Source organism: Helianthus annuus, chromosome 8 (genome assembly GCF_002127325.2).
Source record: "Helianthus annuus cultivar XRQ/B chromosome 8, HanXRQr2.0-SUNRISE, whole genome shotgun sequence".
NCBI classification, from domain to species: domain Eukaryota; kingdom Viridiplantae; phylum Streptophyta; class Magnoliopsida; order Asterales; family Asteraceae; genus Helianthus; species Helianthus annuus.
In genome coordinates, this window is record NC_035440.2 from 37,828,318 (window position 1) to 37,972,496 (window position 144,179).

The window sequence follows — 144,179 nt, forward strand, 5'->3', positions numbered from 1 at the left end:
TGCTTTGCAGAAATTGTAGTGAGTGGAGCATTTTTCCCGAATGCTTTTTCTTACAGACCTTACAGTAGGGTGCAGAGGTAGAACCTATATTCCTACGGTTTGAATTCCCGGAACGGAATTCTTGAGTAAGCCTTTGGGCTAGGTTTCTCCTCTGGTCTTCTTCTCTAGTACGGATTAATTCATCTGTCAAGGTATTTGCTAGTTCTACAGCTTCTTCTATGGTTTGAGGCCTAGTTGCCTTGACTACATGTCTAATTTCCCCGATTAGTCCCCAGATGTATCGGGAGATTAGTACCGATTCAGGTGATGCAAGGGCTGGTACTATTCTAGCATATTCAAAGGATGTGGTAGTATAACCCTTACTATCTACCCCAGTCATCCTATGGTTCAGAAACTTATTTGCTATCTGTTCCTTTTCGTTGGGAGGGCAGAATTTCCTTTCTACCACATTTTTGAATTCTTCCCATTCCATATTGTATACCCTATCACTTCCTCTTGAATGGAGGATAGTGTTCCACCATTCTAAGGCTGAGTTTTTAAACAGATTTGAGGCAAACATTATCTTATCTTCTTCAGCACACTTGCTTATTTTTAAAACAGCCTCAGTCTTTTCTATCCAGCGTAGAGCTGTAATGGGTCCTTCATTGCCCGAGAATTCTATTGGTTTGCAGGACCAGAATTCATTGTAAGAACAACCATAAGGTATGGTTCTTCTTCTTTTGGGAATAGGCACTTGAAGTACAGGTTCATTGTTCACACTGTGTTCAGGTTCAGTTGGTCGCTTACTACTATGCTTACTTTTATTTTCTGCTTCCTTAACAGTTTGAACAATAAATGGCATTGCATCTATGATTCCTTGTGCCACTATGTGTTGGATGGCACTATTATCCATTTGGTTTCCATGGTTATTGTTGTTCGGATTCTCATTATTCAGATTATCGTTATTCGGGTGGTTATCATTCTGGTTTTCGTTGTTCAGGTTTTCCTGGTTCACTTCGTTGTCCATCTGAATTTTAAACATTTACCATATATTAATATCACAAAATAATATTTGAATATAGCCAATCACATGTCATGCACTTTGGTCAAAAGCGTCGATCATTGCGACTTTACTCTATTCATATAATATGCATCTATTACACACCAGTACTGAAATTAAAATTATAATACCGACTGAATTTAAAGTTACACTACTAGTAGTAGGCATCCGTAGTTTTTTTTTCATACACATACACACATATTTTATTATATTATATTATTATAACCTTTTTCACCATCATTCCTATGGATATGGATTCATCCAAAAATCCATATTGCGCTCGTCGTACTTCCATACAAGATGCTCTCCCACTTGTCTCATCCTTTCACTATTTTCTAGAATTTCCTCACCAAATTTCCTAAGTTCTTGTACGTTTTCTGCACTCATTGGGGGTGCAGGTTCTAGGATTGGGTTCGGAATCTGGGGTGCGGGTATCTGGTATAGTGGTGTAGGGGCCTGGTATGGGTAAGGATTTTCTAGAATCTCCCTAATGAATACATCATTATCGTAATAGGGATCTAGAGGATCTAACCCTGGGTAGGCTCCTAGGTTTGGCATGGGCATGTCTTCGTGTACCGGGTAACGTTGCACATAGTCCCTATTGTCATCCCACCATGGGTCGTAATTTGGGTCTAAGGGATTTGGTGCGGGTATCCTAGGTATTTCCTCTGGATTGAAATCATGCATTTCTACTTGGTTTTCAGGGTTTTCTATCTCCATCGGTTGGTCAGGACTTGGTGGTTGTGGTTGGGGTGCTAACATTTGTTCCAGGTTAGGGCCAGCTGCAGTGGTTGCTAAGATGTGGATATTGGCTATACCCCTATTAAGCATATCCTGGGCATAAGCATCGGTCTCTCTTTTGGCTGCGCCTAGTGCTCTCTGTTCTTGTAACTTTTTCATACGCTTTCTATGCTCATGTGCTCCCCTACTGAACCATCCCCTCTTTTTCTGAGGAAATGGCTCTTCAGATTGAGCCTTAAATACGAATATTCCTTCTTCTGTATCAGCAGAGTACCCTGAGAGGGCAGGCTGAGAAGAGGCACCTTCACTTCTAGGCGAACCAGACAATTGACGGTACGTGTCAGATGGTCCTTGGTCGCTCATACTGTAAACTAACAAATAGTCAAATAACACATAACAATAAAATACAATTATGCACGTATTTTCGTAATTTATTTCCTAACACTTTGAATTTTGGTGTCAGCATAACACTTATGTGGCTGAATCAGTGGCTTAGCTCTGATCATGGTTGTAAAACAAGGTCTCCAAGGCCGAGTACTCCCCGAGTAAACACTACAAGGTAGCCTACCGAGTTGACTTTCTTCAGCTCCGCCTAATTACTCGGAATCGATCAAACACGGCCAACCTTGGTCAGAATCAGATCTAGTAGGTCAACTCAGGCCGAGTTTGATTTAAAAAAAAACAATAAAACATAATATCCATGCCTATCATATTAATGAATGAATATCATTCTCACGTATTTCGTTATAGATATTAGTAAATTTATGTTATATGACATATATTTAATTTTTGGAAACTAATTTCTTCATAATTAACATGTCCGAGTACTCCCCGAGTACTCTCCGCCTAGGCCGAGTACTCTCAACTCCCCAGTCGACCGACTAGGAGGTGCCTAGCGACTTTTGCAATGATGGCTCTTATACCACCTTCTGCCGCAACCACGTCCCCCTATACAAAGACAGGAACGGGCGGCCGCGGCCAGTTTCGGTGGTATCCTGTTATTGTCAAATTTGGTAGCGGAATTTTCCTTAGGATCGTAGTTAGAGAATATTTTATCAGAGTAAAATATCACACGTTCATAATATTAAACACATGGGATAAAACCCAAGTTTTTAGTACACACATTTTCATAGGAATAAATCCTATTTTATTTAATAAAAACATCTATTTTATTTTAGGTAACTTTATTGCCACTTTTCGAAGCCTTCAGTGCTGTCCAGCTGGCTTCTATTTGGCTTTCACATATTGTTACCTGAAACACGTTTAAAAAACATTTTGTCAGTGGGAAATACTGGTGAGTGAATCCCAGTTCAATCAAGTTTTAATAAAAACCATTGTACAGTATTGAGGGCGATCTCGCAATTACATTTGTTTCCAAGTTATACCAATTACCACCCACGGTATAGTCATACCCGACTTGTGGAAATGTTACCCCTCCAGTAACAAATTTTGTATACAAAACCCCAACATACCGACGATAATTGTATTCTTACAAATACTCAATAACTGCTTAATATATAATTAATTAAGTGAGGTTTTGTAAAAACAATTTGCAAAAAAAGGAGATTACTCACAAACAGGAGTATATAAAAAGAGGATTACTCACATTGCTGTCTTAGGTTTTCTGTAAGGGTTTCCTGGGAATTATCTATAAATTACACAAATGCACACGTGTTAGTATAATAACCCATTTTAACATTAGTAATACCCTCCCCGAGACGGCATTCCAACGACTACGTCGGGCAGAACCACGACAGCCGTTACGGAACCCTAGATCAATCGGGCAGAGTATCTAATACGTATCCAGGGGTTATGACACTTACAACGGAGCAGAACCTCGTTATTTAGGGGGTATTATGCCCGAGTATAGTGTGTACTATACGAAAATTGAGAGAGAGAGAACGAGTGAATGAATGAATTCGACTGAAGGCCCTTCGTTGCAATTTATAGTTCCTGATTTGGGCCTTCTCACGGCCCGCGTAAAACAAGACCAGGGCCTACGCGGCCCGCGTAGTAGCCCGGGTAGGGTTTAGGTGATCTGGTCATCAGCTAGCTTCGACGTGTGTTGGGCCACGTGGTGGCCCAGGGTTTCGCCAGCTTTCACCTTGTCGCGACCCGCGTAAGCTTAAGGGGTGGCTTACGCGGCCCGCCTAAATCCCAAAATTTCCATTTTTAATTAATTTTAATAATATTTAAGGAATTCGGTGCCCGTTTTCACGTATGGGGTGTATTTTTGGACATTTTAGGATATTTTAAATATTTTTAGGGTATCGGAAAATATTACGAGGGTGTTGGTTTACTTTAGGGTTGTTATACAGGTGCATGATGTTGACATACCAACACATGTTCCCATTTCATCTACACCTTACAATGTCATTAAACCTCAACCATTCATTCTACCAATCTTAGCCAACCCAATCAAAGATCCAATAGCTCTTCACCTATCCACTAGAACTGCATGCAGTGAAGAATGAAATGAATCAATTCTACACAGTGGATGATCCTTCAAAGAGAAAATTGCCATCTCTTACAGGTTTTAGAGATCCTAAAAACATGGATGGATATCTAAAACTCAAAGCAAAGCAAGCTGAATGGAGAGCCAAATATGAATGCAAAGAGCAGGGTGATAATGCCATCTCATGTCGAATGCAGTTCTTGCTCAACAAGGTTAAAGAATTAGAAGACTATGCAAGAGACCTGAGTAAAGAGATGTCCAACCTGCCTCCAGATGCTGGTTTACAAGTGGATCTGAGAAAAGATCTCACAAAATTGATCATGAGTGAAAAATTTTACCCTGCCAAAGCTGAACAATTCCTAGACTGGCCACTTGTTGCTCTCAAAGCTGAACTTAAAAGAATTGAAAGAATAAAAAATGATCCATGTATGAAAAGATCAGCACCAAATTGGAGCAAATACAAAAAGACAATTGCTGATCTTACCTTGGAGTATAAAAGGAAGAAGCAAGAGTTGGTTGCAGCAAAGGTTGGTACAGCCAAAGCCATAGCAAAATGGACAAGGCAATACACTGATGAGGCTTTTGAAAGGCTGAGAAAAAGGAGAGAGAGACAGATCCTAGCCTTCTAAAGAAGCCTGAATACAAAGAAAAGAAAGCTGATGATCCACAGCAGCAGGCCCTTTCTTTGAAGACCTTGTTTACATCCTCTAGATACTTCTATCATTGTCCTAAATCAAAGAAAAAACAAAAATAGATGGATGAAAAGGAAATCAAGGCTCAGGAAGATTTTATTATGAAAGAAGCCCTTCAAAGAATGATTGTAGAAAATCAAGAAGCAACGAAATCACAAGATTCTATCAAAGGAGTCATAAGCAGGCCTCCTTCACCAAACTCATCTAAAATAAAGACTCTCCTAAGAAACCCACTGAACTCAAAAATAGTAAAGTGGAAGTCTGATCAAAAGAACCACGTATTGACTCTGATCAAGTTCAGTGGTGAAATGAAGCATATTTCAAGGGAAGAAACACTTGGCCTAAATGTAGAAGACTTACAAGATCTCCTTGAGCTTACATTGTGCAGGGATGAGGATGATGAGGATTCCATGAACTTTGAATTACAATTCAAAGGTCAAGTTAGGGAACTCCCGATGAGACAATAAAGATCCTTAATAATGGAGTGTTTTGGCATCATCTGTTCGAGGGGGAGATTGTTGGGATTGAACACTACAAAGGAACAGATGATATATAGCCAAAACTTGTTCAGAGCAGTGGATCCACAATAAGCAGTTGTTTGTAACATATCTTTCCCTTTGACAGTGGCCCTAACATCTGATGACCCAAAGAACTGCTCATTACAAATGCTGCTGATTTAAAGACTGTTGAAGATAAAGCACTGATGTTCAATCTAGTGATATGTCTCAAGTACTGCTGAAGACCAAAGCGCCGCTGGAGCTATAACAGTGGAATGAGAATCAGTAGTTTAGTTGTACATTATATTTGTTATTAGTAGTTTGTATCAGTGGTTGTAGGTTGTTAGGAGGTACAATAACAACCATTTTTACAAAATAATCACCCGATCATGTAAGTGCATTGAAGTAAAAGTGGAAATGATGTTATTCATGTGGTGCTGTTACGCTTTTGTTTGACGTCTAATATGGGTTCATGATCTAATTAGACGCTTGATGTAATGAGATCGTATTAATAACAAATAATAATTAATATAACTAAGTTTCCCGAGCCAGGGAAACAATCTCGGGTAATAACCTAGTTGTTTATAAAAGAGCATCCCCAATAAGGGGTGTTTTTTGATGTTTTTATTGTGTCAAGGTGCCATTGCCCCACCAATCACACACATTCTCTCTCTTGTCCCATATTATCATCCAAAAAAACACTCTCTCTCCTCTTTCCTCCTTCCCTCTCACAACACCTTTCTCTCTTCTCAAATACATGTTTTTCCTTACATACACCACCACACCTTCTCTTCTCTTCTCCACCTCACACCCTCTCTCATCCACCTCACCTTTCTCTCTCATTAAAAACATCAACATACATCCTATTGTGGATGCTGTAACCGAGAGAGAAGGAGAAAGAGTGTAAAAGTGATAAAAGCGGTGATTGGGAGTTAAGGTGTGTTGAATTTAAAAATGAAAATGTGTACGGTCTTGCATGGGGAAACTAAGTGAGCATGGTTCTTAAGTCAAACAAATGATCAAGACAGTTTTCACATTAAGAAATGGTTTGGTGAGGTTAGTAGTATAAAAGCATGCCTAGATACTTGAAAAAGTCAAAGAATTATAAATAATATAAAGATGGTGAGGGTAGTTTAGTTGGTGTCGACCAACCAAGAGAAAAGGAAAAAAAATAATTTAATTTTGTGTTTCAATAATAATACAAAGGTGTAGTTACATGTGGGCATTTTAAGGACACCAGTAAGAATATGGAAGGTGTGGTGATCGTGCATATTAGTGTGATTTATTGGATGGAGTGACTAAACGGGTAAGGTTAGTGGTAATAATCAAGTCAAAAGAATTTTGTTGGTACCCATGGCTTTGTAGCCTAGTGGTATCTTGGGGGTGAGATAAGAATTTGGACCAATAGGTTCTGGGTTCGATTCTCACAAGGGGGTTTTTCCCATATTTATTGGGTTTCCTCCTGAATTGGTGTATAGGCATTATGCCTAGTGGAGATGGATATCATCGGGTGGTTCCGCTGATGGCACGATGATACTCCAGTGGTCCGTCAGTGATCCAAATTTGCCGTTCAAAAAAAAAAAAGAATTTTGTTGTTAAATATAGATATCGATATGGTATAAAAATAATAAATTAAAAGTGACTAAAAATACTAGCAGGTGCTCACTAGTGTCAAGAGTTAAATATAAAAACATGACGTTTTTTAGGGTAAATTACACTTTTCGTCCTTTATGTTTATATCGGATTGCAACGGATAGCCTTTAACTTCAGTAATTACAGTCATAATCCTTTATTTGGTGAACTCATTACACGCTAGGTCCTTTTACACTAACATAGTTAAAAATTTCAGTTAACTCTAGTCATGTGCATTGCACATGAAGGCAATTTCGTCATTTTAAGCATTAATAATATATAGTATAATAAAAAAATAAAAAAACCTCAAAACAATTAATTATTTAGTTAATATATTTGTTTTATAATTTATAATAGTATGTATTATTTAAACCATCATCTGCTATAACCCAACAACGACCATCTCCATCTCCTCCATCACCACCGTCCCACCACCACCCAACCCGCCGGAAACCACAATCACCACCACCAACTTCGCACACAACCACCACCATCTTTACAACCAACACCGTCATAACTACTTGGGAAGTAGGGTGCAACAAATGAAACCACCGATCCGCCGTCGCTGATCCGTGCGCTTCCGACCTGAATGGTGCCGATGACGTCTCTTCACTAGGCTAAACTGTCACACCCCCGAAATACCATCTAGGGAATGTCCCTGCTAGGCGTGTGACGTACCAATAACGAGCCACTAATTACATTGAACCCATACAATTTTATAAATAAAATCCTCAATTATTAATGAAAATACCATCAACATGTTTAAATGAAAACCAACATGTTCAGCGGAAGCAAATGATAAACCAAAGTTAAACTGTTTCAAAACCAATGTATAGTATAAATACTTCAATCACACGAATCCTTCCAGTCGACCCATGACCACTCCTGCTACTCCAGACAGCAAGTTCCCAAATCCAAGATATCTAACGACCTGCGAGCATGCAATAAGTGTATCAGACAACGCTGGTGAGTTCATAGTTTTACGAAAACGTTGGTTACCAAGTGTTTAGTTAATCCATTGAATTTAATGTTGATAATATCCCGAATACAAGATGGCTTCTGATTTACTTTGCCCTTTCTCCAATGCTCCTATCAAAGCATTGGTCATGACTAGGTCATTAGTTCAACACCCGTCCTCCCAGGTACGGGGTGAGGTTGCCAAACCTAGGTAGCGCTACTAACTAATACCATGTTACCCCATAGGTAACCAAACAACACGGAGGGACTTTAATGGTGATAGGATGAGTATATTATCCAACATTCCAGATTTACCCAAAACCAATCCCTCTCAGGGATACCCAAAGACTGTCCCAAACCATCGGGACGCATGCTCAAGAGAGAGATGAAATCACCTTTGTTTGCTCGGTAAGATTAAAATACGTATTCCCAAGTTGATCAATCAGTCCCTATTATGGTTACCGATAGCAGTTAGTTTCGTGTACACGTGAACATGTATTCCTTACATTTATTTACACAAGTTACAAGTAAGCAATACGCACATCATTACGCAAGTATTAGCAAGTATCTGGTCCTACTTATAACCACAATACAGGTTCACATCACACCTTATCACAAGTGGTTCAGTTCACAATTAACTTCACACGTATCGGTTAGTAAACAGTTTCATAATCACATTTAGCGTTATTGTATGGCACACCATAAGTTAATCACATAATAAGATGGCACTAGGGGTTTGGGTCATATATTCAACACATATCATCAATAATATCCAACTGTTATTATGGTTCTTATAATCCACTCGGCCCATCTAATCCAATCGAGTCATGTGTTAGCGGATACAAAGTGGGCAGCTAATGTACCAATCGGGTACAAGTGTATGTGTGACCCGATATTTAATTAGTTCTAGTGCAGCCCATATACTAACCAAACTGTGTTGGACTAAACTATTATAGCCCAACTCTTTTACATGACCCACTATTAAGCTGTTAGATCCATATTTCCGGTAATCCCGACCACCCCTCATGTTACCCAGCCCCAAACACAACAGGCCTCAACCTAAGATGAATCACATTACCTCCCACGGCCCACTAGTTTACGTGCAATCTGATCCAGCAAAGCCCATTAACCCTATGCGGCCCAAAACAGATTGTGTGTAATTGTTTCATTTTCGCCAATAAGCATAACTATTCTGATCAATATTCAATTTAATCATGTCCTCATAGTTAATATTGAGTAACCTTGAAATCAAGAGTTAATTCTTGTTTCACATGCTTATCTAATCGCTCAACAGTTTGTTCATATAATCAAAGTGAACTTTCTATCCTATAATAACCAACCCTGATGCCCATGTACATATCCAAAACCCCATCAGGTTAACATAGCGATCCCAATCAAAGATTTACACTACTGTGCACCCTAGTATTCTTTATTGAAACCCCTAATATAGCTTATTGATATTCTGGAAACTATCCTTCAAGTTTACCTACTACGGTACCGGAATGAATGTGATCTCCACCGGACATACGTAACGCTTTAGCTAGTACACGGAAGTGCATACCATCAGTGGCGGATCCAGGGGTGTTTTGGGGGTTCCCGGGAACCCCCTCGGTTTGGAAAAAAATGAAAAAAACAGTGGAAATTTTGTATGATTTAAAAAAAATAGTGAAAATTAGTGAAAATATACCAAAAGGAACCCGGTGAAAAAAAATCTTGAATCCGCCACTGCATACCATGATTCTTCTGTCTATCAATATGCATTGCGCGGTGGATGTGAAGAAGTAGACCATTATCTCGGCAATACTGAGACAAGCTAGTATTTGCAGTGAATCCACCTGTTAGGTAGTCATGCATTACGATAGGAACTCTCAATTCTCTAGCAAATACAGCCCTTTTCATCATATCTTCGCAATTACCCGTAGTAGCATTCAAGTAATGCCCTTTAATTTCACCTGTTTCAGCTTGTGCTTTATAAATAGCTTCGGCACAAAATAAGAAACGGTAATCCACCTAAAAGAAAACAATGTTAGACCATCACATAATTACCAATTTCAACAAATAATCATACATACAATTCTGACCCTACAATAATATTTTAACAATCTCCTTAAAGTCGCAAGACAATTAATCACACATAGCCGAGAGGAATCAGGGTATACACATCAAACAGAATCATGCAAGGGTTATCAAATTATATCGTGCATATAAAACATGATCATCGATTATTAACCACATACAATTCAGTTTAAGGTTTGCAAGATTATAAAGCTATTAATGAATGATCAATTAACTCACATAACATATAATCAGAATACACATATAAGATAACTAACCAATATGCAAGATAATGGCTGACTTGTAGCAATTAGAGGAAAACAACTTCGACAGAGGGGAGAGGGTTTCTCCTGCCATCGCAATTCCAAGGGGGGGGGGGTCTCTAGTCGCACAACAAGGGAAGGGGTAGGGTTATGTTTTGAGTTTTATGTTAACAGCCATGTAATACGTATACAACTTAAATATAAGTTTTTGGGCGATCACAGGCTACCCGAAGTGGGCTGTTAAAACACAATATGGGCCCATGACAATCCCATTTGGGCTTTACAAGATTCATGCATAAGTGTGATATGCATAAGTATGATTTGATTAAAGATATATGCGTGTACGGGTTAGGCTCAAATAAACTGACGGCCCACAAGTGTTGAGTAATTCCACGGCCCAAAAGTATCAAGTAACAGGATTGTAATAACACAAAACATAAAACAAGTTTCGTCTAAACAAGGAATAATGATCAGTTAGGATTACTGGATTAAACGGCACAACCCTTGAAAGTTCGGATTGTCACATAAACTGTACACTCCAGCTCACTCGAATCGAACCTATGTGACGAACTCCGCGACCGCCACTGATACGCGCAAAATGCAACATATAAATTATATCAATTGTGGCATAAAACTAACCCTTTTTAGTACTAATGTTGGAAAAAGTGTGCCTTTGTCTTCCTTTTGTATTTTCAGGATTAAATGAGCTCAAATTAACAAAAGAAGCAAAAAGACAGCAAAATCTAACATAAATACAAGAAAAGGGACAAAAGTGGATTGCCCGACCCCTCGACAGCATCCTCTTAAGCAAAACAAAGAAGGCAGAAGACTGAACACGCCCCGTGCTCAGCGAGCACGGGGCCGTGCCCAAGAAGCAGCAGAAAAGACAAACTAATAGAAGCTTCTATTGCCCACCACGGGGTCGTGCCCAGCGGACACGGGGGCGTGGTTAGAGTACTGCAGGAGCATTTATTGTAATTGCGAATTACAATTAATGAAGAGAGAGAGTGTCAGACGGACACGGGGCCGTGCCCAGCGGGCACGGGGCCGTGCTCAGGCTTCTGTTCAGCCTATAAATAGGAGTGCTTGGAGCCATTTCAACTCATCCCTTGGCACACCACCTCTCTCACACTTCACCCACCACCCACCACCACCATAACACCATCATCCACCACCATCATCCATTGTCCATCATAGAGTGTGTGAGTCGTCTCGGGATCCAAGATTGATCGTAAGAGTTCTTGACAATCAAAGGCCATGTTTGCCTAAGTCTCTTACATCACTTGGTGAAGACAAGTGTCTAGTGTAATACTTTTTATTTTTAATCTTTTGCACTTTTTATTTGGTTTTGTATTAATGACTTTAATAACTAGTTTTTTTTGTTGAAGGTGATTCTTCCTTATCGTTTGTCTGTGGTGTCTTGACATTATTTTACTGTCTATATAAAATAAAAGATTTTCACCATTCATATCTCCACGGTCTATATGGAGGTATGTTGGCTACCTGGTCGGGGGTTAAGGGAACGGTTTGGTAAGAGTCTTGCATTTGTTCAGCGTTTAGAGGTCCTGCAAGGGACCTGGGTTAAATTTAGTATGATCTAATTCAATACCCAAAGGTATTGGATGGCGGGGATCCAAACTCTTTGACCCCCTCATAAGTTAAACTACTATTAATACTATAACCCGGCTATTTAGGACTGTATCCCTGCTGACTCAGACTACTTAGTCAAGGGTAACGTCACCTTCAAAAGAGGGGCCTACCATAATTTGCATTAATAACTTAACTAATTATCTTTCAATAATCCGACCCTTTAGGATTGTATCCTTGCTGACTCAAACTACTGGGTTGAGGGTAACGTCACCTTCAAAAGAGGGGCCTACTACAATAACTAAGATAATCTCTTAAACAAGTGCAAAAGTGCGAAAATAATCAAAGGTTACACTATACACGAGTCGGATCCAAGTGATTCATCTTGTCTATCTGTTTTTATTTTTATTTTTATTTTTCAGCAATTAGTTAGTTTTATTTTCTTAGCTTTAAAATCTTTTCTAACATTTTGATTTGATTAGACGTTGAGGATAAACCGGTACTAAAAGCTCTTGTGTCCTTGGACGACCTCGGTATCTTACCAACACTATACTACGTCCACGATGGGTGCACTTGCCCATATGTGTGTGTAGTGTTAGTAAATATCATGTTTTATAAATTTAAAACTTGGCTAAAAAGTGTAAAAAGGGCTTAAAATATATACCTAAAACATATACACACTAGCATGCATCAAGTTTTTGGCGCCGTTGCCGGGGACACAAGGATTGTATGAAAGCTTAAAATCGACGGCTTAATCAGTTTTTCAAAACCTTTTTAAAACGCACGCACATTTTTCTGCATTTTAGTTTAGTTTGCATTTACAGTAGCCTGAACACGGGGCCGTGCTCACTGAACACGCCCCCGTGCTGCATATTTTTAGCTAGATACCCAGATATAGAGTCTGAACACGGGGCCGTGTCCACTGAACACGCCCCCGTGTCCAACAAGACCAGTAACTTTAATTAAAACGCCCAGATACAGACCCTGAACACGGGGCCGTGTCCACTAAACACGGGGCCGTGTCCAGCCTCTGTTTCCGTCTCTGTTTTTTTTCTGGTCCCGAGACTCTGTTGTGGTCTGTTGAGTGATCCCCATGGATCAATACTCAGGAGGCTATAACTACACCTATAAGGAGGATGATTATATGAGAGATTATTGCACTAATTGTGGAAACCCGCACTCGGTACAATATTGTAGCTTATTTCAACCATCCACTTCATACAACTATTATGAGGAGCCCAGGTACGAGCCATCAACTTCATACACATCCTATGAAGACCAAAGGTATGAACCTTCTCCCTCATACTCATATTTTGACGAACCAAGGTATGAGCCTTCATACTCATACCTTGAGGAATCAAGATATGAGCCACCACCTTCATACACTTATTATGAGGAACCATGGCGTGAACAACCCACCTCATATGAGTACTATGAAGAATAAAATTTCGACCGTTATCCATCATATACTTACAATGAAGAACAATGGTATGAACCATCTACTTCATATGGGTACTATGAGGAACCAAGGATCGAACAACCGAGGATCCCGATCCTTACTCTATTACCGAAATAGCCGATAGGATAATAGAAAAACTTAAAACTATCGAACGTTGCATAAAAGAATCTCGCGCAAGGGAAGAGGAGTCCCGCGCAGAGAAGAATTAAAAAAAGAACCGATAGTTGAAGAGTTAAAAATGGAAGAACAAATAAGTGAAAAAACGACTCATGAGTTAAACAACGAAAAAGGTGAGGCCAATAACGCTAAAATTCAAGAAGTGTCTAATTTTGAAGAAATTAATCTCTTGTCACCTTCTTTCGAAAATCATTGTTTAGTACCAACTCATGCTAAGTTTTTAAAAGAGTTAAACACTAACACTAAAATTGAAGAAATAGTAAGTGTTAAGTTAACTAATGATCAAACTTCGCTAATAAAAGAAGATCCTTTTGAAATTAACATTACACCGGTTCCATGTTTTTTTCAAAATTCATTTATTAGTAATGTCACCATTGATAAAGATCTTTATGTTAACATAATGCCTAATTACATTTTCGAAAAATTAAGTATTAGTGATTTTACTCCACTTCAAATACCCATTTTTCTATTTAATCGGAAAGTAATACAATCAATTGGTATAGTGGAGGATGTCTTGGTTCAAACAAATCAAATGGTAATCCCAACCGACTTTGTCATCCTCGATGACGCTCCTCTAGTGTTGGGATGACCTTTCGTAAAAACTCATGAAGCTTTGAAAAACCGGAAGTTTAATAATCTACCTCTTCAGTTAGGGGCATTCAAAAGGAGCATAGATCTTGAGCGTTCAATGAAATATCCTTTTGGCAATAATGACCCCCTAATAGAAGATGAAGATGAGCCACCCGATACAAGTGATGAAGTTGACCACTTTGTTGAAGAAGAGGTCGCCATAGAACAAACCTATAAAGTTCTTGATCTAAATGAGCCACGAAATAAGGAGTCTCCTAAAAACCCACCCATTGAGCTCAAGGAACTTCCGAAAGGTTTGGAATATGCTTTTCTAGACAAAGATGGTAAATTACCTGTAATTATTTCGTCTAAATTAAGTAGTGTAGAAAAAGAAAAATTAATTAATCTTCTTAAAAAACATAAAAATGCGATCGCTTGGAAGCTTGTAGATATTAAAGGAATAAATCCTTCCATGTGCACGCACAAAATTTTGATGAACGATGACTACAAAACGGTAATACAACCACAACGTAGAGTAAATCCAAATGTGCAAGAAGTGGTTAAAAATGAGGTCATCAAACTACTTGACGCCGGACTAATTTATCCTATCTCCGATAGTCCATGGGAAAGTCCCGTCCAAGTAGTCCCAAAGAAAGGAGGTATGACGGTAATAACTAATGAAAAGAATGAATTAATACCAACAACAACCGTCACAGGATGGAGAGTTTGTATAGACTATAGACGATTAAATGAAGCAACAAGGAAAGACCACTTTCCTTTGCCCTTCATTAATCAAATGTTAGAACGACTATCCGGTCATAAATTTTACTGTTTCTTGGATGGTTTTTCAGGTTACTTTCAAATTCCAATAGCACCTGAAGACCAAGGAAATACAACTTTCACATGCCCCTATGGAACTTTCGCTTATCGACGCATGCCATTTGGTCTATGTAATGCACCTGCAACATTCCAACGTTGCATGGTGGCCATTTTCCATGATATGATAGAAAAAACTATGGAAGTGTTCATGGACGACTTTTCTATCTTTGGAGATTCATATGACCAATGCCTCGATAACCTCGAACGAATGCTATCCCGATGTGAGGAAACTAACCTCACCCTTAGCTGGGAAAAATGTCATTTCATGGTCACAGAGGGAATAGTACTTGGTCACAAAATCTCGAGCGAAGGAATGGAAGTTGATCGAGTAAAAGTAGACACTATTTCTCGATTACCTCCACCCTCCTCCGTTAGAGCAATCAGAAGTTTCCTAGGGCATGCCGGATTTTATAGAAGGTTTATCAAGGACTTTTCAAAAATTTCAAGACTGTAGGTCCCGTTTTTCCTGTAGGACCGGTTTTGACGCCGTTCGATTGCGTAACGAACGTTTCACGTGCGGAATCCGTGAACGTGTGTGACCGAACACACAATAACGTACTAGTAACGAGAATCTATTGAAAGATATGACAAATCCGGTACAAGATTCACGTTTACAATGACTTTCTCTCTCTAGACTTTCTCTCTCTAAACTTGAATCACCAAATGTACAAAATGAGATCTTAAGTCTTCCAAGAATTTTTTAACTTCTAAACTTATGTCATCAACATCCTATTTATAGGCCTTGGAATTAATGAGGATTCTCATTAATTACCAAAACGCCACCTTGCTATTTCTAACTAATTATGACATTATGTGCTTGATTTCTTCCGGCTTTTCACTACGACTCGAATTGACGAAGGCGATAGACAATAAATGTATCAACAATCTCCCCCTTGGATATTGCCGTAGTCAATCCGTAGTGAAACTCGTAGCAACTTGTCTTTCTCTCTCTCTTGAGTTCCTCTTGCTTGAACAGAATCCCGGTGGATCTGTCTTCAGCTTTCGTTGCTCTCTTTCTTCAGAATCTTCAGGCTCCCCCTTTCGTCAAGCTTCCGTGCTTTTGGGATCGACACCTGGCTTTCCGTAGCGACAAACTCAGAAACCTGCATATCTCAACCTCTCTGTTACAAACAAACAATATTGTGATTCAACTTAATGAAACAACTAAACATTTGAGAATTTTCACATTTAAAAATGATCAAAAATTTGAAACATTCCAAATTCTGATTCAACGTAATGAATCATCTTAAACATTTCAAACCATTTAACCAACCTGTCTGTTCATCATGTTTAGCCTTTGAGATTTTGAATATCAGCTTTTCACCATCAGTTGTCGAAAATCTTTTTGGATTTTTTCAAAAAAAATGAAACATAAATGCAAAGACAGAAATTAAATGCAGAAATGAAATATGTACAAACATATTTTTGTGAGTTTGTGTAAGAGGATCATATCAGTTTTTTTAGACATATCACCAACACCGTTAAGCTTTTAATCGTTTTAAGTTCTAAACGATTCACATCGATTGACGATATTGTTGTCCACTTAAGCTCAATCTAAAAACTTTCAAAATGCTTACCGATACGTTAAGGTATATTAATTATGCACTAAATTCTTATGGACCCCACGATCTCAGCATATCCCCTCATCATGCAATACACTAACTCAAGTAATGCCTTTAAACTTTCATCAACTGTGATATGTGCGAAAACAAAGCAGAATGTTTAAAAATTAACAATCAGGTTGTAACAACTGTCACGAAAATCAATAATTAGGATGATAATTAGGTAATAAGAAAACCCTAATTGAAACACCCAAGTGATTCCGCATAAACCCTAAAATTTTCATAACAATCGGAATCAGGATCAGGGCCCCTAAAACTCAGGGGGGGATAAACCCTAGTTGGTAATATCTTAACAGTTTTACGTGGGAGCTAAGTTTTCAGTCGAAACTGTGACAACTCGAACTTTAGACTTGCTTTGATGTAACGTTTGTGCACGACATGTGATTTTATGAACCCGAATGATTAATTGATTGCATGATGTATGTTATGTTATTACGTGCATTATATGTATTCGATGTTATGATACGCGAATTAAAACCACACAACACACCCACACTCGCACAAGCCCATTCGGGCCTTATACTCTGCACGCGGACCATTAGGGCGGCCCATGTGGGTTCGGCCCACTTCCCTTTAACCGTGTAAATCCCATAGTTGGGATAGGTTTTGTTAGTTGTCACAAAACACAAAAACACACAAAACCCTAGCTAGTTTCCTCTCTCTCTCGGCTTGCTTGGAACCCGACGGCACACACACACTTTGAAGCTTGTGAAACGAATCGATCCTCTACCTTCAATCCAACCGGTTAGTGCTTGATAATTAGGTTGCTTGTTAAATGGTTATCGTATGTTGGTGTTTGCTAACCGAGAATTCTTGTTAATGTATTGTTTGGGATGTTAATTGATAAATGTTTTGTTAAATCGGCTCTTATGTATGTTCATGCAAATCGGATGTATGATGTTATTCAAATAGCGAGATGCTGGATAAATCGGTTAACATGATATATGTTTGGATTGTGTGTATGATAATATTAGATTAAACGATTGAGGATCGGCTAACATAGATTGTTCCCGAAAGGTTGGTATGATGATTCGTTTTGGGTTTTCATGACCTAGGTTGCATGTTAGTCTATGGGATTATGTATCACATGATCCGATTACATGTTCTGTACAAGATTGGTTAATTGTTCTTGAATTGATGTTGATTATGAACATGATTGATTATAGATTAATTGTTGATTTGATCTATTTCCGAAACTGACCAAACTGTTAGCTGAAATCACGGAGTATAATTGACTGAAAGTATGGAAACCAGTTACACGTTCGGTTGCGACTCGGATTGCGAGTCGGAACCCCACTCGAGACCAAACCGCACGAACCGCAACCACGGTTGCGAGTCAGATTGCGACTCGTAACCAGACCAGGATGAACCGAGACCATCTATTGCGACTCGTATCCAGCCGTTACGACTCGAGATCCCCGTTGCGACTCGTAACCCCGTTGCGAGTCGAGACCATCGTTGCACATGCACACTATTGGGCCTTCACTGTCACGGGCCCAATGATTTGATTTGTGGGCTGTTTATTAATGGACTTGTAGGTGTTTGCTATTTGGGCCGATTAAGAATCTGGACTGTTTTGTTATTGGGCTGCTTATGTCTTTGGGCCGGGTATGATTGGACTTAGAACAATTGAATCACACATGCTATGTCTTATCTGCTTACGTGCGTACATGTTTGCCATGACTATACGTGACTACTATATACGTGCCATATACGAACCTGACACGTATAATAACCATGATAGGACGTGAGTGATCATTTACTTGCTACTAGTACTTTCTGTGTATCTGCCGAGCAAACCAAGGTGAGTTCACACAGCCAAGGCATGGGATTCCCAGGTTGGGAATTGGGTTGGATATGTTGGTTATGGAATGATTACTCGTACTTACGCATATACCAGACTATAGACCATCGTCCTCAGGTTAGTCAGGACACGTTACGTAAAGCCTACGTAACCCAGTATATTTGCCATATGTCTCCCGGGTCGGGAGGACACGTTACGTAAAGCCTACGTAACCCAATACCATTCACTGGCTTCCAGGTCGGAAGGCCACGCTGCGTAAAGCCTACGTAGCCCCCACGCGTACCACTGTCCTCGGGGAAGGGCACGTCACGTAAAGCCTACGTGACCCTGTACGTATTCCTGTTCTCGGTAAAGAGGAACACATGGTCGGAAGTTAGTCTAGTAAGTACCGTTAATGAGAAGCCCTCATTAACCAGGATGAACATGGGAAGCCCCCACCTTTAGTACACACTAGAATGGGAAGCCCCCACTAGCTATACTTATGCATTACGTTTTGAACTTACTTTCTGTGAACTCGCTCAACTAGTTTGTTGATTATTTGCTGCATGCCTTGCAGGGCCTTAGGTACTTATTGGAGCTTGCACAGGGAAGGAGCAGGTCGTTGTGGGCAGATGGATCGTGAACGTTATATTGAACTTATAACTATTTTGAGATTTCATACTATGCTTCCGCTACTTAAACGATGTTGGTTTTGAAACATCAATCATGTCATGATGATTTGCATTATTTACTTTTATATTAAATGCTATGTTTGATATGATTGATGGCTTGATCCTGGTCAGTCACGCTCCCAAGCGGTGGTACTCCGCGTGTGGATTTTGGGGGTGTGACAGATTGGTATCAGAGCCATTGGTTATAGAGAACTTGGTTTTACTATGGGAAAACGTTTTTATTAAAACCGGACTATAACCAGTGCAGTGCTCTCAACGATCCACAACGACGCTTCGCTCCACGTGCAAGACTCGACATCCTAGGTAATAAGGTTTATATTTATTGCCTGTTTGCTAGAACTGCTTAGAACTTTGCTCGCATTACGCTTAGATACACATGATATTATAGCATGAGAATCCCTACGTGCTTACACTTTTCTGTCATCGCCCTACTCGCGAACCATTCTTACATATGCTACTTGTTACTATGAAGATCATGTCTGGACGAATCAACATGACACAAGCCCAGCTAGAGGCTCTCGTCCAAGCTCAAGTTGCTGCGGCAGTTGCAGCAGCTCAAGCAGGTAGTATATCCTGCAGTATAGGCACACACTAGGATCTTTAGATCCTACATTAACTCTTGTATTTAACTTCGTCCTATTCGTACACAATAGGTCAACACGCGCAGCAGCCTGTCTGCACGTTCAAGAATTTCATGGACTGTCGTCCAAACTCTTTCAGCGGCACAGAGGGGGCAGTGGGACTCCTCCACTGGTTTGAAAAGCTAGAATCAGTATTCGAAATGTGCGAGTGCCCTGAGGCTCGCAAGGTCAAGTTTGCTACCGGTACTTTAGAAGGGATAGCACTGACTTGGTGGAACGCCCAAGTCCAGATCTTAGGGTTGGCAGCTGCTAACGCCACCCCATGGAACGATTTTAAGGAACTCATCAAGCGTGAGTATTGCACGCGTGAAGATATTCACAAGCTGGAAGACGAGCTGTATAACTTGAAAATGGTTGGATCGGAAATCGAAGCGTATACCAAACGGTCGAATGAGTTGGCCGTTCTGTGCCCTACTATGGTGGACCCTCCATACAAGCGCATTGAGTTGTATCTCAAGGGATTGGCGCCAGAAATTCAGAGCCACGTGACGTCGGCTAATCTCGAAAACATCCAGGAAATCCAGCGCCTCGCTCATCGCATCACTGATCAGGCAGTGGATCAGAATAAACTGCCCAAGCGTGTTAATGCTACTACTAATGTCACCACCTCAGTTACTCCTGCTACATCTGGTGAAAGTAAAAGAAAATGGGATGGAGACTCTAGTAAAAGTTCAGCATCGGTTCAGCCACAAGCTCAGCAGCAGAAAATCGACCACTATCAGAGTCCCAGTCAGCAATCCTCTGGTGGTCACAGACAGAGGAGATATCAGGGTAGTCAACCTAGGTGCCACAACTGCAACAGGCATCACCACGGCCCATGTAACAAGGGTCGTTGTCAAAGGTGTCTTAAGATGGGTCACGAGGCCAAAGACTGTAGGAGTCCACGGCCTGCGAATCAGAATCAGCAGCCTCAACAACCCGCTCCACAGAACCAGCAGCAGCAACAGCAGCAGCCACAGCGTGGAAACCGGGGGTGTTTCCAGTGTGGGGCTGAAGGTCATTTCAAACGCGATTGCCCTCAATTGAACCAGAATCGCAACAACAATAACAACCAGGGCAACGGCAACAACAACGGTGGAAACAACAACAACGGCAATGAAGCTCGTGGTCGCGCTTTTGTGCTAGGTCGAGGCGACGCAGTGAACGATCCCAACGTGGTTATGGGTAAGTTTCTCCTCGACAATATTTACGTTACTGTTTTGTTTGATTCGGGTGCGGATACAAGCTATATGTCTGTGAAAATGTGTCAACTGCTAAAACGTGCACCAACACTTTTACCCACCAAACATGTAGTAGAGTTAGCTAACGGTAAAAGTCTAGAAGCCATGCACGTAGTTCAGGGTTGTAATCTTATCTTAGCTGGTCAAGCCTTCTCTATTGATCTCATTCCCATAGTTTTGGGTAGCTTCGACGTCGTGATTGGGATGGATTGGTTGTCCCAACACCAGGCAGAAATCTTGTGCAGCGAGAAGGTTATTCGCATTCCTCGCTCGGGTCAGGAACCCCTAGAAGTTCAAGGCGACAAGAGTGGTGCAGTGGTTGGCATCATCTCTTTCTTGAAGGCTCAGAAATGCTTACGTAAGGGTCACACTGCCATTCTAGCACTCGTTACAGACGCATCAGCAAAGGAAAAGAAATTGGAGGATATTCCAATTGTACGCGAATACCCTCAGGTGTTTCCTGAAGACTTACCTGGCTTACCGCCTCATCGTCAGGTCGAATTTCAGATCGAGCTCGCTCCAGGAGCAGCACCCATAGCTCGCGCACCATATCGCCTAGCTCCATCAGAATTGGAGGAATTGTCAAAGCAACTGCAAGAGCTCTTGGAAAAGGGCTTTATTCGTCCAAGCTCTTCGCCTTGGGGAGCTCCGGTACTCTTCGTGAAAAAGAAAGACGGTACGTTCAGGATGTGCATCGACTACCGTGAACTCAACAAGGTGACGGTGAAGAACCGTTATCCTCTTCCGCGCATTGACGACTTATTCGACCAGTTGCAAGGGTCGTGCTACTATTCGAAGATAGATTTGAGGTCAGGGTACCATCAGTTGAGAGTCCGGGATGAGGACGTCTCCAAGACAGCCTTCAGAACTCGTTACGGTCACTACGAGTTTCTTGTCATGCCGTTCGGGTTAACGAACGCGCCTGCCGTATTTATGGATCTTATGAACAGGGTGTGCAAACCCTATCTTGACAAGTTCGTCATAGTATTCATCGACGACATTCTGATTTACTCCAAGAGTCAGGAGGAACACGAGCAACATCTTCGCCTGATTTTGGAACTCCTTCGGAAGGAACAGCTGTACGCCAAACTTTCTAAATGCGACTTCTGGCTTCGTGAAGTCCACTTCTTAGGCCATGTGGTTAACAAGGATGGGATCCATGTCGATCCATCCAAGGTAGATTCGATCAGGAACTGGCCTGCACCGCGTACACCGACAGAAATACGTCAATTCTTGGGTCTGGCAGGTTATTACAGACGGTTTATTAGAGACTTTTCGAAGATTGCTCAGCCGCTTACGATACTGACACAGAAGGGTGTTACCTATCGCTGGGGAGAGCCCCAGGAGACTGCTTTTCAGCACCTAAAGGATAGACTTTGCAGTGCACCTATCCTCTCATTGCCAGAGGGCACAGAAGACTTCGTAGTATATTGTGATGCATCCATTCGGGGATTGGGATGTGTGCTAATGCAGCGCGACAAGGTTATCGCTTACGCCTCTCGCCAACTAAAGGTTCATGAACGGAACTACACGACGCACGATCTAGAGCTGGGAGCTGTTGTTTTTGCGCTTAAGATATGGCGACACTACCTGTACGGTACCAGGTGCACGATTTACACCGATCACAGGAGTCTCGAGCATATCCTTAAGCAGAAGGATTTGAACATGCGTCAACGACGATGGGTCGAGTTACTTAACGATTATGAATGCGCTATCAAGTATCATCCAGGCAAAGCCAATGTTGTGGCTGATGCCCTCAGTCGAAAGGACACTTTACCTCGGCGCGTGCGAGCGCTACAGCTTACGATTCAGTCTAGCCTTCCTGCTCAGATACGAGCTGCTCAGACAGAAGCACTGAAGCCCGAAAACGTCAAGGCTGAAGCCTTACGCGGCTCACGACAGCAAATGGAACAGAAGGCAGACGGCGCCTACTATGTAACGGGGCGTATATGGGTCCCACTTTATGGCGGACTACGCGAACTTGTGATGGACGAAGCTCACAAGTCTCGCTACTCGGTACATCCAGGGTCGGATAAAATGTACCACGACATCAGCACTACTTATTGGTGGCCTAGTATGAAGGCCCACATCGCTACGTATGTTGGAAAATGCTTGACCTGTGCGAGAGTCAAGGTGGAATACCAGAAACCAGCTGGTCTGCTTCAGCAGCCTAAGATACCTCAGTGGAAATGGGAAGGAATTTCCATGGATTTCGTTACAGGCCTACCTAGATCCCAGCGTGGGAACGATACAATATGGGTCATAGTTGATCGACTCACCAAGTCTGCACACTTCCTGCCAATTAAGGAAACGGATAAGTTCTCCACACTCGCAGACGTTTACCTTAAGGAAGTTGTTTCGAGGCACGGAGTGCCCACATCTATCATTTCGGATCGCGACGCACGATTCACGTCAGAACTTTGGCAAGCGATGCACAAATCTTTTGGCTCAAGGTTAGACATGAGCACAGCATATCACCCTCAGACGGATGGGCAGTCTGAGCGAACGATTCAAACTCTTGAAGACATGCTTAGAGCATGCGTTATCGATTTCGGCAACGGCTGGGAAAAGCACCTCCCTTTGGTGGAGTTCTCGTATAATAACAGTTACCATACCAGCATTCAAGCCGCTCCATTCGAGGCATTATACGGGCGTAAATGCCGGTCACCCCTCTGCTGGGCAGAGGTGGGGGATAGTCAAATTACGGGTCCAGAGATTGTTGTGGACGCCACAGAAAAGATCGCACAGATACGACAACGCATGGCGGCAGCACGCGACCGTCAGAAAGCCTACGCGGACAAGCGTAGAAAGCCATTGGAATTTGAGGTCGGGGACCGGGTTTTGTTGAAAGTCTCACCCTGGAAGGGTGTGGTTCGTTTTGGAAAACGGGGCAAACTAAATCCGCGGTACGTCGGACCATTCGAAATTATCGAAAAGATTGGCAAGGTAGCCTACAAGTTGAACCTACCAGCTGAACTCGGGGCAGTTCACAATGTCTTTCATGTATCGAACTTAAAGAAGTGCCTATCAGATGAAAACCTCATCATTCCTTTCAAGGAACTTACTATCGACGAGCGGTTGCAGTTCGTCGAGGAACCAGTAGAAATCACGGACCGGGATGTGAAGGTCCTCAAACACAAGAGAATCCCTCTTGTTCGAGTTCGTTGGAACTCCAAACGTGGCCCAGAGTACACCTGGGAACGCGAAGACAGAATGACAGAAAAGTACCCACAGTTATTCGGAACCAATGCTACCACTACTGAGCCTGAAGCTACTACTTCGGAATTTCGGGACGAAATTCCAGATCAACGGGGGGAGGATGTGACACCCCAGGAAAACCAGTGAACGATTGAACTTACCTAGCTTCCTCAGTGAGTGCATACCAAATTTCGGGACGAAATTTCCAATTAGTTGGGGATAATGTGACAACTCGAACTTTAGACTTGCTTTGATGTAACGTTTGTGCACGACATGTGATTTTATGAACCCGAATGATTAATTGATTGCATGATGTATGTTATGTTATTACGTGCATTATATGTATTCGATGTTATGATACGCGAATTAAAACCACACAACACACCCACACTCGCACAAGCCCATTCGGGCCTTATACTCTGCACGCGGACCATTAGGGCGGCCCATGTGGGTTCGGCCCACTTCCCTTTAACCGTGTAAATCCCATAGTTGGGATAGGTTTTGTTAGTTGTCACAAAACACAAAAACACACAAAACCCTAGCTAGTTTCCTCTCTCTCTCGGCTTGCTTGGAACCCGACGGCACACACACACTTTGAAGCTTGTGAAACGAATCGATCCTCTACCTTCAATCCAACCGGTTAGTGCTTGATAATTAGGTTGCTTGTTAAATGGTTATCGTATGTTGGTGTTTGCTAACCGAGAATTCTTGTTAATGTATTGTTTGGGATGTTAATTGATAAATGTTTTGTTAAATCGGCTCTTATGTATGTTCATGCAAATCGGATGTATGATGTTATTCAAATAGCGAGATGCTGGATAAATCGGTTAACATGATATATGTTTGGATTGTGTGTATGATAATATTAGATTAAACGATTGAGGATCGGCTAACATAGATTGTTCCCGAAAGGTTGGTATGATGATTCGTTTTGGGTTTTCATGACCTAGGTTGCATGTTAGTCTATGGGATTATGTATCACATGATCCGATTACATGTTCTGTACAAGATTGGTTAATTGTTCTTGAATTGATGTTGATTATGAACATGATTGATTATAGATTAATTGTTGATTTGATCTGTTTCCGAAACTGACCAAACTGTTAGCTGAAATCACGGAGTATAATTGACTGAAAGTATGGAAACCAGTTACACGTTCGGTTGCGACTCGGATTGCGAGTCGGAACCCCACTCGAGACCAAACCGCACGAACCGCAACCACGGTTGCGAGTCAGATTGCGACTCGTAACCAGACCAGGATGAACCGAGACCATCTATTGCGACTCGTATCCAGCCATTACGACTCGAGATCCCCGTTGCGACTCGTAACCCCGTTGCGAGTCGAGACCATCGTTGCACATGCACACTATTGGGCCTTCACTGTCACGGGCCCAATGATTTGATTTGTGGGCTGTTTATTAATGGACTTGTAGGTGTTTGCTATTTGGGCCGATTAAGAATCTGGACTGTTTTGTTATTGGGCTGCTTATGTCTTTGGGCCGGGTATGATTGGACTTAGAACAATTGAATCACACATGCTATGTCTTATCTGCTTACGTGCGTACATGTTTGCCATGACTATACGTGACTACTATATACGTGCCATATACGAACCTGACACGTATAATAACCATGATAGGACGTGAGTGATCATTTACTTGCTACTAGTACTTTCTGTGTATCTGCCGAGCAAACCAAGGTGAGTTCACACAGCCAAGGCATGGGATTCCCGGGTTGGGAATTGGGTTGGATATGTTGGTTATGGAATGATTACTCGTACTTACGCATATACCAGACTATAGACCATCGTCCTCAGGTTAGTCAGGACACGTTACGTAAAGCCTACGTAACCCAGTATATTTGCCATATGTCTCCCGGGTCGGGAGGACACGTTACGTAAAGCCTACGTAACCCAATACCATTCACTGGCTTCCAGGTCGGAAGGCCACGCTGCGTAAAGCCTACGTAGCCCCCACGCGTACCACTGTCCTCGGGGAAGGGCACGTCACGTAAAGCCTACGTGACCCTGTACGTATTCCTGTTCTCGGTAAAGAGGAACACATGGTCGGAAGTTAGTCTAGTAAGTACCGTTAATGAGAAGCCCTCATTAACCAGGATGAACATGGGAAGCCCCCACCTTTAGTACACACTAGAATGGGAAGCCCCCACTAGCTATACTTATGCATTACGTTTTGAACTTACTTTCTGTGAACTCGCTCAACTAGTTTGTTGATTATTTGCTGCATGCCTTGCAGGGCCTTAGGTACTTATTGGAGCTTGCACAGGGAAGGAGCAGGTCGTTGTGGGCAGATGGATCGTGAACGTTATATTGAACTTATAACTATTTTGAGATTTCATACTATGCTTCCGCTACTTAAACGATGTTGGTTTTGAAACATCAATCATGTCATGATGATTTACATTATTTACTTTTATATTAAATGCTATGTTTGATATGATTGATGGCTTGATCCTGGTCAGTCACGCTCCCAAGCGGTGGTACTCCGCGTGTGGATTTTGGGGGTGTGACAGAAACCAACTCACCCAAGCTACCTGTACACGAACACACCCTATGCTAGACTAGGGTCTCTCGCGCCACGCGACACGCGCAAGGAAATCCTTCGCGTGGCGCGAGGGAGTGCACTTTTCAGATATAAATAGGGGACGTTGGCACTTGAAATTCTGTGATAATTCGACGTCCAAATTCCGTTTATACACGGAGATATCGTCTGAATACTACACAACCACACACTAAATTCGAAGTGCTGCCACAATCAGGGTAATAACTCGATCGCTATTACGATTCAACGTCCGATCGATTATAACTATCCAACGATTGTTCGAGTGCTGCTCAAATTGAGCTTGTACTTTGATTATTCGTCGTGATTTCGAGTTGAATATTAGAGTGCTGTTCGAATTCGGACTATGCTCTGTTATTCGTTGTGAATCCGATTGAATTATCGATTATCGCACTGATTAATCGTTATGAGGGTTTAATCTCGTGAATTGACGTAACTGCTGTATTAGTTACTAACCTGCTTGTGTGTGCATTGTGTTAATTTAGGTTAATCGAGGCTAATCAGTAGGCTTATATCTTGCTCGTTAATCTGCAATGTGAGTCATTCTTCTTTTGTAAACTGTTTTCTCACAGTTTGTGAGTAAGTATTACAAAACTCCAAGTTATTTTCAAAGTTATAATTACAGGGATTAAGTCTTTGTAATCACCAAGTTACAGCCGGTATGTGGGGTTTTGTATACATTACTTATTTCCCGTCACACTTGGACAAACGGGTGGCCAAGGGGTGATCTGACCACAGTCACAGACACCATTGGACAAATGGGCTAGCCAATGGTTGGTCGAGTGACAAATACTGTGGGTAGTTGGTTTGAAATCAGAAACATTGTAATTCCCCTTAATACTGTAATTTATAACTAACAGGTCGTTTTAGTAAACAGAATGATTCACTCAGTATTTCCCCGCTGACAAAACCTTTTTAAACCATGTTTCAGGTGATCTGTGTGATCCAGGAAAAGTGCAGTAAAGCACTACAAGCTCAGAGAAGTGGCTCATTGTGAATAAATAAATAAAACATGTTTTAGCAAATAATGATTTCTGTGTGAAATCAACTGATTGTAAATTATGGGAATTTATCCCTAAAACTTTGTATAATATATTAAACGAGCAATTTTTACGGTGAAAAGATCCTGTAATAAAAAGACTTCCGCTGCCGCTTAAATCAAAATACCACGGGTACCACTGGACTGCTCGCGGCTCCCGATTCCGTCCAGGGTGGATCGGGGGGCGCGACAGAAGGTGGTATCAGAGCTAATAATTAATAATTAATAATTAAATTGAGCCACTGATCGAGCCACTGATTTAAGCCTATTACGGAATTAAGTATTGGACAAAATACTTAATCCTACTAGTTATCATTCTGTGATTATTTGTTGTATTAACTGATTATTTGTTAGTTACAGTATGGGTAAACAAAAGCTGTCTGCTATCTACCACAAATTAGATATTGTAACTTCTTCTAAAAACCCAGTAAACCTAGAAGAAGGAATCTTTGTCCGCAAGGCAAACTATGAGAATCCTCTTTCCCCAGAGAAAAGGGATTCGATACTTAAAAAGAGTCATGAGAAAAAGAAATCCCGAACCAAGAGAGTTAGGTTTAACCCAGAAATCCAAGAGTTGGGTAAAAGTACACCTTGGGAAGATAAAATAGACAAGAAATGGGCAAATATCTATATGCTAGCTACTGTAGCAGAAAATGCCAACCTCTAAATATCCGATAAGTTGGGTCTAGTAAGAGAAATCACAATCCAGTAAATAAATAAAGTCCTAGCGTGTTTATTTCTGTTGTCCTTTGTATAAATTAGTATGCAATAAAAACTTCAGTGTTTGTTTGTTAAACTTTGTTCCAAAGTTTTAACATTGCATTCTTGTATTTTGCATATATACTATGCAGCATGAATGAGATGTCGGAAGCATTCCAGAATCTCAACTTATATCCAGTACCTATCGAAGTCTCTCACGACTTTACTGGTTACATTGCTGACATAGAAGAACCTGTGGAATTCAAAGCTCCACCGCTGGAAAAAGCCAAACCTAAAAAAGAAAAGAAGATACGTAGGGTGGAGGAAAGTACGCCGTAGGAAACCAACTACTAGGAGACTTCCTAAAATAGAAAATCCTGTGAGCATGAACAAGGGAAAGGAAATAGAAACTGGAGAAAGTTCGAAACCACCAGAAAAGGAAATAGGAATAGACCTAAAGAAAAAGGGAATAGAAATTGGCGAAAGCTCTAAACAGTCTGAGGAAATCACGTTCCAGGACGAAATAGACCGCCTACTAGACAATTGTGATGTTATAGAGCCTGTCAACAATAATCTCTTCTCTTATCCGGTTACAGCTCAAATTCCCATAAACCTAGCACCAGCTATTCCAGACCCACTAGTTCACACCAGATCATTAGGCCAAATGGAGGAATGGTGAACTAATGACTGGAAATTCCAAAATATAGTTAATAGTCCCTATAGTTTTCTCCCACAGTTTGATCCAGAACCTATCCCTAATCCTCCCATGAGTAATGAAAACCTAGCCGAACTTCGTCAGTTCGGTGAAGAACTGATAGGTACAGGTAATAGGATCCGGGAAATGAGGGAGCAACTGTCACACCCCCAAAATCCCACCTGCGGAGTACTACCGCTTGGAGGCGTGACTGACCAGGATCCAGCCACCAATCATACTGAACAAGCATATAATAATCATAAAAGTTTAACCAATACGATTGGTGATCCAACAAAACCAAGTTTAAGTTGTAAGCGGAAGCATAAGTTTAAAGTTATAACATAAGTTCAACATTTTCAAATAAAACATGACACGCAGCAAATCTGTGTCCCACAACGGCTCTCCTCCATGCAAGCTCCAGCTGAGTACCTATGGTCCTGCAAAGAATGTAGTAACGAGTCAACAACTAGTTGAGTGAGTTCACGGTTGGGTTTTCGTTTTAGTTATTTCAAAAACAGTTTCCTTTAACTGGCATCCTGCCGTGGGGGTTACCCCATAGTTTAAAAACGTGACTTGTTCATTCCCAGTTACTCCGGCACTCCAGCCGTGGGGGCTACCCCATGTTAGTTATCAGGCATTTCGGCCGTGGGGGCTACCCCATGCGTACACTAGACTCGTTACCATATCGACTGCTGACTGTAGTCATGTTTATGTGCCCTGAAAACATCAATGTCTATCATCATTGACGTGCCCCAGATCCATTAGTTCACGCCCGTCCTCTGCGGCACGGTGTGAGGTTTGTCAGACCTAATAGCGCTATCTAACTAATGACCCGCTCGCCATTGGCCCGGCGATTAAGTCGATACAAAAAGGAGGGACTTCGTGATAGAGTTTTAGTCTAGTACGTGTTATCCGTCCATCCGGACGAGGAATCACATTCCTGAACCACTGACGTCCTACCCAAGGAGGACGAGGAATCCACGTTCCTTAACCCCGTTCCCAACCCAGGGAATCCCATGCTTCGTGGAGGGTGTGAACTCACCTTGGTTTGCTCGGCAGTTAATCACGGAAAGTCAATTAAGTTGCAGGTAATCAATTAGGTCCTATCACAGGTATTATTCGTATCAGATTCAAGCCAAGCAGTGCATGTATGTTCAACACGTATTGTACACAGATAATGATCATGGCAACACTTTTAACATTAACAGTTCACAGTTAGCATTCAAACACAGCCCAAGGTCTAAGTATAAAGTCCGAATAGTTGGGCTCGTAGTAACAGGCCCAAACAACACGTCACAGGAGTCCATAAGTCCGGCCCACTATCTTAGGCCCATAACTAAACAAGTCCAATGGGTGTAGTCTCGAGTCGCAACCGGACTCGCAAGCATGGTTTCGAGTCATGCTGTTTGTGTTGACCATGGATGGTTGCGAGTCGCAACCTATGTCGCAACCGCGATCTCGGCTTGTCATGTTTTGGTCTCGAGTCGCAACGGGACTCGTAACCCGTGTCGCAATCTGTGGTCTCGGTTCATCATTGATGTAGTGAGTGATACGATAAACGAAGATCAACACGTTGATTCTACGAATACCCGTGTGTCTCTTCCCCAACCCCCAAATTGCAACCCAAAGGCCACGGAATTTGAAGTGAAAAATAAGTTTTCTCAAAATTCAAGTCTGCCTGTTTCATTCACTAAAGGGACATATAAATAATGACAGAAATTCGAAATGGGCCTAAAAAAGATAACGGGCCAAACACAAGCCCAAAAACAAAATGCCCAAAATACTTGAAAAAACATAAAAATGGGAAAAACTAATAGAAATAAGCGTTTTCTCGGCCCGGACGATGACCCAAACCGCCATAGGCGGTTTGCAGCAAGATAGAGCTCGTTCTCCCGTTCGTTTTGACTGGTCACACGCCCCAAACGGACCCCCGTAGCCCGAGTTAGAGCCATTTCAGTGAAGCCCCTTTAGTGACCCGATCTTGGGCCTCCAAATACAGAATGGCCCGCTCTTCCACGCTTGGGCCCGCATCAATCATGCTGTGGTTGCGAGTCGCAACCAGGCGTCCTTGACTCGCAACAGGTGTCGAAACATAGAGATTTCGAGTCGCAACCAGGGGTTCTCGACCCCCCAACAGTGGCTGACTCTGCACAGTTGTACTATCCAATAGAATTTGGATGTCATGCAACACAAATATTGTACTATCCACTAAAACATGTTTTATTGTCTAATAATTCATGAATTCAGATCAAACAGGCAGAATTCAAACATTTAACCCACATTCAACAAGTTCTTCATGTTCTTCAAAACATTCAAACACATTCATAACATGTTCAACCTTTATCCAACACATTTTGCATCAATCCTAAACATAATCATGAGTAACAATTCCACTTATCTAATATAACACATAAGCTCGGTTCTATACTAGGCCGAATGTATAACATATGTAACTCGGTTTCATGTTCATCAATATAAATGGTTCAATCTTCATTTAAACACAAGACACCAAAATTCATCATGCTATATACATACCTGAAATCAAGACCTATTAGCCGATATCAACATTGTGCACATTAGGACATCATATTCATCAAAATCATCATACAAACACTAACATCCCAACACAATAAACATCTAATCCTTCATTTTATTATTTAACACAACAAACATTAGTCAAAACATCATGGACACTAACCGGTTGGTGAGGTGTGTGAAGCTTCTAGCCGATTGATGTGGACCGAACCACCTTCCAAAGATCCGAGAATGATGAGGTGTTTGTCTTCTTAGGGTTTTAGTGAGAGGGAAAGTATGAGAGTGTGGGTGTGAGTGTTGTCCAAGAAAATGGCAAGGGTTGCCATGAGTGTGATTTATATAATCCTCTTGGTGCACCCTAAGGGCTTACTAGCCGGTTAAGGAGGTCACGGCCCAATGGCCCAAACCGGTCACTAGGTTCTCGGCCCAAGGCCCATTCGGTTACTATACACTCGAGACCTCATGGTCTCGAGTCGGGTCCTTTGTTCTCGGGTTGGGTTCTTGGTTCACTTATAACACGTATAAATATATATGCACACAAACAAGACACATTTCACATAAAAGGTTCACGTTTATTAACAAGTTAACCAGTTCCCATAGTGTATAAGTATGTTACATCAAACGCAATTGAAAGGTTCTAGATTTCGAGTTGTCACATCATCCCCAAGTTGAAAGAAATTTCGTCCCGAAATTTGATGGCACTCACTGAGGAAGCTAGTTAAGTTGTCTGGTTTTCCCGGTTTTCCTGGGGTGTCACATCCACCCCCCGTTGATCTGGAATTTCGTCCCGAAATTTCGTAGCTTCAGCCTCAGTAGCGGTTGTACTGTTCTCAAACAGTTGGGGATACTTTTGTTTCATCCGATCTTCGCGCTCCCAGGTGAACTCTGGGCCGCGACGTGAGTCCCAACGAACTCGAACGAGGGGTATTCTAGTGCTCTTGAGGACCTTAACATCCCGGTCCGTGATTTCGACTGGTTCTTCGACGAATTTCAACTGTTCGTCGATCGTGAGTTCCTTTAGAGGAATTACGTGGGTCTCATCTGACAGACACTTCTTCAGATTCGACACATGGAAAACGTTGTGAACTGCGCCGAGTTCCGCTGGTAAGTTCAGTCTGTAGGCCACCTTGCCTATTTTCTCAATGATTTCAAAAGGTCCAACGTATCGTGGGTTAAGTTTGCCTCGTTTACCAAAACGAACCACACCCTTCCAGGGTGAAACCTTGAGTAATACCCGCTCCCCAACCTGGAGCTCAAGTGGTTTCCTGCCCTTATCGGCGTAGGCCTTCTGACGGTCTCGAGCGGCCGCCATGCGTTGTCGTATTTGAGCAATCCGCTCAGTAGTGTCTACCACATGTTCTGGACCAGTGATTTGACTGTTCCCCACCTCTGCCCAACAGAGGGGTGACCGGCATTTACGTCCGTACAATGCCTCAAACGGAGCAGCTTTAATGCTGGTGTGGTAGCTGTTATTATACGAGAATTCCACAAGTGGCAGATGCCTTTCCCAGCTGTTGCCAAAGTCGATTACACAAGCGCGAAGCATGTCTTCTAATGTCTGGATAGTGCGCTCGGACTGCCCGTCCGTCTGTGGGTGATACGCTGTGCTCATATCTAGACGTGAGCCAAAAGACTTGTGCATTGCTTGCCACAGTTCCGAAGTAAAACGTGCATCTCGATCAGAGATGATAGAGGTGGGCACCCCGTGCCTCGAAACAACTTCCTTGAGGTATATTTCCGCTAAGGTGGATAATTTATCCGTCTCCTTAATTGCCAAAAAGTGTGCGGATTTTGTGAGTCGATCTACGATCACCCAGATAGTATCGTTTCCGCGCTGGGATCTAGGTAGGCCAGTAACGAAGTCCATGGAAATTTGCTCCAATTTCCATTGTGGTATCTCTGGTTGTTGGAGTAGGCCTGAGGGTTTCTGATATTCTGTCTTGACTCGCGCACAAGTCAAACACTTGCTGACGTATGTTGCTATGTGGGCCTTCATACTAGGCCACCAATACGTAGTTTTAATATCGTGGTACATCTTGTCCGAACCAGGGTGTACCGAGTAGCGAGATTTGTGCGCTTCATCCATCACAAGTTCTCGTAAGTCGCCATAGAGTGGGACCCAAATGCGTCCTGTTACGTAGTAAGCACCGTCTTCCTTCTGTTCTAAGCGTTGCCTTGACCCGCGTAGGGCTTCAGCCCTAACGTTCTCTGGTTTCAGTGCTTCTATCTGAGCAGCTCGTATTTGCGAAGGTAGACTAGAATGGATCGTGAGTTGTAAAGCTCTTACGCGCTTAGGCGCGGCGTCCTTTCGACTGAGGGCGTCAGCCACTACGTTGGCCTTGCCCGGGTGATACCTGATAGAGCACTCGTAGTCATTCAGCAGCTCGACCCATCGTCGTTGTCGCATATTCAGTTCCTTCTGCTTGAATATGTGCTCTAGGCTCCTGTGGTCGGTGTAGATGGCGCACTTGGTTCCGTACAGGTAATGCCGCCATAACTTAAGTGCGAAAACAACAGCTCCCAGCTCCAGATCATGTGTCGTGTAGTTCTTCTCGTGAACTTTGAGTTGTCGTGAGGCGTAAGCTATGACTTTATCTCGTTGCATCAATACACAACCAAGACCTTGAATTGATGCATCACAATAGACCACAAAATCTTCTGTGCCCTCCGGCAGTGAAAGGATAGGTGCACTACAAAGTCTATCCTTTAGATGCTGAAAAGCTGACTCTTGTGCATTTCCCCAATGATAAACAACGCCTTTCTGCGTTAGCAAGGTGAGAGGCTGCGCGATCTTAGAAAAATCCTTAATGAATCTCCTGTAGTATCCTGCCAATCCCAAGAATTGGCGAATTTCCTTTGGTGTACGAGGTGCAGGCCAGTTCTTAATAGAGTCCACTTTGGATGGATCAACGTGAATCCCATCCTTGTTCACCACATGCCCTAGGAAATGGACCTCTCGAAGCCAGAAGTCGCATTTCGAGAACTTTGCGTAAAGCTGTTCCTTCCGAAGGAGTTCCAGAATAAGTCGTAGATGTTGCTCGTGCTCCTCCTGACTCTTAGAATAGATCAGGATGTCGTCGATGAAGACTATAACGAATTTGTCCAGATATGGCTTGCACACTCGATTCATCAAATCCATGAAAACTGCGGGTGCGTTTGTCAGCCCAAACGGCATGACTAAAAACTCATAGTGCCCATATCGAGTCCTAAAGGCTGTCTTAGAGACATCCTCTTCTCGAACTCTCAGCTGGTGATATCCCGATCTCAGATCGATCTTTGAATAGTAGCTCGACCCCTGCAACTGGTCGAACAAGTCGTCAATGCGCGGTAGAGGATAACGGTTCTTCACAGTCACCTTGTTGAGTTCACGGTAGTCGATACACATTCTGAAGGTACCGTCCTTCTTCTTCACAAATAGTACTGGAGCTCCCCAAGGCGATGAGCTAGGACGAATGAAACCCTTATCCAAGAGTTCTTGTAGTTGCGTGGAGAGTTCTTCCAACTCTGATGGAGCTAAACGATAAGGTGCACGGGCTATAGGCGCAGCTCCAGGAGCTAGTTCAATCTGAAACTCGACTTGGCGATGAGGCGGAAGACCAGGTAATTCCTCAGGGAATACTTCAGGATAGTCTCGTACAACTGGAAAATCCTCTAGCTTCTTCTCTTTCTCTGTGGTATCAGTAACGAGAGCCAAAATCGCAGTGTGGCCCTTTCGTAAGCACTTCTGGGCCTTAAGAAGAGAGATGATGTTCTCAACAGCACTTCTCTTGTCGCCACGAATCATGAGGGGTTCACTACCTAGACCAGGAATACGAACGATCTTCTCGTTGCAAAGAATCTCTGCTCGGTGTTGGGATAACCAATCCATCCCAATGACAACGTCGAAACTACCCAAGACGATAGGGATGAGGTCAATAGAGAAGGTCTGGTTAGCGAGGATAAGTTGGCAACCTTTGACTACGTGTGAGGCCTCCAAACTCTTACCATTTGCTAGTTCTACTGTGTGCTTGTCGCTCAGGGGTGTTGGAATACGCTTAAGCATCTTACTAACTTCTAACGACACATAGCTAGTATCGGCACCCGAATCAAATAAGACTGTAACATAAAAGTCGTCGAGAAGGAACTTACCCGTCACCACGTTGGGATCATTCCTTGCTTCACCTTGACCAATCACGAACACTCGTCCCCTAGAACCATTGTTGTTGTTGTTGTTCCCATTGTTGCTATTCCCCTGATTGTTGTTGTGATTGTTCTGGTTCAGTTGGGGACAATCTTTCTTGAAGTGGCCTTCAGCTCCACACTGAAAGCACCCTTTGTTGTTACCCTGCTGCTGTCGCTGGTTCTGTTGAGGTTGCTGACGATTCAGATTGGCGGGATATGCGCTCCTGCAATCCTTTGCAACATGACCAGGCTTGTTGCACCGATGACAGTTGCCCCTGGTGCATGGCCCACTGTGGTGTAGGTTGCAACGATTGCATTTGGGGTGATTCCCCTTGTACCCACCATGACTTTGACCACCAGACGATTGCTGACTGGGGCTCTTGTGATCGTCCGTCTTTCTCTGCTGAGACTGAGATTGCACAGAAGTTGAACCCCTGCTTGAAGTTCCATCCCATTTCCGTTTGTCCCCACTAGAAGTACCAGAAGTTGTTGCAGCACCTATGCGCTTCGGTAACTTGTTCTGCTCCACCGCCTGATCAGTGAGACGGTGTGCCAACTGAACAACCTGCTGGATAGTGGTCAAGTTTGCTGAAGTCACATGACTTTGGATCTCTGGCACCAAGCCCTTGAGATAGAGTTCAATTCGCTTATACGGAGGGTCCACCATAGTAGGACACAACAAGGCAAGCTCATGCGATCTCTTAGTGTATGCCTCAATCTCTGACCCCGTCATCTTGAGATTGTAGAACTCATCTTCCAGCTTATGAATATCATCACGACTGCAGTATTCCTCCCTGATCATTTCCTTGAAGTTTTCCCATGGGGTGGCGTTGGCAGCAACCAACCCCAACATCTGCACTTGAGCATTCCACCACGTGAGGGCCAAACCCTCGAGAGTACCAGTAGCATACTTCACCCTGCGCGCTTCAGGGCACTCACACATTTCGAACACAGATTCCAGTTTCTCAAACCAGTGTAGGAGACCTACTGCTCCTTCAGTTCCGCTAAAAGTAGTGGGTCGACAGTCCATAAAAGTCTTAAAAGTGCACACCGGTGCCTGAGCATATTGACCTAAGGTAGGTGAAAGAAAGACAGAGTTTAACACAAAGGTTGGTTCACGAGAGTAGGATCCAAATGATCCTAGAACAAATTCGGACTGCAGGATATACCTCCTGCGTGTGCAGCTGCGAGTGCTGCGGCAACTCGTTCGTTGATCAGTGCGGTCAACTGGGCTTGTGTCATATTGACGCGTCCAGACATGATTCTTCATAACAAGAGTAATACGAGTGAGAGAGATTCGCGAAAGTACGATAGTAGGATAGGGTAAGCACGCACGTGTTCAAACAACAGTAGTTATACTAATCAAGCGTACCATGAGCAATGTACTATGTAACTAGCAAATAGGCAATATACACATATCATATCACCTAGAATGTCGAGCCTTGCATGTGGAGTGGAGCGTCGTTGTGGACCGTTGAGCACTGTACCGGTTATAGTCTGGTTTTAACAAAAACGTTTCTCTTTTATTAAAACCTAGTTCACTATAACCAATGGCTCTGATACCAATCTGTCACACCCCCAAAATCCCACCTGCGGAGTACTACCGCTTGGAGGCGTGACTGACCAGGATCCAGCCACCAATCATACTGAACAAGCATATAATAATCATAAAAGTTTAACCAATACGATTGGTGATCCAACAAAACCAAGTTTAAGTTGTAAGCGGAAGCATAAGTTTAAAGTTATAACATAAGTTCAACATTTTCAAATAAAACATGACACGCAGCAAATCTGTGTCCCACAACGGCTCTCCTCCATGCAAGCTCCAGCTGAGTACCTATGGTCCTGCAAAGCATGTAGTAACGAGTCAACAACTAGTTGAGTGAGTTCACGGTTGGGTTTTCGTTTTAGTTATTTCAAAAACAGTTTCCTTTAACTGGCATCCTGCCGTGGGGGTTACCCCATAGTTTAAAAACGTGACTTGTTCATTCCCAGTTACTCCGGCACTCCAGCCGTGGGGGCTACCCCATCTTAGTTATCAGGCATTTCGGCCGTGGGGGCTACCCCATGCGTACACTAGACTCGTTACCATATCGACTGCTGACTGTAGTCATGTTTATGTGCCCTGAAAACATCAATGTCTATCATCATTGACGTGCCCCAGATCCATTAGTTCACGCCCGTCCTCTGCGGCACGGTGTGAGGTTTGTCAGACCTAAATAGCGCTATCTAACTAATGACCCGCTCGCCATTGGCCCGGCGATTAAGTCGATACAAAAAGGAGGGACTTCGTGATAGAGTTTTAGTCTAGTACGTGTTATCCGTCCATTCGGACGAGGAATCACATTCCTGAACCACTGACGTCCTACCCAAGGAGGACGAGGAATCCACGTTCCTTAACCCCGTTCCCAACCCAGTGTCACACCCCCAAAATCCACCTGCGGAGTATCACCGCTTGGGAGCGTGACTGACCAGGATCAAGCCATCAATCATATTGAACATAGCATAATATAAATAAAGTAATTCGTAAAACCCCATTCAATACAATTGACGTTTCAAAACAATCATAGTATCAGTAGCGGAAGCATAAGTAAATAACCCAAGTAAACCATAAGTTCAATTATTCGAAATGTTTAAACATAGCGTTCTTAACCCACTGCCCACAACGTCCCGCTCCTCCAGTGCAAGCTCCATAAGTACCTAAGGTCCTGCAAGGCATGCAGCAGATAATCAACAAACTAGTTGAGCGAGTTCACAGTTTATAGTTTAGTTTGGGTAATAGTGCGTTTGTTCAATTAAGTTTCGTATCGTATCAGTTCCATCGCGGCCTCACAGGCATGTGTGCGAAGATTATGTTCGTTAGTTCGCGACCATAGTCTTTACCGACCAGGGTGTGTGCGAAGGCAATTTATCAGTTCGTTCGCGACCATAGTCTTTACCGACCAGGGTGGGTGCGAAGGCAGTTGAGTAGTTCGTAAGCATCAACAGTTTAATCGTTCGTTACAGTATCAAAGTATGCACAAGTAATCATCCAACCCATTCCCACCCTGGGAACCCATGCCTTGGCTGTGTGAACTCACCTTGGTTTGCTCGGTATGCTAAGTTATGCACTCACAAGTAATTAATCACGTCCTATTGTATACACGTATAGTAAATCAGTTCATGGTCGAAATGTTACGCATGCAATTAATTGTTCACATAGCAGTTAGTTTGCATATCGACACAACACGTATTATTTCACAGTAGAACATCAGCTATCATTCATTTCATGGTCATCTTTCGACACATTAGAGATCTTTCGACTAACAGGTATCATAGCTATCTTTCGAACAGAATGTTATGTTTCGAACTTAATGTTATCATTCGGTCATTGCTATCCTTCGGTCAACACTATGTTTCGAACATCTAGTATCTTTCGGTATCTTTCGGTTACTACCATGTTTCGAGTAACTGATATCTTTCGATGGATATCAGTTACGTTACAAGTTTCCAAGTTTTGCTGTGATTATCAATTAACACCAATATCACAAATCAGTTAACATCAACCAGATCAAACAAGCATAATTCCCATGTTTATCAAGAACCCTAATCTGAATAACAAGATTATTTAAACTATCCAACTTACACATAGATGCCGATTACATAAACGTGTCCGATTACAATATGCCCAATTCGATTAACATATATCCGATTATCATACATATCCGGTTAACATACAAACAGCATATTGCTATATCAACATACATATCCGGTTATCATAGCCAATCCACAAGACATCATCATTGAACATCATGAAAACAGAAACGATTAACATATTAACAATATATCCGATGTCTATACCAACCACATATTGCGAGACAATTGGTAAATAATGAATCACACACACAACCGATTAAATCGGGTTATCATCATACAACGATTCGACCGGTTAAGCACATACATATATGATAAATCAAACACATAATCACCAAACCGATATGGATACTAACCGGGGTAGAAGACAAAGAATTGATCAGCAAGGTCTCCGTAAGTTGTGGTTGCCGTCACAAGTGAAAGTGTTCTAGGGTTTTCCTAAAACTGCCGATTATGCATGCAATACGTATTTAAACCTTTCACAGAAATGGGCCAAGCCCATTAGAGTAACTGGGCCGAAACATATCGAAGGATATGTTTCGAGCGCGAAGGATATGTTTCGAGACCTTCAATCCGAAGGGGGACCTTTCGAATCGAAAGATATGTTCCGACATCCTTCGATTCATGCATCATGTTTCGTGGAACATCCTTCGTAGGTTGGGCCATGATTCACACTAACTAGCTAACATACAGTACAAGTTTCACAATATGGAACCCATTATACACAATCAAACAATTATGCACAATCAAGCAATCAAACATGTATATATATACTTTCATATCAATCAAATGTGCAATTAAGTAATTAGTCAAACACATGCTCGTGTAATACGTATGAAATCAATCTTAGAAATTCGAGTTGTCACATTATCCCCAACTTGAAAGAAATTTCGTCCCGAAATTTGGTACGCACTTACTGAGGTAGCTAGGCAAGTTACATAGTTCACCGGTTTTCCTGGGGTGTCACATCATCCCCCCGTTGATTTGGAATTTCGTCCCGAAATTCAGTAGTAGTAGCTTCAGCCTCAGAAGTGGATGCATTGGTTTCGAATAACTGGGGATACTTTTCTTTTATCTGGTCTTCGCGTTCCCAGGTATACTCTGGACCACGCTGGGAGTTCCAACGAACTCGAACAAGAGGGATTCTCTTGTGTTTGAGGACCTTAACATCCCGGTCCGTGATTTCAACTGGTTCCTCGACGAACTGCAACCGCTCGTCGATAGTGAGTTCCTTAAAAGGAATGATGAGGTTTTCATCTGATAGGCACTTCTTTAAGTTCGATATGTGAAAGACATTGTGAACTGCTCCGAGTTCAGCTGGTAGGTTCAACTTGTAGGCTACCTTGCCAATCTTTTCTGTAATTTCGAACGGTCCGACGTACCGCGGATTTAGTTTGCCCCGTTTGCCAAAACGTACCACACCCTTCCAGGGTGAAACTTTCAATAAAACCCGGTCCCCGACCTCAAATTCCAATGGTTTTCTACGCTTGTCCGCGTAGGCTTTCTGACGGTCGCGTGCTGCCGCCATGCGTTGTCGTATCTGTGCAATCTTTTCCGTGGCGTCCACAACAATATCTGGACCCGTAATTTGACTATCCCCCACCTCTGCCCAACAGAGAGGTGACCGGCATTTACGTCCGTACAATGCCTCGAATGGAGCGGCTTGAATGCTGGTATGGTAACTGTTATTGTACGAGAACTCCACCAAAGGGAGGTGCTTTTCCCAGCCGTTGCCGAAATCGATAACACACGCTCGAAGCATGTCTTCTAGAGTTTGAATAGTTCGCTCAGACTGCCCATCCGTCTGAGGATGATATGCTGTGCTCATGTCTAATCGTGAGCCAAAGGATTTGTGCATCGCTTGCCAAAGCTCTGACGTGAATCGTGCATCGCGATCCGAAATAATAGAGGTGGGCACTCCGTGCCTCGAAACGACTTCCTTCAAGTAAATGTCTGCTAAAGTAGAAAACTTATCCGTTTCTTTGATAGCCAAAAAGTGAGCAGACTTTGTGAGTCGATCAACGATTACCCAAATAGTGTCATTCCCACGCTGGGATCTAGGTAAGCCCGTAACGAAATCCATGGAAATTTCTTCCCATTTCCACTGCGGTATCTTGGGCTGCTGAAGTAGACCGGCTGGTTTCTGGTATTCAACCTTGACTCTCGCACAGGTTAAGCATTTTCCAACGTACGTAGCGATGTGAGCCTTCATACTAGGCCACCAATAAGTAGTGCTGATGTCGTGGTACATTTTATCCGACCCTGGATGTACCGAGTAGCGAGACTTGTGCGCTTCATCCATCACAAGTTCGCGTAAACCGCCATAAAGTGGGACCCAAATACGCCCCGTTACATAGTAGGCGCCGTCTTCCTTTTGTTCCATTTGTTGCCTTGAACCGCGCAAGGCTTCAGCCTTGACGTTTTCGGGTTTTAGTGCTTCTATCTGAGCAGCTCGTATCTGTGCAGGAAGACTGGACTGAATGGTAAGCTGTAGCGCTCGCACGCGCTTAGGTAGAGTGTCTTTCCGACTGAGGGCATCAGCCACAACATTGGCCTTGCCTGGATGATACTTGATGGCGCATTCGTAGTCGTTCAGAAGTTCAACCCATCTTCGTTGACGCATATTCAAATCCTTTTGCTTAAGGATATGCTCGAGACTCCTGTGATCGGTGTAAATCGTGCACCTGGTACCGTACAGGTAGTGTCGCCATATCTTAAGCGCGAAAACAACAGCTCCCAGCTCTAAATCGTGCGTCGTATAATTCCGTTCATGAACCTTGAGTTGCCGAGAGGCGTATGCGATAACTTTATCCCGTTGCATCAATACACAACCAAGCCCTTGTATTGATGCGTCACAATAAACCACGAAGTCATCCGTGCCCTCGGGCAGTGAGAGAATAGGCGCGCTGCAAAGCCTATCCTTTAAGTACTGAAAAGCGGTTTCCTGCATATTACCCCATCTGTAAACAACACCTTTCTGTGTAAGCATAGTAAGTGGTTGCGCGATCTTTGAGAAGTCTTTAATAAATCGCCTGTAGTAACCTGCCAAACCCAAAAATTGGCGTATCTCTGTCGGTGTACGTGGTGCTGGCCAGTTTCTGATCGAATCAACCTTGGATGGATCGACATGAATCCCATCCTTGTTTACCACATGGCCTAAGAAGTGGACTTCACGAAGCCAGAAGTCGCATTTTGAAAACTTTGCGTACAGTTGCTCTTTTCGAAGAAGTTCCAAGATAATACGTAGATGCTGCTCATGCTCCTCCTGACTCTTGGAGTAAATCAAAATGTCGTCGATGAAAACGATGACGAACTTGTCGAGATACGGTTTGCACACCCTGTTCATAAGATCCATGAAGACTGCAGGTGCGTTTGTAAGCCCGAATGGCATGACCAGAAACTCGTAGTGACCATAACGAGTTCTGAAAGCAGTTTTGGAGACGTCCTCATCCCGGACTCTCAGCTGATGATACCCTGACCTCAAATCGATCTTGGAATAGTAACACGACCCTTGCAACTGGTCGAATAAGTCATCTATGCGTGGAAGAGGATAACGGTTCTTCACCGTCACCTTGTTGAGTTCACGGTAGTCGATGCACATCCTGAACGTACCGTCTTTCTTCTTCACAAATAACACTGGAGCTCCCCAAGGCGAAGAGCTTGGACGAATAAAGCCCTTTTCCAAGAGTTCTTGCAGCTGTTTCGACAGTTCTTCCAGTTCGGTTGGAGCTAAACGATACGGTGCGCGGGCTATTGGTGCTGCTCCAGGTGCCAATTCGATCTGAAACTCGACTTGACGATGAGGCGGTAAGCCTGGTAAATCTTCAGGAAACACCTGAGGGAAGTCACGTACAACTGGGATATCCTCCAGCTTCTTTTCCTTTGCTGATGCATCAGTAACGAGAGCCAGAATGGCAGTATGCCCCTTTCGTAAACATTTCTGCGCCTTCAAGTAAGAGATGATACCAACCACAGCACCACTCTTGTCGCCCTGAACTTCGAGAGGTTCTTGACTGGAGCGAGGAATACGAATAACTTTTTCCTTGCATAAGATCTCTGCGTGATGTTGAGATAACCAATCCATGCCGATGACGACGTCGAAGCTACCCAAGACTATGGGTATAAGATCAATCGTGAAAGTCTGACCCGCTAGAACAATGCTACAACCCTTGACTACATGAGCGGCTTCTACACTTTTACCATTTGCTAGTTCTACGACGTGTTTAGTGTCTAGAGGTGTTGGTGTACGTTTTAATAAGTTACTCATTTTCATGGACATATAACTCGTATCAGCACCCGAATCAAATAAGACAGTAACGTAAATATCGTCGAGAAGGAACTTACCCATAACCACGTTAGGATCATTCACCGCATCTCCTCGACCCAACACAAATGCTCGACCACGAGCTTCATTGCCGTTGTTGTTGTTGTTGTTGTTGTTGTTGTTGTTGCCCCCATTATTGTTGTTATGGTTCCCGTTGCCCTGATGGTTGTTGTTGCGGTTCTGGTTCAACTGTGGGCAATCGCGTTTGAAGTGACCCTCAGCCCCACACTTATAACACCCCCTGTTGCCCTGTTGCTGATTCTGCTGATTCTGTGGAGCTGGTTGCTGAGGCTGCTGATTCTGATTCACTGGTCGCGCGCTTCTACAATCTTTGGCCTCATGGCCCATCTTGTGGCATCTTTGACATTGACTCCTGCGACATCTTCCACTGTGGTGTTTGTTGCACCTGTTACACCACGGGTGATTTCCCTTATAACCACTATGTCCCTGACTGCCCGATGACTGCTGACTCGGACTCTGGTAATCGTTGGTGCGACGTTGCTGAGTTTGGGACTGAACAGACGCTGATCCCCTGCTGGAATCCCCGTCCCACTTTCTTTTATTCTCGCTGGGTGTGGCAGAAGTAGCAGCAGTTGGAGTGACTGAAGTAACAGCTGTAGCAGTAGCGCCGACACGCTTTGGCAGTTTATTCTGATCCACTGCCTGATCAGTGATGCGATGAGCGAGACGCTGGATCTCCTGAATGTTGTTGAGGTTAGCCGAGGTAACGTGGCTCTGAATCTCTGGTACAAGCCCCTTGAGATACAACTCAATGCGCTTGTATGGTGGGTCTACCATGGTTGGACATAGCACAGCCAACTCGTTCGACCTCTTGGTGTAAGCTTCAATCTCTGAACCCACCATCTTCAAGTTGTACAACTCATCCTCCAACTTGTGAATGTCTTCTCTAGTGCAGTATTCTCTCTTGATCAGTTCTTTGAATTCATTCCAGGGTGTGGCGTTAGCAGCTGCCAACCCTAAGATCTGCACTTGTGCGTTCCACCAAGTGAGCGCAATCCCTTCAAGTGTGCCAGTGGCGAACTTCACCCTGCGAGCCTCAGGGCATTCACACATTTCGAAAACCGACTCGAGTTTTTCAAACCAGTGGAGGAGTCCAACTGCCCCCTCCGTGCCACTGAACGAGCTAGGACGACAGTCCATGAAAGTCTTGAAGGTACACGCAGGTTGTTGCTGAGCGGGTTGACCTATTGTGTACGAATAGGACAAGGTTAAATACGAGAATTAATGTAGGATCTAAAGATCCTAGTGTCTATACTGCAGGGTATACTACCTGCTTGTGCGGCTGCAACTGCCGCAGCAACGAGAGCCTCTAGCTGGGCTTGAGTCATGGTAATTCGTGCGGCCATTGATCTTCACATCAAAGGCAACATAAGTGAGAAAGGTTCGCGAATAGTGCGATGACAGAAGAGTGTAAGCACATAAGTATTCTCATGCAATGTCAAGTTGTGAGCAAAGTAATGTAAGCATACTACGAGCAAAGTTCTATGCAATTTCTAGCATGTAGGCAATAAACATAAACCTTATTACCTAGGAAGTTGAGTCTTGCACGTGGAGCGAAGCGTCGTTGTGGATCGTTGAGAGCACTGTTCTGGTTATAGTCTGGTTTTAATAAAAACGTTTTTCCATATTAAAACCAAGTTCTCTATAACCAATGGCTCTGATACCAATCTGTCACACCCCCAAAATCCACCTGCGGAGTATCACCGCTTGGGAGCGTGACTGACCAGGATCAAGCCATCAATCATATTGAACATAGCATAATATAAATAAAGTAATTCGTAAAACCCCATTCAATACAATTGACGTTTCAAAACAATCATAGTATCAGTAGCGGAAGCATAAGTAAATAACCCAAGTAAACCATAAGTTCAATTATTCGAAATGTTTAAACATAGCGTTCTTAACCCACTGCCCACAACGTCCCGCTCCTCCAGTGCAAGCTCCATAAGTACCTAAGGTCCTGCAAGGCATGCAGCAGATAATCTACAAACTAGTTGAGCGAGTTCACAGTTTATAGTTTAGTTTGGGTAATAGTGCGTTTGTTCAATTAAGTTTCGTATCGTATCAGTTCCATCGCGGCCTCACAGGCATGTGTGCGAAGATTATGTTCGTTAGTTCGCGACCATAGTCTTTACCGACCAGGGTGTGTGCGAAGGCAATTTATCAGTTCGTTCGCGACCATAGTCTTTACCGACCAGGGTGGGTGCGAAGGCAGTTGAGTAGTTCGTAAGCATCAACAGTTTAATCGTTCGTTACAGTATCAAAGTATGCACAAGTAATCATCCAACCCATTCCCACCCTGGGAACCCATGCCTTGGCTGTGTGAACTCACCTTGGTTTGCTCGGTATGCTAAGTTATGCACTCACAAGTAATTAATCACGTCCTATTGTATACACGTATAGTAAATCAGTTCATGGTCGAAATGTTACGCATGCAATTAATTGTTCACATAGCAGTTAGTTTGCATATCGACACAACACGTATTATTTCACAGTAGAACATCAGCTATCATTCATTTCATGGTCATCTTTCGACACATTAGAGATCTTTCGACTAACAGGTATCATAGCTATCTTTCGAACAGAATGTTATGTTTCGAACTTAATGTTATCATTCGGTCATTGCTATCCTTCGGTCAACACTATGTTTCGAACATCTAGTATCTTTCGGTATCTTTCGGTTACTACCATGTTTCGAGTAACTGATATCTTTCGATGGATATCAGTTACGTTACAAGTTTCCAAGTTTTGCTGTGATTATCAATTAACACCAATATCACAAATCAGTTAACATCAACCAGATCAAACAAGCATAATTCCCATGTTTATCAAGAACCCTAATCTGAATAACAAGATTATTTAAACTATCCAACTTACACATAGATGCCGATTACATAAACGTGTCCGATTACAATATGCCCAATTCGATTAACATATATCCGATTATCATACATATCCGGTTAACATACAAACAGCATATTGCTATATCAACATACATATCCGGTTATCATAGCCAATCCACAAGACATCATCATTGAACATCATGAAAACAGAAACGATTAACATATTAACAATATATCCGATGTCTATACCAACCACATATTGCGAGACAATTGGTAAATAATGAATCACACACACAACCGATTAAATCGGGTTATCATCATACAACGATTCGACCGGTTAAGCACATACATATATGATAAATCAAACACATAATCACCAAACCGATATGGATACTAACCGGGGTAGAAGACAAAGAATTGATCAGCAAGGTCTCCGTAAGTTGTGGTTGCCGTCACAAGTGAAAGTGTTCTAGGGTTTTCCTAAAACTGCCGATTATGCATGCAATACGTATTTAAACCTTTCACAGAAATGGGCCAAGCCCATTAGAGTAACTGGGCCGAAACATATCGAAGGATATGTTTCGAGCGCGAAGGATATGTTTCGAGACCTTCAATCCGAAGGGGGACCTTTCGAATCGAAAGATATGTTCCGACATCCTTCGATTCATGCATCATGTTTCGTGGAACATCCTTCGTAGGTTGGGCCATGATTCACACTAACTAGCTAACATACAGTACAAGTTTCACAATATGGAACCCATTATACACAATCAAACAATTATGCACAATCAAGCAATCAAACATGTATATATATACTTTCATATCAATCAAATGTGCAATTAAGTAATTAGTCAAACACATGCTCGTGTAATACGTATGAAATCAATCTTAGAAATTCGAGTTGTCACACCCAGGGAATCCCATGCTTCGTGGAGGGTGTGAACTCACCTTGGTTTGCTCGGCAGTTAATCACGGAAAGTCAATTAAGTTGCAGGTAATCAATTAGGTCCTATCACAGGTATTATTCGTATCAGATTCAAGCCAAGCAGTGCATGTATGTTCAACACGTATTGTACACAGATAATGATCATGGCAACACTTTTAACATTAACAGTTCACAGTTAGCATTCAAACACAGCCCAAGGTCTAAGTATAAAGTCCGAATAGTTGGGCTCGTAGTAACAGGCCCAAACAACACGTCACAGGAGTCCATAAGTCCGGCCCACTATCTTAGGCCCATAACTAAACAAGTCCAATGGGTGTAGTCTCGAGTCGCAACCGGACTCGCAAGCATGGTTTCGAGTCATGCTGTTTGTGTTGACCATGGATGGTTGCGAGTCGCAACCTATGTCGCAACCGCGGTCTCGGCTTGTCATGTTTTGGTCTCGAGTCGCAACGGGACTCGTAACCCGTGTCGCAATCTGTGGTCTCGGTTCATCATGCTGTGGTTGCGAGTCGCAACCAGGCGTCCTTGACTCGCAACCGGTGTCGAAACATAGAGATTTCGAGTCGCAACCAGGGGTTCTCGACCCCCCAACAGTGGCTGACTCTGCACAGTTGTACTATCCAATAGAATTTGGATGTCATGCAACACAAATATTGTACTATCCACTAAAACATGTTTTATTGTCTAATAATTCATGAATTCAGATCAAACAGGCAGAATTCAAACATTTAACCCACATTCAACAAGTTCTTCATGTTCTTCAAAACATTCAAACACATTCATAACATGTTCAACCTTTATCCAACACATTTTGCATCAATCCTAAACATAATCATGAGTAACAATTCCACTTATCTAATATAACACATAAGCTCGGTTCTATACTAGGCCGAATGTATAACATATGTAACTCGGTTTCATATTCATCAATATAAATGGTTCAATCTTCATTTAAACACAAGACACCAAAATTCATCATGCTATATACATACCCGAAATCAAGACCTATTAGCCGATATCAACATTGTGCACATTAGGACATCATATTCATAAAAATCATCATACAAACACTAACATCCCAACACAATAAACATCTAATCCTTCATTTTATTATTTAACACAACAAACATTAGTCAAAACATCATGGACACTAACCGGTTGGTGAGGTGTGTGAAGCTTCTAGCCGATTGATGTGGACCGAACCACCTTCCAAAGATCCGAGAATGATGAGGTGTTTGTCTTCTTAGGGTTTTAGTGAGAGGGAAAGTATGAGAGTGTGGGTGTGAGTGTTGTCCAAGAAAATGGCAAGGGTTGCCATGAGTGTGATTTATATAATCCTCTTGGTGCACCCTAAGGGCTTACTAGCCGGTTAAGGAGGTCACGGCCCAATGGCCCAAACCGATCACTAGGTTCTCGGCCCAAGGCCCATTCGGTTACTATACACTCGAGACCTCATGGTCTCGAGTCGGGTCCTTTGTTCTCGGGTTGGGTTCTTGGTTCACTTATAACACGTATAAATATATATGCACACAAACAAGACACATTTCACATAAAAGGTTCACGTTTATTAACAAGTTAACCAGTTCCCATAGTGTATAAGTATGTTACATCAAACGCAATTGAAAGGTTCTAGATTTCGAGTTGTCACAGCAACTATCTTGGAAGTACGACGAGAGGGAGCGTCGTTACTGAAACTACTAGTGGACCAAAAGATAGGAAGGGCTGGAAAAAGTTTGTCTGTATTATAACTAATATAGTAAAACTGACTCTGTAAAATGGGCAATAAAACCTTGTAAGATATGGTGTGTACGGAGGCATATACAATATACAATAACAAAATGAAAGTCGAGAAATCGACAATTTTGATTATACTTGTATATTGTAATAATTTATGTGTTCATCTGTGCTAATTGTATTATTAATAAGTTAGACACTAATAAATTCCTACTAATTAGCAGATGGAAAACGCTAACAATGAACCAATTAATGAAGTAAATCAATCTGAGCAAGAACAGGAAGATCAATATATCACCCGACAAGATATTGAGCACTTTATCGCCCAAGGAATAGCCCATGCTATTCCAGAAATTGTGGCTGCTGTTCAGAAACCTGCCGAACCACAATTAATTCCTAGTAAACGTATTCCAGAAGATAACGGTAGTAACAGCATAAATGGAGGCGGCAATCATGATGATCATGATCCGCAACAGGCCCCACTCCCTAAGAGGATAAAAGCTGCAACACCTGGTTGCACTTACAAAGAATTCCTTGCTTGCAAACCCGCAGAATTTGCAGGTAATGAAGAGGCAACTGCAACACTGCGTTGGTTAGAGAAAACCGAGGCAGTAATTGCAATAAGCAAATGTGCCGAAGAGGATCAAGTGACGTATGCATCAAATCTGTTCAAAGAAGGAGCACTCGAATGGTGGAACACGGTCCTCCAGGCAAAAGGAAGAAGGGTAGCCTATGCAATGAATTGGGAAGAATTTAAGAGTCTTGTCGAAAGAAAATTCTGTCCCGAATACGAGAAGGAACAAATGGCAAACAAGTTCCTGAGTCATCGTATGTTAGGTGTAGACTGTCGAGGATATACTTCGACATTCGTTGAATACGCAAGGGTGGTGCCAACACTAGCTTCGCCAGAACCGGTACTCATTTCCCGTTACATCTGGGGGTTAATTAGTGAAATCCGAAACATCGTTAAAGCTGCGAGACCTCGTACCATTGACGATGCGGTAGAATTAGCTAACACCCTGACGGATGAATTGGTACGCACAAGAGAGGAAGATCGTAAGAAGGAAATAGCTCAGAAGATTACCCAAGGGTTTCGTATGGGTAATATCAAGAAAAGAGGAACAGGGCAATCCTCATCACCTCCTTTCTGCAGAAATTGCAAAAAGAAGCATTATGGACAATGCAATATAGTTTGCAATTTTTGCAAGGCAAAAGGACATCGTGAGGAAGACTGCAGGAAGAAAACAAGAATTTGTTATAACTGTAGAGAACGGGGACATTTTCAATCCGAATGTCCTAAGCTAGCTAAACCAGTAGATAACAAAGCTAAACCCGCTGAAGGAGCAACCAAGAAAAATGCACGTGCATTCCAGCTGACCACTCAAGAGGCCGAACTCATTCCAGATGTGATAGCTGGTACGTTCCTAGTACATGACGTATTTGCAAAAGTATTATTTGACTCTGGTGCAAACCAAAGTTTTATTAATACTTCATTTTGTCAAGCTCTTAAGTTACCGTTAACCACTCTTAGGCAAATTTTCACAGTTGAAACCGCAGAAGGAAATTCTGTAAACATAGATAAAATCTGGCAAGAAGGAAAAATAGAACTATTAGGCCATAAGTTTTCTGCAAATCTGTTACCAATGAATTTAGCCGGATTCGATGTAGTATTAGGAATGGATTGGTTAATAGCCAACCATGCACGAATCCTATGTGACAAAAATGCAGTAGAAATTCAAACCCCTTCAGGAGAAGTAATTGTAATTACTGGAAATGAACCTCGAAAGCCACTGAAATTTATCTCAGTAATGAAATTGGCAAGCTATTCGAGAAAGCAGGAAATGGTGTATATGATTTCAGTAATCATTAACACTAAAGATAAGGAACTTCAGGATATTCCAATAGTCTCAAAATACCCAGACGTTTTTCCAGAAGAATTACCTGGATTACCACCTGATAGAGAAGTAGAATTTAGAATTCATTTAATTCCAGGTACTGCACCAATAGCCAAAGCACCATATAGATTAGCACCTACCGAAATGCTAGAATTGAAAAAGCAATTAGATGAATTATTAAGCAAAGGATTCATACAACCGAGTTCATCCCCTTGGGGTGCACCATTACTGTTTGTGAAAAAGAAAGATGGATCGATGAGAATGTGTATCGATTATAGAGAATTGAATAAGGTTACGATTAAGAATCGATACCCACTACCTAGGATTGATGATCTTTTTGATCAATTGCAAGGAGCTAGGTATTTCTCTAAGATAGATTTAAGATCTGGATATCATCAGTTGAAGGTACAAGAAGAAGACATACCTAAAACTGCCTTCAGAACTAGGTATGGTCATTATGAGTTTACAGTCATGCCCTTTGGATTAACAAATGCCCCAGCAGCATTCATGGACATGATGAATCGAATCTGTAAACCATACTTGGATAAATTTGTGATCGTTTTCATCGACGATATACTTATTTATTCCAAAAGCCAAAAAGAACATTGTGAACACTTACACGTTCTCTTAACTTTGTTAAGAAAAGAAAGGCTTTATGCCAAATTCTCGAAGTGTGAATTTTGGCTGCAAGAAGTACAATTCTTAGGTCATGTGGTAAATCATGAAGGTATCCATGTAGATCCTGCTAAGATAGAAGCAATTACAAAGTGGAAAGTCCCACAAACAGCTATGGAGATAAGAAGTTTTCTAGGCTTAGCTGGATACTATAGACGATTTATCAAAGATTTTTCTAAGATAGCCGTACCATTAACTAAGTTAACCTGTAAAGCTGCTAAGTTTGAATGGGGACCTAGACAAGAAGAAGCCTTTAAGATTTTAAAGCATAGATTGACGAATGCACCAATTTTAGCTTTACCCGAAGGAACAGAAGACTTTGAAGTATATTGTGATGCTTCAAAATTAGGCTATGGATGTGTGTTAATGCAACGCAAGAAGGTAATTGCGTATGCTTCTAGACAATTGAAAAAGCACAAAGAAAATTATACGACTCATGACCTAGAACTAGGAGCCATAATTTTTGCCCTTAAAATATGGAGACATTATCTGTATGGAAGTAAGTTTACTGTTTATACAGATCATAAGAGTTTAAGATATATATTTGGGCAAAAAGAGTTAAACATGAGGCAAAGAAGATGGATGGAGATGCTAAGCGATTACGACTGTGATATCCAATATCACGAAGGAAAGGCAAATGTAGTTGCAGATGCCTTAAGTCGTAAGTACCATGAGAAACAGAAACGAGTCCGTGCTCTGAGGTTAAATCTACAAGTAGATTTAATGGCACAAATCAAAGAAGTTCAGAAAACAGCAATCAAAGATGATGCTGAAGGAATGAAAGGTTACCTAAAAGAACTAGAACAAGGAAATGATGGAATTTGGAAATTCCATAAGAAACGAATTTGGGTACCTAAGCAAGGAGAGTTAAGAAATAAGATTTTAGAAGAAGCTCATAAATCTAGGTATACCATGCACCCAGGAAATAATAAAATTTACCAAGATTTAAGGAATAATTTCTGGTGGATAGGAATGAAAAAGGATATAGCCGAATATGTATCCAAGTGCTTAACTTGTTCACAAGTTAAAGCTGAACACCAGAAACCTTCAGGACTACTACAACAGTTAGAAATGCCTGTATGGAAATGGGAACTCATAACAATGGATTTTGTTACCAAGTTACCCAAAACCAAAAGAGGTAATGATGCGATTTGGGTAATCGTGGACCGATTAACCAAGTCTGCTCATTTCTTACCAATGAAAGAAACCTTTAGCATGGAAAGGTTAGCACAACTGTACGTGGACGAAGTAGTATCCCTACATGGAGTCCCGCTCTCCATTGTATCGGATAGAGATAGTCGTTTTACTTCTCATTTCTGGACAAGTTTTTCAGAAAGCAATGGGAACTCGACTAAATCTAAGTACTGCTTATCATCCACAAACAGACGGACAGAGTGAAAGACAATACAAACTCTAGAAGACATGCTCCGAGCATGTGTAATTGACTTTGGTGGTAATTGGGATAGCCATTTGCCATTAATTGAATTCTCCTATAACAATAGTTATCATTCAAGCATCGAAGCTGCACCATTCGAGGCATTGTACGGACGTAAGTGCAGAACTCCAGTATGTTGGGCAGAAATCGGAGAAAGTCAACTATCAGGTCCTGAAATTGTACAAGAAACTACTGACAAGATAACTCAGATTAAGGAAAGATTGAAAACGGCTCGAGATCGTCAGAAGAGCTATGCAGACAATCGTCGTAAGCCTTTAGAATTTCAAGTAGGAGATAAAGTACTTTTAAAAGTTTCTCCTTGGAAAGGAGTAGTACGATTCGGTAAGAAAGGAAAGCTGAGTCCCAGATACGTAGGACCATTTCCAATAAGCCAACGAATAGGACCAGTTGCTTATCGTTTACGACTACCAGAAGAATTATCTGGAGTACATGATGTATTTCATGTATCCAATCTCAAGAAATGTCTATCAGATGAATCCCTGGTAGTACCTCTTCAAGATGTAGAGGTGAACGAAAAGTTGAAGTTTATAGAGAAACCACTACAGATCAAAGATAGAAAAGTCAAGTTTCTCAAACACAAACGACTGGTGTTGGTCAAAGTCAAATGGAATTCAAGGAGAGGACCAGAATACACTTGGGAGCTAGAATCAGAAATGAAGCGCAAATATCCTCATTTGTTCCAATAAATCTCGAGGACGAGATTTTTCTTAAGGTGGGGAGGATGTAACAACTGTCACGAAAATCAATAATTAGGATGATAATTAGGTAATAAGAAAACCCTAATTGAAACACCCAAGTGATTCCGCATAAACCCTAAAATTTTCATAACAATCGGAATCAGGATCAGGGCCCCTAAAACTCAGGGGGGGATAAACCCTAGTTGGTAATATCTTAACAGTTTTACGTGGGAGCTAAGTTTTCAGTCGAAACCAACTCACCCAAGCTACCTGTACACGAACACACCCTATGCTAGACTAGGGTCTCTCGCGCCACGCGACACGCGCAAGGAAATCCTTCGCGTGGCGCGAGGGAGTGCACTTTTCAGATATAAATAGGGGACGTTGGCACTTGAAATTCTGTGATAATTCGACGTCCAAATTCCGTTTATACACGGAGATATCATCTGAATACTACACAACCACACACTAAATTCGAAGTGCTGCCACAATCAGGGTAATAACTCGATCGCTATTACGATTCAACGTCCGATCGATTATAACTATCCAACGATTGTTCGAGTGCTGCTCAAATTGAGCTTGTACTTTGATTATTCGTCGTGATTTCGACTTGAATATTAGAGTGCTGTTCGAATTCGGACTATGCTCTGTTATTCGTTATGAATCCGATTGAATTATCGATTATCGCACTGATTAATCGTTGTGAGGGTTTAATCTGGTGAATTGACGTAACTGCTGTATTAGTTACTAACCTGCCTGTGTGTGCATTGTGTGAATTTAGGTTAATCGAGGCTAATCAGTAGGCTTATATCTTGCTCGTTAATCTGCAATGTGAGTCATTCTTCTTTTGTAAACTGTTTTCTCACAGTTTGTGAGTAAGTATTACAAAACCCCAAGTTATTTTCAAAGTTATAATTACAGGGATTAAGTCTTTGTAATCACCAAGTTACAGCCGGTATGTGGGGTTTTGTATACATTACTTATTTCCCGTCACACTTGGACAAACGGGTGGCCAAGGGGTGATCTGACCACAGTCACAGACACCATTGGACAAATGGGCTAGCCAATGGTTGGTCGAGTGACAAATACTCTGGGTAGTTGGTTTGATATCAGAAACATTGTAATTCCCCTTAATACTGTAATTTATAACTAACAGGTCGTTTTAGTAAACAGAATGATTCACTCAGTATTTCCCCGCTGACAAAACCTTTTTCAACCATGTTTCAGGTGATCTGTGTGATCCAGGAAAAGTGCAGTAAAGCACTACAAGCTCAGAGAAGTGGCTCATTGTGAATAAATAAATAAAACATGTTTTGGCAAATAATGATTTCTGTGTGAAATCAACTGATTGTAAATTATGGGAATTTATCCCTAAAACTTTGTATAATATATTAAACGAGCAATTTTTACGGTGAAAAGATCCTGTAATAAAAAGACTTCCGCTGCCGCTTAAATCAAAATACCACGGGTACCACTGGACTGCTCGCGGCTCCCGATTCCGTCCAGGGTGGATCGGGGGCGCGACACAGGTCGATACTTCCGTATACGCAGAGAAAGTTCAATGTTTAAACAAAATAAGAAAATAAAACAAGTTGAAGTTGTTTAGGCTTTAACCACCAGGTCGATACTTCCGTATACGCAGAGGAGGTCCAAAGATTAAACGAAACACCAAAGAAAATAAAGCAGAACGTTTAGGCAACAACATCCAGGTCGATACTCCCGTATACGCAGAGGATGTCCGATGCTTAAACAAAATAAAGAAATCAAACAAGTTTAAATCTTTGCAAAATGAAATGCACAGTCACAGCGACTTTTCAGCAAAGTAGTGAAAGTTCACAAACTTAACCAGTTTTATGCTTTTTGGCATTCAGCGATTACCGAGTAGGCACACAGTCAAGAAGGACAAAACTAAGTACTATGCTTTCAACCGTGTTTCCCACTAGAACTAGGCTTTTACATTTAAGTTTGTATCGTTATCGCAAATCTACTAGTCTAGCTGAGCCTATCGTCACATCTTTAGTGAGATCGTTTATCACATTTGACATTTCATTTCTTTAGCATGTTGTGATAGTCCACTGATTTACTATCATTTCCTCTTTTTCACAACAAAACTCGTTTTGAATTTTTCAATGTTTTTGACATTTTCAAATTTTCTAATTTTTTAAAATTTTTCTCCCCCTAAAATCAAAATATGTTTCAATTTTGATTTTCTGGGAAAATTTGAAACAAACTATACAAACTTGACAACATGAAGAGAATCACTTCAATTCTCCATCCACTTGGCGTAAACAATCAGAACTCCCCCTCACAACAAACTATTTTCCCATTATGATTTCAAAACACTTAAGTTTGTTTTAATCAAAATGGTTTTTCTGGAAAATTAGTTTTGTGTGACATTTCATAAACTCGGGGTTTCATCACCTTGTTTTTCAAATTACCACTTGTAGGAAAGATGAATCAAGTACAACTTAATGTCCCTGATTTATCTTTTGAAAGACGAAAAATCACCAGAGTGAAATTTCTCAAGAAATGTGCCGATTCATGTTCCACGCTTAACAACCTGGGAACTCCGGCAAGTCAGGATTTTAAACAACGAATGCAGGCACCCAAGCCTGACCAGCCTTGGGTGTATTTGAGTTATTTTCACTCGGGGTTTAAACATTCCTTTTTGTTTCATAAAATTCTTTAACCCCTTTAACCTTTCCCTCAACCATTTTTCCAAAAATATTTTTCACTTTTCCATTAAAAGCCTTTTCGACATCAAATTCTTTCTTTTCAGAGTACAATTGATTCAAAATTTTCACTTTACCATCTTTTTGTTTAAAATTTTCAGTTCGCAATGGAGGAAAGTTTTGTGTCATCCATTGGCGGAACTGAATTTTCACTTTTGAGCTCAACTTGTGGCTCCTCTGATTTTGACGAATCAGAATCATCGCCTGAAGGTGGCTTGTCTGACTTTGACCTGTCAGATTCATCGCCGACCATTTTCTTCTTCTTCCCTTCTTCTTTTGTCCACAAATTTGTATCCGATGAATTCGTCTTGCTTGACTTTGCAATCGAGGGAGTCGATTCATCAGAACTCTTATTCGATCTGTCCGATGAACCCGAGGACAAAATCTTCTCCAGATATTCTCTGGCCTTCTTCCTCTTCTTTCGCAGTTTGTCTTTTTGCCATTGAGAAAGCTTCACTTTCTTTTCTTGAACTTTAGGTTCTTGGACCTTCTGTTCTTTGACTTTCTGGTCTGAAACTCTCAGTTCCTTGGGCTTGACAGTGACTGGTTTCTTTGCCATTCTTTGAGATTCAACCCTTGATCTTCCCATCGATCTTCTCGGGCAATCTCTGGCAATATGTCCCTTGATTTGACAATTATAGCATCTTCTCGTCTCAAATCTCTGTCTCTGGCAGGTAACAGCAATGTGTCCTTGATAGCCACAAGAGTAACACACTCTGTTATCATACCTCTTCTCTCTTTCATAACGTATACCATTTTCATACCACACACTTAGATCATAACATTGAGTTGCCTTGTGGTAGTCATTTCTCTTCTTGTATCCTTGATTTGGCATTTGAGCACTGTGGTCAAACCTGCACCACTTATTACCAACAATTTTTGAGTTTTCGGTTTTCAATTTTTGTACTTTTTGATTGCGATTGGATGATTGATCTGATGAGCTTTTATTTTTATTTTGAACATTTTTTGACTTTTCAACAATTTGTTTTTGTTCAACAATCTTCTTAACAGGTTTTTGCTTTGAGCATTCACCTATTTCAGTAGATCGCAAAACAGTATTTTTGAATTTTTCTTTTAATTCTAAAAACAATTTTTGTTTTTCAAATTTTTCATTTACATCATCAGATTTCTCATCACAATCTTCAACTTTGACATTGTTAAAGTTTGTGACATTGTCACTTATTGGAACAGAATTGATCGGTATTGAACATGGAATATTCACATACGCTGAAGAAGTCACAAAACCTTTCAATTTATTTTCAAGCTCGTTGATTTTCTTTCGAGCTTGCTCTCCTTCTTTTTCAAGTTGAATAATCTTCTGAAGATGAGAATTTATCATTTTTTGCTTTTCGACGTTATTTTTACTAAACATGTCTCTCCCATCTTCTAGAATTTTTATTTGACTTTGAAAATCTTTTTCCATTTTTAATTTTTCATTTTCTAAATTTTGTTTTTGATTTTTCAAAACATTTTCTGAATTTTTAAGATTTTCGTTTTCTAATGTCAAACTCTCTAAATCCCTCAAGAGTTTGGCATTTTCGGATTTCAGATTTTCACAATTTGAGCACTTCTCTGTCATCTTTTCAACTTCAGCTTTCTTCTCCACCTTGATAGCTGAAATTTCTTTAACCTGCTCCTCTTCCTCTCGAACATTTTCCTCAGATTTGAATTCTACTTTATCAGTTGCTGCATTATTCTTTCGGAGTTCAAGTTCTCGTTCTTCAATCTTCTCGATAAAGAAGCTCAAATTCATGTCTAAATATATCTTCCTCAAATCTAACAAATACGTTCTCCACATATCACCCGGTAAAACATTTGCCAACTTGTCAACCCATTCCTCATTAGTCTTGGTTATCTTCAATCTCATCATCTCCCAATACAGCTCGATATACCTTTTGATCAATTCTTCAGTTGATTCTCCCTTGATACCTGTAAAATTTTCAAACTTGTTCAGTGTAATATAGATTTCAGAATCCATCTTCGGTATTAAAAGATTCTCAAAGACGAGTTTTCAATCAAAACAAAAATTTAGACAAACAAACGACTATCCGATTGAATATCAAAGATTAGGCGACAACGGATCGAGTGAGGATTCGCTCAGGCAAATGCCCGATGCTTCACTAATCACCTCGAATCACCTCCAAGTTCGATGATTGGACCTTTATTATTGGTTGGGCCGACAACCAATTAATCAACACATGCAATATCAGTCTTTATATTCACATTCCTTTGATTGGGCCTTTTATAACAATGACTTTCAAGGGGCGGTGTAATATGACTTCACATGCAGACAACTTTTAATTGGGCCTCCAAATAAGTGGGCGGTGATGTCGATTGGCTATGATTAAAGATGGACAAGATAATGTGAACACTTTGGGCTTCACAATTAGTCGACAACTATGGGGCCAAACAATGTCACTAAACCACCTGTTGATTGGGCCACAAATGGTAGTGGGTCGGTGCTATCACTCACAAGTGGGCAGATTAATGGGCTGTTACTTTTAATGGGGCAGCACATTGACAACACACTACACTGATCGATGACAACACACGAACCAAAATACGGATGATTGGGCCAATTACTTTTAATGGGCGGCAATATTTATGACACATGAACTATCATTGGACCTCTTGTTTACACACTTCAGCCGACAACATGACTTTATCACATGGGCCATTTATGAGTGCTTTCTTTGATTAGGCCGCTTGTTTAGTGGCCGCTTGTAGGGACTTGTTTAACCACAGACAAATGGTTAAATGGGCGGCAACAGGAAGGTTATTGGGTCGTCTAATAGCTTCACGTGATATCAATAAAGACAACCAGCCGACAAACACTTAAACATCGATTGCTTTGATTGGGCCGGCAATTGTATGGGCGGTGAACATGGGCTGGCAATTAACCTGCCGACAATCAGTAATGATCAGACAATCACGTGAAGAAGATGACAAAAGAGCGAACCCACTATTCTGACATTTGGAGCGGACCCTATTTGACAAATAAGCGGACCATCTCAAATCAACAACCTATGAGCGAATCTCCTTTTTTAAACCGAATGAGCGAATCTGTTTGATTAATAAGCGGACCACAACAGTAATTTGGAGCGAACCATCTCAAATCAAATAAGCGAACTTTTTTTTTTACCCTATGAGCGAACCTGTCAAAGATCTTACGAGCGGACCTGAAAATATGATACGAAATTGAACCGAAATTCTTCGATTACTCCTAAATGGCTAGGAGTTTGGGTTTGAAACTTGGTAGGGTTGTAATTCACGTATTTTCGCACAACATATTAAAATTCAGACGAATCGGACCGTGAAATCACATTCAATTTAACGAATTTCCGAAAAAAACGTGAGAAATAGGTAGAAGATGAAGAAATTGATGAAATCGGATCTGAATCAGCTGAAATCTAGTACGAAAACGATGTGTTTGATCGTGCAATCGAGCTCCTAGCTCTGATACCACTTGTAGGACCGGTTTTGACGCCGTTCGATTGCGTAACGAACGTTTCACGTGCGGAATCCGTGAACGTGCGTGACTGAACACACAATAACGTACTAGTAACGAGAATCTATTGAAAGATATGACAAATCCGGTACAAGATTCACGTTTACAACGACTTTCTCTCTCTAGACTTTCTCTCTCTAAATTTGAATCACCAAATGTACAAAATGAGATCTAAAGTCTTCCAAGAGTTTTTTAACTTCTAAACTTATGTCATCAACATCCTATTTATAGGCCTTGGAATTAATGAGAATTCTCATTAATTACCAAAACGCCACCTTGCTATTTCTAACTAATTATGACATTATGTGCTTGATTTCTTCCGGCTTTTCACTACGACTCGAATTGACGAAGGCGATAGACAATAAATGCATCAACATTTCCAGTGGATCGATAACGTAAACCTATCCTTGTTTATCACAAACACGGTAACGGGTGCGGAATCCCCGTGACGGTGCAAACGAAACAAAGTGTAAAACACACGCGTAACCAAAAGATTCAATATCTATTGATTAGGGATGAGTACAACCAGAAACATATACAAACAATGTTTAAAGACTCTCTCTCAAAGTGTCGGCTCTCGTCACTCGTCCAAGTTTCACACAGAAACTATGAGAGCTATTTATACTAAAACAGACACAAAACATGACGAAACAGAAAAGCACTCGACGAAACACCTTTGGGCCAAAGATTGGGCCTGAAGAAGCCCAACAGGCGACGAAACAGGGCTATGCCCATTACAAAGGTGACGAAACACAAAAGTGTTTCGTCATTTGCTTTACAAATTCACAATTTCCACATAAGACAAAATAGTGACATCATCATGACATCACTATGGTGATGTCATGGTGATGTGTTGGCGGGAAAGGTCGCGGCTCTCCGTGCTTCGCGTGTCGAACTCTGGGGCGCACACGGAGGAATGTCGTGACGTCGGGCTTGAACCGGACCTAACCGTGTCGAAACCAAGTCGAACCGAGCCGAGTCGCGTCCACACAAAGTGTATCAACAAACTCCCCCTTGGACGCTACTCGTGATGGTTCGTCTTCTGTGATTGTTCGTCTTCTGTGTCTTTCATGTCGGAGGATCTTCAAAGTCTTCACGCTTCGTAAGAAGAAAGTGTATCAACAAACTCCCCATTTCATTTAGGAAGTATGTTAACAAACTCCCCCTTAGAATGAACTCTCCTTTGAGTCATGCTCGTGAATCTTTTGATCTTCAATTCTTTAGATCCTTATGGTGTTGATGAAGGGTCAGCGGCAACTCTATCATCTTTATCCTTTGAGTGCCTTCACGTCGTGTCTTCATTCCGAAGCTTGTCATCGAACATGTTCTCCTCGCCTTTAGCATCTGCACATGCAAGAAATCTAAACGCATAATGAGAACAACCGCTTGGAATATAGTTAACATTTAAACAAATGACACACGTGTGACCATTCTCAATCAAACACCGACCGACAACAGTTTGAAAGTTTAGAGAATGATCAATTTTAGTTCTTTAACTTTCAAAACTTGTCAACTTCGACTGTTTATGAAGGTGCAATTGTTTTCAGGATTACAATCAGGATTTTGGGTAGGATAGACTCGAGTTCCAATATTGTACAATCGAAAATAAGATAGAAATAAAATCTTTTTGGTTTTTATAAAGTTTATATTAAAACACACCTAAAATCTTTTTGGTATTTTTGAATATTTCAAATGTAAAAACAGAAAGCAGTAAATAAATTTATACAAAGATGCAGAAACTGAAAGCATTAAATAAATATTTACAGACATTCTTTTTGCGAGTTTCGAGGGTAAGAGAATCATATTAGTGTACGGTCATGTCAAAACGCTCTTTTTGTTCAATTAATTAACATTTAGATAAGCATCCTATAGCGATTATCGGTATTGTTGTCCACTTAAGCTCAACTTATCAGATGTAATCATGGCGAGGGGATACTTTAAGGTATGATTTATACTTACAGACCGGTGTTCATCCACACACGACACATTCCCGTATCAAGGTATGCACGAGGGTTCATATTACCGGTGAGTATACTGATTATCATCTGTCTGACCGTATAAAAGAATGTGAGAAACTCACTTATTTTGATTTGAAAACAATCCCTGTGTGATAGAATCACTTATTGATGAGGAACTTGATTTTCGATGCATGAAGGCACAGGAGCAAGTCCGTGAACAGGTCAGTACTTTCGTACAGCATAGAGACGAACTTGACTCCCAGATAAATGTGATGTTTTATCACTTATTTGAGGGACATGTGATTGTTTATCACTTATTGAGGTCGAATGCAATATGTACACGTATGTATGGTATCATGGAAGATCTAGACTTGCGTCCCCGTTATTTTTCGGTAAAAGATACAACCATGATACCCAGATGATAAGCAGCATGAAGACCGAATATCTCAGAACCTCGGCAATCTCTCAAACAAAATTTCGGTACTAAGACTATATGCCAATGAATGGTTCCCACACAGTCTTCAATCGATTAAGATTTATATCACCCTGCACACTTTAAAATGATTGTGAGTCTACCGATACATCTTATATAGAGCTGCTTATCGTTCATTTTGCATTCAGTTCAAACAGGTTTAGATAGACCACTGATGTACTATCATTTTCTCTTTTTCTCGCTAGGAAACTCATTTTTGATTTTCTATTGTTTTTGTGTTTTTGAAATTTTTCGATGTTTTTGGATTTTCAAATTTTTGGTTTTGTGTTTTTGAAATTTTTCGATGTTTTTGGATTTTCAAATTTTTGGAATTACTCCCCCTAAAATCAACAAACTATGATAAATTTTAAAAACACAAAGGTATTTCCAAAAAAAAAAAAAACGATTTCCCGATGTCAGATTAACTCATGCTTTACCTCAATGTCGTTTACCAAAATTAATTTTAATCAGAAATGATTTATCGAATTTTGGAAAAATCAGTTTGCACGTCGGTAAGTGGTGCGGACCAAGACAACATTGACGAGTTTCATAGTGAAACAATCACGTGTGAGGTGATATTCGAGATCAACGTGTCAGGCCAAAGAGTGCCGTCACGGCCCCCTACCAGGTTTGACCCGTTTTAGGAGCCGCGGGACAGAAATCCCGTGGTATTTAATTTAGGCGACAGCGGAAGACTTTTAAAACAGGATCTTTCAATAATTTAAACTGCCCGTTTCATAATGTAGGGATAAATTCCCGTATTTTACAATAATGTGATTTCTCAGGGAAATCTTTATTTTTCAAAACATGTTCCTTTTATTTATTTACATTGAGCCACTTTTCTAAGCTGAGAGTGCTCCACGGCACTTTTCCTTGCTCACAACAGATCACCTGAAACATGTTTGAAAAAGGTTTTGTCAGCAGGGAAATACTGAGTGAATCATTCAGTTTATTAAAACGACACACTTGTTATAATTTACAGTATTAACGGGAATTACAATGTTTCTGATATCAAACCAACTACCCACAGTACTTGTCACTCGACTACCCATTGGCTATTTCGTTGTCCAAATGGTGTCTGTGACTGTGGTCAGATCACCCCTTGGCTAACTCGTTGTCCAAGTGTGACGGGAAATAAGTAATGTATACAAAACCCCACATATCGGCTGTAACTTGGTGATTACATAGACTTAATCCCTGTAATTATAACTTTGAAAATAACTTGGAGTTTTGTAAAACAGTTGATAAAAAGAGAATGACTCACATTGCAGATTTTACGAGCAGAGTTTAAGCCTTACTGATTTGCCTGTGATTAACCTAATTTAATTAACAATGCACACACAAACGGGTTAGTAACTAATTCAGCAGTTACGTCAATTCACGAGATTAAACCCTCACAACAATTAATAAGTGCAATACTTAATAATTCAATGGATTCACAACGAAATGATAGAGCATAGTCCGATTCGAACAGCACTCAAACATTCAAGATGAAATCACAATGAATAACAAAGTATCAGCTCAATTTGAGCAGCACTCAAACAATCGTTGGATAGTTATAATCGATCGGACGTTGAATCGTAATAGCGATCGAGTTATTACCCTGATTGCGGCTGCACCTCGTGATTCGTGTGTGTTTTATTGCGATTATTCTCTGCTAACTCGACGTACAGACAGAATTCTTACGTCGTTTTCATTTCATTGTTCAAGTCCCAAGGTCGGCTATTTATACTAATTTTTGGGACTCCCTTACGGACCGTATGCCTGATCCCTTACAGTCCGTAAGCTAAGCAGTCTAATTATAGGCTGCCTAGGCTCGGGACTAGCTTGCATGAATCAACTATTTTGGCCAATCAGCTTTAAGCAACGTATAATTTAGATAATTATTCAACTAGGGTTTGCCCCCCTTGAGTTTTAGGGGCCCTGATCCTGATTCCGATTGTTCTGAAAATTTTAGGGCTAATGCAGAATTACTTGGGTGTCTCAATTAGGGTTTTCTTATTGACTAATTATCGTCCTAATTATTGATTTTAGTGACAGTTGTTACATCCTCCTCACCTTAAGAAAAATCTCGTCCTCGAGATTTACTGAAATAGATGAGGGTACTTTCGCTTCATTTCTGATTCCAGTTCCTAAGTGTACTCTGGTCCTCTCCTGGATTCCCATTTGACTTTCACTAGCACTAGTTGTTTATGTTTGAGAAACTTAATCTTCCGGTCTTCTATTTGTAGGGGTTTTTCTACGAATTTCAGTTTTTCATTCACCTCTATATCTTGAAGAGGTACTACCAGGGATTCGTCTGATAGACATTTCTTGAGATTGGATACATGAAACACATCGTGTACTCCAGCTAATTCTTCTGGTAGTTGTAAACGATAAGCTACTGGTCATATTCGTTGGATCACGGGGAATGGTCCAACATATCTTGGACTCAGTTTTCCTTTCTTACCGAATCGTACCACTCCTTTCCAAGGAGAAACTTTCAAAAGTACTTTGTCTCCTACCTGAAATTCTAATGGCTTGCGGCGATTGTATGCATAACTCTTCCGACGATCTCTAGCAGTTTTCAGTGTTTCCTTGATTTGTGTTATTTTGTCAGTGGTTTCTTGCACAATCTCTGGTCCTGATAATTGACTTTCTCCTATTTCTGCCCAACAAACGGGAGTTCTGCACTTGCGTCCATACAGTGCTTCGAATGGTGCAGCTTCGATGCTTGAATGATAACTATTGTTATAGGAGAATTCAATTAATGATAAATGGTTATCCCAATTACCACCAAAGTCAATTACACATGCTCGGAGCATGTCTTCCATTGTTTGTATCGTCCTTTCACTTTGTCCGTCCGTTTGAGGACGATATGCAGTACTTAAATTGAGTCGAGTTCCCATTGCCTCCTGGAAACTTGTCCAGAAACGGGAAGTGAAACGACTATCTCTATCCGATACAATGGAGAGTGGGACTCCATGTAAGGATACTACTTCATCTACATACAACTTGGCTAACCTTTCCATGCTAAAGGTTTCCTTCATTGGTAGAAAATGAGCTGATTTGGTTAATCGATCCACAATTACCCAAATAGTATCATTACCTTTTCTGGTTTTGGGTAACTTAGTAACAAAGTCCATTGTTATGAGTTCCCATTTCCATACAGGCATTTCTAACTGTTGTAGTAGTCCTGAAGGTTTCTGGTGTTCGGCCTTAACTTGCGAACAGGTAAGACACTTGGTTACATATTCAGCTATGTCCTTTTTCATTCCTATCCACCAGAAATTATTTCTTAAATCTTGGTACATCTTTTTGTTTCCTGGATGTACAGTATACCTAGATTTATGTGCTTCTTCTAAAATTTTATTTCTTAATTCTCCTTGCTTAGGTACCCAAATTCGTTTCTTGTGGAATCTCCATATTCCATCTTTTCCTTGTTCTAGTTCCTTTAGGTAACCTTTCATTCCTTCGGCATCGTCCTTGATTGCCGTTCCCTGAACTTTCTTCAATTGTTCCATTAAATCTAATTGTAGATTTAACCTAAGAGCACGGACTCGTTTTTGCTTTTCATGATACTTACGACTTAAGGCATCTGCTACTACGTTTGCCCTTCCTTCGTGATATTGAATATCACATTCGTAATCACTTAGGATTTCCATCCACCTTCTTTGCCTCATATTTAGCTCTTTTTGCCCAAATATATACCTTAAACTTTTATGATCTGTATAGATAGTAAATTTACTTCCGTACAGATAATGTCTCTAAATCTTAAGGGCAAAAATTATGGCTCCTAACTCTAGGTCATGAGTTGTATAATTTTCCCCGTGCTTTTTCAACTGTCTAGAGGCATACGCAATTACCTTTTTGTGTTGCATCAACACACATCCATATCCTAATTTTGAAGCATCACAGTATACTTCAAAATCTTCGGTTCCTTCGGGTAAAGCTAAAATTGGAGCGTTCGTCAATTTGTGCTTTAGAATCCTAAAAGCTTCCTCTTGTCTAGGTCCCCATTCAAACTTAACTGCCTTACAAGTTAGCTTAGTCAAAGGTACAGCTATCTTAGAGAAGTCTTTAATAAATCGTCTATAGTATCCAGCTAATCCTAGAAAACTTCGAACTTCCATAGCCGTTCGTGGAATCTTCCAATTAGTAATTGCTTCTATTTTAGCAGGATCTACGTGAATTCCTTCGTGATTCACCATATGACCTAAAAATTGTACTTTTTGCAGCCAGAATTCACACTTCGAGAATTTGGCATAAAGCTTTTCTTTTCTTAATAAAGTTAAGAGTGCATGCAGGTGCTCACAATGTTCTTCCTGACTTTTGGAATAAATGAGTATATCGTCAATGAACACGATTACAAATTTATCCAAGTATGGTTTACAGATTCTATTCATCATGTCCATAAATGCGGCTGGAGCATTTGTTAATCCGAAGGGCATGACTGTAAACTCATAATGACCATACCTAGTTCTGAAAGCAGTTTTAGGTATGTCCTCCTCTTGCACTTTCAACTGGTGGTATCCGGATCTTAAGTCTATCTTAGAGAAATACCTAGCTCCTTGTAAATGATCGAAAAGATCATCAATCCTAGGTAGTGGGTATCGATTCTTAATTGTAACCTTATTCAATTCCCTATAATCGATACACATTCTCATTGACCCATCTTTCTTTTTCACAAACAACACTGGTGCACCCCAAGGGGATGAACTAGGTTGTATAAATCCTTTGCTTAGTAATTCATCTAACTGCTTTTTCAATTCTAGCATTTCAGTAGGTGCTAATCGATAAGGTGCCTTAGCTATTGGTGTAGTACCTGGAATTAGATGAATTCTAAACTCTACTTCCCTATCCGGTGGTAACCCATGTAATTCTTCTGGAAAGACATCTGGGTATTCTGAAACTATAGGGATGTCCTGGAGTTCCTTACTTTTAGTGTTAATGATTACAGAAATCATATACACCATTTCTTGTTTCCTTGAATAACTAGCCAATTTCATTACTGAAATGAACTTCAGTGGCTTCCGAGGTCTATTTCCTGTAATTAAGATTACTTCTCCTGTGGGGGTACGGATTTCTGCGGAATTCTTATCACACAGGATTCGAGCATGGTTGGCGACTAACCAATCCATTCCTAATACTACATCGAATCCGGCTAAATTCATAGGTAACAGGTTTGCAGAAAACTTATGGCCTAATAGTTCTATCTTTCCTTCTTGCAAAACTTTGTCTATGTTGACAGAATTTCCATCTGCCGTTTCGACTGTAAAAATCTGGCTAAGGGTAGTTAAAGGTAGGTTAAGAGCTTGGCAGAATGCAGTATTAATAAAACTTTGGTTTGCACCAGAGTCAAATAATACTTTTGCATAGACGTTATGCATTAAGAACGTACCCGCTATCACATCTGGAATGAGTTCGGCTTCTTGAGTGGTCAGCTGGAATGCGCGAGCATTTTTCTTGGTTGTCCCTTCAGCTTGTTTGCCTTTATTATCTGCGGTTTTGACTAGCTTAGGGCAGTCGGGTTTAATATGCCCTGTTTCTCCGCAGTTATAGCAAATTCTGGTTTTTTTCCTACAATCCTCCTCACGATGTCCTCTTGCCTTGCAAAAGTTGCAAACTATATTGCATTGCTCATAGTGTTTCTTATTGCAATTTCTGCAGACAGGAGGTGATGAGGATTGCCCTGTTCCTCTTCTTTTGAAGCGGTTATTATTACCCATACGAAATCCTTGGGTAATCTTTTGAGCCAATTCTTTCTTTCGATCTTCTTCTCTTGTGCGTACCAGTTCATCGGTTAAGGTGTTAGCTAACTCTACAGCATCGTCAATAGTGCGTGGTCTCGCAGCTTTAACGATGTTACGGATTTCTCCGATTAATCCCCAAATATAACGGGAAATGAGTACTGGTTCTGGCGAAGCCAGGTTAGGTACCACTCTCGCATATTCGAAGAATGTCGAAGTATATCCCCGACAGTCGACGCCTATCATACGATGACTCAAGAACTTGTTTGCCATTTGTTCCTTTTCGTATTCGGGACAGAATTTTCTTTCGACAAGACTCTTAAATTCTTCCCAATTCATCGCATAGGCCACTCTTCTTCCTTTTGCTTGTAGTACTGTGTTCCACCATTCTAGCGCCCTTTCTTTGAACAGATTTGATGCATACATCACTTGATCTTCTTCATCACATTTACTTATTGCAATTACTGCTTCGGTTTTCTCTAACCATCGCAGTGTTGCAGTTGCCCCTTCATTACCTGCAAATTCTGCTGGTTTACAGGCAAGAAATTCCTTGTAGGTGCAACCAGGCGTTGCAGCTTTCATTTTCTTAGGGAGTGGGGCCTGTTGCGGATTGTTATCATGATTGCCGCCTCCATTTACACTATGGCTAAAATTATCTTCCTGAGTACGTTTACTAGGAATGATTTGTTGGGATTCAATAGGTTTCCTAGCAGCAGCCATGATTTTTGGAATAGCATTGGCTATCCCTTGAGTGATGATATTTTCAATATCTTCTCTAGTCATGTATTGGTTTTCCTGATTTTGCTCAGATTGATTCTCTTCATTAACTGGTTCATTACTAGCGTTTTCCATCTGATAATTGGTATAAGTGTAATTTATTAGTGTCAAATAATTGCTAGTTAAATATAATAAAGCAATTACACATAAACACATAAATCCTCACAACACATATTTATAACCAAAATGGTCGATTTTCTCGACTTCTGTTTTGTTTTATAGATTATACCTGCTTCAATACACACCTTTTATCTTACATTGTTTTATTGCCCATTTTACAGAGTAAGTTTTACTGTATTAGTTATAATACAAACAAACTTTTCCAAACCCTTCCCATTATTCTTGGATTACTGGCAGTTCAGTAGTGACGTTCCCTTTCGTCATACTTCCAGGAAATCTGCTCCCCAATTTCCCTGATCCTATTCCCAGTGCCTATCAGTTCTTCACCAAACTGATGAAGTTCAGCCAGGTTTTCATAGCTCATTGGCGGATTGGGGACAGGTTCTGGATCAAATTGTGGGAGAAAACTATAGGGACTATTGACTATATTCTGGAATTGCCAGTTGACGGGTGGTCCTTTGGACAACCCTTAAGTATGTTAAAACATGAAATAATCCTCCATTCAGCCGTGTAATTATCTAGGATTAGATAACTACGATGCTTATGTTTCAGGTGCGAATTAGGAGATAAGAGATGGATAAAAGGTAGCTCATGAATGCTTTGGTGGAAAACGGGTCGAGAGAAGAACACAAGACGAAACAAAGGAGACAAGGCTGCTGAGTACCGTAAATTACGGTCCTACCGTAATTTACGGTAGACATGATTTTGGTTGATTCTTGCACCGTAAATCAGGCTTGACTCACCGTAACACTTTGATGACCACCGTAAATTACGGTGGAGCCGTAATTTACGGTGGTGCCTGAACGTGAAATGTGTAACTGCCACAATATACTCGTTTTTTGGGTGTCTTTTGGTATTATCTCATCATTGACGGTTCTTGGAGACTTGGGAGGCGAATTTGGAGTATTGGCTTGCTTTGTGAACAATTCTAAACATTCGGTTTGTGTTTTTAATTCGTATGAACACTAGATTAATGTTGATGATGATTCACCGAGCCATGTCCGGCTAAACTCTTCGGTGATCATCTTAGGTGAATGTTTCTAAGACTTTTGTGTGTTAAATTTCTGCATTTCTAGAATGATATCTTGTGTTGCTTGAATGTCATGGTGTATGTTTGATTGATTGTAGCGTGTTAATCTATATTACAATTTCTAGTCTCGATCGTACGTTCTTGGTGCCGTTGGCAACCGAGATATCACGGGAAGGGTTAGGGTTGGTTATTGGTTAATAGGTCATCGGGAAACAACCTCGCATTATCTAATCCGAGTACTTTGTTCCCTTTTATCACTTCAATCACACATACACGAGTTATGTCTATGTAACTCTTTCTAGTGAAATTGCACACAACTGTTCGAAGAAACTGAAACCTAGGGTGATCACTGTTTTCTCCTAATTGTTTACAACCAACTTTGATTTGAATTAGTTCTTAATCTAGTTTTCCAAAACAACAATCCACAATCTTGCATTTTAATTTTCTGCAATTTAGTTTAATTTTAGTATAAATACAAAGCTACACAATCAACACATTTTCCACATACTCCCTGAGTTCGATACCCTACTACCACTAACTACAGTTGTTTAGGGATTAAATTTGCGTGACCCACGACATCACGTCAAATTTTGGCGCCGTTGCCGGGGAGTAGTGCGCAACGTGTGTTAGTTTAATAGTTTTGTTTGTTATTTTCGGGTTTACGCTGGTTGTGTTTAGTGTGCAGGTACTTGAGGTGTATGCATACTAGAGGCTCTCACAGGTCATCACCGCTATCGTTTGATCCGGAAATTGAAAGAACGCTACGACAAAACCGAGTTTTAGTGAGAGAAAACAAAATCATTGGTTCACCTACTTCACCCATTACACCGAGAAACATCATGGCTGATTCTCAGATTCCACTTACAACCAGTCAAACAACCTCATCCTTTATACCTACTTCCACCCAACCATCACCAAACACTACATTACCTAATACCACCGCTGGAGTTACACCAACCAATTCCACTCAACCAATCACCACTCAAAATGAGCCTACCATCACTTACGATCCATCCACCACAATCCCACCATTATCTCACTTCTTTCCCCCAACTACGGGTCAATCATCATCTACCTTCACAATTGCACCCAATTCAACTATTGTGCATACTACCCCATCCTTTAGACCACAACAATCGGGTTTTCAGTATTCAAACATTCCATTTGGGCAAACTTCAGGAATTCAAGGGGGTGGTTATGATGAGGGATTCGAAGACTTTGAGGGGTATGAAGATGATGGGTACGGTTATGGAGATTATGGTGATCAAGGGGATTTTGGGTATGTTCAAAGTCAATCTCAAGGGATGACGAGTGTTGGTGGAATGCAACATCAACAACTTATACCACAACACATTCGGCCAAGACCACAAGGGCCACCAATGCCACAACCGATTCCATTGCAACAGGTCCGGCCACAACATGTACACCAACAACCATTTCAAAGACCGCCTCAGCGCCCACCGATGCGACCACAACAGTTTCAACAACCGATCGCACCACAAGGGCAAGTACCAAGACCGAATGGGCCGATTATTCCGAGAGGTAGGTATGGTGTGCCACGAAGACATCTTAGGGAACAAGCAAGGGGAATAGAGGCACATTTCAGGCCAATCATTACTCAAAACCCCTCACCGGTGGTTATCCCTCACAACAACCAAGGGAGAACTTTTGAAGTAAGAACAAACTCGTTGCAAAGTTTACCGAAGTATAAAGGGTTAGCAACGGAGGAGCCGTATTTCCATCTAGAGGCCTATGACTCAATTTGCAACACTTTTGGGAGTCAAGGTTTTTCGGCCGATGAAGTCAAGTTAGTCTTATTTCAGTTTTCTTTGGAGGATAAGGCAAAGAAGTGGTTCTACACTTTGCCTTCGGCATCAATATATACATGGGGGGAGATGCAACAAACCTTTTTGGATGAATTCTATACCGCCCAAAAGACTAATGATGCGCGGAAGGGGTTGAGAAGCTTTCAACAACAACAAGGTGAGATGTTCCATGAGGCGTTTGAGCGTTTTAACATGATGATTAAAAACTGCCCTCATCATGGGATTGAGTTATGGGAGTTAATGAACGCTTTTCATGAGGGGTTAAGTGCCGAAGATGCACGGGATTTAATGTCTATCACCGGAGGGACATTTGGAACGAATTATGAGAATGAAGATTGGGAGTTTTTGGAGAGTATGGCAACTACATCAAAAAGGAAAGCCCAAGCTTCGAGGAGAGCCCGACCGACAACTAACCGACCACAAGTGCATGCCATAGATGAAGGTAATGTTCAAACTACTAATCAAATTTATGATGTGTGTGCTTTGTGTAATGAAATAGGTCACGCGGCTGAAAATTGCCAAGGAATGTTGGAAGGGCAATATGAGGAAGTTCATGCGGTCCAAGGTCAAGGCCAAGGAGGAGGTGGTAGGAACTACAACAACATGAATTCTAATACCTACCACCCCGGGTTGAGGAATCACCCGAATTTTAGATATGGAAACCCGTCAAATCAAGCGAACCCAAATTTTCAAGGTAGCCAAGGTAATTTTGGTTCACGGCCATCTTATAATAACCAAGGTGGGTACCGGGGCGGAAATAACCAAGGGTATCAAAAACAATACCAAACGGGTCAAGATCAAAGGGGATCTTCGGGTGGAAATGAGGTGATGGAGATGCTTAAAAGCATGCAATTGGAAATGCAAAAGCGAAATCAACTTGATGAAGTGCGGATGCAAAAAGATGAGGTTCGCGATAAAAGCATCCAGTCACTAACGACTCAAATGGGGCAATTAGCAACCGATGTGGCGGAACTAAAGAAAGGTAAGGGTCAACTTCCAAGCGACACAAAGGTAAACCCTTCACATGGTTCGTCACGAAGTAATGTTAATATTAACCATGTTAGTGTGTTAAGAAGTGGTAAAGAGTTTAAGGCCAATTTGTCACCCGAATTGGTCGAGGGGGTGGTTGAGGACATCACGGGAATGGAAAGTGATGATGAACTTTCACCGGTTAAACCAAAAGAAATAACTATTAAAAAACCGGGGTTGGGTGAAAGTGAAAAGAATGAATGTGAAAAGATTGAGGGTGAACTGAGTCAAGTGCCATTCCCATCGGCTTTACTTGACCCGGGAAAGAAAAATGTTATTGTGTCAAGGGGTCCTCAAAAAGAGGAAATGTGGGATATGTTTAAACAAGTTAAAATAAATCTCCCACTTCTTGATGCAATAAAACAAGTTCCCGCTTATGCAAAATTCTTAAAAGAATTATGCACACAAAAGAGGCAAAACAAGAAAAAAGTGCCTAAGCGGGTAGATTTGACCGGGCAAGTGAGTGCGGTGTTGAATGGGGAGCTTCCTCCTAAGCTCCAAGATCCAGGCACGCCATTGATTAATGTACAAGTTGGTAATTTTCAAATGGCTAAGGCATTGCTAGATCTTGGAGCCGGAGTTAGCATTTTACCGGGGGGATTATACGACCAATATGACTTTGGTCCATTAGCAAGGGTGGAGACGACGGTTGTTTTGGCCGATTTGTCTCATAAGTTGCCCCGGGGTATGGTTCAAAATGTTATTGTTAAAATTGATGAGTTTTACTACCCGGTGGACTTTTTGGTTTTGGACTACTCATCGGCGGACCCTAAACAACAACAGAACATAATTTTGGGTCGGCCATTTTTAAGCACCGCACATGCTATTATCGATTGTAGATTTGGTACGGTTGATATGGCATTCGGAAATCGAAAAATGCGTTTGAATGTTTTTACTAACAATTCTAATGCTAACGGTGTTGATGAGTGTTTTATGGCAGACATAGTAGATGGATGCAACCCGCATGAGTATGAGGAGGATGGTTTGGATATTTGCCTGTGTGACTTTTCTGAACAGGTACATGCTTATGCACTACGGGTTGAAGAGGAGGCACAAGATGTTATGGCGATGAAAGAAGGTAGACCACCATGGACCCATCAATTCGAGGGTCTACCGGTGGAAATCGATTCGGATACAAAACCATCGTTGGAGGAACCACCAAAGTTAGAGCTCAAGGACTTGCCCGGCCACTTGAAGTATGTATTTTTAGGGGATAATGATACTTTGCCGGTCATTATTGCCTCTAATTTGGAAGTGGCACAAGAGCAAGCCTTGATGGAGGTGTTAAAAGCAAACAAGGGTGCTATTGGATGGACGATTGCCGATCTTAAAGGAATTAGTCCATCTATCGTCATGCACAAAATTATCACAACCGAGGATGCCAAACCGACACGAGAAGCTCAAAGGCGGTTGAACCCGAACCTAAGGGAGGTAGTAAAAAAGGAGGTAATTAAATGGTTGGATGCGGGAATCATCTATCCGATTTCGGATAGTGCTTGGGTGAGTCCCACCCAAGTTGTGCCTAAGAAGGCCGGCATTCAAGTAGTCAAGGACGAAAGTGGTGAACAAATTGCCACCCGACCGGTTACCGGATGGCGGGTGTGTATTGACTACCGAAAACTGAATGCCGCCACTTCTAAGGACCATTTCCCGCTACCTTTTATTGACCAAATTATTGAAAAATTGTCGGGTCAAAAATATTATTGCTTCTTAGATGGGTATTCGGGTTATAATCAAATTGCCATACACCCGGATGACCAACACAAGACCACCTTCACATGCCCATACGGCACCTTTGCCTTTAGGCGAATGCCGTTTGGGTTGTGTAATGCTCCGGCAACTTTTCAACGATGTATGATGAGTATTTTCTCGGACATGGTTGGAGAGTCGCTCGAAGTGTTCATGGATGATTTTTCCATTTTTGGCACTACTTTTGATGCTTGCCTCAACGAATTGCAAAAGGTTTTAAAAAGGTGCGTTGAGAAAAATTTGGTGCTAAGTTGGGAGAAAAGTCACTTCATGGTGCAAGAGGGCATTGTGTTGGGACATGTGATTTCGGAAAGGGGGATGGAGGTGGATAAGGCAAAGATACGGGTAATTTCATCATTGCCACCTCCTAAAAATGTTAAGGGTGTACGGTCATTCTTGGGACACGCGGGTTTTTATCGACGTTTCATTAAGGGTTTTAGTGTTATCACCAAACCCTTATGCAATTTGTTATTAAAAGATGTCCCGTTTGACTTTACTAATGAATGTATGCAAGCGTTTACTGTTTTGAAGGAACATTTGGTCAAGGCGCCTATCTTGCAACCACCTGATTGGTCAAAGCCGTTCGAGATAATGTGTGATGCAAGCGATACCACTATTGGTGCAGTTTTGGGTCAACGGGTTGACAAGAAGCCGGTGGTTATTTACTATGCAAGCAAAACTTTATCCGAAGCGCAACTTAATTACACCACAACCGAGAAGGAGTTACTAGCGGTGGTGTATGCTTTGGATAAGTTTCGCTCGTATATTTGGGGAAGCAAGGTAGTAGTTTACTCGGATCATAGTGCGGTTCGGTACTTGATGGAGAAAAAGGATGCAAAGCCGCGGTTGATTCGGTGGGTCTTATTGTTACAAGAGTTTGATCTTGAGATCCGAGACAAAAAGGGATGTGAGAATGTTGTCGCGGTCATTTGTCCTGAATCCCGTTGGAAGGTGTAGATGATGCAAGTGAAATCAATGAACGGTTCCCCGATGAACAATTGTTGGCCGTTTCTACTTATGTTGCCCCTTGGTATGCTCATTATGTTAACTATTTGGCCAAGGGTGCGATTCCAAATCATTGGACTAAGAAGAGACGACAACAGTTTTCTAGTCAAGTGAAGCAATATATATGGGACGAACCCGACTTGTTCAAAATCGGGGCTGATCAAGTGATAAGAAGATGTGTTCCCGAAACTGAAGTTTTAGAGATATTGACCCATGCTCATTCATCCGCATGTGGGGGCCATTTTAGTGGGAATAAGACAGGCTATCGGGTGTTATCGAGTGGGTTTTATTGGCCCACGATTTTCAAGGATGCTCGTGAGTATGCCCGAAATTGCATCAATTGTCAAAGAATGGGAAGCATTTCGAAACGTGATGAAATGCCGTTGCAACCAATTTTGGTAGTGGAGGTATTTGATGTTTGGGGAATAGACTTCATGGGTCCTTTCCCAAACTCAAATGGGTTTTTATACATATTGGTTGCGGTTGATTATGTGTCGAAATGGATTGAAGCTATTGCCACAAGGACCAACGATCATTCCGTTGTATGTAAGTTTGTGCAATCCAACATTTTTTCTCGTTTCGGTGTACCTCGGGTGATAATAAGTGATGGTGGTTCACATTTTAAAAATTTCAATTTTGGAAAGTTGTTGAAGAGATATAGTGTGAATCACCGAGTCGCCACACCTTACCATCCACAAACGAGTGGACAAGTCGAAGTGTCCAATCGGCAAATCAAGGAGATCCTTATGAAAACGGTAAGAACGGACCGAAAGGATTGGTCGAGCAAGTTGGATGATGCTTTGTGGGCGTACCGTACGGCCTACAAGACTCTGATTGGCACAACACCTTACCGGATGGTGTATGGTAAGGGTTGTCATTTGCCTATGGAGTTGGCACATCGGGCGCATTGGGCGATCAAGACAGTTAATGCGGATTACGACGAGGCGGGTAAGTTGCGGAAATTACAATTGAGCGAGATAGAAGAAATTCGAGATGAGGCGTACGAATGCGCATCGGCTTATAAGGATAAGCTAAAGAAAGTACATGATGCGAAGTTACGCAAGAAAACGTTCGAAGTGGGTCAGAAGGTTTGGTTGTACAACTCTCGGTTGAAAATGTTTGCGGGCAAGCTTAAAAGTAAATGGATGGGTCCGTATGTTATTCGACGAGTTGGGCAATTTGGTGATGTGGATATCCAAGACGAGCAAACGTTGAAACAACAAACGGTGAACGGTCACCGCTTGAAGCCATACTTGGAAGGAAATGACATCAATAACTTGGAGCTTGACAAAGCGGGCTACATCTTACGCCCGGTTGAGGAGGAACAATCGTAAGAGGCCCAGGTTTGGTGATAGTGTACATAGTAGTTGTGTTTTGTTTTGTTTGTATAGTGCATAATTGCCATAGTTCCTCGAAGTCCGTGTTCGAAACAAGTGTGGGGAAGTTCGGGTCGCGAATTGCTCTTACATCGTGTTGAGGACAACACGGGATTTTTGAGGGGGTAGGGTGATTTTCCAAGTTTTTGAAATAATTAAAAAAACATAAAAAAATCGAAAAATTTTAAAAATCTAAAAAAATTAGTCACATAAACTTCAAAGTTTTACCAAAATGGACATGCCCAGTGTCCACCGTAAATTACGGTGGAGCCGTAATTTACGGTGGTTGTTAAAAATTTTTTGAATTTTATGGTGAAAACCTCCTGTTTTACGGTGAAAAGGGAAGCCCAGAGTTTACCGTAAATTACGGTAATGCCGTAATTTACGGTGGTGAAAAAATTGGGTGAGGTTTACGGTGGAAACAGCCTGAATTACGGTGCATTTTTGTCATCCAGGTCTCACCGTAATTTACGGTGAGACCGTAAATTACGGTACGCAGCAAATGTGTTTCCGTCGGTTCAGTTCCGTGTTTATAAAAAAAAATATATATATATATAAAAAACCCGAAAATAAACAATCATATTCACGTGCATTATACCCTAACCACTCATTCATTCTTCACCTTTCCACTTCTTCTTCTCCAAAGACCCCACAAACTTCATAGTTCTTCTTCCACCTTCTTCTCTTCATAAAATCCTCAATCTTTGCCCAAATCAAGTGGAGTTTTGGTCTAAATTGGCTAAATTTTCACGAGCTTCGTGATTGTGAGGAGGAATTTCAGAGAAAACGTGGTTTTGGGGTCGAAGTTTGAAACCCTAGGTTGAGATAATTTGGGGGTTTTTGGATTTTTAGTTTCACAAGCATCCTCTCATCTTGAAACAAGGTATGAACACTTATTTTACTATATTATGGAGATGCATTGTGAAAAACAAGGTGATTTAGGTTATATGTTCTTGCCCACTTGTTTGTTGCTAGGATATGAGTATGAAATTGTTATTGAACATGGTTGATGGTTGTAGATGTAGGAAATATGGTTAAAGTAGTGAACTTTTGGGATGTTCTACATTGTAGAGACACCATGCCCAATTTTTGAAAATTCTTGATATATTTTGGGTTCACTAAAATCTACAACCATGGCAACAAGCAAGTGTGGGGATGATTTGTGGAGAGAATGCTAATTTTTGTGTTGTTTTGTTGTTTCTTCATGTGTGTAGAAATGGCAAAGACAAAGGAAAAGCCGGGTTCAAGTTCGTCTTCGTCAAGAGGCAAGGGCAAGGAGAAGGAGCAGCCATCGAAGAAGAGGCAATATCTGGGTAGGGTTAGTGAAAGCGAAAGCGAGGAAGAAGAAGAGATGCAGTTAGACCCAAGAGATAAACCGGTGTGGAATTCGGGGTCGTTGGATGACCAACCCGAAATTTGGCAGCCAACTCTGTATAACGACTGCATGAACAAGTTAAAGAATAAAGCGGCCGCATTCATCTGTGAAAGAGATGTTGATGAGCCTCAGTTGGGCCAGTTCGGGGTGTATGACAAGTTCCGTGCTTTGGGTTGGGAAGGAGCACTCAAGTGTTGGGATAAGGATAAGAGCAATTTGTTTTTGACTGAGATTCAGGAGTGGATGGCAACGCTTAAATGTCACAACTTCCACAGGCCATCACAAATGAAGTTGGTTGGGACGGTACATGGGGTACCAGTTGAAATGTCATTCGATACGTTGAAGAAGTTGGGAAAATATGATAGCCTTCCAACTAGGGAGTACATGATTCCCACGCTTGATGATTTATTGCTCAAACCCGAGAAGCACGTGACATGGAACAGTATGTTGGCGGATTTGTTTTTGCCCGGTAGGTATGGTGGCGTGTTATACCGAAAAAATCTGAAGATAGAAGCCAAGCTCTTGCATACGATCTGTTTACTTAATGTCATCCCAAGGAGAGGGGATAAAGAACAGGTGAGGTTTCCAGAGATACCTGTTCTGTATTCATTGATGCACGGGTCCCCACGGTTTCCAATACGCTACCTGATTATGCACCATTTGTGGATATGCCGGAACAAATACGGGAGAGACATTGTCCCGTACTGCCGCATCATAACGGGCTTAATGAAACAGCAGAAGGCACTCACATCTGAAGACCGCGGTTTAACGAAAAGGCACTTGCCTTTTACTTTGGATAGGTTGGGAAACGTTTGGACATACACTTCGTCTGAACGTTATCACAAGCTGAAATCGGAGGGTCAACGGTGGAGGGCGTTGAAATTAGGTGCAAGGGAGTTGTTACCGGGAGAACCGGATGAACCTGAAAGCGATGAAGAGTTAATTCCGAGTGGGGATGATGATTACGCAGACGAGCCAACGGGTGGTGCAAATGTTGGTTTTGGGGCTTTTCATGGTGGTCATGGTGGCACATTTTACGACTATGCGCAGCAACCATATGAGCCGGGGTGGGCTTATAGTGGTTCAATGCAGGAGGTGATCGAGAGCCAACGGCCGCCGGCGGCCATCTTTGATACTTGGTCGGGTTCGGAGAGGTCGTTATTTGATCAAGGCACGCGGAATAGCGCTAGTATTGAGCGGGCGCTTAAACATAGCTTCGACCGCAATGAATTATGGCACCGGACCCACGCATATTCGCAGGAGGTGGAAATGAATAACCGATATCACGATGATCAGATGAGGCGGATGCATGCGGATTGGCATGCCGGAAGGCCGGTGGTTGAGGATCCACAACATGTGGATTATGCCTCATTGCCACCGTATGATGGCAGCGTTTCGTATCCGACTCCACAACTCCACCATTCTCAGTGGCTTGATCCAAGACGGCAAGAGGGACCACAACAACAAGAGGGAAGCAGTAGCGGCTCGTTCGGGTTTGGAGAATGGAGCGATATGATGTCGTCTATTTTTGGGCCCCCAGGACCGCGTTATTATTGATCAGGTGGTATTCTCTCTCGTGTATAGTTTGTATATATTTGTTGGTTATGTTGATTATGGTGGGAGGATGGGTGGTGATTGATCATATGATTGATTGTTGGGTTTGGTTGGTTGGTGGTGTTGTGTTAAAATGAAAAACATAAAAAAAAAAAACAAATATAAAATGAGAAAAAAAAAATACAAAAAAAAAAGAAATTTGGGGTTTGAGATGAGAAGCTTTTTGTGGATGTTGATTGAAGTAGTGATCAAAACCTCCCAAGCCATACATTGGGGACAATGTATCCCAAGTGTGGGGATGGGGGGAATTTTTTTGAAGATTTTTTGAAAAAATTTTAAGCCGAGCAAAACAATGTGAAATCTTGTCGCCCCAATTTATCCCCAAGTCAATACACCGGCAACCCTTATTACCCTTTTCATTCTTGGTAAGAGTTGTAGCCACACGTGTATATAAATAATCTTTGATGAGAGTGGCTACGGGTGGGGGTGCGTTAGAACTTGTGCTTGAATGCAATTTGAATCCTTTGTTAGACATGAATGTAGAAAGGATAAGGGCACTAGGTAGCCTCGTCGGTTGTGTGAGTGAGTGTGGGATTTGGGGGGTTGGACCTCATAAGTTATATATATGAGCATGGTAGTGAGAGGGGCGGGGGTTTGGTCATTTAGTTGCCCAATTTTGTGCCTAAAGCCTATCATTTGTTTCCCCTAGCTACTTACTTGAAAATGTACCCAAATTTGACCCGGTCTTATAGCATTAGTGATATAATTAGTAGTTTATGAGTTTGAAATAGTCATGGTTAGTGTATTATCGTATTGTTGAAAAAAAAAAAAAAAAAAAAAAAAAAAAAAGGTTTCATTGTCTTGTATATAGTAGTATGCATTGTTAGTTGTTTTTGGTAGTTGTAATAAAAAGACCGGGTCGAATTTTCGCTACTCATATATATTCCATTTCCTACCCATACACCTAGCCACGTTACAACCTTTAAGCCCCTTTGATTTGCATTCATGTTTGACCCGTTATAGGAGGATAGTTGATTCCGGTACAAGCTTATGATTGCGCAACCACCCGTTTGCCTAGTGTGTGTGTCTAGCTTATCTTTGCTAGTTTCCACTTGTAGCCGAGAGGAGAGAATTTGTGAGGGGTGCATTGCTTGGGCATTAAAAAGGGGTTGGTAAAGAAATTGCATGATTTGTTTGGTTTGATTTGATCACTTGTTTCGAAGCTATGTTGATGAGTTGCTTGGGACAAGCAACGGTTAAGTGTGGGGATGTGACGGGTGGTCCTTTGGACAACCCTTAAGTATGTTAAAACATGAAATAATCCTCCATTCAGCCGTGTAATTATCTTGGATTAGATAACTACGATGCTTATGTTTCAGGTGCGAATTAGGAGATAAGAGATGGATAAAAGGTAGCTCATGAATGCTTTGGTGGAAAACGGGTCGAGAGAAGAACACAAGACGAAACAAAGGAGACAAGGCTGCTGAGTACCGTAAATTACGGTCCTACCGTAATTTACGGTAGACATGATTTTGGTTGATTCTTGCACCGTAAATCAGGCTTGACTCACCGTAACACTTTGATGACCACCGTAAATTACGGTGGAGCCGTAATTTACGGTGGTGCCTGAACGTGAAATGTGTAACTGCCACAATATACTCGTTTTTTGGGTGTCTTTTGGTATTATCTCATCATTGACGGTTCTTGGAGACTTGGGAGGCGAATTTGGAGTATTGGCTTGCTTTGTGAACAATTCTAAACATTCGGTTTGTGTTTTTAATTCGTATGAACACTAGATTAATGTTGATGATGATTCACCGAGCCATGTCCGGCTAAACTCTTCGGTGATCATCTTAGGTGAATGTTTCTAAGACTTTTGTGTGTTAAATTTCTGCATTTCTAGAATGATATCTTGTGTTGCTTGAATGTCATGGTGTATGTTTGATTGATTGTAGCGTGTTAATCTATATTACAATTTCTAGTCTCGATCGTACGTTCTTGGTGCCGTTGGCAACCGAGATATCACGGGAAGGGTTAGGGTTGGTTATTGGTTAATAGGTCATCGGGAAACAACCTCGCATTATCTAATCCGAGTACTTTGTTCCCTTTTTTCACTTCAATCACACATACACGAGTTATGTCTATGTAACTCTTTCTAGTGAAATTGCACACAACTGTTCGAAGAAACTGAAACCTAGGGTGATCACTGTTTTCTCCTAATTGTTTACAACCAACTTTGATTTGAATTAGTTCTTAATCTAGTTTTCCAAAACAACAATCCACAATCTTGCATTTTAATTTTCTGCAATTTAGTTTAATTTTAGTATAAATACAAAGCTACACAATCAACACATTTTCCACATACTCCCTGAGTTCGATACCCTACTACCACTAACTACAGTTGTTTAGGGATTAAATTTGCTCCCCAATTTCCCTGATCCTATTCCCAGTGCCTATCAGTTCTTCACCAAACTGATGAAGTTCAGCCAGGTTTTCATAGCTCATTGGCGGATTGGGGACAGGTTCTGGATCAAATTGTGGGAGAAAACTATAGGGACTATTGACTATATTCTGGAATTGCCAGTCATTGGTCCACCATTCTTCCATTTGGCCTAATGGTCGTGTGTGAACTAGTGGGTCTGGAATTACGGGTTCTAGGTTTATTGGGAATTGGGCTGTAGCAGGGTAAGAGAAGAGATTATTGTTGACAGGCTCTATGACATCACAATTGGCCAGTAGACGGTCTATTTCGTCCTGGAATGTGATCTCCTCAGGCTATTTAGAGCTTTCTCCGATCTCTATTTCCTTTTGCTTTAGGTCTATCCCTATTTCTGTCCCTACTGGTTTGGAACTTTCTCCGGTTTCTATTTCCTTTCTCTTGCTCACACTTACAGGATTTTCTATTTTAGGGAGTCTCCTAGTTGCAGGTTTCCTTCTGCGCACTTTTCGCCACCCTACATATCTTCTCCTCTTTTTAGGTTTTGCTTTTTCCAGCGGTGGAGCTTGGAATTCAAGAGGTTCCTCTATGTCAGCAATGTAACCAGTGAAGTTGTGGGAGACTTCAATTGGCACAGGATAGAGGTTGAGGTTCTGAAATGCCTCGGATAGCTCACTCATGCTGTGTAGCATATATGCAAAATGCACAAAAATGCTAAGTTAAAACTTTGGAACAAAGTTTAATAAATAAACATTTTTATTGCACACCAATTTGTACAACATAATAGCAAACAGAACACACTCAGATTTATTTATTTATTTACTGGGAAGTACTTATTTCTAGACTTAGAGTTTAAAGATTTGCATTTTCTGCTACGGTAGCGAGCAGATACAGATTTGCCCATTTTTCATCTAGGTTATTTTCCCCTGGTGGATTATTGCTAATTTCCTGAATCTCTGGGTTAAACCTCACTCTCTTGGTTTGAGGTTTCTTTTTCTCTTGACCCTTCCTAATAATCAAATTCCTTTTCTCCGGTGTAAGTGGATTTTCATAATTTGCCTTACGAACAAAGATTCCTTCCCCTAACTCGATGGGAGATTTGGAGGAAGAGGTTCCCTGTTCTTTAGGTGTATTATCTAACTTGCGGTAGATAGCAGAAATCTTTTGTTTACCCATACTGTAATTTCAACAATTAATAAGTTAATGCACATATATTCACAGAATGACAAATAAAATTTTTCCTAATTGTAATAGGATTAAATCAATTAGAACAGTGAGCTTAATCAGTAAGCTTAAAACAGTGGCTCTGATACCACCTTATTTCTGTCACGGCCCCCTACCCGGTTTGACCCGTTTCAGGAGCCGCGAGACAGAAATCCCGTGGTATTTAATTTAGGCGACAGCGGAAGACTTTTAAAACAGGATCTTTCAATAATTTAAACTGCCCGTTTCATAATGTAGGGATAAATTCCCGTATTTTACAATAATGTGATTTCTCAGGGAAATCTTTATTTTTCAAAACATGTTCCTTTTATTTATTTACATTGAGCCACTTTTCTAAGCTGAGAGTGCTCCACGACACTTTTCCTTGCTCACAACAGATCACCTGAAACATGTTTGAAAAAGGTTTTGTCAGCAGGGAAATACTGAGTGAATCATTCAGTTTATTAAAACGACACACTTGTTATAATTTACAGTATTAAGGGGAATTACAATGTTTCTGATATCAAACCAACTACCCACAGTACTTGTCACTCGACTACCATTGGCTATCTCGTTGTCCAAATGGTGTCTGTGACTGTGGTCAGATCACCCCTTGGCTAACTCGTTGTCCAAGTGTGACGGGAAATAAGTAATGTATACAAAACCCCACATACCGGCTGTAACTTGGTGATTACATAGACTTAATCCCTGTAATTATAACTTTGAAAATAACTTGGAGTTTTGTAAAACAGTTGATAAAAAGAGAATGACTCACATTGCAGATTTTACGAGCAGAGTTTAAGCCTTACTGATTTGCCTGTGATTAACCTAATTTAATTAACAATGTACACACAAACGGGTTAGTAACTAATTCAGCAGTTACGTCAATTCACGAGATTAAACCCTCACAACAATTAATAAGTGCAATACTTAATAATTCAATGGATTCACAACGAAATGACAGAGCATAGTCCGATTCGAACAGCACTCAAACATTCAAGTCGAAATCACAATGAATAACAAAGTATCAGCTCAATTTGAGCAGCACTCAAACAATCGTTGGATAGTTATAATCGATCGGACGTTGAATCGTAATAGCGATCGAGTTATTACCCTGATTGCGGCAGCACCTCGTGATTCGTGTGTGTTTTATTGCGATTATTCTCTGCTAACTCGACGTACAGACAGAATTCTTACGTCGTTTTCATTTCATTGTTCAAGTCCCAAGGTCGGCTATTTATACTAATTTTTGGGACTCCCTTACGGACCGTATGCCTGATCCCTTACGGTCCGTAAGCTAAGCAGTCTAATTATAGGCTGCCTAGGCTCGGGACTAGCTTGCATGAATCAACTATTTTGGCCAATCAGCTTTAAGCAACATATAATTTAGATAATTATTCAACTAGGGTTTGCCCCCTTGAGTTTTAGGGGCCCTGATCCTGATTCCGATTGTTCTGAAAATTTTAGGGCTAATGCAGAATTACTTGGGTGTCTCAATTAGGGTTTTCTTATTGACTAATTATCGTCCTAATTATTGATTTTAGTGACAGTTGTTACAAGTGCTGTACGAGATGATAATAATTCATAAAGCAGCTTAAATATCGACAAGTATAGGAGAGATTAGAAATTTAAAACCGTATCCTTCAACTGTTTCATGCATTGCAAGGAACCTGAGTGCTCTCCCAAACTGGATATCCATCCGGTGTGGACTTCAAAGTCGATTCTTTGTTAGCTACTTCACTTAATCCGAGATAGCTCTACACAGCAACAAGATCAGAAACCTCCGGGTCCGGCTGGTCTTCCACATTGCACCAGCGAAGGTCTTTGTCTTTCTCTTTCAAAAGTAGTGTGCGGTTGTTCAATCCATGCCAAGGCATCCGCACACTTGGTTGGTTTGTTCAACGAACACATTTTCTTCATTCACACCGTGAAGAAATGTACACTACACATTCATTTTGTTGATTGTGAACTTCAGACGTGCTGCAGGTGCGTACATTTTGATTGAATCTATCCCGAGGACCCGATCAAAGCCATTAACAATCGAACTTTGGAATGATTTGCATTTTGTCGAAGCTTTTCAATTTCTTTCAACAGACAACTCTGTTTCCCTTTTCATTTTCTCTCCATCAAAGGCAACAATTTCTTCTGTCGCCTATCTTGTGCAAGGACGCTCCACTATCAACAATCTTACGACTATCGAAAGTTCCTCCTGGAACATCCTACACACTCACTCAGAGATTAGTTGGAGAGGGGGACCCAAGCCTTCATAGACTTGGGTTGCCCCTGAGAATCAAGAAATGTAATTTCAATTTCTTGAAGGTTTTCAAACACAGCACCTCCCCCTGAACTTTCACCCATCTTAGGTTTCCAAGTTTGTTTTTGTTTACCAGATTGTGTATTATGTACAGTTTCTAGCTTTAATGGTTGTGACAAACTAGGTTTCCTTTTAACCGTTTTGACTTCAAATTTTAAAGCCTTTTCAACAGCTTTGATGTTCTAACGTCGGTGTTTTGTTTCTTGTTCCTTAACAGTTCTTTTATCATGTTTTGGTGAAACGGGACGACGTTGAGGGTGAACCTTTTCAGGTGGTGCTTTCTCAACAAAATTTGGTTTGGGCGAGTTTGTGCAGTCTTTAATGATGTGCCCAAACTTCCCACATTTAAAACACGTTCTCCTTTCAACAAACTTAGGAGAATTTGATCGACTAGCAGATGTCGAACCTGTAGAACCTGAGGTACTTGCTCTTTCATCACACCCGTTTGTGTGTTGGGTGTAATTGTTATCGCTATTACGTTTCAAAATCTTGACTTGTTGTACAAAATCGGTGTTTGATTTGTTTTCAAAAGTCTCAATTTTATCCGTACCCTTTGATGCTACAAATTTGACATTACTGTTTTTCTTCTAATAACGAGCTCCTTTTGTTTCAGATTTTGATTGAGAAACGTTAGGCCTTTGAGCTCGTTGAACTGGTTGTTTGCCCTTAGCAGCAATAGGTTGTTGCTTTGTCGGTGATTTTTGATTTCCGAATTGTTTCCTGATTTCAGCTTTTGGAATTGGATCACATTGTGTTACCACAACTCCGGGGATGGTCTTTCCCAAAAATTTATTCGTGTTGTCTTCAAAAAATTTATCAATCAAAGATGGATTGACATTTTTAATTGGAAAATCATTGTCCGAATAAATTTTAGCATCACCGACCAAAGTATACAACACATTATTGCTCTTAACAGCAAACACACATTCTTTGTCATCCTTGACATTCTTGACAGGATCTATCACTTGCTTGGCAACAGGTTGCACAGTAGGAGTAGGAGGATCACACAGAATATGATTCTCAATTGGAATTTCTACTCCTTTCGTCTCATCAAGTGATTCATCCTGGTCACTTACATCTGACTCATCATCTGAAGAATCATAGTCCTCAATGGTTGGAGGACTTTGATTTAAAGCACATGATGACTTTTCTTTGTTATCAGATGAGCCCTCCGATGAATTGTCTGGTTTGAACCCTAGGCCAGTAGTAACTTCCTCATAATCAAGAGGCACAGTGGGTTCATACCGAGGCATATCCTCTTCATCGGGCATTTTGGTATAGTTGTGTCTCAAAGGGGGTGGACACGCCTTATACCCTACGCCTTTCACGTTCCCTTTCAGTTGTTGAACGTCAATTATGTGATCGAGCACAAATCGGGAGTTAGAATAACTCTCCAATTTTTGCTTGATAGCATCATGCTCGCATTTGACAATGGCTAGTCCCCTTTTGGTTTCCTCAACAATGTTAATGTAATCGTTAATACTAACTTGTTTATGATAAACAACTTTGTTCACTTCGGAAACACTTTTCTTTAAGGTTTCAATTACAGATTTAAATTCCTTTTCATTTCAAACTAAAGCCATATTTGCCTCTTTGCACTTTGACAGTTCAACAACCAAACTCTGATTGTGACTATGAACCGTTTCAGATTCACGTTTCAAATCAGCACATTTAAGTTTCATATCAGCACAATCACTACATATCCTAGGAGTTTCAGATTTTACCTGACTCGTAGAGGCTGAGACATTTGCCATAAAGGCAGTTTGACAAGAAAAAGATCCATCTTTAGAATTAGGATCTCCAGCATTCGAGCCTTCTTCATCTGAACTCCCGCTATAACCCGAGCTATCATCGCTTTCAGCAAATTCTTCTTTGTGAACATGCTTGATGTGGTTGATTATTTTTGCATAGCAAGCAGTTCCACCTCCTTGATGACCATCTCCGAATTGTACAAACCAATTACATCCTTCATCAGCTTGAACAACTAATGCTCTGTTGGTGTTTGAAGGTACAGACTGGTTCTGGTTGTTGTTCACCGCTACTATCCCTTTTCCACGGTTATCTTGATTGGCATTGGAAGTACTTGTCTGATTTCTGAATGGATTCTGGTTGCCTTGTCTGCTTGGCCGAATGCACTCACATTTGAAGTGTCCCCTTTCGCCACAATAGAAACAAGTAACCGCATTGTTATCAAACCCGTACTTCGTATCATTCTTGCCTTCCAATGAAGTTCTTCCTGTTCGAGCCATGAAATCCTTTGCCCGTCTAACAGCACTTGCAAACGCCCACTTGATATCCATTAACTCCATTTCATCACGGTCTATCTGCTGATAATCTTCATTGGTCGTATTGATGTTTCCAATGTGACCTGCCACCAATCCACAATATGAACTGAACATTGTGTTGAGAAGTTCCAAATGTTCCTTAGCAACTTCTACACCGACTTTTGAAAGATTGGAAGTATCAACTCTGACAGTGTTGGTGTTTTGGAGTGAAGGATTGTTGATATAATGTGCTTGTTGTTGTTGGGCTTGTAGTTGGGGTATGGATTGCGACATATAAGCACTTTGATTCCACTGTGGTTGGGCTTGATTGAACTGTGGAAACGGAGATGAGCTTGTGTTGGACACAAACGCCGTTTGAAGCTTCGGTTGCTGAATGGAACTAGCTGAAGGACCAAAACCAGGCAAATACATTTCTGTGTTTTGAGGAGGTGCAATCATTTTAGCTTTTCGGATTTCCTCTTCGTTATTGTGCTCCAACTTCTGAATGAATTCATAGTGGGTGCCATTGGCTGTATCCATAGCGCCCGTATGCTTTAGAAGTTCAATGAATGGACTCCACTTAGGAGGTAGAGCATCAGCAAACCGTGCAATCATTTCCTGATGAGTTGCAGCAACATTATAAGAACACATTTCACTAATCAAATGATAAAAACGAGAAGTCATATCATTGAGAGTTTCATTATCCAAGAATCAAAATGATTCAAACTCTTTCTTCAATAAATCATGGCGTGTCCTTCTAGAAGCTGCATTTCCTTCTCCTCTCGCTACCAATGCGTCCCATAAGCTTTTCGTGGTCTTATAATAAGAGAATTGATGGTAGATGTCTTTGTGAAGTGCTTGAGTGAGAATAACATACGCCTTCTTCTCCAGATCATATGCCTTTTTGTCGTTTTCAGGCATATTAGTAAAACCCGCTGAAGTTGATGCTGCTACTTCGAGGACAGGGTTGCATTCATTAATGAAACATGTCCAAAGTTCGCTGCTTTGCCCTTGAACGTATGTGTGGAAACGACCCTTCCATGATGGATAGTCGTTCATGTGATTTAACTTTGGCGGCAGATTGTTGCTACCCGTCTCACTCTCACTGAGCAATAGACTTTGAATGCTCTGATTTTGATTCGACACCAATGCCCATTGACTTGCACTTATTGACTGATGTTGTCGAGGTATGGTACTCGCTAAATATTCGGCCATCGAAGTCGGTTTTTGAACTGGTTGTGAGTCCGTACTCCAATCCCATGGACTCGTGCAGCTCATATTTGATGTATGTAAGTGAAAACCTGGTCACACACTTGAAACAGACAGTTAAATAAGTTTTGCAACACTTCTGTTTAAAAACTGAACAAGTATCACGACGAAACTGGATTCTTATCTCTGGTCGACGAAACAGATATGTGTGCTAATCGACGAAACAGTTCTTATAAATCACTTGCGACGAAACAGAAAAATTTGTTTGATACGATGAAACTGATAAGTTGAAGTGAGCGACGAAATTGGAATTTTATTTAATCAGCGACGAAACTCAATTCCTTTTTGATATACTTAAACTTGATTGGACCGTTTTGATAAAAAAATAAGAAATGTCGGCCCGGCTGAAAAAAAAATCGGCCCAATCAGAATGTATTTTGACAAAAACTTAATAAATGTTGACGAAACTTTGTGAATTAAATGATCGATGACACTATAAGACAACTTGTAGGACAAATATGCTTGAACAATCGGTCAGCTTTTTTACTTTATCATATGTATACACTTTAAGCTTTCACATGCAAATCATTAAATTTCTACAAACTATCACACTATATGTTTCAAATAATTAAAGAATCACACGTCTAACAGTTGAAAACTAAAATCCTATTGGACCTTTATATATGAATCACGTGAATGATGGAATCTATCACTTCTCAATTTAATTGAATCATGTGACTTGGTGATGTTTTCAATTAAAATTGCCGACAAGAATATTGAACTCTCAAAATCTATTGGACCAATTCAATGATTTAGACAAAAAAAATGGCAAGCAACTTCTTTAACTAGTCAACATATTCATGCACACTTTTCAATTAATGACTCGACGAACAAATGTGAATATTGATCGACGAAACTGAACGACGAAACAGAAACGACTGGACGACGAAACCGTGTTGTTTTGGTCGACGAAACGGAATGGATAAGGTTTCAGAGTTGGTGAGATTGGTGAGATTTTTCAATTTACTGACACAATACACAATTCTCAAACTTCACACGTTATCTTACCAACTCAAACAACCACCATGCTTTGAAACACAATTTTCAAAAACAGATATATATTTTTTAAATGAGTAACAACTCGTACAGTCACCACAAAAGATCAAAAAGATGATAGATTGAAGAACATTTTGAATATTACTCAAGAACATGATGAAGATATGAGTATTCCGGTCACCGAACAATTTTCTGAAACCCGAATTCGCTTAAAATTATTACTAAAACCCGGTTTAACACGTAAACAATCAACTTAACAAGGTTTTTGATAAAACTTTTGAGCAAAACAACCAAGATCTAACAGATTTTTGCCACTTTTTCCCAAAAAAAAAATATGAACTTTTCAAGAACAAACTTGATAAAAACCGAAACTTGTTTGGTTTTAAACAAGGATTAGAGCCAAAGCTCTGATACCAGTTGATACCAATTGTAGGTCCCGTTTTTCCGGTGGATCGATAACGTAAACCTATCCTTGTTTATCACAAACACGGTAACGGGTGCGGAATCCCCGTGGCGGTGCAAACCAAACAAAGTGTAAAACACACGCGTAACCAAAAGATTCAATATCTATTGATTAGGGATGAGTACAACCAGAAACATAGACAAACAATGTTTAAAGACTCTCTCTCAAAGTCTCGGCTCTCGTCACTCGTCCAAGTTTCACACAGAAACTATGAGAGCTATTTATACTAAAACAGACACAGAACATGACGAAACAGAAAAGCACTCGACGAAACACCTTTGGGCCAAAGATTGGGCCTGAAGAAGCCCAACAGGCGACGAAACAGGGCTATGCCCACTACAAAGGTGACGAAACACAAAAGTGTTTCGTCATTTGCTTTACAAATTCACAATTTCCACATAAGACAAAATAATGACATCATCATGACATCACTAAGGTGATGTCATGGTGATGCGTTGGCAGGAAAGGCCGCGGCTATCCGTGCTTCGCGTGTCGAACTCTGGGGTGCACGACGGAGGAATGTCGTGACGTCGGGCTTGAACCGGACCTAACCGTGTCGAAACCAAGTCGAACCGAGCCGAGTCGAACCGAGCCGAGTCGCGTCCACACAAAGTGTATCAACAAAGACCTCTAACGAAATTACTTGAAAAAGATGCGCCTTTCATCTTTGACAAGGATTGCAATCAAGCATTTCTAACCCTCAAGGAAATGCTAGTCAATGCACCTATCATGATAGCGCCCGATTGGAAACTACCTTTCGAAATCATGTGTGATGCAAGTGACTTTGCTGTTGGAGCAGTCTTGGGACAGAGAAGAGAAAAGCATTTCCACCTAATTTATTATGCTAGTAAAACACTTAATGATGCACAAGAAAATTACACAACTACTGAAAAAGAATTACTAGCCGTGGTGTTTGCCTTTGATAAATTTCGTTCTTACCTTGTTCTTTCTAAAACTGTAGTCTATACAGATCATGCAGCTATCCGATACCTTTTCAAGAAACAAGACGCCAAACCACGTTTGATCAGGTGGATTCTACTCCTCCAAGAATTTGATATTGAAATCAAAGACAAAAGAGGAGCAGAAAACACTGCGGCAGATCATCTTTCACACCTAGAAGACCCAGCTTTGGAAGCTACCAGGGACGAGCAAATCAATGAAAAATTTCCAACAGAATCCCTGGAAATGGGGGAAAGTAGACAAGAACCATGGTATGCCGACTACGCTAACTACTTAGCTAGCGGTATAGTCACCAAAGGATGGCCACATCACCAAAGAAAGAAGTTCTTTGCCAATGTGAAGCATTACTTTTGGGAAGACCCCTATCTTTTCAAAATGTGTGCTGACCAACTCATCCGAAGGTGCGTACATGGCAGCGAAGCACGAAGAATTCTCCACCATTGTCATGAAGGTCTATATGGGGGACATCATGGTGCCACTAATACCGCACGAAAGGTATTTGATTCAGGATTTTATTGGCCGATCATTTACAAAGATGCGCAAAATCTTGTAAAGGCATGTGATGCTTGCCAAAGATCAGGTAATATTTCTTCAAAAAACGAAATGCCTCAAAATGGTATTCTCGTTTGTGAAATTTTTGATGTGTGGGGACTCGATTTCATGGGACCCTTCTCACCGTCAAAAGGAAACAAATATATACTTGTGGCAGTTGATTACTTGTCTAAATGGGCCGAGGCCGAAGCTCTTCCAACAAACGATGGAAGAGTAGTGGTAAGATTTCTGAAAAAATTATTCTCTCGTTTCGGAACACCCAAAGCATTAATAAGTGATAGAGGTACCCATTTTTGCAATCACCAACTCGAAAAAATCTTAACAAGATATGGGGTCTATCACCGGGTCTCAACAGCATATCACCCTCAAACAAACGGACAAGCCGAAGTGACTAACAGAGGTTTAAAGCGAATACTTGAAAAAACCGTAGGATTAAATAAAAAGGAATGGGCTGATAAACTAGATGATGCTTTATGAGCCTTTCGGACTGCTTATAAAACAACTATAGGCACAACCCCGTATAAGCTCGTCTATGGAAAAAGTTGTCATTTGCCAGTAGAAATAGCTCACAAAGCCTACTGGGCAATAAAAAAATGTAAACCTAGATTTAGAAATTGCAGGTAAAAATCGATTTTATCAAATACATGAATTAGACGAACTAAGGAATTATGCATACTCTAACTCAGAAATTTATAAGGAAAGAATGAAAAATTTACACGACAAATACATTAAGCCTAATGAATTTCGAGTAGGAGACCAAGTTCTATTGTTTAATTCACGACTTCGATTATTTCCGGGAAAACTAAAATCTAGGTGGTCAGGACCTTTTTCCATCACCCATATTTTTCCTCACGGTGCAGTAGAAATTAAATCTCGAAATGGAATTCCATTCAAAGTCAATGGCCAACGGCTAAAGCTCTATCAAGGATCCATTGAGGATGAGGAAGAAGAGATCTCATTTCAAACGGTCGAGGAATAAAAAGAGGCACCCACATCATACCTGGTATGTTACGAACAAGTGAGTATACATCGAAACCGGTAAGTCTTCTAACCATGTTTTTGAGAAAAAACAGGCACTCACACGAGCACAAAAAAAAAACTTCGCTCGGCACGGAGCCGTGTCCGCTCGGCACGGAGCCGTGTCCGCTGGACACGGGGCCGTGTCTGCGCGACTGTCGGGATAAAACCCTCTTTTTACAACAGTTACATCATTCCACACGCCCCGTTTCCCCGAAAAAGCTCTGGTCCGAAGCGATTTTCTGCAGATTTTCGACGTTACCTCCAGCTCTAACAACATCAAGGTATGATTCTATCATCATTAGTAGTTAGATTAGTTACTTGCATGTAGTTAAAACATAAAAAATTTGGGGAAAAATCTAGGGTTCTTGACGTTCATCCGGTTCGAACCTTAAATTTTTGAAAGAAATTGATAACATTAGTTTAGATTAGTATAATGGGAAGTAAATACACTTGTATTGTTGATAGATTTGCCTAATTTCTCACAAAAACCTCAAACCCTTGTTTTTGAACCAAAAAAGATAAAATTGAAGGGGTAAACGGTTTGTTTTGAGAAAAAAGGCACTTGGGGTTTCATTTTCGGGGGAAACCGTGTTACACCCAGTTTATAGTACTAGATTAATGACATAGGAACATGCATTTTATAGCAAATATTTTAGATTTTACAAAAACTTTTAATATTTTAAAAGTTAAACTAGACACAACATACATGTATTGTTTGTCCAAAACCATAATTAAGACGATAACTACAATTGTTTACATAGTTTTTAAAACTAAAGATCATGTGCGGAAGCGTTTGTTAGAGTGTTCGGTTCGGTTTCATATACTTGATCATCACCCTTCTGCTAGAAAACCTGAAAAACTGAGCATTTTAACCCAATGTTAGCATTATGGTCCTTGACCAATGAAATAAATGAAAAGGTGTGTTAAAACCACCTAGAGAAATCAAGAATTATGAATTTACAAGCAAGTAGGAAGAAACAGGAGGTTAAACGGGTAAACGGTTTAAAAGTTACGCAAGTTTTAGCGTTTTCGGACGACGAATACGATTCTGCAGCAAAATGGCGATTCTAGGGGCCGTCGCCGACGCCCCTATGGCCGTCGCCGACGCCCCTTGCATTTTCCAATTTTACCCGACGCCTTATGTTACTGTCTACGTGAAACTGTCTGACGCAAGGTGGTGCACGGTCGTGCACCTATCCGCACGGTCGTGCGTTTCCTAGTAAACCAGTGCACTGGCTTGTGCACTGCCCGTGCCCCCAACGTCGTAGGGACTGCAAGGTCGTGCAGTTGGGTGCATGGCCGTGCATCAGCTGGCAGTTCAAGATTCATGTTTATCAACTATACAACTTAGACATGCTTACCAAATTCAGATCCTTAACTCCTGTATGAAGAGTTTAACTTCGCAACAAGTTTAGCGCGTCCAACTTACAACTTACACAATAATTATAACCATGCTTTATGTAATGATGTCTAACTTCATGTTATATACAAAACTTGTTTTGACCCGTTTGGGTACTAAATAAGGCACCTTACGGACACCCAATTTCCATGTTTATTACTTGTTTAAGACTTTAGTCGAGTTCATGACATAAAGGTAACTCTCGATCATCGTGTTTGAATAATGAGATAAAACTTAACAATAAGTATAATGTAATGAAACGATAAATTTCATACCTTTAAAGCGCGCCTTTTCCCCGTGAATTCCCTCCGGCTTGTCCGCTTGATGATCCGGACTCTTTGCCTAGTAAATTCAGTTTTTAACTTGTTTAGAATTCTTTTCATGACCATAATCACATCATTTATGAGACATGGTCAAAATCTGCGTTTTCATCAAATTTAGCATAAAAACCCTCACTTAGGCATTTCAACAAACACCTAACGGGTCAGATTTTCCTACCATCATCTCCAAGTTCATGACTTGCAATTAAACCTCAATTTCACTTTAATTAGTAAACCTTGCACACATCTTAGCATCAATATCACAGGAATTACCTCCTATAATGAAATTTATACTAGAATTATCATTCAAAATCCTAGTGTTCATCATCACCTTATAAAACCCATAACCTAGCTTCCAAGGATTCATGGAATTTCCTGAATTTGGGCATAAATTCACATGTAGTTGTCTAGGTTTTACTCCTAGACACTATACCATCATTAATCTAACTAAATTACTATCATGCATCAACAAATTTCAGATTGCTTAAATTCATGAAGATTTCAAGTAGAGAATTCTCATCAAATTTTACATACCTCTTAATCCTCTTGCGATGAGGATCACAATTCTAAGCTCGGATTTCGTTTTGGATAGGATTTGCACCTCCAATTTAAGGGATTTGTGGATTTTAGGGTTTGGAGGATGGGGGTGGCCCCTTTCTTGCTCCTGATCGACCAGACACACCAAAAATGGTGTGTTTGGTGAGTTTTGTCACAATTCAGTATTTAACTTTCATTCTTTGGCAAGTTTAGTCCCCCAACTTTGTTTTATTCTTAAGTTTATGTGTTTTAATCCTATTGTGAATTATTTCAAGACTTGAATTTAACTAGGTTAAGTTCCTAGTTTGTAAATTCTTGTTTATTAACTCTTTGAATTTTATAATATAAGAATTTATATTTTCGGGGTGTTACAAGTCCACCCCCCTTAAAAGGGTTTCGGCCCCAAAACCGAATTACGTACCAAATAATGTAGGGTGGAGACGTCGCATCTCCTCTTCGGACTCCCACGTAGTGTCTGACCCTTTTCTGTGCTCCCATTTGACCTTGACTTGATTTATCACCTTGTTCCTCAAGCTTTTCTCTTTACGATCTAAGATCGCAATTGGTTTTACTGCATAATTGAGGCTGTTATCCACCTCGATATCATCGTAGTGGACATGAGCAGTTTCGTCTGCCAAACATTTTCGGAGATGTGACACGTGGAATGTGCTATGAATCCCACTCAACTCTTCGGGTAATTCAAGTCGATAAGCTACCTTACCAACCCGCTCGGTGATTCTAAATGGCCCAATAAATCTTGGGCTTAGTTTTCCCCTTTTTCTGAACCTAATAATGCCCTTCCATGGGGAAACTTTTAGCATTACCATGTCGCCAACCTGAAATTCAATTGGCCTATTTCTTTTATCCGCATACGCCTTTTGCCGGTCTTGAGCCGCTTTCAAGTGTGTCCGAACTATGTCGATTTTCTCATTCGTGGTTCGGATTATATCAGTAGGTGCTAGCCCTCGTGGACCCACTTCTCCCCAACATACTGGAGTTCGACACTTTCTACCATATAATAGCTCATACGGGGCCATCTTAATACTCGCGTGATAGCTATTGTTATATGCAAATTCGACCAAAGGTAGATGGACATCCCAACTGCCTCCGAAGTCGATAATGCAAGCCCGCAACATATCTCCCAACGTTTGTATTGTTCTTTCACTCTGCCCATCCGTTTGTGGATGGTAAGCAGTGCTAAGGAACAACTTAGTTCCCATTTGCTCTTGGAATTCACGCCAAAATTTCGAAGTAAACCGAGTATCTCTGTCTGACACAACAGATATCGGTACCCCGTGCCGTGCTATAATTTCATTAGTGTACACTTCCGACATCTTCTCAGATGTATAGGTCTCACGAATGGGTATGAAATGAGCGCTTTTCGTCAATCTGTCTACAACTACCCATATAGCATCGAACCCACGGTTAGTTTTGGGCAATTTGGTCAACAAATCCATGGTGATTTGTTCCCATTTCCAAACGGGGATTTCCAATGGTTGGAGTTTACCGTATGGCGTTTGGTGTTCCGCCTTGACTTGTAGGCATGTCAAACACCTTTCCACGTATCTAGCGGTGTCTCGTTTCATCCCGGGCCACCAATAGTTTTGTTTCAAATCATTATACATCTTGGTTGCTCCCGGATGAATAGAATAACGAGATTTGTGTGCTTCATCAAGTAGAAGCTTTTTAACCCCACACGTGTTAGGGACCCAGATTCTATTGAAACGAGTCTTCAGGCCGTGACTGCCTATCTCTAGGTCTTTAACTTGGCCGATAATTCTTTCCTTTTTCCAATTTTCCACCTTCACAGCTTCATTTTGTGCTTCTCGAACTCGTTCTAGTAAGCTCAAAGTCACAATGAGTTGCATGGATCGTACCCGTATTGGGGTATCATCGGCTTTGCGACTCAGTGCATCAGCCACTACATTGGCCTTCCCAGGGTGGTAATGTATTTCACAATCAAAATCTTTGACCGTTTCCAACCACCGCCTTTGTCTCATGTTTAATTCCTTATGATCGAAGAAATATTTCAAGCTTTTAAGGTCGGTAAAGATTGTAAATTTTACCCCGTACAAGTAATGCCTCCATATTTTTAAGGCAAACACCACCGCCGCTAATTCCAAGTCGTGAACCGGATATTTATTTTCATGAATCTTCAATTGCCTCGAGGCATAGGCGATGACCTTACCTCGTTGCATTAAAACACACCCGAGTCCCAAATGAGAAGCATCCGAGTAAACCACCATGTCATCAGTCCCTTCCGGTAGTGTTAACACTGGAGCGTGGGTCAACTTTTCTTTGAGCATTTGGAAGGCTTCCTCTTGCTCGATACCCCATACGAACTTTTCCACCTTTCGTGTCAGTTTGGTCAATGGCAAGGCAATTTTGGAGAAGTCTTGTATGAATCTCCGATAGTATCCCGCGAGCCCTAGAATGCTTCGGATTTCCGAGGGATTTCTTGGAGGGCTCCGTTTCGACACAGCTTCTATCTTTGACGGATCTACTAGTACTCCATCAGCACTAATGAGATGCCCAAGGAACTGTACTTCTCGTAACCAGAAAGCACACTTTGTGAATTTTGCATACAACTTTTCTCGTCTGAGTGTGTCTAATACTTCCCGCAAATGACACACGTGCTCAGCTTCATTCTTTGAATATACTAAAATGTCATCGATAAATACAATTACCGACTTATCTAGCATGGGTTTGCAAACCCGATTCATGAGGTCCATGAAAGCCGCGGGTGCATTTGTCAATCCGAAGGGCATTACAAGGAACTCATAATGCCCGTACCGTGTATGAAAAGCCGTCTTTGGTACGTCTTCCTCCTTGACTTTCAATTGGTGATAACCAGATTGGAGATCAATTTTGGAGAACCAACTTGCTCTTTGTAGTTGGTCAAACAAATCATCAATTTTTGGGAGTGGGTATCGATTCTTCACCGTGAGTTTGTTTAACTCTCGGTAATCGATACACATGCGCATACGGCCATCCTTCTTTTTCACGAATAAGACTGGTGCGCCCCACGGAGACACACTCGGTCGGATAAATCCCTTGTCGAGAAATTCTTGAATTTGAGACATCAATTCTTGTAATTCCGACGGCGCAAGTCGATATGGCGCCTTGGCCACGGGTTTCGCGCCCGGAATCAACTCGATTCCGAACTCTACCTCCTGTTCTGGCGGTATCCCCGGTAGTTCTTCCGGGAACACGTCTTCATAATCTCGCACGACCGGTACATCCCCAATTTTGAGGGGCTCTTTTTCTGTTTCGCTTGTGTATACCATATAAGCCTTGCATCCATGTTTCATAAGTTTATGGGCTTCTAGCATTGAGCATATCACCGGGTTACCTCCTTTTTCACCATATATCGTAACTGGCTTCCCGCTAGGAGACGTTAGTTTTATTTCTTTTCGGAAACAAACCACTTTCGCGTGGTGGCGGGATAACCAGTCCATTCCCACTATCACTTGGAATTCTCCCATCGACATTGGAATCAGGTCTATTGCGTATTCCTCGTCATCAACGTTCATTTTACAGTTTTCACATACATCGCAAACAATAAAGCTTTTGTTATTACCTATCTCTACTTCTAAAGGCATAGGTAATTTTGTTAGAACAAATGAAGGATGCCGAATAAACCCGTATGAAACAAAGGATTTATTCGCACCCGTATCAAATAACACACGTGCGGAAATAGAGTTTACAGTGAATATACCTGAGACCACGTCAGGTGCGACCTTTGCTTCAGCAGCGGTCAGTTGGAAAGATCTTGCTTTTGCTTTCGAGGCTTCACCTTTCGAGTCTTGGCCTTCTTTCTTTCCAACTAGTTCCGGGCATTCCGATCTTTTGTGGCCCGTTCGGTAACAGTTGTAACAAACAGTCACTTTCTCCGGGCATGATATAGCCATGTGTCCTGTTTTTCGACATATGGGACAAGGCTTATCTTTGAAGCGACATTCACCCTTATGATTCTTCCCACAAATTTTGCAACTTGGTGTACTACCTTTTGCGTCTGATTTCTTCGCTGTTTCATTCGTTCTTGCTTTCTTGGTAGGGCTTGGATTCACATCTTGTGCCCTTCGTTCACCCCGTTCTATACTCTTTTTCAGTTCGATCTCCCTTTCCCGAGCAGCATTGACGATCTCGGTAAGTGTCTCGTACTTTGAAGGGGTTATGAACTCTCTATATTCCGCGCTTAGCATGTTATGGTAGTAATAGACCTTTTGCTCTTCATTCGTTATCAAATCATCACAGAACTTCATCTTGTCCATAAACATCCCCGTGATCTTGTCTATGGATTCACCTTTGTGTCTGAGTTGCATGAACTCTTCCTTGATCTTGTTTATGACCGCTTTGGGACTATGGTGTTTAAGAAACGGCGTCTTAAACTCCTCCCATGTCATGGTCTTAGCCGCTTCACTTCCAATCTCCTTCTTTTTGTTATCCCACCAGTCTTTTGCTTGACCTCTTAATTGACCCGTACCATAAGCTACGTAGTCATTTTCATCGCAATGAGTTCTCTTGAATACTCCTTCGATATCGCCTATCCATCGTTGGCACACAATTGGATCAACCTCCCCATTATATATGGGTGGTTTACAAGCCATGAATTCCTTGTATGAACAAGGCTTTCGTCCTCCAGATTTTTCTTTTGCTAGATTCGAATTATCCTCTAGCTTCTTGATTCTCTCTTCTACTACTGATAAAACCGTGTTTTGAATTTTATCAATGAAGTTTGACAAACTGTTTTCGATCGCCTTTCCAACCTCTTCGGCAATCACTATCCTCATTTGTTCGGTGACTCTTGGCACCGCATCATCATCACCTCCATCCGCCATCTTTAATACTGAAATGTTTACATATATCGTTAAACATTCCATTTGTAACACATGTTTTACTTGTTTTGATTTAATCAAGTTCATGACTTGACTCAATCATTCTTGTTTCATGCCTTTCTTATGTTTGAGTGTGTTTACACACTCTTGATTCTATCGTTCTTGTTTCATGCTTTTCTTGTGTTTGAGTGTGTTTACACACTCTTGATTTATCGTTCTTGTTTCATGCTTTTCTTGTGTTTGAGTGTGTTTACACACTCTTTTCCATGCATATTTGTTCGTGATTTATTTCTATTTTATCAAAACTTGCTTACACAATAATTCTTACCGGGTACTTGATCAAGCTTGAACCGAACACTTATTAACAACCTTGAGCTCTGATTACTAACTTGTTACACCCAGTTTATAGTACTAGATTAATGACATAGGAACATGCATTTTATAGCAAATATTTTAGATTTTACAAAAACTTTTAATATTTTAAAAGTTAAACTAGACACAACATACATGTATTGTTTGTCCAAAACCATAATTAAGACGATAACTACAATTGTTTACATAGTTTTTAAAACTAAAGATCATGTGCGGAAGCGTTTGTTAGAGTGTTCGGTTCGGTTGCATATACTTGATCATCACCCTTCTGCTAGAAAACCTGAAAAACTGAGCATTTTAACCCAATGTTAGCATTATGGTCCTTGACCAATGAAATAAATGAAAAGGTGTGTTAAAACCACCTAGAGAAATCAAGAATTATGAATTTACAAGCAAGTAGGAAGAAACGGGAGGTTAAACGGGTAAACGGTTTAAAAGTTACGCAAGTTTTAGCGTTTTCGGACGACGAATACGATTCTGCAGCAAAATGGCGATTCTAGGGGCCGTCGCCGACGCCCCTTGCATTTTCCAATTTTACCCGACGCCTTATGTTACTGTCTACGCGAAACTGTCCGACGCGAGGTGGTGCACGGTCGTGCACCTATCCGCACGGTCGTGCGTTTCCTAGTAAACCAGTGCACTGGCTTGTGCACTGCCCGTGCCCCCAACGTCGTAGGGACTGCAAGGTCGTGCAGTTGGGTGCATGGCCGTGCATCAGCTGCCAGTTCAAGATTCATGTTTATCAGCTATACAACTTAGACATGCTTACCAAATTCAGATCCTTAACTCCTGTATGAAGAGTTTAACTTCGCAACAAGTTTAGCGCGTCCAACTTACAACTTACACAATAATTATAACCATGCTTTATGTAATGATGTCTAACTTCATGTTATATACAAAACTTGTTTTGACCCGTTTGGGTACTAAATAAGGCACCTTACGGACACCCAATTTCCATGTTTATTACTTGTTTAAGACTTTAGTCGAGTTCATGACATAAAGGTAACTCTCGATCACCGTGTTTGAATAATGAGATAAAACTTAACAATAAGTATAATGTAATGAAACGATAAATTTCATACCTTTAAAGCGTGCCTTTTCCCCGTGAATTCCCTCCGGCTTGTCCGCTTGATGATCCGGACTCTTTGCCTAGTAAATTCAGTTTTTAACTTGTTTAGAATTCTTTTCATGACCATAATCACATCATTTATGAGACATGGTCAAAATCTGCGTTTTCATCAAATTTAGCATAAAAACCCTCACTTAGGCATTTCAACAAACACCTAACGGGTCAGATTTTCCTACCATCATCTCCAAGTTCATGACTTGCAATTAAACCTCAATTTCACTTTAATTAGTAAACCTTGCACACATCTTAGCATCAATATCACAGGAATTACCTCCTATAATGAAATTTATACTAGAATTATCATTCAAAATCCTAGTGTTCATCATCATCTTATAAAACCCATAACCTAGCTTCCATGGATTCATGGAATTTCCTGAATTTGGGCATAAATTCACATGTAGTTGTCTAGGTTTTACTCCTAGACACTATACCATCATTAATCTAACTAAATTACTATCATGCATCAACAAATTTCAGATTGCTTAAATTAATGAGGATTTCAAGTAGAGAATTCTCATCAAATTTTACATACCTCTTAATCCTCTTGCGATGAGGATCACAATTCTAAGCTCGGATTTCGTTTTGGATAGGATTTGCACCTCCAATTTAAGGGATTTGTGGATTTTAGGGTTTGGAGGATGGGGGTCGCCCCTTTCTTGCTCCTGATCGACCAGACACACCAAAAATGGTGTGTTTGGTGAGTTTTGTCACAATTCAGTATTTAACTTTCATTCTTTGGCAAGTTTAGTCCCCCAACTTTGTTTTATTCTTAAGTTTATGTGTTTTAATCCTATTGTGAATTATTTCAAGACTTGAATTTAACTAGGTTAAGTTCCTAGTTTGTAAATTCTTGTTTATTAACTCTTTGAATTTTATAATATAAGAATTTATATTTTCGGGGTGTTACAAACCGCTACTACTTGACCAAAAATTTCAGATTTTTGGGACCGGGGCGAAAAATGAAGTTTTTGAGTAACAGACGCCTGGACACGGGGTCGTGCCCGCTGAGCACGGGGCCATGTCCAGCTCACTGTTTGCAGTTTCTTCTGAAAATCTCATTGTTTCGTGCTAACTTTTGGTGTATTCTTTCAGATGTAGAAGTTCACAAGATTCAACGTAAGTGAGCTCGATGCTAGGGCTAGATATGAGATACTTCAAACAAGACCCGAGGAATACCCAAGGCAAGCGTGCACGGACCTATTAACCATGGTAAACCAGCTTGACCGGTTCAACAACCTTGTTACAGGACCACTAAGGGTTGCCTTGACCACTCGACTTCGATCGGTACATCAATGTACTATGGAGTTCTACAGTACTTTCACCTTCACTTCAAGGTGTGACCCTTTTGATAATGAGGGGGTTGCATTTCGATGTGGTGGGTACTCGATCTCTATGGCACAATTCGGGGCAATAGTGGGACTGTATACGGAGGAAGATTTGGGAAATGAAGAAAACACCGGGGGATTGCGAGATCTGGATGAAAACAAACGCCAAGCCGCATGGGCCCAGATTGGTGAAGGATACTACAACTCAACCAGCACAAAGAGTACTAAGCTGAGGGACCCGCTTTATCGCTATATTCATAGGCTCCTCACTTACTCTCTTAGTCAAAGGCACGACAGTGGCGGTGTTGTTGGGTTAAGAGATTTGGTAGTCCTTCACTGCATCCACAACCGAAGACCCCTCGATGTTCCGTATCTCCTGCTTCGAAACATGCATCTGAACCGGCTTGCTCGTGCACCAACCCCTATCTTCTATGGGGGATGGGTGTACGCCTCTTCAAGCACTTCACACGCATTCCTAGGTCCTTTGAAAGAAGCCCATGGTCGGGATGAGTCGATATACACATTTTCCGCGCCATGAACCTAATTTATGAGGCGAAAGACGGATCAGTGAGCTTTCAAAGGATGCAAGGCCATGCATGGAACCCACAGGAGGCCCTAGTCCTTCACGCTCCACCTCCCCACTACCAATATCAACCCCATGGTGATCCGGGCCAATCCACCTCCCAAGGAGGTGGTTTTCCTAACCTTCAAAGTTTACATGATCTATTGAAGGAAAACCTCATGTGCACCAGGAACACATACAACCTCGCCAACAACACATACCACCGGGTCGGAGCTATTGAACGAAGCATCATCGATATCCAAGACGACATCGGAGCATCCGGGAATATATGGTGGGTCATGGGGAAGGAGGTGATGACAGTGATGAGGACATGGACTAGGAGGGTGAAGAAAGAGCAGGAGTGGGTTGATGGTGAGCCCACAGGTTAAAGTCCTTTTTTTTATCAAAACAATTGACGGCCTGCGTGCCGAGTGTTAGACAATTTACTTTCCTTAACTCCTTTTTATTTTCTGCTTTATTTTTCTTTTTACTTTATGGTTTGGATGATTAACTTGATAATTTAGGACGTTCGATATTGCTTGGAGTGGTGTTTACTGATAAAACAGGTACAAATGAGGCTTATAGTGCTAAACATTAGCACTAATAAAAGCCGGGACAAGAAAACCGGAGAAAGAAACCTGTTTTTTCGGCCTTGCAGACAGTCCACACGGGGTCGTGTCCAGCCGACACGCCCCCGTGCCCACCTCCCAGACCTGTTGTTTGTTTATTTTTCTGCAGATTTTTGCCAGACATGGGGTCGTGCCCAGCCAACATGCCCCCGTGTCCACCTTCTGTAAGTTTTCGTTACTGGCACCTGAACACGGGGCCGTGTTTGATCACCACGGGGTCGTGTCCAGACTGCCAGTAACATAAAATTTTGCTTTAAACACCATTTTACACATTCAATTAACCTAAAAACTTATTTTTGGGACACATTGAGGACAATGTGTAATTTAAGTGTGGGGGATGCTTAAACCTTGAATTTTGCAAGTCCTAATAACAAGCCTTACACAAAACTCTATTGGAACCGCTAATCACCCCAAATTATTTTCATAAATTTTCAATTTTTTTTTACTTGTCTAAGTTTAAGTTGGGAATTCTAATTCTAACAAGGTTATATTTTTACAAATTTACAACCAATAGCGTCGTGATAAAAAGAACCAACATAAGAAAATTATGAAACGGCATGACAAGCTTAGTTAAAATTTGATTATATATACTTGATCACATAAAAACCCATTACCACAAAAAGTGAGTTTTGAGCCTTTATAGAGCATACAAATATACATCTTTACACTAAATGCTCATTTTTCGTTTCTTGTGTGAATAGCCGCCTGGTTCTTACGACTCTAGAACTTGCCACGATAATTCATTCCCGGTCCTTACCAACTTAAACCCAAGTAAGTAAATGATGGAGGCATTAGGACTAACCCTTTTTCTTTCAACACCATTATTTTTATTTTTCTTTTTCTTTTCACCTACCCAAAAATTCCCCCTAGTTAACCCCTTGAGCCTAAACCTTTTCATTTCTCAACCCAAAACCCTTTTACCCACCAAAATCCCTTTTTCATTTTCAACCCCTTATTTTAGTAACAAAGCTTGGTTTTCGTGTGACTCTTGAAAAAAAAATTATGATGATGAAGTTGGAAATAAACAAACAAAGCTCCTCAAACAAAAGCTTGTTTGAATAAATACTTCATTAAAAATAAAAAGTCACAAAAACAAAATGTTTTACGAAAACCAACGCTTTTTACGCCTTTCGCCCTTTTCAACTAACCACTAACCCAACCACCCACCTTTAGCCCAAGCCTAACCATTCACCCAAAAAAAAGTCCTCTTGATATTTACAAAGGTATATAGTTAAAAAGGAGGAGGATTGATTGCTTGGCAAGCTTATGGTAGAAATAAGTTCCATGCCGCTCTCGAGTGATTCACTAAAAATACACCTTCGGCCGAGTGTGAGTGATTTCCCCCATGAGGTACGTGAACTTGTATATAAATGAAAATTTAAAAAGGTATGTTATGCCTTAGTAAATAATTTATCTTATGAAATGTTTTTAATAAATCATGACGAATAGGATTGTAAATAAATAAAAATAAAACCTAAATGATCTTGGAAAATCCCGACACTCTATGACAAGCCCAAAAACCTTCTCTTCTACCCATTCCATTTGGGAGTGAATAAAGCCACATTATAAAGAGTTTTGCTTGAGGACAAGCAACGATTCAAGTGTGGGGGTATTTGATACGCAAAATGCAACATATAAATTATATCAATTATGGCATAAAACTAACCCTTTTTAGTACTAACGTTGGAAAAAGTGTGCTTTTGTCTTCCTTTTGTATTTTCAGGATTAAATGAGCTTAAATTAACAAAAGAAGCAAAAGGACAGCAAAATCTAACATAAACACAAGAAGACTGAACACGCCCCGTGCCCAAGAAGCAGCAGAAAAGACAAACTAATAGAAGCTTCTATTGCCCACCACAGGGTCGTGCCCAGCGGACACGGGGGGCGTGGTCAGAGTACTGCAGGCGCATTTATTGTAATTGCGAATTACAATTAATGAAGAGAGAGTGTGTCAGACGGACACGGGGCCGTGCCCAGCGGACAAGGGGCCATGCCCAGCGGGCACGGGGCCGTGCTCAGGCTTCTGTTCAGCCTATAAATAGGAGTGCTTGGAGCCATTTCAACTCATCCCTTGGCACACCACCTCTCTCACACTTCACCCACCACCCACCACCACCATAACACCATCATCCATTGTCCATCATAGAGTGTGTGAGTCGTCTCGGGATCCAAGATTGATCGTAAGAGTTCTTGACAATCAAAGGCCATGTTTGCCTAAGTCTCTTACATCACTTGTTGAAGACAAGTGTGTAGTGTAATACTTTTTATTTTTAATCTTTTGCACTTTTTATTTGGTTTTGTATTAATGACTTTAATAACTAGTTTCTTATGTTGAAGGTGATTCTTCCTTGTCGTTTGTCCATGGTGTCTTGACATTATTTTACTGTCTATATAAAATAAAAGATTTTCACCATTCATATCTCCACGGTCTATATGGAGGTATGTTGGCTACCTGGTCGGGGGTTAAGGGAACAGTTTGGTAAGAGTCTTGCCCTTGTTCAGCGTTTAGAGGTCCTGCAAGGGACCTGGGTCAAATTTAGTAGGATCTCCTTTAATACCCAAAGGTATTGGATGGCGGGGATCTAAACTCTTTGACCCCCTCATAAGTTAAACTACTATTAATACTATCACCCGGCTATTTAGGAGTGTATCCATGCTGACTCAGACTACTTAGTCGAGGGTAACGTCACCTTCAAAAGAGGGGCCTACCATAATTTGCATTAATAACTTAATTCATTATATTTCAATAATCCGACCCTTTAGGATTGTATCCTTGCTGACTCAAACTACTGGGTTGAGGGTAACGTCACCTTCAAAAGAGGGGCCTACTACAATAACTAAGATAATCTCTTAAACAAGTGCAAAAGTGCGAAAATAATCAAAGGTTACACTATACACGAGTCGGATCCAAGTGATTCATCTTGTCTATCTGTTTCTATTTTTATTTTTATTTTTCAGCATTTAGTTGTTTTATCTTTTTAGCTTTAAAATCTTTTCTAACATTTTGATTTGATTAGACGTTGAGGAAAAACCGGTACTAAAAGCTCTTGTGTCCTTGGACGACCTCGGTATCTTACCAACACTATACTACGTCCACGATGGGTGCACCTGCCCATATGTGTGTGTAGTTTTAGTAAATATCGTGTTTTATAAATTTAAAACTTGGCTAAAAAGTGTAAAAAGGGCTTAAAATATATGCCTAAAACATATACACACTAGCACGCATCACCACCGTCGCAGCCAACTCCGGCCAGGTTACCATCGTTGAATCAGGCAACCACTTGAGGCAACTGATGTGCTGAAAATAGGTTAATTAAAACAACTAAAAATACCCTAATTCTAGACTCTCTAAGCTTTAAATTTATAAAACTAAGACTCGATCTAAACCCTAAACCACACAACCGGCAAGTGAACCGATCAATGTAGTAAAGCTAAAGCAAGTCCGAGTATCGAACCCACGAGACTCTACTGATTACGCTACGACTCTATCTAGACTAAGACTGACACGACATACTAAATTGTTTATTAAATTTGGGGGGGGGGTCTAAAAATCCTAAATAAAATAACAAAAGAATGCTAGAAAGCTAGACACAAACTCGAACGAAGGTTTTGACCAGAGGTGATGAAGACTACCTAGGCTAGACGTAGGCTAAACTCAGGATGGATTTCTATTCGATAATTTTGTGGTGTGGAACCGGGATCTTTAAATGCTAAACCTATTAAGACACCACTAAGCCCCTCAAACACTCTCAAGGCGATTCTTATGGCACTACCTAGGCTGTTACGCTCACCGGTTTTCTAGATTTCTTTTCCGTCCTCTAGTTTCTTGAAAGTGCCTATGTAAGACGCTCTACCTTGCCGCGCGAACGTCTAAAGCAACTACGGGTTTTAATCTTGGCTTAATAGACAATGGAATGTTAAGTCCTTATAACTAAACCGAGACCTATTAATATCCTCGAGCCTTTCTGCGACGAGTCTAGCAGAACACTTGATTTTATTAAATTACCGAATATTGTTTCTAAGGTTACGTACGCGTTTTCACCCTAAAGGATTAATGACCTATTACGTGATATAGACACTCACCTAAATCAAGAACCTTAATCCGACTCTATTATGTGATAAAGACCGTCACCAAGAATCGAATGAAACAATACACAATAATTAAATAATCACAAGCACGCATACGCACCAAGTTAAATTCCCATAGTGTTTACAATACAAGAAAGATCCACAACCACGACAAAAATCAAATAAAAATCCAAACTTTATTATGCCATAGTCATTAGCCGAGGTAGTTAACGGTTTTTAGCCAGAAATCATAATAAAAAACGCAATTAAAAACATTGTAAAATCTGAATTCATGGTGTAACAAAGTTTAAACAAACGAAAACGAAAGAATAAGGTGTATAAAACTCGAATCTTCACTCCCGAATGCTCCAAGTTGATACCCGAATGATTCCCAGCAACCGAACGCTTCAATCTTCTTCAAACAGCAGCCAAAACTCGCCCAAAGATGTCCAAGTTCGTAGATCACGGCTGTTGATGATGATATGATTAAGTAACCTTCAAAAACCCTACTAGCCGTTAGCTGCTGCTTGGAGTGCACGTATATAGCTTTCTCACGGCCCGCGTTATATATCCTGGTCAGCCTATGCGGCCCGCTTAACCAGCTCAAAAACTGAATTTCATTTAACAACCCTTGCGGCCCGCGTGAAGGTATAGGTTAAGTTGATGCGGGCCGCGAGAACCTAAGATATTCTGAATTCCTTTTTAAGTTAATGCGGCCCGCCTGAAGATCCTTATAAGCTTATGCGGGCCGCCTGAAATCTCCAGAACTGCATTTTCGCTTCGTTTCAGCTCCCGACTCCTCGATTTCTATTCCAGCCTTCCGCCTTTCCAGATTTTTGCTCGTTTTCGCTCCTTTTAGCTGTAAAGACCTGGAAACACAATTTAATCAAAAGTATGTACATTCTATCTAAAACCGACACTAGAACGGACAAATATCAACTAAAACCGACGCGAATACCGATGTATTTTATAATACATCAAATATCCCCACACTTACTCTTTTTTCGTCCCCGAAAAAGAATTATGCAAACGGAATCATAGTCAAGATAGTCGATCGGGACAAAAGCTTAAGTTATTTTATTAAATCGATACTCGTGTTAGCCGCGATTGCAAGTATAATGATCCTCTTAAACCCAACCCGGTTCCAAGCCCTTATCATGCAATTTAGGTTCAAGTTCGGTCAATCCACCTAGGGTCTCACGCTAAGGATTGCAAGTCCACCTACTCCCCCCTCAAGCTTATAGGACAAAAGGAACCACCACTGGGTTATTTCCTAACCGCCTTATACCAAGATCAAGAGAGTTTAAAATCAAATCTATTCTTCCCATTTTTTTTCGTTTTTTTTACATTTACGAGCGTAGACGTTGCTTTCCCTAATCCCAGAGGTATTCCGGCTGTAGAGTCGCTATCCCCAACCACAGATTACATAGGCCTCGGTACTTTTTATTTATTTTTGCAAGGTCGATTTCACACATTCTAGCGGTATTCCGGCTGTAGAGTCGCTATCCCCAACCACAGATTACATAGAATGGATACTTTCATTTAGTTTCTAGCTCGCTTATTTATTTATTAATTTTTTTTCTTTTCTTTTTCCAACGAGATAATGACCAAAAACTCTAACAATCTTAGCTTATAACGGCATCCCTTATACTATTTTTGGGGGTTTCAATTTCCCCACTTTCCCTAGATGAGAACCCACTAGTAGACCGACAATTAGGTATAATTAATATCAAAGGAACCCGAAACCGAATCAAGCCTACCCGCGCATCCCAAACTAGACACAAGCACGATTATTTATCTCATATTATTATTATTTGAACCCGATCAAAAACCCGACTTTTCTATCATTTTCCGTTTTTATTTTGCAAACTTCTTATTTCAAAAGACATTTTCTAATTTTTTTAATTTTTTTTGGATTTTTGACATTTTTTAATTTTTTTTTGTATTTTTTTTTTTGAATTTTTTTTTAGACTCAAGACACTAACTAAACGACTCACGACTCAAATGCCCCATCCCCACACTTAAATATTGCATTGTCCCTAATGCAAGGATGAAAACATGACTCCTAAAACCTAAAAAAACAAAATAAATAAATAAATATACAAGTGTACAAGTGGAACGACTTAGCTGAATCATATGTGAGACTGTTAGTATGCCAGTCGATACCACACATGCCCTCCAATCCAAAACGCGCTCAGCAAACTGTACTAACTCGGACACGCGAACGGAAGCGGCATCAAAATCAACCTATCACTCAAACATACCAAACCAAAATAATATATACCATCAAAGTATCCACAAACAAGTATCAACCAACCCACAACCCTACCAACCAATATATCATATCAATACAAACCAACTACGAGGATCAAAAACAGCATAAAATAAAACAAAAGATATAAATGCTCCAAGAACACCGCTGCACATCCTCACGCATCTCCTGCTCCACCCTGCTGTCCACCGGCAGGCTCCTCCTGCCTACCAGCTGCACTCTCCTGTTGTGGCTGCCATAATGGTGGTGGCTGTATGTGGAAATGATCATAAATAGCCTGGAAACCCACATGCATCTCCTGCCTCACCTGCTCCACTCTATCATATAAACCCTCCAATGTCAGCGGCTCTGGCCGCGGCTGCCTAACAGGATACTCCCGTGCTGGGAGCTGATGCCTCTGAAGTGGCACCTGATAACGCTCCGGGATCGTGGTGTGTACCGCCTCCTCGGCAGTCGGATCCGGTGACGGCGGTGCTGGCAAAACCTCTGTCCACGCTGGTGGATCAGTATACGTGACTATCCTCGCCTGCTGTAGACTCCTCAACTCCATGAGAGATGGAGCTGGTCCTACAGTCATCCTATCAGCTGGGAAATCAGCAAACACTCCCAGATTCGCCGCCAACATCGTAATATACGGCCCACCATACAATCTAGCCGTACCTCCCCCCTTCTTCGGTCTCGCCAGTGAACATGCCAGAATACTTGCCAGATTCGTTGGCCTCCTCTCAACCATACACATCAAACAAAACAGACTATGCTGATTTACTTTATCGCCCTCGTGCTTTCCTATCAAAGTAGATGCCAAAATCTTATGCACAAACCTATACACAGGATCCCTGATGTCCGACGCCACCAAATTGTTCGAAAATGGTGAAATAGCAATGGTGCGCCAGAACCGCGCTAAATCCTCCTTTAACACACACGACTCTGCCTCATCTCTCACAACCTGCCTCAACAACCCTCGAAACTCATCCGAACTAACCTCCTGAGCCGAATAAAACCCAGTCGCCTCTGCAAACTGTATCAAACTCATATTAAAGACTTGTTTACCCAACGCAAACGAGACCACATCCGGCTCAACGAAACCCCCTGGGTGCCTATAGATAAATGTGGAGTGAAACTCCATGGTAAGCTCAAGATACTGAGGCACCTCGCACTCTAACGCCCATCTGAATTTCTGCCCTAAAAGCTCCTGAATCCTCTCAACCTGTCCCAGCTGATTAACCAAACCCCAATCAATCCGCCTAAATTCTAACAACTTCAGCTTTTTTATCGCATCGAATTTCATGTACTCGAACGACCCAATAGTGAAACGCAGCAACGGGCTCTCTACCAACCTGTCACTCTGCCCGTGTGGGACCCCAGCATCCCTGTATAAGATCTCCCGAAGTACCGGAGCACCCGACTGCTCCTGTGCAGCCGCTTGGGCCCTAGTATTGCGCCTTTTGAGCTTCACACCTGACGAGGATCCTTCACCTGACATCCTGTTCACAACAAATCAAATAAACATGCAAAACAGGTGAACAGTTAGTAAACACAAGCTATTTTTGGTACTTTTGAATTTTTTGATTTTTTTGGAATTTTTCTGATTTTTTTTATAATAAAATAATAATAAAATACTCTACAATCGGACGACGGCCGTATAGCATTTCGTTCGCGGCCGTTGTTCGATACAAGTGACGAAACGCAAATCGACTTGAAAATAAACCGAACTTCGCCCGAATGGAGATTGAGTACGAGCGAAGCGGCCTAAAATCAAGCAATGCGATCGTATGCGCAAAACGACACTCACAAGACTTACCATGACTCGACACGACATAAAACACACTAAACGACCCTAGATGACGCACAACTAAACTATAGACGCAAAGACGACATATCGACTCGAAAACGACACTTTAGACGCAAACTACACAAAATTTACAATTCTACCCCTCTCGGCACCTTGCTCGCCCTCGAGCAATCCCACGTGCCGAGAAATAATCGAATAAACAAAGCGCGGAAGCAATGGATAACGGCTGCGCGCTTATGTGAAAAAGAAAAAAAAATATACTTTATGTCAAAAATTTGCGCAACCGTATCCCCACACTTGTTCAAAGTACAACGCCCAAAATTTACTTTGCGTCAAATGTAACCCACACAAACGCCCAAAAATTTAAGTTCCGATAAAAAATTCCCCTCTTTATTTCTCTATCTCACATCCCGACCTCACATCGCTCAAAGCAATCAACTAGTCAAACCAACCCGTGCCACCCGCACCCTAGCAAAGTATTCGGTAAAGCGAACATTATGGACACTGACCCATTACCAGAACTGATACAAGACTTGACGCAACTTGACTGACATGATCGGACCATAAATTACAACCTACTGACTAAACTCGACTAAATAACAACCTGCATCAAGTAGCAAACAATCTATGGACTCAACAAACAAGACCGGACTGAACTGGACTCGACGACTCGACACAGACCCACATAACACAATACTGACTCAACTCGACACAAACTGAACAAATAAGTAATTTCGCAGGGAAACATACCTTTTATGCGACCGACCCAGAAATCAACAAAGAAAAAGGCGGTGGCAGTCCGGTGGCCAGTGGTCAGTGACAATGGTGACCGATGGGTGTAGAAATGGTGGTGATGAATGTGAACTGTGAAACGGGTATAGCTGTGAAACGGGTGTATGGGTCAAGCAGCAGATGACTATGGTGATGAGGTATGGAGGTTAGTGGTGACCGGAGATATGGCAGGAAGTGGGGGGGGGGGGTGGTTATTCACCGGAGAAAAAAAAAAAGGAAGTGAGGTTAGGGTTTCGTTTGACTCCGATTTGGGGGTTATGGTGATGTTGCCGACCTAAAAAGTTCAGGCGGCCCGCGTAAGATGTAATGTCAAGTTGATGCGGGCCGCGAGCCTTTGTGTCTTTTTTTAAATGCTGTAAAGTCCAAACGGGCCGCGAGAAGGTTAAGAAATCCCCCATGCGGGCCGCATGGACAGCAAAAACCTGCTGTTTGGTTGACAGCAGCAGCAGTTTGGTGATTTTCAAATTCATTTAATTCCAATTCTGCCCCTGGACCTTTTTAATGTCGTTTTTAACATTAAACGTACCTGGAGTGCTGCTCCCATGTCGAAGTCGGCCACGTGAAGGCAATGAAACCTGCAAAAATACTCACGATACACACAAGACGCAAAAACACACAAAACGACATAAAAGACGCAAAAACACACAAACACTAAACTAAAGACACGACGCGAACAATGATTCAATGTACAAACTCTACACTTGAGTTTTCACTCAAGAACGTACGCGGTGGTGCTAGGCGGGTCCGAAAGAGGAACGGTTTCCTCTTCGGCGGTGTCGATGGGACCCCCTATGTAGTGCTTCAACCTATGCCCATTTACCTTCCACACATTCGAACTCGCTTCATCAAACAATTTGACGATGCCGTACGGGAAAACCTCCTTCACGACATACGGCCCGGACCATCTCGACTTCAACTTTCTGGCAATCAACTTCAACCTCGAATTAAACAAAAGCACTTGTTCGCCCACTTTAAACTCCTTCAACTTCCGCAACCTCCTATCATGCGAAGCTTTCGACTTTTCCTTTATACTCCAAGAACGATCATGCGCGGCGTCACGAAGCGCCTCCAACTCATGAATTTGGAAAAATTGTCTCCTAGCGGCCTCGGTCAAATCTAAATTCACCGTTTTGAGCGCCCAAAGAGCCCGATGCTCTAACTCGACCGGTAAGTGGCACACTTTCCCATAAACGATCATAAACGGTGTCGTCCCTAATGGCGTCTTGTAGGCGGTGCGGAAAGCCCATAACGCATCGTCCAACTTGTCGGACCAATCCTTCCGACTCTTCCCTACAGTCTTCTCCAAAATCCTCTTCACTCCTCGATTCGCGTTCTCCACTTGACCGCTCGTTTGCGGATGATATGCGGTAGACAAGCGGTGCGTAACTCCATATCTCTCCAACGCCTTCTCCATAACCGCGTTGCAAAAATGCATACCGCGATCACTAATAATGGCTTTAGGCGTACCAAATCGCGTAAACAACTTCTTCAAGAACCTCACCACCACTCGTGCGTCGTTGGTAGGCAAAGCTTGAGCTTCCACCCACTTCGAAACGTAATCTATCGCAACGAGGATGTACCGATTTCCACTCGAAGATGGAAATGGCCCCATGAAATCGATGCCCCAAACGTCAAAGACTTCCAACACTTGAATAGGATTCTGGGGCATCTCATCCTTGGATGAGATGTTGCCGGTCCGCTAGCATCGGTCACATTTTCTCACAAACTCGGCCGCATCGTCTACTACTGTCGGCCAATAGAAACCACAGTCGAACACCTTCTGCGCGGTCACATGCGCACCATGGTGTCCTCCAGTCAATCCCTCATGCACGTGGCGAATAATGTCAAAATCGTCCTCCCGAGTCACACATCTCCTCAAAACCCGATCAGTGCCTATCCTGAAGAGATAGGGATCGTCCCAAATGTACTTCCGCGCATCATTCATAAGCTTCCTCCTCTGCTGGCGATGCGTGCCCTCAATCACGAACCCGTTAGCCAAATAATTGGCTAGATCGCTAAACCACGGTAAATCTACGGCCCCTGCCGTAACAACATTAATGGACTCGTGAGGGAATCTGTCTCCTATCGCCTCCTCACGAATCTCCTCTCTCTTCGGATCCTCCAAGCGGGACAAGTGGTCCGCCGCCACATTCTCTGCCCCTTTCTTATCCTTAATTTCAATGTCGAACTCGGAAAGAAGCAGGATCCATCGTATAAGGCGCGGCTTCGCGTCCTTCTTCTGGAACAAGTGACGTAGAGCAGAATGATCAGTAAACACGACGGTTTTCGACAAAACGAGATACGACCGAAACTTGTCAAACGCAAACACCACCGCCAACAATTCCTTCTCCGTGGTGGTGTAATTCTCCTGGGCATCATTCAGCGTTTTACTCGCGTAGTAAATCGGGTGAAAATGCTTCTCCCGTCTCTACCCTAACACCGCACCAACTGCGTAGTCACTCGCATTGCACATCAGCTCGAGTGGTAAGCTCCAATCAGGCGACACGAGGATCGGTGCACTCACTAACCTCTCCTTCAGAAACTCAAACGATCGAAGGCACTCCTCGTCAAAGACGAAAGGAACGTCCTTCTCCAACAATCGTGTCACGGGGCGAGTGATTTTGGAAAAGTCCCTAATAAAACGCCTATAAAATCCCGCATAACCGAGAAAACTACGAACCGACTTGACACTAGTTGGCGGAGGGAGCTGGCCAATCGTGTCTATCTTCGCCCTATCAACCTCAATACCAGCTCTCGAAATCTTGTGCCCTAGCACAATCCCCTCAGTCACCATAAAGTGACACTTCTCCCAATTCAACATCAGCTTCGTCTCCACACATCTCTTCAACATCCTCGCACGATTCATCAAACATTGATCGAAAGAACTACCGTACACTGAGAAATCGTCCATAAACACCTCCATCGAACTCTCGACCAAATCCTGAAAGATCGCGATCATACAACGCTGGAATGTAGCAGGAGCGTTACATAACCCAAATGGCATGCGTCGGTACGCATATGTGCCGTATGGACATGTAAAAGTGGTCTTTTCCTGATCCTCTGGTGCAATAGGAATCTGGAAATAACCCGAAAACCCGTCGAGAAAGCAATAGAACTACTGACCCGCGAGACGCTCAAGCATCTGATCAATGAATGGGAGCGGAAAATGATCCTTACGAGTGGCGTTATTTAACTTTCGATAGTCAATGCACACACGCCAACCCGTAACAGTACGAGACGGAATAAGCTCATTCTTCGAATTCAGAACAACCGTCATCCCCCCTTTCTTCGGGACGACCTGCGTAGGGCTCACCCAAGCTGAATCAGAAATAGGATAGATCAAACCAGACTCTAACAGCTTCATCACCTCCTTCTTCACTACCTCCTGCATATTCGGATTCAAGCGACGCTGCGGCTGCACTACAGGCTTATAAACATCCTCCATCAGAATGCGATGCGTGCAAAAAGTAGGGCTGATGCCCTTGATATCGGATAGCCTCCATGCAATCGCATCACTGTGCTCTCTAAGCACCTCAATCAACCTCGCCTTCTCCTCCTCTGTCAACTTCGAAGATATGATGACAGGCATATTCGGCTTCTCTCCTAGAAATGCGTACTCGAGATGGGATGGAAGAACCTTAAGTTCTAAAGGCGGTGGAATCTCTACAGGAGTACTCTCATCACTAATCGCATCGAGCTCTAAAGGCTCAGCACTCAACTCATCACTCTCATCTAACTGCTCCTCATCTACCTCATCCTCAGAATGCTCGCCAACAACTCCCTCGCCTACTAAATCGGCTCCACTAATGTACTCGAGACACGTGTCGACGCAAGATATGAATGAATTGAGAAAGTAAACGGAATGACACGGCCCACTATCATCATCACGACCGCTAGGATGCTGCATCGCTCTATCAATCTCGAATGTGACAATCTCGTCACCCGCACGAAGAGAAATCTTACCGTCAAAGACGTCAATGATCGCTTTTGCAGTTCGAAGGAATGGACGGCCAAGAATAATAGGAACTCTCTCATCGGCCTCCATATCGAGCACAACGAAATCTACTGGGAACACAAACCTATCAACCTTCACCAATAAATTCTCTACTATCCCACGAGGATACTTGACTGATCGGTCAGCCAAGGACAATGACATGCGCGTGGGTGTAAGCTCTCCTAGACCAAGTCGCTCATACAATGAGAATGGCATCAGATTGATGCCGGCCCCTAAATCGGCTAAGGCGTGAGCAGGGGTAACGGCTCCCCCAAAGAAACATGGAATCGTGAATGTGCCAGGGTCGGTCAACTTCTCTGGTAGCTTATTCAAGACTACCGCGGAACAACCTCCTGTCAATGGAATATTCGAAAGCTCACCGATTCTCTCCTTACGCTTCAAAAGATCTTTAAGGAATTTTGCGTACTTAGGCATAGACTGAAGCGCTTCGATGAACGGAAGATTGATCTTCAACTGAGTAAACATCTCGAGGAATTTCCCGTACTACTGAGCATATTTCTGCTGCCTGGCACGGGCGGGGAATGGAAGGCGAGAATAATCAATCACCGGTGCCGGCCGAACCTTTGCCGGCTGCTTCTCTACTCTCTTCTCTACTGGCGACTCCTCGGCGTGTGTGGTACTTGCTGGGGCTAGCCTCGTGTGCACCTTGCCTGGAGCCTCCATCTCGATCTCCTCATCGACCTCATCCTCTTTCTCCTCCTCAACTCTCTCTCTCGCAACCTCTCCTAAACTCTTCCCACTACGGGTCGTAATCGCCTTCGCTGACTGGTTTGCGGGATTCGTGAAAGTGTTTCCCGAAAACTGACCCGGTGGGTGCTCCTGTAACTGCTTAGCAAGCCCGCCTACTGTCCTCTGAAGATCGAGGAGGGCGGCCTGCTGATTCTTGAACTGGAGCTCGTTATTTTTGTTAGTTTGCTCCTGATTTTTCATGAACGCCTCGGTCCGTGTCATCATCTGGGCGAACATCTCCTCCAACCTGTTCGTACTAACCTCAGGAGCCTTCCCACTACGCTGACTCTCCTGTGTTGGTCCTCCACTCGAAAACTGACCACTCGAACCTGACCCACTAAACTGCCCTAAACCAGAATTCGTGTAAATACCGGGCCCTCTACTCTGATACTGACCAGATGGAAATCCAGGAGGATTTCCAGACGAACGATAACCACTCGAATTACCACTACCGCGCCAGTTGGAATTAGAATTATTGAACGGATTCGTGGGACCCTTAGACTGACCGGCTATGTACTCTACCTGCTCAAGAGTGATCGTAGGACAATCTATAGTATCGTGCCCTCCTCAACATACCTCACACCTATCGACTTTCTTCTTTATCTCACTCAACTCCTGCCTAAACTCCTGCCTCAAAGTCTCAACTACAGTAGCTACCGATGGATCCAAGCTAACTTGGTTTACCCCTCGACCGGCCGAGGTGGTACGCACATGAATGGAAGTCCTGCTGGTAGCGCTGTAGTCCATATCAGAGTGGGCAAAGCTCTCAAACAAATCATTGCACTCAGCCACCGTCTTCTTTCCCATAAGCTGACCTCCTGCTGAAGTATCGAAACGAGCTCTAATCTCAGGAGTAAGACCGTTATAGAATTTCTCTACTAACGCCCAATCAGACAGACCATGCTGAGAACAACGGGATATCAGGGTCTGGAAACGCTCCCAAGCTAAGTGATACTGCTCATCCGGCTCCATATGAAACGAGTGAATCTGGTCACGAAGGCGAGACGCCTTGGCTGGTGGAAAATACTTGGCTAAGAATGCATCGCGAAGACCCGCCCAAGTATTGAAGGTGCCAGCGGGCTGAGAATCGAACCAGAGGGCTGCGCGTCCAGCGAGTGAGAACGGAAAAACCTGAAGATACCTAGTATCAAGATTGACACCCTCAATGGAGAAGGTGCTGCAAAGATGAGTAATGCGATTGATATGAGCGGGTGCATCCTCGTCGTCACGACCATGGAATTGACATGAATTGGTGATGGCGGTCATGATGTAAAAAGGAATCTGCCAAGACCTATCATTCGCGATGTTCGGAAGGGTGATGGGTGATGTGGCTCCGGTGAAACCGGTGGTAGCCTGCTCGTAAACGGTGCGGTTCGCCATAGCGGGTGGAGGACTAGGTGTACGAGAACGGGAGGGTGGTGGGGAAACGTGGGGTGATGGTTTTGGTGAAAGTGGAAAATCGAGATCAGGGGTGGAATGCGAAAACGAAGGTGAGTTAGAAGAACTTACCTCGAGTGCAGAAGATGAGACGGATGTCTTGATTGCCAACGGAAGCGGTGGTGGACCTTGTGAGCGCGTATGGGGCATCAACTGCAAAAACCGAGAACAAACAAGTAAGAAGTCTCTACTAAACGACTCGACTAACTATAAAAGACACTAAATTACTTAGACACCTATGACTCAAACAAAATAAACAACTAGCACGTAATATGTCAAGTAAGTCCAAACAAAGTAATCAGCGCAATCGCCAAGAGTCCCCCGGCAACGGCGCCAAAAACTTGATGTGCTGAAAATGGGTTAATTAAAACAACTAAAAATACCCTAATTCTAGACTCTCTAAGCTTTAAATTTATAAAACTAAGACTCGATCTAAACCCTAAACCACACAACCGGCAAGTGAACCGATCAATGTAGTAAAGCTAAAGCAAGTCCGAGTATCGAACCCACGAGACTCTACTGATTACGCTACGACTCTATCTAGACTAAGACTGACACGACATACTAAATTGTTTATTAATTTGGGGGGGGGTTTCTAAAAATCCTAAATAAAATAACAAAGAATGCTAGAAAGCTAGACACGAACTCGAACGAAGGTTTTGACCAGAGGTGATGAAGACTACCTAGGCTAGACGTAGGCTAAACTCAGGATGGATTTCTATTCGATAATTTTGTGGTGTGGAACCGGGATCTTTAAATGCTAAACCTATTAAGACGCCACTAAGCCCCTCAAACACTCTCAAGGCGATTCTTATGGCACTACCTAGGCTGTTACGCTCACCGGTTTTCTAGATTTCTTTTCCGTCCTCTAGTTTCTTGAAAGTGCCTATGTAAGACGCTCTACCTTGCCGCGCGAACGTCTAAAGCAACTACGGGTTTTAATCTTGGCTTAATAGACAATGGAATGTTAAGTCCTTATAACTAAACCGAGACCTATTAATATACTCGAGCCTTTCCGCGACGAGTCTAGCAGAACACTTGATTTTATTAAATTACCGAATATTGTTTCTAAGGTTACTTACGCGTTTTCACCCTAAAGGATTAATGACCTATTACGTGATATAGACACTCACCTAAATCAAGAACCCTAATCCGACTCTATTATTTGATAAAGACCGTCACCAAGAATCGAATGAGACAATACACAATAATCAAATAATCACAAGCACGCATACGCACCATGTTAAATTCCCATAGTGTTTACAATACAAGAAAGATCCACAACCACGACAAAAATCAAATAAAAATCCAAACTTTATTATGCCATAGTCATTAGCCTAGGTAGTTAACGGTTTTTAGCCAGAAATCATAATAAAAAACGCAATTAAAAACATTGTAAAATCTGAATTCATGGTGTAACAAAGTTTAAACAAACGAAAACGAAAGAATAAGGTGTATAAAACCCGAATCTTCACTCCCGAATGCTCCAAGTTGATACCCGAATGATTCCCAGCAACCGAATGCTTCAATCTTCTTCAAACAGCAGCCAAAACTCGCCCAAAGATGTCCAAGTTCGTAGATCACGGCTGTTGATGATGATATGATTAAATAACCTTCAAAAACCCTACTAGCCGTTAGCTGCTGCTTGGAGTGCACGTATATAGCTTTCTCGCGGCCCGCGTTATATATCCTGGTCAGTCTATGCGGCCCGCTTAACCAGCTCAAAAACTGAATTTCGTTTAACAACTCTCGCGGCCCGCGTGAAGGTATAGGTTAAGTTGATGCGGGCCGCGAGAACCTAAGATATTCTGAATTCCTTTTTAATTTAATTCGGCCCGCCTGAAGATCCTTATAAGCTTATGCGGGCCGCCTGAAATCTCCAGAACTGCATTTTCGCTTCGTTTCAGCTCCCGACACCTCGATTTCCGTTCCAGCCTTCCGCCTTTCCAGATTTTTGCTCGTTTTCGCTCCTTTTAGCTGTAAAGACCTGGAAACACAATTTAATCAAAAGTATGTACATTCTATCTAAAACCGACACTAGAACGGACAAATATCGACTAAAACCGACGCGAATACCGATGTATTTTACAATACATCAGCAACTTTGATACCAATCAACTCGTATATATAACTTGTTAGTGCAGTAATGTCTATAGCCTTCGTCAATCCGAGCCGTAGCGAGAAACAGTTCAAAATGAGCTTTAAATTGTAACATTTAGATAGAATTAGCAAGGTGGCATTTTGGTAATTAATGAGATGTCTCATTAATTCCAAGGGCTATAAATAGGAGCTTTATGTCATAATTTGTAAGACTTTTGGCTCATTTGGAGATTTAGAGATCTAATCCTAGAGAGAGAAAGTCTAGAGAGAGAAAGTTCTCTCACGTGATTCTCGGCATTATACACGTCATCTTTATCAATAGAATCACGTTATTAGTACATTCTTGTGTGTTCGGTCACGCACGTTCACGGATTCCGCACGTCGAACGTTCGTTACGCAATCGTACGGTGTCAAAACCGATCCTACAAGTGGTATCAGAGCAGGAGCTCGATTGCTTTGATCAGACACATAGTTTCGTACCAGATTACATCGTTTTCAGTTCTAAATTGCAGCATTTCTTCATCTTCTACTCATTCTTTCACGTTTTTCACTATTTTTCGTCAAATTGAACGAGTTTTTACGGTCCAAATCAGCTGAATTTTTGATATGTTGTGCGAAAACACTTGATTTACAACCCTACCAAATTTCAGATTCAAACTCCTTGCCGTTTAGGAGAAATCGAAGATTTTAGGTCCGATTTCGCGTCAAAATCTGTTTTCGCTCGAAAAACGTTGATTTCGCTTGAAAAACATTGATTTTGCTCGAAATTTTACTTGTGATTTCGCTCGAAATCCGCATTAAATCTGATTTCGCTCGTAAATTCAGTTTGATTTCGCTCCAAAACCGGTTTAATTATGATTCCGCTCGTGAAATACCTTTTGATTCCGCTCTAAATCAGATAAGTCTGATTCCGCTCGAAGTCTAAGTCTGATTCCGCTTTAAATGTGACAGTACTGATTTCACAACATTACAAGTGGTTGTCGGTCGTTAAAAGCTCACGAGAAATTGGCAGTCATTAAAACCCATGAGAATTTGTCGGACATTGAGTATTGGTTCAATAAAAAATCAGACATCACGTGAACTTTGAATCAATATATTGCATTAAAAAAATTGCGGTCAAATAACATTTTAGTTAGTGGGATGCTCGGCCCAATACATATGACTTATTAACTGTCATCGAGAAATATATTGAAAACTGTTAATGACCCAATTGCACTTAACGAGATACGGCCTAGTCAAAACTGATTGAACAGATTTTTTTCAGTTTAGTGGGTTGTTTGGCCCAACCACAGTTGAACATTAAGATCATTGTTGTTAGCTCACAACTTACACGGCCCAATCACAGTGTAATATAGCCCACTATAATATTTTGGTCCAATGACACTAATTCAAACCGCCCAAGTGGATTAAAGATTGTCGGCCCACTTGTAATAATTGGCCCAATCAGTTTTTGTTGAAAAATTAAAGTGTCGGCTTGTGCATGTGATATTGTTGTTCAAATATAAGAGGTCCAATCATAAAGGAGTGTTGTCAGATTAATCAATTCGAAAATTCATTATTTTCTAATTGTGAGCATGTAATTGTTTGAGTAAAGAGGTGTTCATTCATTTAGTGATTTCACCTGAACAACCTTGGATCGAATCAGTAAATCTTTGACACGAGTCTTAGATTGATTACACCGTCACACTTTCACATATTCAATCCGTTTAAACTGATCGTTTGTTTGTGTGTTTGCAGGTGATTCGAGGTGATTTACAAGGTGCAATTTTGTGGACTTTGAGCGAAAAACAATGTTTGAATCAAGACATTTAACAAAAGAATTTGTGGTAAAATTGTTTGACGAACAGGAAAATACTAAACTTGAAAGAATTAATAGTTGGTATGATATGAATTGGCAATACAGGAAAGAAGATGAGAAAAAGGATGCTTGGATTAAAAGATCTGAATATTTTTTGTGTAAAAAATTTGAAAAGTTTGATGATTTGAAAGTGAGATATTTTGAATTGCTTGATAAGTTGGAAAGGTATGGGATTAAGATGACAAATGCTGAAAAGATATCAAAATTTGAAGATGCCTTACCTTTGGAATGGGATGAATTTGTGTGTAGGCTGAGAAAGGATTCTAGGTTCTCAAAATTTGATCCATATGATTTCTCCAGAGAGCTTAAAAGACACAATGATGAGATTGAGAGGAAAAAGAAAGAATTGATAGAGGAATTAGAACACAGTTCAAAATATATAAGTTTGGATGTGATTCTTGAAATAATCAAAAGAATTAGAAATGGTCTTGATGTAAGAAGTAGGATGAAATATGATTTCAAGAGAGGTTGTTTTTTAAATGAAGATTTGAATCCTGCTGATATGGTTAAAATTTTTCTTGCAGAAACATCAAATATTGAAGAATCCAAGAAAGATGAAATTTCAAAAAGTGAAGCTGTGTGCTCGAAATGCGAAAAATCAGAAGCAGACAATGTGAAACTCTTGAAGGATGTGGAGAGTTTGACATTGGAAAACAAAACTTTGAAGATCGAGAAGAAAGCTGATGATGAACAGATTCTGGAGTTGCGCTTGAACTGTGAAAAACTAAAATCTGAAAATGACAAACTTTTGAAAAGTATTGAGAGTTTGACATTAGAAAACAAAGATTTTAAAAAAAATTAAAAGTGAAAATGAAAATGTTTCTTGGATCAAATTAGAAAATAAAGTTTTAAAAGAAAAAGAAACAGAATTTCAAGATCAGATAAGAGTTTTGGAAAATGAAAAATCTGTTCTTGAAGAGAACAAAATTGTGAATGAAAAGGCAATCAATTCTCATTTTGAGAAAATCTCTCAGCTTGAAAAAGAAGCTGAGAATTCAAGGAACAAAATTGAAGAACTTGAAAAGAAATTGAAAGGTTTTGTGACTTCATCATCATTACAAAATCTTGTATGTCCAAAACCAATCAATTCTGTTCCAATAAGTGACAATGTCACAAATTTTGACAAAGTCAAAATTGAAGATTGTGATGACAAATCTGATGATGAAAAAGAAAAAGAAGAAAAAAGAAAAACATTTTTGAAATTAAATGAAATGTTTAAAAATACTGTTTTACATTCTACTGAGAAAGGTGAATGCTCAACTCAAAAACCTGCAAAGAAGAATGTGGAACAGAAACAAAAAGATAACAAATCGAAAAAATTTCAGAAAGAAAATAAAAGCTCATCAGATCAATCATCCAATCACAATTAAAAATAAAAAAAAATCAAAATCAAAACTCAAAAATAGTTGGTAACCAGTGGTGCAGGTTTGACCACAGTGCTCAAATGCCAAATCAAGGATACAAGAAGAGAAATAACTACCACAAGGCAACTCAATGCTATGATCTAAGTGTGTGGTATGAAAATGGTGTACGATATAAAAGTGAGAAGAGGTATGATAACAGAGTGTGTTACTCTTGTGGCTATCAAGGACACATTGCTGTTAACTGCCAAAGTCAGAGATTTGAAACGAGAAGGTGTTATGAATGTCAAATCAAAGGTCATATTGCAAGAGATTGCCCAATGAGATCAAAAGGAAGATCGAGGGCTGGATCTCAGAAAATGGCAAAGAAACCAGTCAGTGTCAAGCCCAAAGAACAGAAAGTTCAAGAACCAAAAGTGGAAGAAAAGAAAGTAAAGCTTTCACAAGGGCAGAAAGACAAACTGAGAAAGAAAAGGAAGAAGGCAAGAGAGTACCTGGAAAGGATTTTGTCCTCGGATACAACTGGTAATCCGAGAAAAAGTTCTGATGAATTGCTTTCCTCAACTAAAAAGGCAACCAAAACGAATTCATCAGATACAAATCTGAGGACAAAAGAGAAGATAAAGAAAGAAAAATTAACTAAGCAAAATAATAAACAATCAAAGAAAGTTAATTTTTCAGATAAAATCATTATCAAGGTTTTCGAGTATAAAAGAGACCGTGAAACATTATTCATTTCACAGGCTAATAAGTTTGGAAAACCTAGATCTAGTAAAAATTGGGTACCAATGAAGGTTGGCGATGAATTTTTTTCAAAGAAAACAAAAGAGCCATCTTCTGGCAATGAATTTGTTTCTTTGAAAGCAAAAGAGTCACGTGTTGGCAATGAATTTGACTTGTCAAAGTCAAAAGAGCTATGTTTTGGCAATGATTCTGGTTTGTCAAAACCAGAAGAGCCATCTGTTGAGGTAAAAATTGTCAAACCCAAGGCTGGTCAGGCTTGGGTAGATCTTTTCAAATGAAAAACCTGACTTGCCGGAGTTCCCAGGTTGGTAAGTGTGGAACGGGTATCGGCATCTTTCTTGAGAAATTCACTGGTTGGTAACTGTGATATTTCGAATTACAAAAGACTAATCAAGGACATTAAGTTGTACTTGATTTATCTTTCCGACAAGTGATTAAAGGAAAACAATGTGATGAAATAACCCCGAATTTGTGAAATGACACACAAAACTAATATTCCGGAAAAACCATTTTGATTAAAACAAACTTAAGTGTTTTGAAATCATAATGGGAAAATAGTTTGTTGTCAGAGGGAGTTCTGATTGTTTACGCCAAATGGATGGCAAATTGAAGTGATTCGATATCAGTTTGTCACTTCATTTGTACAGTTTGTTTTCAAAATTTCCTTGAAAATCAAAATTGAAACATATTTTGATTTTAGGGGGAGAAAAATTTTAAAAAAAAATTAGAAAATTTGAAAAAGTCAAAAACATTGAAAAATCAAAAATGAGTTTTGTTGTGAATAAGAGGAAATGATAGTAAATCAGTGGACTATCATAGCATGCTAAAGAAATGAAATGTCAAATGTGATAAACGATCTCACTAAGGATGTGACGATAGGCTCAGCTAGACTAGTAGATTTGCGATAACGATACAAACTAAATGAAAAAGCCTAGTTCTAGTGGGAAACATGGTTGAAAGCATAGTACTTAGTTTTGTCCTTCGTGATTGTGTACCTACTCAGTAATCGCTGAATGCCAAAAAGCATAAAAACCGGTCAGTTTGTGAACTTTCACAACTTGCTGAAAAGTCGTTGTGATTGTGCATTTTATTTTGCAAAGATTAAACTTGTTTTATTTCTTTATTTTGTTTAAGCATTGGACATCCTCTGTGTATACGTGAGTATCGATCTGGATGTTATTGCCTAAACGTTCTGCTTTATTTTCTTTGGTGTTTCGTTTAAGCTTTGGATCACCTCTGCGTATACGGAAGTATCGACCTGGTGGTTAAAGCCTAAACAACTTCAACTTGTTTTATTTTCTTATTTTGTTTAAACATTGGACTTTCTCTGCGTATACGGAAGTATGGACCTGATTGTTAATGTTTAAACATTTTGCTTTGTTTTCACACATATCATAGTTGATGAAAGTTTAAAGGCATTATTTGAGTTAGTGTATTGCATGATGAGGGGATATGCTGAGATCGTGGGGTCCATAAGAATTTAGTGCAAAATTAATATACCTTAACGTATCGGTAAGCATTTCGAAAGTTTTAGATTGAGTTTAAGAGGACAACTATATCGTCAATCTATGTGAATCGTTTAGAACTTAAAATGATTAAAGCTTAACTGTGCTAGTGATCTGTCTCAAGAACTGATATGATCCTCTTACACAAACTCACAAAAATATTGTTTGTATATATTTCTTTACTGTATTTCATTCAAAAACAAAAAAAACGAAAAAGATTTTCGGAGTGTTTTAGCATAAAATTTTGAAAATTACAAAAAGATTTTCGACAACTGAGGTTGAAGAGCTGATATTCAAAATTCTGAGTGCTAAACATGATGAATTGGTTTGGGAAGAATATGTTGAAAACTTTGAATGTTATATACAAATGTTTTGTAAGATTGTGTGGTTAGTTAATCAAGGTTATTCATTTGAACTTGATGTAACTATACAAATTGTTGAAATGAATGATTTCTACCAGTAAGTTTCTTAAATCTAAGTGTTAAAAATTTGTGAAACTTATGTTGAGGTAGAGGATGTGCAAGTTAACCAGGTTTCAAATCCTGAGCAGATGCAGAATAGAGCCAGGAATTGATCCTGAACTTGTGAATCTGTGAAAGCCAGACTACGATCCCGATAGCTGAGTCTAAGGGGGAGTCTGAAGACGAGCTCAATGCAAGAGGAAGCGTGGATTCAAAAAGCCAGATAAATATTTTGGAGGAGCTTGTTTACGGAAATCCAGGTGTCGATCCCAAAAGCACGGAAGCTTGACGAAAGGGGGAGCCTGAAGAAAGAGACTACCGAGAGGGGGAGCAACGGAAGCTCGAAGACAGATCCACGGGGATTCTATTCGAGAAAGAGAAAGACAAGACGCTACGAGATTGACTGCGGCAATATCCAAGGGGGAGTCTCTTAGTGCAGTAATGTTTATAGCCTTCGTCAATCCGAGCCGTAGCGACAAACAGTTCAAAATGAGCTTTAAATTGTAACATTTAGATAGAATTAGCAAGGTGGCATTTTGGTAATTAATGAGAAGTCTCATTAATTCCAAGGGCTATAAATAGGAGCTTTATGTCATAATTTGTAAGACTTTTGGCTCATTTGGAGATTTAGAGATCTAATCCTAGAGAGAGAAAGTCTAGAGAGAGAAAGTTCTCTCACGTGATTCTCGGCATTGTACACGTCATCTTTATCAATAGAATCACGTTATTAGTACATTCTTGTGTGTTCGGTCACGCACGTTCACGGATTCCGCACGTCGAACGTTCGTTACGCAATCGTACGGTGTCAAAACTGATCCTACATAACTATTTAATGAAAGCCCTATGCTTTTGTTCCTAATATGTAATCACAAAACTCCAATTTTTGAATTTAAATAGGGGAGACAATAGTGTTTGTTTAAAGAAGACGACTTGGTCAAAGCTTAGTTTGTAATCACAAAACTCCATTTTTTTATACCAATCACGTAAACGTGTTTTGAATAATAAAACCTGAAAGTTTTTTGTGGTGTCAATGAGCTCCAGATGCACCGGATCGATGCCCCTGTCTTCCTACATATAGAACGAGACCCAAAGATACAAAAGGTATATGTCATATTACTGAATTAACTTGTTGAACACATTGCGATTATGAGGCCTTCTAAATGTGGCTTTGGTTTGATCAGTTTTACTGCTACCCATCCCAGTATTCCTCCACATATAAATGTTACTCCAATATTTATTTGCATAAACCACTGGTGGCCTGACTGGTGAATGGTGGCTGGAGCGGTGGTGACGAGATTTGAGGCGGTGGTGGCGGATGTGGTGGTGGTGGCAGGATATGGTGGTTAGGGTTTTAAGGTTAGGAAATTGGGGAAGAAGAAGTGGATATGCAATTTCTTTGGTTGTATTTATAAAACATTTAAATAAAAACATGGATTGACCATCATACCCTTAAGTGAATAAACTTAACTGAAAATTTTAATCTGGTTAGTGCTAAAGGACGTAGAGTGTAATGGGTCCTTCAAATAAAGGATTGTGACTGTAATTACTAAAGTTAAATGTTATCCGTTGCAATACGGTACAAACATAAAGGACGAAAAGTGTAATTTAACCTTTTTATATATCGTATATCATAAATGTTCGTTACGAGTTTTGCTTAAACGTACAGGAGTTTACTAAATCAAATAACTTGGTTTTTGTGGGTTTGGGTCCAAGGCCCACAAGCCCGTTTCTAGTGTTTTGAGCTGCCCGATCACGTTTCCAAAGCCCGTTTTTGCTCCCAATCTTCATGAAACATCGTATAATAAAAATTTAGGAATTACGTCGTAAGTCGTTAGACGCGTCCGTTCGTCGGCTGCGTTAAAATCGCGTAAAAAGCTTTGTTTGTCGTTTTTAATCCGTTTTTCGATCCGATTTCATCTGCGGATATTAAAATTTGATTACGGCGCTAAATATGTCATAATATTTCAGTTTTGTGGGTAATACACGTGTTCAATGTCTCCGTTTTAATGTCGGTGCGTTCCTGCGGTCGCGTTTTTCATTCACATATGCGTTTTGTGACATTCGAAAGCGTGATAATTTCGTAAAACGAAATCCATATGTTTAAATTATTCGTATAAAATTCGTATTTGTCAGCCTTGTCAGTATTTTATCCGGTGTCAATTCGTTATCGCTTAACGCTCAACAGATTTCCTGAAAATCACCATACGCGCACTGTAAAGTCATATAGGCGTTCCTAGGCATTACAAAAGCCTAATTAGGTTAATTTGTTCCTTAAACACTATTTATTGTCGCCTTAAACATTTGTTAATCATGTAATTAAGAGGCGTTAAGTACCGGTTGTCACATTCTATGGACCCCATAATTTTAGTATATCCCCTCATCATGTAATACACTAACTCAGGTGATGCCTTTAAACGTCATTAATTGTGATTTGTGTTAAAAAACACAAAAGGTTTAAACATTAACAATCAAGTCGATCTTTCGATACGCAGAGAAAGTCCAATGTTTAAACAAAATAAGAAATAAAAACAAGTTGAAATCATTTAAATCTTAACAACCAGGTCGGTACTTGTGGGTACACATAGAAGAAGTCCAAGATTTAAACAAAACACCATGTAAAATAAGATGAATCGTTTAGACATTAACGTCCAAATTTGATAATTTTGTATACGTAGAGGATGTCTGTTGCTTAAACAAAATAAAGAAATAAAATAAGTTTAAATCTTTTGAAAATGAAAACACAATCACAGTGACTTTTCAATAAGTTGTGAAAGTTCACAAACTGACCGATTTTAATGTTTTTTAGCATTCGGAGATTACTGAGTAGGTACACATTCACGAAGGACAAAACTAAGTACTATGCTTTCAATCGTGTTTCCCACTAGAAGTAGGCTTTTCTTGTTAGTTTGTGTCGTTTTCGTAAAACTACTAGTCTAGCCGAGCCTACCGACATATCTTTAGTTAGACTATTTAAAACTTTTAATCATTACAAATCTTTAGCATGCACTGATAGTCCAGTGGTGTACTATCATTTCCTCTTTTTGCAATGATAATCTTATTTTAACATTTTTTCAATATTTTTAATCTCATTTTAACATTTCTCAATGTTTTTGACATTTTCAAAATTTTCTATTGTTTTTGGTTTTTTGAAAATTTATCAATTGAAATGATGTTTTTGTACTTTACAGAAATTTTGGATTTTAAAATTTTTTACCCCCCTAAAATCCAAAATATTTTTTCAAAATCGTGGTGCCAAAAGTTAAACGTGGGATTCTTTTCACTAGACGGAGACAAAGAAACAAAATTACATGATTTGGTTAATTAGTTTATAAAACCTCTAGAGATCTTATAAACGAGTTTGATAAAAACATTACTAAGACGAGAATCTTTCAGAGGGAAATGATTTCAATTTGAAAATTAAGCTGAAAAAGGTTGATTCGAACAAAAGTGGTATAAACCATTGAAGGAAGAAACTTGGTTTTTAGTGATTAAATTCTTTTAAAGATTGTCAAACTCAATTTTTAAACAAGTCATAATGGACAGAGAAAGTACAACTGATAGCAAGATCGACCATGTGCATTGAGTGCTATCAACCTTAATGTAAATGTTATAATAAAAACAAATTTGAGATTTTGCATTTATTGTATATTACCTTTGTTGTATTTACTTTTGGGTATATTAAGAGTTAATACATGAGTTATTGAACGCATAAAGTTTACAATATATTAAATATGCATGTAAATGTTAAAGTAATAATAATTTGTTGGGTTATATAAGATCCACTGGTGATGAAATCTAAAACCTAAGGGAACTATCTTCCCTGTATGATGAAATAAGTTGAAGTATAATCAGTGTCCAGAAGTTTCTCCTCTTGAAATCTTTCCAAACAATCATCAAGTTGCTGATAAAAGTACTGCTGCACCAAAGTGCTGAAAAACAAAATACAAAGTGCTGAAATGATAAAGTATTGGTCAACTAGTCAACAATCAAGTCAACAAGTCAAAGTTGAAGACCAGAAGACCAAGTCAACACAAGACCAACAGTATTGGATTCCAAAAGTGATAGAATCCAGTTGTTATCCCATTGTAGTACAGTAGTTCAATGTAAAAGTTTTCTTTTTCTTGATTGCTCAGCATCATTTAATAGGTTGTCTAGGGTCATTTTCATGGTGACGTCTCCAACAATTCTCTACTCCTATATATAGTTATGCACATAATGTAATATGTGACGCTAAGAGCTGAAAAGGTAGAAGAACTTATGGAGAGAGTGCACTTGGTGAGGAGTCATCTGTACTATTTGTATGTATTATAATAATTCTAATTATATGAAATCATATTGATAATCCTTCCCAAATTCAGATATGTTAGATTGATGTGTTTATCATTGTTTAATTGCATTTCTAAATTTGTTCAACTGCATTATCAAAAACACACAATACAGACACTTTCAGATCCAACACAATTTATGATTTAACATTAATTATTATTATCTTTTGTTTTATAAATCATTAGGTTATTCACCCTGTGTGTTACACGGGTTGAGTAAAAAATAAAATATCAATAAAAGCCATATTAATAATATATTAACGTCACGTGTCATTTTCTCTATTAATTTAGGAATAACATTGTTAATATTATTGACTAATATAATAATAATAATAATAATAATATAGTTTAATAATATCAAATATATATTTGGGTAATACTTTAATATCTATTATATTTTTATATTATTGTATATATAATAGCATATGAATGCTTAAAATAATATGTATGATAATAAAACAATTTGGGAATTAAATTTGAGGTATCTTTTAATACATACGATTTTTATTTTTTTTAGAAAACTATTTATATTTTATTTATCAGATGATGTATTTTTTAGACAACTAATTTTATTTTCTTTATCAGATGATATGTTTAATATTTCATATTTTATATTTTCTATAACCACATTTATCCGTTAATAATAGTTCAATGGTGTTGGTGAGTTGGATAAGATGTAGAATAGGTAGAGGTTATAGGTTCAATCCCCATGGTATGCAAGTTTAGCCATTCAAAAACCATATAACCACATTTAATATTAATGACATTATATCATTTTAAATATTATTCAAGTATAACATTATGTATTTTTTTCTCGGATGTTACAAATATACCACTCTAAAAGAAAATTTCATTCTCGAAATTACACCATAAAAAAATAACTTACATGGCATGTAACTAACGAAGACACAAAACTTAAGTTAATAGAGACTGATACATAGTTCAGAATTTCATACAATTATTGTTAAAAAGGATAAAAAAAAAATAACTTACATATCATACAACCATTCATAATAATAATTATTGGTAAAAAGTCAATTTTATTGGTATGACGTAAATTAGATTGTTATTCTTACTAATAATTGTTATACAGATTTAATTAACAAATTGTTATTGTAAAGTTATGATATAAGTTAAAGGTTTATATATGATGAATAAAATCTTTTCATTAATAAAGGTTAATTGACTATGTCACAGATGAATATAAAATGATATTAATATATTTCTTACCTCTATTAAATTGAAAACACATTTATTGATCACAAATCGGTGTAGCTACAAACTTTAATATTATCTCTTCTATAAAACTTCAAAAGTTAAGTTCTCTCAGTCTATAAACTTAAAAGATAGTCCAATAAAATTTTTATCTTTTTGTGAGGTAGTTCTCTGGTTAGTTGCTCTTTTTTAGCTTTTATTTATATGTTTTTTATATTTATGTTAGAAAAACTTATATATCAACTTTTTATATAATCTCAAAAATGGATGACAACTTTTTGTAATTTAAACTATTTTATTTTAAGAAGTACTAAAATCATAGTTTTAAAATTATAGATCATTTATGTACATAGGTAGAGGATCCTGTACATTAATCTAAAAGTGTGAGATGTTAGCGTAAATTATTTATTTAATTATTTATTAAATAATTTATGGTGTCCTTATTGATCATTTATCTAATAACTAGATCAGTATTTACCTTAATATCCCTATAAAATTAACTGGGCTTTATTTGATGGACATAAAGGCCCGTACTAGTTAATTAGGGTTTCCCCTTGGGTGAAGCATATAAATACAGATTATTGGGAACCCTAAAGACACACCATAAAGTTTACGGTCCCCCTCACTACAATCGGTTATCATCCCTCTCCATCCTAACTGCTCACCCTAAACGGGAACCGATCAAGATGGCTTCTTCTTCATCTCTAACTACTACTGGATTATCAGGTATGTCAAGATCCCTAAAGTGTTTTTCCATTAGATATTGAAAGAACTGATTAACATGTGGTATCATAACGATGTTACTCAGTTCTTTAATTCCCTCATGATCTGGAATTGAAAAAAATTATATATATAATAATGATAAGAATTTTGAATACTCATGTTGCCTATCATGTCAGTTTTTGTCTAAAGCCACAACTAACTGAATGAATTCCTTTTAATATAATAATAAGAATTCAGTTGTATTGATTGAATGAATTCTTTTTAATATAATAATAAGAATTCGGCTTGATAAGGTTATGAATATGAGTTAATTGTCAGAAATTCGAATTTGCATGTGACAGATATAATTTTCTTTTCTTTGGAATTCATATGTTATTTTTTTCAAGAAAACAAATCGTTGTTCCCAGTTAAATCGCATGCCCATTAGAGTTTATCAATTGGATGTCACAGTTAATGGAATCAAAAAGGGCACTGAGGATGATAATGAGTGTGGGGGGACCAACGTGAAACAATGTTTACGTAAGGTTGCTGATGGTCATTTCACTGCAGCGGTTAAGGTTTTATGCTCCTCGGGGGTAGCCCCTCTCAATAAGAATACTCTGGAGGATTTAGTGGCTAAGCACCCATGTATGCCCCCTCCTTCCATGCCTGCCTCCTTGCCTTCTGAGTCTCCTCTTGTGGTGGAGTCTGATTGTGTGCTCGGGTGTATTAAATCTTTCCCCAAAGGTACGTCATGCGGGAGAGACGGCTTAAGGGCCCAACATCTTTTAGATGCTTTTTGTGGGGAGGAGTCTGTGATTGCTGATAGCCTGCTTAGGGCTACTTCAGCTATGGTTAATTTGTGCTTGGAGGGAAGGTGCCGGAGGAGTCTGGCGGAGTTTGTTGCTTCTGCTCCTCTTACACCTCTTATCAAACCGGATAATGGGATTAGGCATATCGTTGTTGGGTCGATTTGGAGGAGGGTGATCTCCAAGGTGGCCATGAAAGGTGTTGGGAAGGAGCTGACCAAATACCTTGGCGATTTCCAGTTTGGGGTAGGGATTCCGTGTGGGGCAGAGGCCGTTCTTCATAGTGCGAACAGGTTCCTTAATGTGTACCACCAAGATGGGTCTCTTGCTATGCTTACTGTTGATTTTTCGAACGCTTTTAATTTGGTTGATAGGACAGCCCTACTGTACGAGGTAAGAAAAAGGTGTCCTTTTATTTCTACGTGGGTCAATTTTTTATACGGTCAACCAGCTAGATTATATGTGGGGGATGAGTATATTTGGTCTTCTACTGGCGTTCAGCAGGGGGACCCCTTGGGCCCCCCCTTTTTTCCCTTGTTCTACACCCCCTTGTTCACCGAATAAGGGATCGCTGTAAACTCCTATTTCACGCCTGGTACCTAGATGACAGAACGCTTATTGGAGATGCCACCCAAGTGGCTAATGCTTTAGATATCATCAGAGCTGAGGGTCCTTCCTTAGGGCTTCAACTTAATATAAAGAAAACTGAAGTTTTCTGGCCAACCTGCAATGGTGTAAAGGTTCAGGAGGGCTTATTCCCTCGGGGGATTGGGAGGCCGGTGCTGGGTGTGAAACTCCTGGGGGTGCCGTTAGTCGTGATGCAGAGTTTATTAGTGGTATGGCTCTTAAAAGAGCAAAATGTGCAGTCGAGCTGATGAGGTGCCTTAAACGCCTACGGGACCCTCAAAGCGAGCTCCTCTTGCTTCGTTCTTGTATGAGTGTTGCTAAATTACTGTTTGGTCTTCGAACTTGTCAACCTTCTTTGTTCGGGGGAGCTGTCTCTGTTTTTTATGAAGGCCTCCGGGGAGCATTAGAGGATATTGTTGTTTGTGGGGGTGCCTTTTTTGGAGATCTCCAGTGGAGGTTGGCTTCTCTCCTGACCCGGTTTGGAGGCTTAGGGATTTGTACGGCCGAGGATGCCTCTTCATATGCTTTCGTGGCTTCATGGGCCCAATCTTGGGGTTTACAAGACCACATACTCCGAGAATGTGGTGGGGATGTTTTAGACTCCGATTACAGGAGTGCGTTGGACCGTTTGCATAGTTCTCTTCCCGACCTTGATATTGGCGGTTTCTACATTAAAGACACCGCCCCTCCTAAATCCCAGAAAATTCTGGCGAATGCCTTATATGACAAAATTGTCAAGAGTTTTGAAGAGAAGTTTGTTTTATCCCCTCGGCAAAGAGCTGTGTTTGAATGTCTACGTGCCCCACATGCTTAGGATTTTCTGTCTGTCGCACCTATTGAAGTCTTGGGGCAACACATGTCGGCTGTGGAATACCGTGCTATCCTTAGATACCGACTGATGATTCCTTTGTTCCCAGTTGACGAGCCATGTCCGGTATGCCGCAAAACGTGTTTGGATTCTTTCGGCGAGCACGTGATCCACTGTAAAGAGCTACCAGGGTTTAAATATCGACATGATTGGGTGAGAAACATGTTATGTGATGTTCTTAAGCAGGCTGGGATCTCTGCCAAAAAAGGAGGCTCCAGTAAATTTCCTGACTGACCCCTTAGAGGGGAGGTCCACTTTACGCCCGACGGACATCCTTGTGTTTGGATGGGAAGGGGGGAAACACGCTTGTGTAGATCTAACTGGAGTCTCCCCCCTTGTCGGGCTCAAGGACAAGGGCTTTGTCGTAGGGCAAGCGGTGCTCAAGGCAGAGACGAGCAAAGTGGCAAAACATGAGAAAGCCTGCCGGGAGAACCAACATCTGTTTGTCCCATTTGCGTTTGATACCTTTGGTGGTCTCGCTCCTGACACTGTGCGACTCTTGAATCGGGTTCAAAAAGTCGTTAACAGTAATTCTTCGTCGCTAAAGGTTTCAAACTTTGTATTTAGTATAATTGGGTTTTTTATTCAAAAGGGGGTGGCGGCGCAACTTGTTGCCCGACTACCTGCCATTGCTTTGTAATTGCCCTTTTTTGTGTGCAATTAAATAGAGATTGCAGTTGAAAAAAAAATTATTTATGAATTCTCATGTTATTAAACTTTTGAAATTCGCATGCTATTATTTTAGTATGCATATTATAATGTGAGATGAGATTTTAGGCCAACGATTTAAAATCATATTTTGTGTTAGTTGGTGATAGAATAATAATATTTAAGGAAATCCCCTTATTTTGGGATACCATTAGGATTTTGATTATGTTTCTGTAATACCTCGAAAATTCATGTCCAATAATATATCAACACGTGTCATGGACTTTAAACGTGTAAAGAATTGATTTAGAGGGACTAAAGTTGACAAATAAGAAAGTATGTGAATAAAAGGGTTCAAAATGTCAACAACGGATAAATGTACCTCTAAATAACCCTACACGATGTTTATACCCTTAAACGAATAAATCATGGATCATACGAAGCTAATTGTGGAAGAAAGTGAGAGATTACAAACTACAGGGGTTAAATGTGTCAACATGTTTAAAGTATACCTCTGAGTGACCTTTTAACAAACCCGAAGCTTTGTAATAATTAATTATACTCACTAGAATACATGATAAAAATTTCACAAGGTTTCGATAAAGTATGCGAAAGTTATGACAATATTCGTATACGAGGGGTTAAAAGCGTCAACGTTGAAATTAAAGGCTTTCTGGGTGATCACAAAGTTAACCAAGGACTTAACGAAGTTAGGTTATGTCTTGGAGCCCTTAAAAGTCAAGTTAGAAGGTTAAATATGCAAAAATGGAAGTTAAAACCACCTTTTGGAAGGACCAGGGACCAATGGTGCAATTTATGAAACTTGTGACCGGACTAGACCTTCACACGGGCCGCGTAAGCCCCTTAGGAATCCTTACGCGGGCCGCCTAAGGTGCCCAGAAGCAGATTCTTTGGACAGGTGCCTGTTTCAGCAAGTTACACCGACTTTAAAGCATGGTTTTCGATTCTAGGGGCTTGTTTGATGGTTTATAATGGCCTAAGGACACTTGGGATGATCAGGAAACATCTATAGGCTTTGTTGGAATGATCTTGGAGCTCTAGAAAACCTATATAAGGGCCATGAGTTCATTTGTTCAAGTGCTCATTCACTTGCAACAACTCAAGCAATCAATTCTGGAGATAGCTGACCTTGGGAGAAGATTAAGAAGTGTAGAAAAGATAGCAAGGACCTTAATTAAGAGTTCTAATCCTTGTTTAATCATTTTAATTAGCTTGTAGACCAAAAAGTCAAACCGTCGTAATTAAGGTTTGACTTAGTGATTAATCACTAATGGTCCAGTCAATTCTAGAATTAAGAATAGCTTTGAGTTGGTAATTATGTGGGTAATAAACCCTTAAAAGGGTATTCTCTGATTCCCACTCTAAGTAAGTCAATTGTCGGGTCAAACTTGATCTTAAAAAGTCAACAGAAAGCTAATTTCGCATAAACACATAATTAACAATGTAGAAGCCGTATAACCTGTTTTATCACTCATATAACTTGGTAATTAATGTAAGAACATGTCAAAGCATGTTCAACCCGACAATTTTCAGTCTAAAGCTCGGTTCGGAACCGAAAGTCGCATAAGTGGACTTTTACTTTGACTTTCAGTTCTGACCCATTAGAGCATAGTTTAGAAATGCCTTAGAGCTTTATTAGGACCAGGTTACATGTTAGTATAACCCTCTAAGATTATACAACTTGGTTCATTAGTTATCCGATTCATATGCATGTTTCCGTTTAATGCTTAAATGTTGACTATTATGCCCTTTTCACCTTAAAACGTGATTTTTGTAAAAGTAAAAGAATAGAAACCTTCATTACTGATTTACAGACTTGTCCCTAAAATTTGACATTAGTTTGAGGTCTAGATTAGGAGTTATGCTCATTAGCGTAAATGAAAAGCTTTTTATTAATTAAACGGCGTAATTAGCATATAGCCTATCTAAACCCAATTTTTAATACCAAAATTTTTACTCACTGATCTAAAATAATATTTTGGGATTTTTAAAGATTTTTATTTAATTTAGGCTGAGCATAACATAGGGTTCTAAGCTCGATTCGGTAATTGCCGGTTTTGTCCTTTTGGCTTATAAAATGAGTTTTACAAGTCCTTTTGACCCCAAACCTTTTTCTACTGATCTAATATGATAAATAAAATATTTTGAGCCTTCTGGAATAATAAAAATATCAGCTTTCCTTTAAAAACCCGGAAATAGCTCAAAATCGCCTTTTTAAGCATTTTTAACACATGGTATGTATTAAAACTATTTTAAACATATAAGGTTTGATGCCTACTGATGTTTTCAGTAAAATTTTATATTTTAACAGTAAGCAAAAGTTTTAAACTCAGATTTCTAGTTTTGACCTTTTAAGCCTATGTGAAATTACTAAAATGCCCCTAAGGTGCAAAGTTTAGTTATAAATGATAAATTTCACATATATATAATACCCTACTGTTATAACTTATTAAATTAAGTATTTTTACTGATTACATCTGACCTGTAACTCAGATTATTATTTAAACTCTTTTATAACCTTTAAAATGACCAAAATGCCCCTATGGGGCATAGTTTGAGTTTAAATCCGTTTTGGGCATAATAGTAGATATCTTACTGATGTCACAACATATATAAGGCATATTAACTTAGAAAAACTGTATATGACTCATTTGGTTACCCGTTACGCACTTTTGGCGTTCGGATCGGCTTATGTAACTAGTTTGCATATAATAGCCGAAACGGATCAAACCATATCATTTTCATCTCAAAATCCAGAATGTGTTTAGTTTACCCACATTAAACAAGTATTCAAGCTTGTTGGGTCAAAATCACATTCTAAACCGGTCTTCGCTTAATCAAGCGTTTGAACCGTATCCTCTTTTAAAACTAACCGGTCTAAGTTAAAGACCCATTAGGATTCTAATAGGTTATTTAAAAACCTTTGTTCCAGATTAGGAGCCCAGTAAAAGATACGTGCACTTGCTGATTTTAAATATTACTTGCAAAGGTAAATGCTTTTAACTTATTTTCCCTATACGAGCTTGGGATAAGGTATTATAATAATACCGCTTGGTCGGGTGTGTAGTCATTTAAATCGTATTGTGATTAATGCATTTACATAACCTGTTTTAATCGGTATTATTTGGTGTATGGCCTTTGGGGGTTAAATGACCATGTCCCGGATATCCTTGGCATCATTCAAAGAAATGGCCACGACCTAAGCACGGGGTGTAGGCGTACACCTGACAGTTGCATTATGTAAAAACTGGTAATCCACTTAAAGGAATCAACCTTGTGGGCATTATACCTGTGGCGTGTCAGTTAATCTTGTTTGGCCCTACAAACCGGCCCTAACGGATGACAAATAAGTAAATCTGTATACAAGATTATTTTTAAATAATTGTCCCAGGTTATAAATAATATTTTTGCCTAAGTGCATTCAAATTAATTTTTCTTAAAATCTTTTCAAAATGAGTAAGTTAAATTGTATTTACGAGTGTAAACTGACGTATTTTCCAAAAAGGCTAAGTGCAGGTGCTATACGAAATAGGCTGGCTACTCCAGGCATTAATAATCAAGTCTCGCAAGCTCTAGATGTTAAAGTCTGTTGAAAAAAGTTTCCTTTTTATTCTACCGCCTGTGGATCATTTTCAGCCATGTTGTGATACTTAATATTACACTTTTATTCGGTTGGAAATAAATCTATCTTTCGCTTCTGCTGTGCATTTAAAATTGTGTTGTTTGACTATGATGATATCAACTACGTCACGATACTCCCCACCGGGCCCACCGGTAATACGTGGAAACATCGGGGTGTGACAGTTTCGTATAAACATTATTTTATTTTTTGTTTATAAATGAATAATTAACTTGGATAGATACACATGAGAGATTTCGAAATTATAAACAAAAATCCCTTAAAATCAGTTGAACCACCCTTATCGGATTAACTTCTTTGTTTCACGGGATCAGGTTCACGGGTTAAATTATAAAACCTTACTTTATTATGTTTTATAAACCTAACTTTTAAATAATCATTCAACTAATTCTTTTTTGATTGATTTAGAATTTGCTTAAGTAAAATAACATTTTTTCAAGTTCTCACTTATGCCCAAAGGTGATGTGTTTACTTGTGGCGTTATTTAATGAATTTAAGCATAGTCACTTAGGTGTATATCCTTATTATATGAACAAGCATAGTGTAATACTTGCCTTATTACATTTGTTCATATGATATACACATGACTTCTGCCTAAGATGCATGAGTGTTTTATTTTCTGCCCAAAGGTGATGTGTTACACTCATGTCTCGCAAACTTTGACTTGTGCCTAAAATTATGGTGTTTCAACTTCTGCCCAAAGGTGATGTGTTACACCTAATCTGCACAGTCTCACTGTTCATAATACTTGTATGATTGGTCATAGCGAAAATGAAAACCATCATTCAAGTAGAACCTTATTTAAAATTGGTGTGTACACATAACGTTATCACAGCTTCCTTAGTATAATGGTCTTTTCGCCTGCCTTAGTTTTAGGTTACCCATAAGTCACTCTAACTTCTTCTTTTGCAATGTATCTTATTCTTCTCATTTTAATCCACTATCAGCTCCTGTTATGGCTATTGATACTTTGACTGGTGCGAACTATGCTTCGTGGAAGGATTCTCTTAACCTTACTTTCGCACTCATGGAGTTTAACTGTGCGCTAACTAAAAATGCTCCTCCTGCTCTTACTGATAAGAGTACTGAAGCTGAAAAACTACTCTATCAAAAGTGAGAGAGAGCTAATCGCTTGTCTCTTATCTTCATGAAAAACTCGAAAAGTCCTGCTATCAGGGGAGCTAATCCTGACGCGGCTACAGCTAAGGAATATCTGACTAATGTGGAGGCTCAATTCCAAGGGACGTCTAAGGCGCAAGTCAGCACCCTCATTCTGAAATTGGTGACTACAAAGTGTGATGGGATCAGTGGTATTCGTGAGCAGATCCTGAAAATAAATGACATGGCCCAAAAGCTCAAGGGATTAAGCATGGAGATTAGTGATGGCTTTCTGATGCATTTTATCATGACGTCTCTGCCCGCATCTTATGAAGCATTCAAAGTCAACTATAACCTTCAGAAGGACCAATGGAAGATGAACGAGTTGATTGCCATGTGCGTGCAGGAAGAAGAACATCTGAAACTAAAGAAAGCCGATGTTGCTTCCCCGATGACTGCTGACTCAAAGAAAAGGAAGGGGAACTACAATAAGAAGCCTAATGTAAAGGTCCAAAAGCGGGATGCAGGTGCAAGTGCTTCTGGCTCTAATGACTCTAAAGGGAAGATTCACTGCAAGTTCTACCGTAAGGTGGGACATAAGCAGAAGGACTGCCCGGACTTTAAGGAGTGGCAAGCCAAGAAAGGTGATAATCTTTTCGTGATACTTGAGTCCTTTAATTTAAATGTTCCATCTAATACTTGGTGGTTTGATTCTGGTTCTATGGTTCATGTAACCAATTCCTTACAGGGATTCCATACAATCCGGAAGCTGGAAAGAAACCAAAAAACACTTAGTTGGGAAATGGAAAGTCGCTAGTAGTCGAGGCCGTGGGAACATTAGATTTAGTTATGAAAACGGGTTTAACTATTAGACTTTATGATACCTTATATATTCCTTAGATTACTCAGAATCTTGTATCAGGACCAAAGTTAGACGTAAACGGTTTTCTTGTTTCTCATGGTCATGGCAAACTTACTATCAGTTTTAATTCTAAAATATTTGGTTATGGCTTCTTGGATGGTGGTCTCTATCGATTAGAATTAGATGATGATTTTTCCAAGTCTTTGTTATCATATAATATTAGTGAGAACTTAACAAAGAGAAAACGCAAATGAGACTTAGAAACTTCATCCATGTTGTGGCATCAACGTTTAGGCCACATTTCACGAGAACGCTTAACTCGACTCGTGAAGGATGAGGTTTTACCACCTCTCGATTTCAATGATTTTGGAACATGTGTCAAATGCCTTAAAGGTAAAATGACATCAGCGAATACGAAAGGTGCAACTAGGAGCTCTAATTTATTAGAACTCATTCATACTGATATTAGTGGCCCTTATAACATCGTTGGCATAACTAGACATACTTCATTTATCACATTTATTGATGATTATTCACGTTATATGCACTTGTATCTCATTCAAGAAAAATCTGAATCTCTCACAACTTTTAAAGACTATAAAGCTGAAGTTGAAAAACAATTAGACCGTCAAATAAAAGTTGTTAGATCAGATAGAAGAGGCGAATATTATGGTCAACATACTGACGTGGGTCAGGCTCCTGGTCCATTTTATGAGTTTTGTAAGGGCCAGGGTATCGTGAACCAATATACTATGCCCGGTACTCCTCAGCAGAACGATGTTGCTGAGAGAAGAAATAGAACCCTAATGGACATGGTACGCAGTATGTTAGCGAACTCAGGTTTGCCCTTATTCCTCTGGACCAAGGCCATAAAAGCAGCTGTTCATATACTCAATAGAGTTCCTTCGAAGTCTGTCCCTAAAACTCCATATGAACTTTGGACAGGAAGGAAACCGAGTCTTAGATATATGAAAGTATGGGGTTGCCTTGCCGAAGCTAAACTTTATAACCCTTTCTTAAAGAAACTGGATATGAAAACAACAAGTTGTTTCATTATTGGATATCCAAATCACTCAAAGGGTTATAGATTCTATTGTCCCTCCCATGTTACTCGTATTGTAAAAACCAAGCATGCCGCATTTCTTGAGGACTTTAAGGTCAGTGGGAGTAGTGAAAATCCTTACAATGATTTACAAGAAGTACAAGACGCGGGGGGGGGGGGGGGAGACACTCGTCCATTTCATTACCTCCTAATACTACTCCTCTTGTACTCGATGCTGAACCGCATGTCACTGCACCACCTCCAACTCATTCAGAATTAAATGTTGCTC

At 40.6% G+C, this 144,179-nt stretch overlaps 3 protein-coding genes and 1 non-coding gene across 4 annotated transcripts; 2 read left to right on the plus strand and 2 right to left on the minus strand.

The window, feature by feature from the left end:
• Positions 1-6,048: 6,048 nt before the first annotated feature.
• Positions 6,049-58,555, minus strand: LOC118480948 (ribulose bisphosphate carboxylase large chain-like). Its single transcript, XM_035975967.1, has 3 exons — positions 58,433-58,555; positions 9,747-10,023; positions 6,049-6,299 (listed from the first exon to the last, which is right to left on the minus strand). Exons 1-3 carry the CDS (start codon positions 58,553-58,555, stop codon positions 6,049-6,051), a joined length of 651 nt encoding a protein of 216 aa, XP_035831860.1.
• Positions 58,556-72,340: 13,785 nt separating this feature from the next.
• Positions 72,341-72,446, minus strand: LOC118481525. The gene has a single exon (XR_004865734.1). It is a non-coding gene; the product is annotated as a small nucleolar RNA R71 (small nucleolar RNA).
• A 1,756-nt stretch (positions 72,447-74,202) lies between these two features.
• On the plus strand, positions 74,203-77,339 carry LOC110869905. The gene is given in 4 exon segments (XM_035975968.1): positions 74,203-74,685; positions 74,779-75,922; positions 75,925-76,421; positions 76,875-77,339. Coding segments are annotated over 4 exon segments (2,478 nt in total). The 5' UTR covers positions 74,203-74,313.
• Positions 77,340-78,016: 677 nt separating this feature from the next.
• LOC110872699 lies at positions 78,017-80,466 on the plus strand. The gene is made up of 2 exons (XM_022121561.2): positions 78,017-78,264; positions 78,596-80,466. Exon 2 carries the CDS (start codon positions 78,598-78,600, stop codon positions 80,311-80,313), a length of 1,716 nt encoding a protein of 571 aa, XP_021977253.1. The 5' UTR covers positions 78,017-78,264; positions 78,596-78,597; the 3' UTR covers positions 80,314-80,466.
• The last annotated feature ends 63,713 nt before the right edge of the window (positions 80,467-144,179 follow it).

Excerpts from the sequence above, each read along its gene's own strand:
- LOC118480948 (XM_035975967.1), bottom strand. The coding sequence starts at position 58,555 with ATGAATTTGAGCTTCTTTATCGAGAAGATTGAAGAACGAGAACTTGAA. Across the intron at positions 10,024-58,432 it reads TTCGAGAGGAAGAGGAGCAG|GTGGATTACCGTTTCTTATT; the intron begins GTTAAAGAAATT and ends GTTTTCTTTTAG. Across the intron at positions 6,300-9,746 it reads TGATAGACAGAAGAATCATG|CATCCACAATAGGATGTATG; the intron begins GTATGCAGTGGC and ends TCTCGGTTACAG.
- LOC110872699 (XM_022121561.2), top strand. The coding sequence starts at position 78,598 with ATGGCAAAGACAAAGGAAAAGCCGGGTTCAAGTTCGTCTTCGTCAAGA.